Source organism: Microcebus murinus, chromosome 8, assembly GCF_040939455.1.
Source record: "Microcebus murinus isolate Inina chromosome 8, M.murinus_Inina_mat1.0, whole genome shotgun sequence".
NCBI classification, from domain to species: domain Eukaryota; kingdom Metazoa; phylum Chordata; class Mammalia; order Primates; family Cheirogaleidae; genus Microcebus; species Microcebus murinus.
The window spans coordinates 92,497,363-92,641,541 of NC_134111.1; the positions used below are offsets into that span (position 1 = coordinate 92,497,363).

Here is a 144,179-nt window from a genome sequence, read left to right on the forward strand (position 1 = left end):
GCCACAGCGCCCGGCCTCTTGGTGTCTCTTCTTATAAGGGCATTAATCCTATCTTGAGGGCCTCACCCTCATGACCTCATCTATCCCTAATCACCTCCCAAAGACTCATCTTCAAATACCATCACATTGTGGGTTAGGGGTCAACATATGGATTTGGCAGGGATACAAACATTCAGTCCATAACCATATACATAAAACTATTCAAGGTCCTAATAACATAATAAGCTAGAATTTGGATGGTATCAGATGGGTCAAATGCTTTGGTCACTTAGAAGGCACATTTTGCTAAGGTAGTTGTGTCCTTTTAAAGCTACCTGCCTGCTTTTGGATAAAATGGACAGAAGAGCCAAAGTTAATAATCAAGCAGTAGGGTGAGTTAGTGATGTTTATACAAAACACCAAGTACAAACAAGGACTAGGACTGAGAAGCAAGGTTTTGAGCAATGCTCTCATATCAACCTGATGAGTCCATTGTTGCTGAGAACAGGAGTAGCAGTTAGGCTGTCTGGTTTCTAGTTAGGCTACTGCTGTCTAAAATGTAATAGTCATTCAACATGCTTTAAATTCAAAACATATCCTTTGACCTGGCAACTCCTGTACCTAAAATGTAAGCTACTAGAAAAATATATCATCTTGGGCCCTAAGCCAGTGCTATGTTAGCAGGAGTTCACTGGAGCACTGTTAATAATTGCAAAAAGTTGGAAACAATTGAATATCCACCATCAGAGGAACAATTGAACAAACTATGGACATCCATATAATAGAATATTGCATCATTTTGAAGAATGAGGTAAGTCTATAGGTACTGGAAAAAGGGGACATAATAAATTAAATGTCTTGAGATATAATACGTAAAATAAAAAACGTTACAAGCCAGTAAATAGAGCATGACCCAAAAAAATGTGGGTGTGTGGCTGTCCAAACTAAGGAAAATGTCCAAAATAAGGAAATAATACAAGTTAAATTGTTAACAGTAGTTAAATTAGGGAGGAGGATAGATTAGCTTGAGAATACCTTACTTTGTATAATTTTTTAGGTGGTAGACTTATGAATTTTAACTTTTTCTGTTTTACAGTATTTTGTCTTTAAAAAATACTTGTAAAAAGTCTCAACGTTTTGGATAAATAGGTAAATGATACAAACCATTAAGTGAACTGTGGACTCCAAGTCACTCTTATTAGGTGTCTCAAACTTCTTGGCCAAGTGACTTCCGAATAAATCATTAATCTCGCTGAAGCTCAATTATTTTCATCACATAAATTGGGAGCATTTCTATTGTATCTCCTATCATTATTAAGCTACAAAAATAAAAATGTAAAAGTTGTATGCAAAAAATATTTTATAAACAGAAAAGCAATGCAGGACTGTCAGGCTATGGAAGTAGAATTTAAGTTATCTATAAGCTACAACAAAAAATCAATTATAGTTAATGTTCCTTTTAATACTAGAGCTCCCAGTTTTTACTAAGAGGTTATGTGTCTTCTCCAATAGAGGGTTTTGGCAGTATCCAGTTCAAACACGTCACTCAGGACAAGTGTAAGATGATCTGGCTGTGCAGCCTCGACTCATGAGCTGGAAGGGTCACTTCTTCTAATGTAGCCAGTACTGTTTTTCTTCCTACCGTTCCCTGCTTCAGAGGGCAGAAATATCTAGATGATGCATGGAGTTGATCTTTCCCCTTTCACGCTGGGATACACAATTAGGTATTAGTGGATTTTTCAGTACATGTATAATTTCTGGCTATCCAAAAAATACCCAGTGGCTGGCTACTAACAGAACAAATGATTCCACTCATTTCAACAATGGCTATCATATGATCCACGAGCCATGGTTTTAACCACAGTGAACCTGAAACTAAGCGAGAATATGTAATTAATTGATGTGGACCAGTAAACCATTGAGCGCAGAAATGCCAATTCTAAGAGTCATGCTATTTCACCTCACACATGCATTAGCTGGTGCTATATGGTTAAAATTATCAAAATATTACATTCTTTTTCTCCCAACTTTACTGAGGTATAATCTATATCTTAAGTATAACTATCCACTTCAATTAAGACACAGAAAATTTCCATCACCCCACAAAGTTTCCTCTTAACCTTTTGTAGTCAATTCCCTTGCCCGAGTTCCCACCAACCAATCTGCTTTTGACTTTTCTAGAATTTCATTGATATAAATGGAATCACATATAGTCTTTTGTGTCTGGCTTCTTTCATTTAGCATAATGCTTTGAGATTCATTCATGTTCTTTTGAGTATCAGTATTTGATTCATTTTTATTGCTGAGAAGTATTCCATAGTATGGATATGCTGTAATTTGCAGCTACTATAAATAACACTGAACACTTGCATAAAAATCTCCATATGGCCATATGGGTAAACCTATGTCAGACGCTGCTGCCCCAATTCAAAGCTATAATATGGTTGGGTTTTCTCTTAGTAATAGATTCGTGGAGTAAAACAGCTAGATGGTAGGCATGTGTTTCACATTTTAAGAAACTGCCATACTATTTTCCTAAGTATTAATAGCTGTATCATTTTACATTTACACCAGCAGTGCATGGAAGTTCCACTTGCTCCAGTCTCACCAACATTTGGTTTATAGGTCTTAAATTTTATTCATTTAAATGGGCATGCAGTAGTTTATCATTATGGTTTTTATTTGCATGTCCTTCCAGATGACTAATGATGTTGAACATCTTTTTATGTGCTTATTGGCTATGTATCTTCTTTTGGGAAATGTTAGTTCAACTCTTATCCATTAAAAAAAGTCACATTATTTTGAAGAAAACTTCATATATGCTGGATACAAGCCCTTTGACATGCATTATTTTTTAAGGGCATAACTCATTTCATTTTAAAAATGTTGTAAGGATCTTCTTACAATAGAGCTAAGGAATAGAATCAAGATGGCAGACGAGAAAAACCACCAGCCAGAGTGTCTCTGCAAGACAGACAGATTTTAGAAGAAAGTAAAAAAATAAACAGGCAGACAAACAGATCAGATGAGAGTAGAAGGAAGGGTGCCTGAAAATGCAGGAGACTCCACAGAAGTTGCGGAGCACTGGAAGGAGAAAGCCCTCAAAAGTCTTGGAGACCAGCGACAAGGGTAGGTGGAGCAGTTAACTTTCCCCTCCCTTGCATCTTGGACTGCTGGTGGGCTCCTGAGCAGTGAGAGAAGACCTGCTAACACCAGCCAAGAGACGGGTGGTTGCCAGTAAGTGGTGAGCCTCTTGCGGACAGGGTACCAGGCTCCCAGCTCCCTGAGGCACCTCCCGGCCCACAGACCCGAGCCAATCAGCAGGCGCCATATTGTTTCATTCTCCCCTTCCCCTTCCCTCCCCACTGGCTGCCGAGAGAGACAAGTCTCGGACTGCAGGTCTCGGACAGCCCTACCCCCACACACAGACTTTTCTGAGGGCTGTCAGCTTTGGCCAGAAGCAGAGAACAGACCTTTGACCCCTAACAGCATATGTGGTGCTTGAGGGCAGGCTCACCCGACCCTGCTCCACCCAGACTCACCTGGAAGTCCCAGGGCACCACCCACCACCTGAGAACAAGAGCTGGTTATAGGACCCAAAACAATACTGCAGCCTGCTCCTCCAAGCAAGCGCCACCTACTGACAGGGAGGTCATTCTGCACACCCTTTAAGTGCATCTACTAATTCATCATAAGGGGTGTGGTGAAATGTCACCGACAAACACCACCTACTGGCTCAGAGACTAAACAGGGCATGTCATTATTCAAATGAAAATCTAAAGGTAAGAAGCAAGCTGAAGGTAAGAAGTCCTTCCAGATTGGAAGGACTCAGCAAAAGAACTCTGGAAGTATGAAGAATCAAACTGAAAGCACACTGCCAAAGGAGAATGCCAGCTCTGTAGCAATGGACATCAACCAAATTCAGGACATTAAAATGACAGAAGAATTTCAAACATGGATTATAAGAAAACTCAATGATATGCAAGAAAAAATGGATAACCAACACAAAGAAACCACAAAAAAATATCCATGACTTGGAAGAAAAATTCACTAAAGAAATTGAAATATTAAAGAAAAATCAAACTGTACTTCTAGAAATGAAGAATTTATTCAAGGAATTACAAAACACAGTGGAAAGCTTTAAGAACAGGGTAGATCAAACAGAAGAAAGAACCTCAGGGATTGAAGATAACATCTTTCAATTAAATAAGTCAGTCACAGAGATAGAGCAGAGAAATAAAAAAGCAAAGGCTACAAGAAATGTGGGATTATGTGAAGACGCCTAATGTGAGAATCATACATCCTCAAGGGCGAAAATACATAAGACTTGAAGAAGCTATCTGGGATATAATAGAGGAAAATTTCTCAGGCCTCACTAAATATATCTAGATATCCAGGTACCAGCAGCTCAAAGGACTCCTGGGAGATTCACTGCAAACAGGAAGACACCATGACACACAGTCATCAGACTGACCAAAATAACCGCCAAAGAGGCCCTCCTATGAGCTTGTAAGGTGAAAGAAGCAGATAACCTACAAAGTAAAACCCATCAGAATAACCTCAGACTTCTCAACTGAGACTTTATAAGCAAAAAGAGACTGGGGCCCATTCTTACTCTTCTCAAACAGAATAATAATGCCCAGCCTAGAATCTTGTACCCCACAAAACTATGTTTTGTATATGAAGGAGAAATAAAGACCTCCTCAGACAAGCAAAGACTGAGGGAATTCATCAAGACCTGCCCTCCAGGAAGTACTCAATACAGTATTACACACAGATCAGCACAATAAACACTCATGAATGTAAAATCATCCAAAAGCTAAAGGGCAAAGGCCAGATACCACAATGGCTCAAGAGAGAAAACAAAGCAACAAAGTTCAACTCAACAGGATGAACAGAAATCTACCCTACTTTAATCAATTCTCTCAATAGATGTCAATGGCTTGAACTGCCCACTAAAGAGACATATAGGCTGGGCGAATGGATAAATATACACAATCCAAGTATCTGCTGTCTTCAGGAAACACATCTAACCCACAAGGATCCATTCAGACTCAAGGTGAAGGGATGGAAAACAACATTTCCAGCAAACAGAAGCCAAAAGAAAGCTGGCATGGCGATCGTGATTTCAGACTTACTCTTCAAATCAACAAAAGTGATGAAAGACAAAGACAGTCACTATATAATGGTGAAGGGTACAATTCAACAAGACGACATAACAATTCTAAATATGCATCTAACTCAAGTGCACCTAGATTCATAAAGCAAATCCTACTTGATTTAAACAAAATGATAAATAGCAACACCATAACAGCTGGAGACTTCAACACTCCTCCAACAGCACAGGACAGATCCTCAAAACAGAAAATAAACAAACAATGGACTTAAATAGAATTCTAGAACAAATAGGCCTGACTGACATTTACAGAACATTCTACCCAAAAACCACTGAAGATGTTTTTCTCATCAGCTCATGGAAAATTCCCTAAGACTGACCATATCCTAGGCCACAAAGCATGTGTCAAAAAATTAAAAAAAAAAGAATAGGAATAACATTTATCAGGTGTTGGGCAGGTGGGGAGGAAGGAGATGGGTATATACATACATAATGAATGCGATGTGCACTAACTGGGGAATGGACACGCTTGAGGCTCTGACTCGAGGGTGGAGAGGGGGCAAGGGCAATATATGTAACCTCAACATTTATACCCTTGTAATATGCTGAAATAAAAAAAAAAAAAAGAAGGATTAGATGGAAGTCTGGATGTTCACAAATTACATCAGACACTGCTGCCCCAATTCAAGACTGTAACATGGTTGGGCTTTCTCTTAGTAACAGGCTCAGGAAAAGATCTTGTCTCACTATCTTTGTTAGCTATTTCTAGTAGGACTTACTTTAAAGTTTTACATTTTATCATGTTTCTTATTAGCTCAATAGTAACTGGGCACTTATCTCAAACATTAGACACAGCTTCTTTTTTTAAGAAAGGGTACTTAATTAAATTGGAGGACTCTAGATCGAAGTATGAAAGGAAATTGAGAATGTAAGACAAAGAGGACTAGCAAAAGCTTAACTTCAGAGTAGAAATCTAATATTTCCCTAAAAAATAAGACAGATGCCAGTGGTTCAATTAAGTATTTAAAACCATGATTTCATAACTAATTACAGTAACATGTATGGCCTATGGAAAATATAATTTTTCATTATTTCCCAATGTTCATTTTACACCGATACCAACACTTGTCCATTTTAACTCTTATAGCATAACAGATCTATGTTGTTTGTACTCTCAGGGCATCACAGAGTAAAAAATACCTATGTACTCTCAAGTATTTTCAATACTTCTGTTACAAGTTTTTCTTTCACTTTAAAATGACTTCAAAAACTATAATTGTTACACTATAATTGATTCTTAAACATTTTCTAAAAATACTGTTTTTTATTGTTTCCAAATGATGAATACATGTCAAATGTAGAACATAAAAGCTAAAACCCTTAGTTATCTCATACTCATGCAACATGCACATTAATTAATTATTTTGTTTTATCAATAAGGAAAGGAATGGGATCCTGTTATGCAGGAGTAATCAGTTACAGTGTGACGCTCTGATGTCTGAGGAGCATTCCTGACTTTCAGAAGTGGCCCCACACTCTGCTAGTGCATTTCTCTGGTACTCCACTGGGTTCTTACCCAACAATGCAACTTCACACGGATACCACATTTGTATATTACACAAGCTGGCCTAATGCGGGCAAAAGGTGACAACTACCCACAGCGCCAGACAGTGCTTTCTACTTTATTAAACATTAAAGCACAAATAGATGCTCCCTGTGGAGGACTAAAGGACGCCAGGGAAGGAGAAAGGGACACTTGGGAAGAGAATCACACAACAGAGACCCATCTTCACAAAAATGGTTCAATATTGATTTCCAGAGAAGAGCAGGGCATGGTCAGCTCAAATTTGGTGATAACGTCAGGATGAAGGACCCCAAGCTTCCCAATGCTTTGACCCCTGGCAAAGATCTCAGCACATCGCCCAGGGAAGAAAGTAGGCCCTGAAAAAGAGAGAGAGAAAAATCAATGTTTCTTCTGGCAAAAATGTCAATAGACATTTAATGCTAAAAGCCTGCTAGTCTACTTTAAAAATAACTATTCTTTAAACCACTGGCTATGAAAAGAGAGTGCTTCCTTACACTTTCTAGTATTTAAAAGAAGTATTTGCTATTACACCAAGAACTCTTGCAAGAAAAATATGAGAGGCAAATGTAAAATTAAGGGCCCTCTATTTTTGATCACAGGGTTCTGACCGAGCAGGAAGGATGAAATAAAGGAGGCTGAAGGAGCAATCAGGAGAAGTCTTAGGGGAACTATGCCCACACTTGGAACTGGTCCTAAAAAAGACAAAGGGGAAAAAAATGAAACATAAAACTGACTAACTTGCATGGGAAGAACCTGTTTTAAAACAGGTTTTTCCATAGTGATGCTTGCTGAATAAGAAGTCTGCACTGAATTCATTTGCTCTGCACGTCACTCTTTTCCACCTTATTACACAGAGAAGCGCGAGCTGCAGTGTCATCGGCAGGCTCCAGGGAACCGCATATCTGATTACAAGCCCTGCTTCCAGAATGTGACCCATGTTGCCATATGAAAAGAGCTTCCCAAGCAGTTTTGAAGCATCCACTGTAAAATCACAGGAAGGCCAGCTCAAAACAAGTCTGGGTTGATCCCTGATTTGCTTCAAGACAGCAGAAAGTTTTCTCTTCGTCTGGGCCAATGCACTGATACGGCTTACCAAACCAGTAACAGCTCTTGAGGTTTAAAGAACTAAAAACAAACAAATATATAGGCCTATACCATATTTACTAAGTTCCCAATGCCACAGGAGTTTATCAATGCTGTGTACTTTACTGAGGTTTAAAAGTATGCTGATCCATTTCTCTCACTAACTTGAAAAGGGATCAGGCCTGCAGCTTCTGACTGAGTCAACCAAAATGTTTACTAGCATGAACTATAAATACCCAGCCGAGCACGGCCACAGCCTCCAGCCTGCACTTCAGAGTGAGTACATTATTTATGAAAGAGTAAACTGCTTCATCTCTACTAATGGCTCCAAGGTCAGCATCATTAAGAAATACAGAATTAGGCTGGAGGGGAGGGGAACCTGCTACTTTCAAGTTAGTACCAGAGAGACATAGGACAATTACATGTATTTCCTGATCAGCACAGAAGGATGTTTGCTTTTTATTTGTGGAGAAAGAACTGAAAAACATTTTTAATTTCCATTCTTAAATAATCCTAAAGCAACCTGGTTAAATTATAAAGTGGCCTGTTTTTCACATCCCTCCAAACTAAACAATTCTGCTTCACTATATATTAAAGCAAGAAGTTCAATGAATTGCATTTGACTATTTGGCTCTTTGCACTAATCCACACTTGGGGAGAGGGGTAGGGAGGGGAATCAAATAAATGTAGAAACCAACTGTATTGATAATGTAAAGTCTTAGTGTGATATGAATATTACTAAATCTGATAAAGATAGGTTTTCATTTTGATAGAATTAAAATGCACCAATTTAAAAGACAAAACTATCCTCCCTTGATCCCCAAAAAGAAAAATCTTCAAATGACAAATAAGTGAAGTCTGTATAAAGTGCTGACGGTAAGCAGTATAATCAAGAATCACAGAATTGGAAGGACTGCCTAGAACCATTTATTCCATCACTCCAGCACCCCTGTATACAGAACTATATCTGAATACACCTACACTATCTGAAAAAAAAAAAAAAAAAAATTCAGTCAATTTTTAAAGGTCACTCAGAAAGGAAATGTTCAAGATCTTCCCTGATAACCTTGCTATGTTGAAGAATCCTCACTGTATCAAAGTCTTTCCTTCCTTCTATCTATCTTCAATTCCAGTTTGATTGGATTTGTTTTTAGGAATGCACACAACCAAACTATTTTAGAATCTAAGCCAGATGTGCCAGTTCTGACGATGTTAGGAAAATAAAGCCTAAGAGATAGGAGCTTAGAATTTTTACTTCATAAAACAACTTTTTGAATCAGTACTTTTTAGCAAAATTCAGTGATATTCTTCAGTTGCCAGCTCTACCTCTCCCCAAAAGTTTGGATCAAAGTTTGCTATAGTTCATTAGCCACCTAGGTATTTGGTCAAATAAAATATTTATATTACTAGAAACAATTGTCCATCTTTCCAAAGAAAAGCAAAAAGAACTGAAACTCACATTCTGCTTTACTTAAAACAAATCCAAGTACACAAGTATTCTAAACCAAAAGTTTTTGCCCGAGTACATGGACCCATCCGAGTCATCCCAAACTGCTCCTAGGTCAGAAGGCTTTCACTGCACCCCAGTGGAGCCTGCTGCCCTTTCATCCAATACTAATCCTCCTTGACCCACCTATATATAAAAATTAAGCCCAATAAATGGGATTTCTATATAAACTCCACCTTACTGAAAACTGTTCACTTTAACCTATGATGACAATTTTAACTTTTCTTGCTAGTTTTCTTTATCATTTTTATTTAACAAGGTCAGATGATGATATAAACACTTCTTATGATTTTCTTATTGGTTTCTCTGATCAGCAAGGCTGGAGTTCTGTCCTCCACATACACAAATTGAGAGGTACACAAAAGAGCCTTCAAATGATCAAGGGGTGCAGAGAGAACCTAAAATATGTGTGACTTGACTGATGTTACATGTGAAAGGGAAATACTGAGACAGGGCCTCGATCTGTTGCCAGGGCTAGAGTACAGTGGTGTCATCAGAGCTCACTGCAACCTTAAACTCCTGGGCTCAAGTGATCCTCCTGCCTCAGCCTCCTAAGTACCTGGGACTCTAAGAATGTGCCACCACACCCGGCTAATTTTTTCCATTTGTGGTAAAGATGGGGTCTCCCTCTTCCTCAGGCTGGTCTCAAACTCCTGACCTCAAGTGATCCTCCCACCTCAGCCTCCCAGTGTGCTAGAATGAAAGGCATGAGCAGCTGCACCCAGACTATAGTAATGTTTTTAAATCTTAGACTAAACTTTCCAATTCTGTCAGACAGAGTACAGGTGTGAGCCACTGTACCAGCCTAAAGGAAAATTTAAAATTACGCAAGCGTTTCTTAGTACTTTTTAAAAACCTTTATGGTTCAAACCAAACTTTGTAGGCAGAAGTGAATCACTTCAAAGGACAAAAGAGAGAATAACTGCTTCACGAACAAAACAAAGGGGATACATCCAACTTAGGCAACAATTAGGCCCCAGAGTTCAAAGATGAGAGCATCTTCACTGTCGACAGAAGTAGGGTGGAGAGCTCAGTAACTCAGGCAGGGCAATGCAATCGTAATACTCTAGCTAGAAGGGATGCACCTTTTTTTATTTTTTTGAGACAGGTTCTCACTCTGTCGCCCTGGGTAGAGTGCAGTGGCATCACCAGACTTACTGCAATTTCAAACTCCTGGGCTCAAGCATTCCTCCTGCCTCAGCCTCCCTGTAGCTGGGACTACAGGCACACGCCACCACGTTCAGCTAATTTTTCTATTTTTAGTATAGATGGGGACTTACTCTTGCTCAGGCTGGTCTCAAACTCCTGAGCTCAAGCAATCCTCCTGCCTTGACCTCCTTATAAATGCTAGGATTACAGTTGTAAGCCTCTGTGCTCAGCCTGGTACATCTTAAATAGGAATACTGCCAGAAATAAAAGAAGTCACATCTGAATGGAACAAAACATGGGTCTAGGGTTGTGAAAATTCAGGCCTGAGTGATAGCCAAAGGCTGCTTCTATTGCATCAACAAACAAACAAAAACACAGTTTTGAAGAAAGAGCAGTATACTATGTCTGGAGACATAAGTTGCCAATACAAAGAAAATCATATTGCCTTATAAATGGGAATTCTAAAATTCAAATTCTATAAAGTATATTAGTTTCTCTTATTCATGTATTTAAGCCCAAACAGAGTTCCTGGCTTACTGGTATTTCAAGATGCATAAATGCTACAATTTTCACCCTGCACCCAAAATGCTCCCCAGCAAAACGCCTTTCAGCCCACTTTTCCACCTAGTTCCTTACACTGATTAAATCTCAGCTTCGCTGGTATTCATCACAGTAAAATGGCTTCCAACATAAAACAGATTCTGGGAAAACAGTGTTCTCTGTTGAAATACATGTGGAAGCCCAGACAAAAGAAACATCAGTTAAGCACAAATAAGAATTTAATTTCCAAAACTTAGTGGGGTGTAAGTAAGTCCCTTAATTAAAGCCTTTGTAGCAGCATCTCCTTGAGGTCTGTAATTGTCTCTGTGCTCCAATGGCCCAAGCCCTCTGAGGACCTTGGGGGTAATTCCTGGGCCCACAATCCAGCCTGGCACCCAGTCGTTAGCATGTTTTCTGGCTAATTGACCATCAAAGTGTTTGTGAGCTCCCTTTCTTGCTCGTTGCCAAACACCTTTCACAGTTTCTTTTTGCCCAATCTTTTTTAAGAGTAATATTATAGGCCCAAAATTTGGGTAAGCTTTACACATAGATTCATTCCTATAATTTACGAAGCATCGGAAGTAGAAGCTTAAGGAGGTAATTGAGCAGACGACCTCCCCGCCCATCTGAAAACATCGGCAGTATTATCAATCATAGGGCTCTGAATTCCTTATTGGCTATTTTCAACCCATTCTATTTTGCCCATCTATAAAAAATCATCTACTCACATAATTTTAGTTTTCCCTTTCTTTACATTACTGATACATGTTTTGGGGTTCAAACAACATATTGTAAATGCTGGCAATCTGGTGCTTTACCACTCAGATTTTCTACACTAAAAAGAACAAAATAAAAAGGGGTGCAGGGAACACTGGAAAAGGAATGTCCATATATCACATATGTCAGAGCAAATAACAGACACTATCACTAGGAGCTTTATTAACCCCCTAAATTCAGTTGTGAAATATATAATGCAGAATTATATGGATACTGTGAACCCTTGGGTCAACTGAATGTACTTTAAAATCTGTTTTAAATGACTGCTTATGTAATATGGATTGAGGGGAAGAATAATCATTTAACAGGCTGACTCCTGGGCTGGCGCCTACTGTCACCCTTCCCCTCCCAGCAAGGAACCAAAAAGAAGAAGAAGAAGAAAAATCCCCAGTGTTCCATTCCAGAGTAAAACTGACAAGGTGGGTGACAAAGCAAAGAGCGGAAAGGGGCTGAAACTCTAATTTCCTACAGGGGAACTTTCTCCTGGTTTCCCACCAATTTTCTGAGAATGTAGTCAACTCATCAACATCACCTTCCTTTCCTAAATGATGTTGATTTAAAGGAAAAGAGAGAATACAGGGCCTATAAAAAACTGAATACATTTATACCATACATGTGAATATGGTATCATTCTTAAGGGTAGTTGCTCTCAAAGTTTTAGAACCAACAGTTTTTTGAGGGCACAAATGAAATAACACAAGTGGGGAGAAACCAAGGGGGAAAAGGGTACAAGGCAGGTGAGACATTAACTTATAAAATGAAAGGAAAAGGCTTAGGAACATGAGGAGAAAAATATCACTACCGAGATACAAACACAAAAACATTTTTTCCCCGATCCTAGTACACACTCAGTTCGTAAAAAAAAAAAAAAAAATGTCTCTACAAAGACCATTTAATTTGTAAGTGGAGACTGAATAATTTCCAACTGGTAATATAAAACACCTATTTCCCCCAGATGTATACAATTCTTCACTTTGCATTTGAAGTGAAATATTTATGGTACCTAAAGTCTGTAAAGAGAAGGGACCTAATCCCTTGAGTTTAATGGCCATCTTTCATCCCTTTCTGAAGATCAAAAGAAAGAAAAACCCCTTACACAACTTTACAGTGCTAATCCCAACACACCTGCAGACATCATTAACTCTCAAAGTGAAGAAAACTGGACGTGAGAGAAGAACTAGTACCTACTTAACCCCACAGCATGGAACTCGGAGAGGGCGCCTATGTGTCAGCAACATTCTATCAAGACAGGGCACGGCATACTCTGTATTACAAATAGGGACAGGAACCTGTGGGACCTTATTCTTCAAAAAGAAATCAACAGAGCACAGACTACCTAGTCCTCTAATTAATGGAGAAATGTCTGCAAAATAAACCCATCTTTTTAAAATTATCCCAATCGCCTTATGACTAAATATTTAGAATCATAACTCTAGAATTTCCCAGTCTTACTTTGTATAGAGAAATTTATCATTTATTTCCACAGTTGTCACTTTTTAACATTTCTTATGAAAAATTTTGTTAATTAGCAGGGCAAACACTAAGTGATTAAATAGCAAATGCTAGAGAAACATTGAGATCTATTTTTAAAGTCTGATCTTAACTATGAGCCTCTCATATACTTCACAACCTGAAAGAGGTCAGGAATGTTGGAAAAGCTTCAAGGTGATCCATCTAATTGCAATTTTAAATCAGTCTCAAATTAACTTGTGTAAAACCAAAGGACATATAACTCTAGGTTAAAAAGTACCCACTGTTGGTCTGAGTTTTTGTTGAAAACTCCTATTCTTAAAAAATGCCATCATCCAGGCCGGGCGTGGTGGCTCACGCCTGTAATCCTAGCTCTTGGGAGGCCGAGGCGGGCAGATTGCTCAAGGTCAGGAGTTCAAAACCAGCCTGAGCAAGAGCAAGACCCCGTCTCTACTATAAATAGAAAGAAATTAATTGGCCAACTGATATATATATAAAAAATTAGCCGGGCATGGTGGCGCATGCCTGTAGTCCCAGCTACTCGGGAGGCTGAGGCAGAAGGATCGCTCGAGCCCAGGAGTTTGAGGTTGCTGTGAGCTAGGCTGATGCCACGGCACTCACTCTAGCCTGGACAACAAAGTGAGACTCTGTCTCAAAAAAAAAAAAAAAAAAAAAAAAATGCCATCATCCTACATTTGACACTCCCCAAATCATTCACATTTCCCCCAAAATTTTCATATTTCTTAAATATTTTAGGAAATATTTAGAATCAACTTCAAAAATAAAAGGTATATATCATTCTGCCTTCCTGGGCCAACAAATGGTTCTTTTTCCAGTCTTTCACGTGACAAATGGTTAAGGGAACTATTTCTCAAACCAAATAGGAACAATTTACTCCACAATTATAATGAAATAATGACAATAATAATAAAGAGACTATGGTAGGGCTTATTAAAGAATTGAAATGTTGAGAATATAAGACTGTATCCATAATTTCAGTCAACTTAGTCAACTTACTCAATTGAGACCTTTAGCTAACTTGGAGCAAACCTAACTTCAAAAATGTAATTATGATAGATGCTTTAGTTTCAAAGTAAGATTTCAGTTGACATGTAGAGCGTATAAAAGAAAAAGAAAAGAATAATGAAATTGTAAAAACACAGTACCCTGCTTTCTACTCATCTACTCATCCCAGTAAAAGCAGTGAACCAGTCCCAGTGCAGCCCAGGCCTAACCCTTTATGGGACAGGCAAGTTACAGATGGGAAAAAGTAAAGCACAAGGAGATTAGGAGACTTGCCCAAGGCAAGCAATAGTAGAGGCAAGGGAGCAAGGCAAAGGTGAACAAGGGGCACTGAACTGGCATCTCCTTGTGTGTGGCCCATAGGCACATAAGGCCTATAAAATGTTTTTAAGCTTTTGGTCAAGCTGTCCATTTCATGTTTGCAAACTTCCTCAGGTTTAAGATTAAATAAATAAACAAAACTTAAGAAGAAAAAAGAAAGACTGTTTCTTCATCATCTAATCTTAAGACATACTCAAGTATGCTCTGCAATATTAACACAACATAATACAACACCTAGGGCCTCATGGAAAACATACCTATACTTTTTAAAAATCTCATATAACACAGGCACTTTTAAAGAATAAATTTCAGATTCTTGAAATAAGGCTGGAATTACATTGGCAGACAAATAAGCATTACAGAGACATCATCTAAAAAGGCAAAGAACTGATATGTGAGCACTTGTGGCAGAAATTACTTCTGAATTTAAATTCCTGTAGAATCTTAAAACTGGAAATGACATTGGATGCAATCCAGTCTACTCCCTTAGTTGACACATGATCAGATAGATACAAAACAGGTTAAGAAAATCATACCAGGTAGCAGCAGAGTTGAGATTAGAACCCGGGTCTTTTTGAATCCCACTCTGCAACTCTTTTATTTCAATGTTGCTTTTCTGAGGGCAGACCTAATATCTACATCAAATATACTCTGAAGAGTGATTTATCCATTCCAAAATGCTTTCACAAATTCTTGCAGCTACCTCTCCCAAAAGCCCTATGGTGCAGACAGGACAGCCATTATCATTCCCACTTTACAGATGAAGAAGCTGGTGCAAAAAAAGGGAGTACAATGTGCTAAATAAAAATATCTTTCTCTCTTTTTTGCTCAGCACATATGGTTGAATTTCAATATAGTAGTGCCCCTCATTTGTGATTTTGCTTTCTGCAGCTCACCATGGTCCCAAAATATTAAATAGAAAAAATAAATAATTCGTAAGTTTTAAATTGCACATGGTTCTGAGTAGTATGATGAAATCTCACACTGCCCCACATTCCATCATGCCTAGGACATGAATCATCACTTTGTCTGGCATATTTACGCTGTATAAGCTGCCTGCCCATTGGTCACTTAGTAGCTATCTTGTTTATCAGACTGAAAAAATATAATATATATAGGATTCAGTACTATCTGTGGTTTCAAGCATCCACTGGGGGTCTTGGTACATGTAGCCCACAGATAAGAGACTACTGTAACTCCAAAGTATTTATTCTGTTACAGCATGCATTCTCAACAAGGGCGAAACTGGTTCTAGGAGGAGAAAAGAGGATATGAAAAAATAATTTTTACATGTTGCAATGGTTTGGGTCCCTTCAAAGCTAAGCCCCTCTTGACAAAACTCTTAACTCCTTACTATTCAGTTCCTCTCATTATTTTTCTTGGTTATCACACACACAAGCATTGATATGGAAGACACAGTAAATATACGCAGGAAGAGTGCTACGAAACTATGGCAATAGATGGCTGTGACTGGAGGACTCTATTGACAGTCTGATCTCAAAATCACATGGAGAGGTGGCCTGCACATGCCTAGGGGCTGCCATTGGATGGCCTTATGGGCATCATGTTTGATCCCAAGAGCCTGTGTATGTGACTAAGGCTTTGAGAATTAAATAAAAATAGTTTATGTTTTATTATTAATAATTCAAAAAGTTATTTAACACATCATTATGTCAAGTATTAAAAATGTTGACAATAACTGACTACCAATTAGTTATTTTCTCATATCAAGGAAAAGTTAAATTCACTAAAAATTAAGAAATTAATTTATGTTTTCTATTTTATTTTTGCTGAAGAAGTTTTGAAAGACTTAAATTTTGATTATTGTTACTATATATTTATATAAATTGCTTATTGGTATAATTTGATATAATTAGTATCAATAAATAATATTAAAAGTTATCCAGCAGGTAAAGTTAAATGTTAGTCATTTTTAAATTTAACTTTTAAACAGGACTCTACTCAGGACAACAGAGTGAAACTCTGTCTCAAAAAGAAAAAGAAAAAGGAAAATTTTGTTTAGTCACTGTTAACTCTGTATTGAATTTTTAAAAAGCTTTATATTTATTCTTATCCACACAACACGGCTATAGGTACAGTACATAATAGATACATAGTATATCTGTGGAATGAAAATTTTATGAAGGGACAATTTAGGGAAGGTTCTTAGGGGAGAGAGAATTTTTTTTGAAAAGTTGAGAAACATTGTTATGACAGTATCAGATGAAATATTGAGCTGATCAAGACATTCAATGTGTGACTGGCTATAGAGTATATCAATTTGCTGTGAATACTAAAATGTCAGGTAGGTACCAAAACACCCCCTCCCACCCCCAAAAGAGTCAAGTGAACACGAGTGCAAAGAACTTTGCCTTGTGCATAAAAATAAAAACAAGAAAGGGCTGAGTGAATTGTATAATTGTTGAAGCTTTTATAAACACTGTGGCCAATCTTATATTGCAACTACATGGTAGTTACTGGTCATTTGTTTAATATTGCTTTGGGTCTTTTCATTCCTTTAAAAGAAGCTAACAAAAATGGTAGTATTTGAAAGCTTGCTTCAAACACAAAAAAAGTAGAGAAACCAGAGGAATAAAAACTGTTTTTACACAGAGTAATAAGGTCATAAGCTTAAAAACTTCTAAATTTTGTCTTAACTTGATGCCTCAATGTCTTTGATGATAGTAACTAAGTGTAGATATGCTACACAGATCCCCCTTTATGATAGTGCATTTTGTATAAATCAAACCATAAATTGAACACCTTTACTTCAACAAATTGTTCAATAGATATTTTTCTCATACATTTCCAAGCTCATATTACACTAAAAACAGTGTGACAACCAGGGAAATATCACAATTTCACCCATATTTTTTAGCATCTGAAATCTTTCACAGGTGTCCTGAAAGGGGAAAAAGGTCATGCCCTACGGGTCAAGCCAACAATCATTACATGTTACTGTAGCAGAAGGTACCTAAATAACCACTGTGTGTACATATGGTGTAGGATTAAACATGCATATTACTTACAAGGTTATTTTTCATTGCACAAAATGAATTCTGAGCAGCATGAAAACTAGAATTGTCAAAACTAAGGTTCTAAAACTTTTGTTTCTCTACTAGGGATCTTGTCTCAAGTTAAATCAAAGTTTTCTGTAGAATTATAAATAATCAAAAGTGAAATAGGTAACAAGCTAGACGGGGGAAAAACCACACACTCAGCTCAATGCAACCAAGCACACACAAAACCCACTACATTCTACAGAAATTATTTTTGCCACTGATTTGCCCAGCAACCATATAACTGTTCTAAACACAAAAATGTTGAGAATTTTCCTTGCCCAGAAGTGGTTTTTGAAAAGGATAAATGCATCTTAACATACATAATTTAGTTTTCAACAAACCACAAAAATGAAGGGGAAGAAGCCTGAAAAAAAGCATATACATATGCTATAATAATCTGATCAAATACCACTAAACCATTCAGAGTTGAACCCTTTTGAAACCCTTAAAACTCTGCAGTTTGCTAAAAAGTTAACGGTTCTTCTTTTTTTTCCCCACTCAATATTAACCTTATTCTATCATCAGTTTGACATTCTATCTCACTTTATGGTCTTAATTGCAAGGGCGCTCAGCAAATGAAAAATAAGTAAGACTAGGTGACCACAGCTTTCACTCTCGCTGCACTCACAGGCTTTATGAGTGCTTCTGCAGACACTGCACATGCTAGAGAGCTGCTACCTACATAATAAGCAAGGTTACAGTACAATGTCAAAACAGCTCCTGAGGATCAATGAAGTGATCCACCAAATGAGTCTCTAGATTTTTCTTACAATGTACAGGGCCAAGTTTCTCAAAGGAGAACCAAGTTCTGTTCCACTCATCTCTACCACCAGATAAAGCAGCACAAAAGGAAGCTTGGTAACATACATTAAAAAGGACTGAAAGAAACTAGGTATAGCTGCCAATGTAACTGACATTAGTAAGAATCTCTAGTGAACAGACTTAGCTCAGTTATAATTACAAAGCCACTAGGGATTTTTAATTATTAAAAAGTAAACCATATGCCAAAGTAATAGAAGACAACTCAATAATCAAGAATGGCAGGAAATGGTAGTTCTTGATCTGTTTCTGCTCTACTTTTTGATCCTCTGAAGTTCTTTTCTTAGCAGAAAAAGTTTATATAAAATAACAATAAATCTGAGGAAATCATATAGCTATAATATGCTCCAGCTACCAAATTCCTTTATTTACAGATTTACTTAGGAGTCTGGAAAACACTTTTGTTCCTTGGCTGTGGTATGTATGTACGTGTGCATATTTATAGTAGATGAAGAACTAATACCAGTTTTGTTACTGACTTCTTTTGACAAGCCACTTCTTTAGGCCTTGATTTCTTTAACCATTAAAAAAAAAGGATAATCATATTTGTCATTAGATAACCAAAACAGACTTAGAAATCCCTATGAGAAATGAGGAACCATTATTTATAATGACACTAATTCTCTTTAGCTTGATGGCTCTTACAGAAAGCATCCTGAGAAAAAAGCACGGAGATTTAGGCATGTACCCAGGACTCCAGAAGACTGGTGTGGGTAATGATGGTGACAGTGGCAGAGAAAGCAGATATGCTGCCCATTTCTAAAGAAAGCCAGTTAGATATATTGAAATATGTACTGTATTGAAATATCTATCATAGCTATCCATGAGCAGAAAGAAGTTATACCAAAGCTTCTCAAATTCATAAATCTTGGATATTTCATAGATATAAAAATTTTCAAACTTTAAAATATTATAATTCTATTATGAAAACCAATGTAGATTCAAAAGGAAACATAATTCTGAGTATGTAAATACTAAATCAAAAACCAAAATAACAACTTGGCCTAACCAAACTGAACACAAAGACCTACAACCACATCAGTAGTGACAGCTTATGACTGTGTTTCCTAATTAAAACACAATACATTCTAAACCAAAACAGCAGATATCTACATATTAGGGAAATTAAGTACTAAATACTATATTCTGTTTGGATGCTAATTTATATAGGATTCCAATTATCATAAGTTTAGAATTATAAAAATCTGACTTTAAAAAAGATTAACACATATCACTTGTATCATAAAAGGTTCCAAGTGGCACATATCACAAAACTTTCCAAATGAAGAATGTTATAGCTTCTACCATCCTAATATTTCTTAAATCAGTATTTTCTTTGGTATAGCCATAACCATGATTCAAGTTCAAGTTCTCATTCTCACTGCTGTAACATTCCCTTCACCTCTACTCTCCATAGCACCCCAACATACTGCATATTGCCGCCAGATTAGTCCCTCTAAAGTACAGATCTAATATCATTCACCTGCTTTTATAAAAAGTAGAAGCTGCTTTAGTACTTTTCCTCTAATTAGCTGAAACCCTCTTTTCTAGCATTCAAGACTCAAAATACAATCTCAAGCTCCCTCTCATCCTATGGCCAAACTGAAGTGCACTCCCTATTATGCTACACACACAGCCTGTGTTTCCCATCTCTACCTTTGCTCACGTGGTTTGCCTGCTTCCCCTGCCTCCACTTATTCCTTCAAAGGCCCATCTCACTTTGCAGAAACCCACTAAAGTTTGTACGGATGCTCTCAAGAAGTTGCACACTCTCTCTGTTTGGAAACCTCAAGGCACTACTCTTTGCAACTTAGTTTGCGAGTTGGGATGTTGTAGTCTTTTTCCCTGCAGGTTCCTCGACAGCAGGGCCTGTGTCCTACATAGTCTTGATTTCTTGAAGTCTGCCTATAACTGGGAACTCAGATTCTCCTGAGAAATAAATGTCTAAGGAACTATTCGAAGCAGGAAAGCCACAATATTAAGACACTGGTTTATATATATATTGTTAATCTATAAATTACATAAAGCATCATATCTAGGACTAATTATGCTCCAATTTACCATTTTAGCTCTTTGCAACCTTTCAAATAAGAAAGAAATTAAGACTTCACTTACAGAGTGTAATTCATATCAGGGAACTGATTTTTATCCAGTTAATCTGTTTATGAAGTAAGATTTCTGAGAAAAGGCTTTGCATAGGAGGACAAGACATGTTTCCTATCGGCTTACATATTGCTATTAACTTAGACAACCAGGTCTTAAAGCAGAATGCTAGGATGATAAACTGGAGAATGAGTAGGTAAAAGCAACACAAAAGCAGACAACGTGGCCTTGTGGAAAGAACACAGGGAGGTGAGAACCCTGGGTTTGACATGTGTGATCTGGCTCAACTACTTAACTTGCCAAGCCTTAGTTCCCTCACTTGTAAGACTAGGAAATTGGACTGGATGAACTCCCAGATGCAGTTCTAACACTCTAGAACTCTACAAACATAATACATGTCTTCACTGGATTATTTTTAATGAGAGATGGGTAAGAAACATTCACTCCCTGCTCTATTGAATCTCTCAATTTTTTTTTTAAAAAACCCCACCCATCTTCAATCTAAAAAGACCCACACATTTCAGGGTTAGGTTCAAAGAAATCTCAAAATGAAAACAAAAACAAAAATTAAAGCAAGCAACCAATAACAAAAAACAGTCTCTCAGGACTAAGAAAATAAACATAAGTGAAAACCAAAAATATTTCTCCACCAAACCTCACACCACTACAAATAACTGTTAATAACAAGGAACGAATGGTAAATATTCTTTCAAGTTGTTTCTGGATCTCATATCTAACAAAATAAACTTAGATTCAAACTACAGGAATATGAAAAGCAAAAATTCCAGAATTCCTTGGTCAGTGAGAAACTAGTATGTTAGGAGTATATATCCCATTTAGTTAGCCTAACTTAAACTCCCCAACAAAGATTTTTTTTTTTTTTTTGAGACAGAGTCTCACTTTGTTGCCCAGGCTAGAGTGAGTGCCGTGGCGTCAGCCTGGCTCACAGCAACCTCAATCTCCTGGGCTCAGCGATCCTACTGCCTCAGCCTCCCAAGTAGCTGGGACTACAGGCATGCGCCACCATGCCCGGCTAATTTTTTGTATATATATTTTTAGTTGGTCAATTAATTTATTTCTATTTTTGGTAGAGACAGGGTCTCGCTCAGGCTGGTTTCGAACTCCTGGCCTTGAGCAATCCGCCCGCCTCGGCCTCCCAAAGTGCTAGGATTACAGGCGTGAGCCACCGCGCCCGGCCTTTTTTTTTTTTTTTTTTTTTTTTGAGAGTCTCACTCTCTTGCATGGGCTAGAGTGCCATGGCATCAGCCTGGCTTACCAGCAACCTCAAACTCCTGATCGCTCAAGCGATCCTCCTGCCTTAGCCTCCTGGGTAGCTGGGCCTACATGCACGCACCACTATGCCCGGCTAATTTTTTCTATTTTTAGTTGTTTGGCTAATTTCTTTCTATTTATAGTAGAGACGAGGTCTCGCTCTTGCTCAGGCTGGTCTCGAACTCCTGAGTTCAAGCAATCCTCCCGCCTCAGGCTCCCAGAGTGCTAGGATTACAGGCATGAGCCACCGCGACCGGCCCCCAACAAAGATTTGTACTTGGGCTTTTATACAGGAGGATTCCCACCCTTGCTAAGTCAACTTTATGACTTGATAAATGTGTCAAGTCTTTCAGAATAACTTTTCAGGGTTTTTATTTTTTTCGTATGCCTTCAAGACTTCAGACAGGAGGCTTTTGAGTGCAAACCAGTCACTTTAGGTCTTCTCAGCTTCCAGTTTAAACCTCTGGGCTCACCATGTGCTGACGGCTTAAAGGTGCCAGTAATCAGGGTTTACCATAACTCATTTGGAACAAAAGTATATGGTGCAGCACTTATGAAAGTTCTAAAAAGCATTTTCTAAAATGCTAGAGGGAACAAGGATTTATTCTAGAAAATACTAACAATTAATTGAAATAAAGCTTTATCCCCCTTTTTCTCCATACCCCCCAAATAAAAAATAAAATTTTGTTTTATCAAAACCAGGGCTTAGCTCTTCATCACATTATTGCTCACTCTACCCCCAAATAAAAAATAAAATTTTGTTTTATCAAAACCAGGGCTTAGCTCTTCATCACATTATTGCTCACTCTAGATCTAGCTGACCTGTCTTACCTTCCGATGCTTTGATCACATATCCCCCTTTATCTTCACCGGGATGCACGTCAAGCAGCTGCATGATTCTGTCCAGCAGCCCATGGATTATCTCAAACCCAGGATTCTTGTTGTAATAAACAGCACAGAGATGCCTGTAATTTTTTGCACCTACATCTGCAAATGTAAAAGAATTCGTCACACAGCCATATTAGCCATTACTTAAGGAACTGATTTACCCCAACACAAACTTGGGCAAAGTCAACAAAAAAGAAAACCAAATATTAACATATAGTGAAGTATCCAACCTCAGAAATGCAAGATAAGATGAAATAGTCTTTTTCAACCATCAAATTCCCTAAGGTGTTTTATTTGTGGGAAAGTGTGAAAAACCCTTAATGTTGGCACAGTGACAATAAGGCTTCATTTTAGTATTTATTGGTAAAACTCTTTGTAAACAATTTAGCAATATATAATCAGAGACTTAAAATTTCATATTCTTTTATTCATAATACTATCCAAAGGAAATGATCCTAAACGCCAAAAAAGGCATGTAGAAAGACATTTACTACATTATTTCCAACAATAAAAAAATATAAACAACCTAAACTGAAGAATGGCTACATAAAGTATGATACAATCACTCACCAGAATCCTAACAGAATAGAAAGCATCTTTATGAAGGTTTATCATAACAGAGCAAGAGCAAATACTTACAATAGTAAATTTTTAAAAAGAAGGCTACCAAGTTCAAAGTGAGCCAAAACTAAATCATATTGTTTAAAGAACAAACATAGATTAGAAAACCATGAAGCAAAGCAAGAGAATGACTGTCACCAAAGTTAGGCTGATAATTACCCTAGGTAAAGGGAAGGCACCATGGGGAGGGGTCACACAAGAAGCTTCAGATACTGGCAATATTCCATTTCTTAACCTGGAAATGGTTACACTAGTGTTGGCTTTACAATCTTTTAAAAACTATATATGTTTATACGTTCTTCACAATTAAAACATGAAAAAAAAAAAGCAGAATACAAAAGTATATAAGGTTAGGCTACCAAATGGATAAATCTTGAGGACACTGTGCTGAGTGAAATAAGCCAGCCACAGTAGGACAAATACTAATGATTCCATTTATATGAGGTTATCTAAAGTCATCAAACTCATAGAAATAGAAAACAGAGTGGTTGCCAGGGGATGGAGAAAGAGAAAACCGGGAACTGCTGTTTAATGAATACAGATTTTTAGCTATGAGAGACAAAAAAGTTCTAGCAATCTGCTATATAACAATGTGCATATAGTTAATAATACTATATGGTACACTTAAAAATTTTGTAAGAGAGTAGCTCTTGTCATATTTTGTTACCATAATAATTTTTAAAACCATATGAATAATAGAATCACAGCTACAAAAATACAACCATAAGCCAAAAAACTCCATGCATAGGAAAAAAGAGTGAAAAGAAATATACGTAAATGTTAACAAAAGTTATGCTTGGGCAGGGATAATTTTCTTCCAACTTTTATCCATTTCCCAATTTTTCTGTGATTAATATAACTATTCTACTTTGAAAATTAAAACAAACTTACAATATTTTAAAAAAGAATTACAACAATCTAAATGAAGCCGCATGGATGACCTGATAAATGAACTGGTATGTTCATACGGTAGAATACTACTCAGCAATAAGGAACAAACTGTTGATACACTTGCCAACTTGGATAACTCTCAAAGGCATTATGCTAAATGAAAGAAGCCCATCTCAAAACGCTATAGACAGTATGAATCCTTTTATATGACATTCTAGAAGAGGCAAAACTATAACAACAGAGAACAGATAGTGACTTCTAGAATTAGGTGTGAGGAAAAAAATGTGACTAAAATGGGATAACATAAGGGGTTTGGAGGGTGACAGAACTGTTTTGGATCATGTATTGATGGTTTTAAGAATCTAAACCTGCATAAAACTCATAAAAACCAGCCTGAGCAAGAGCGAGACCCCATCTCTCTTTTTCTATTTTCAAAAATAGAAAAAATTACTCAGGTGGGATGGAATGTACCTGTATTCCTAGTTACTCAGGAGGCTGAGGCAGGAGGATCACTTGAGCCCAGGAGTTTGAGGTTGCAGTGAGCTATGATGATGCCACTGCACTCTACCCAGGGCAACAAAGTGAGATTCTATTTCAAAACAAAACAAAACAAAACAACCAATAATAAAATAAAATAACCTAATAAAAACAAGGTGCATAGCATATAAAGGAAGACTCAAAGTCTATAGCGATCATTTAACTTTAGAACACTTGTGGCCCTTTAATAAATTCTGGAGACCACTGCTCTACACAAACACTAAATGGATGTTGGCCTCATTTTGCTCTTCAAATTAGGAAAAAAGAATGAACTAATGTCTATCTGAGGGCATAAACTGAAAATGCTGCTTCAGATTAGCATATATTGAGCAAAAGCACTTCCACAGATTTATTCCTATGGTAACAGCTACTAGCCATTGTTGACACAAAATACAGAATGGCTTTTATCCTTTATTAATATCCAAACAAAACTTGGATATTTTAAGACACTGTATCATTAAAGCAATATAAAAGTGAGTACATAGTGGGGTAACAGGGAAACTAACATTAACTGAAAAATCTATGTGCCAGGTATTTAGTACCTATCTACCAATTTATCTATAATCTAATTCTCGAGACAGCTATGTAACACAGGTATTATTATCACTATAAAACAATGGAGAAACAAAAGCTCAGAATGATTAATTTGCCCAAAGTCAAGCTAATTGGCTGGAGCTAATCCCAATTAATTACATTGTTAATAAATTATAAAGCCAGAATTTGACCAGATTGTCTGATTCTAAAACCCATACTTTTCACTATATGGTGTACCTTAAAGGATTTAGATGGAAACAAATGATATAAATATAAAGGCAAACTTTTTATGGATATATACCTACTTAATATAGTAAAAATGTGCATTCTTGGCCAGGCGTGGTGGCTCACGCCTGTAATCCTAGCACTCTGGGAGGCCGAAGCGGGCAGATTGCTCAAAGTCAGGAGTTCGAAACCAGCCTGAGCGAGACCCCTTCTCTACTAAAAACAGAAAGAAATTAATTGACCAACTAAAAATATATATACAAAAAATTAGCTGGGCATGGTGGTGCATGCCTGTAGTCCCAGCTACTTGGGAGGGTGAGACAGTAGAATCGCTTGAGCCCAGGAGATTGAGGTTGCTGTGAGCTAGGCTGATGCCACGGCACTCACTCTAGCCTGGGCAACAGAGTGGGACTCCATCTCAAAAAAAAAAAAAAGTGCATTCTTAAAATGTTTTGATATGATAAACAGATGTTTTAATTTTCAAAAGTTTTCATGATATTTAAGAATTCCATTTAAGCAATTGGAATAAATTATTTTCAAAAGTCAGTAAAGTTTCTAGCTATCAACAGTATTGTAACTTATGAAAAGTATATTCTGAGTTAAATTTTTTTTTTTATTTTGGCATATTATCGGGGTACAGATTTTAAGGTTTCAATAAATGCCCTTTCCCCCCTCCCCCCCCAAGTCTGAGTTTCCAGCATGACCATCCCCCAGATGGTGCACATCTCACTCATTATGTATGTATATACCCGCCCCCCTCCTCCCTCCCACGTGCCCAATACCCTATTACTGTAGTACCTATGTGTCCATTTAGGTCCTGCTCAGTTAATACCAGTTTGCTGGTGAGTATATGTGGTGCTTGTTTTTCCATTCTTGGGATACTTCACTTAGTAGTATGGGTTCCAGCTATAACCAGGAAAATATAACATGTGCTATATCACCGTTGTTTCTTAGAGCTGAATAGTACTCCATGGTACACATATTGAGTTAAATTTTTGACTGAACAAACATGAAGAAATAACTGCTCTGGCCATTTAACATTTCTTAATACATACTATGTTCAAGGCACCCTAGTCTAGAGATCCCTAGATGTTAGAGGTCAAAGCCAATAAAGGGCTTGCACAGATTAAACCTTCAATAATTATTTTCTGAATAAATGACTAAATCCTGGAAAAAGAGGTAAGCACACACAAATAATTACCAAACAAGGCCAAGAGCAGACAGTGAGCCATATTCTAAGCCAGCTGAAGTAAGAAAGTAAGTAGCACACTGCTGTCATTCGCCTTCATTTCCAAGGATAAAGATATCTGGTATCTAAAAGCTATAATCAAAGGTGTAAGAATAAAGATGAATATTAAGATCAGGCAGGCATAAAACCCCACTAAACTAACCATATGCATAAACTGAGAGGCCTCATTCTATTAATACTAAAGGAACATAAACACATATAGTCTCTCTCTCTCTGCTTCACTCTCTCTCTCTCCCCCCCTAAAGGGAAAAAAATGAAATGAAACAGAACTAAATTATCCCTTTCATACTACTGACTTGCTTCTGGGTAATTTTGCCATGTGGTACCCATTTGTTGGTGTCACATGCTTCCACTTTAATACACAGGCATGTATTGAAACTACTTTGTAGTTCCATTTCTATGAGAGAATAGCCCAACAGTAATACCACCATTAAGAGAGCTTAGCAACATAAACTGGAAGCTTTATTTTGGTAACCTTTGCCTTGGAATACTTTTTTCCTGATCTCTAAATTATGTAAAACTTATATTTCTGATAAAAGTAGCAACATCTGGATTAAAAATTTAGAATTTTAAAAAACAAATTAAGTGATTTTAGTTACAAGAATAGTAAAATCACAATAAAAAATACAAAGCTTTTAAAAAATCATACTCCATTCAAGAAAGTCTTCAGGATGTTTATAGGACACACACATAATAATGAACTACATATTTTTAGATTTAATTTTGCAAAATTTTTAAGAAAGGCCACTGACTATGTATTAAACCCACCATAATAATTACATTAACCTCATTTTTTAGGCACCCCCCAACTCCACCACTAATTGGCTGGTTTTCCATATGTCCCAAGGGCTAGCGCTCTCTGTGGACTTGCTTCCTCATATCTTACTAAGATATTCCTTCTATTGTAGCTAAACTGAATTAAAGGAGAAAATAACCACATACTCATTTCCACCCATTCCTCCTTGGATAAATTGCTAGGTACAGTAAAATTCCCATTTCCTAGCATTTTGCACTGAGAGACCATATTACATCACAGGAAGTTCACTAACTGCACGCCACAAAGTAAGAACTATTTAAATTTCATGCCAAAGCTAGGGTTTGTTGGAAATGCCTCAGTTCTTTATAACTCAGTTAACAGACCTCTTGTGTCATGCCATCAAACAATTCTGCTTTTTAAATGGGCCTGCCAAGTATGTCAGCCTAAATTATCCATGTATTTCACAGACTTCAAAGTACTGCCTTGAGAGGGCTGATCTAAATCACCCAAAGGAGGGGCGGCTAGCTATGATTCCATAAGCTGAAAGAACATGCCAAATGATTTTTTAAAAGAGAAAAAGAAAAGGAATGGTACATAATGTCCCCTAGTAGATGAATATATTGAATACAAGTCAAATTTTTAGAATAGGCTCCTGCTTAGTGTAGATCTTTCACCAAAGTACCAATGATGAAAAGCTAAGGTGTTCGGTTACATTATCATACATGGCACAGATTGGAAAAAGGCAGAGTCTTCAAGAGAAATTTACCATCCCTATTCTCACATTCACCTGGAAGCCCAAATAACAATGCCAGGAGAAAGCACACTAGGAGACCAAAAAGGCTCCTAGAATAATGAGGGGCTGATACAGAACTTGAGATTAATAGTCTGGCCAAGCTCAGAAAATAAAACACAGCACCTTGATTTTTAAGTTTATTCCATTCAAAAATTTATTTAATATTGGTAACCCCAAGATTGCAACTTAAATTGCAAATTTTTCTTATCTCCTGAAGAATTTCGATGTGGGCCTAAATGATTCACAAATGCAACAAGAATCCTGTGATTTTCTCCAAAAATCATATCCAATGTGGGGAAATAGGAACCTTTATACACTCTTGGCAGAGCAATAAATTTGTAAAAAATCCTTTCGGGAAGAGAATTTGAGAAGTTATCAAACATTTAAAGGTGTATGCCATATGGACTGATCAATTCTATTTTGAAAAATACCTATTTGTAATCAATATTCTTGATTGTAATCAATATTCTTGATTGTAATCAATATTCTTTTAGTTTAGAAAAAGTCTTGTAGTTTAGGAAAAACTCTGATAACAATCTAAAAATTCCTAACAGTCTGAGTAAATAAATTATAGTTTATCAATATGATGGAAGATTATGCAGCCATTAAAAAGAAATGAGGTGAACAGAATATATTGATAAGAAAAAACAAGGTGCAGAAAAGAAAAAGTACAATCTTATTTGTGTAAACACTAAATCCCATTGTGTAAACATTAAAAAGTATTTATCATATCTATAGCTATATAAAAATGTAAAACATATGGTTGCATATGCATAGAAAAATTCTGGCAAATAACTCTAAGAGTAGGATTAGGGATAAATTGGATATTTTCAAAAAACAAAACAAAACAAAAAAACAGGACAAGGAGGCCAGGCATGGTGGCTCACGCCTGTAATCCTAGCATTCTGGGAGACTGAGGCAGGAGGATCGCTCAAGGTCAGGAGGTTGAAACCAGCCTGAGCAAGAGTGAGACCCCGTCTCTACTAAAAATAGAAAGAAATTAGCTGGACAACTAAAAATATATAGAAAAAATTAGCCAGACATGGTCACACATGCCTGTAGTCCCAGCTACTCGAGAGGCTGAGGCAGGTGGTTTGCTTGAGCCCAGTGAGTTTGAGGTTGCTGTGAGCTAGGCTGACGCCATGACACTCTAGCCCGGGCAACAGAGGGAGACTCTGTCTCCAAAAAAAAACAGGATGAGAACATAATTACTCTTAAATTAAAAATACATATTCATGAAAGCTCTTAAAATATAACAAATATATTTTCAATTTTCAAAACAAACATAATAAAACTTAAGAACAATTTTCCTTAAAACGCTTCAATATCATAGCACCCAACTGTAGACTTTTCTTTTTTTACACAGTGCTGAAAAGCCAAGAAACAAATGTGAGGAAAAATCTATGACCTTCTCAATGTATGAAGGAAAAAGTTATATCCTTGTGGGTTGGCTTTTATTTAGTTAACATAAACCTGGAATGGATTTTTATCTATTAAAAAAATACAATATTCAATGCATGACAGAGCACATTATATCCAAGTTAGCAGATCTTAACTATGTGGAACCAAACATACTAAAATAACTTTCTATATTAAAAATGATGTATTGACACAGTAAAGATGCCATCACATATGCAAATGCTGCTACTTCAAAAATTGTTAATGTCAATGGTTCTTACACCCATATTTTTTGAATTATTAATTGGAAATTCTACATGCCAAAAATATGAAATAGTGAAATTAAATTAATCCAGACTCATGACATAAGCTCTCTTCAGAAAACTGCATTCCACATGTGGATGCTAGATAATCTTCCATCACTTAAGGGCTCTATAATTAATGGACAACTTCTCAGAACAAAAGTATTTCATAAGCCCATAGTGAAAATGCTTTTATTAAGCTCTTTATTAAGCATCAAGTTACATAAAAAAAACTATTCTATAAAGACCTGGCCCCTATATTTTAGTAGCTTACAATATAAGACAGATACACTAACCCCAACATGCATATATCGTACAACCTGATAGCAAATTGAAAGAACAAACCAAACCATAAAAGAACAGTGGATTAGTTATGTTCTATAGCAGCCATGGTGGTCAAGGGAGGAGAAAAGAACAAGAATTTTAAATAAATATTGTGATTAATGTTTTAAAAAATTCTGGATTTCCATAACCAAATTAGGCAGGGTGAAAGCTTCAGGGAGAATGTGAAATTTTAGAAACTATTTAAATAGTCATTTGGGGGACAGGAGAAATACAGTTTGAACCAGGACTACAGCTATGCTTTGGAGAAAGTAGTAATGTTCTGAATAAGAACTGAAGAGTTGAAGCAAGCATGCTTCATGAATAAAGTGAGGCTAACTGGAGCCTCTCAGTGGTCAAAAGCCTTTAACCTATTCCATCTACTTTAATAATTATTAAAATCAAAAACTTTTAAAATGCAGTACTTACAACCAAAGTGCATAGCAATTTGATTATCAGGGCTTTCCACAGATATCTGTCAAATTGACAACTGGATGACTGTATCCTGCTAAATTGAAATCACCTCATGTACATTCCCAAAGTCAAACGAATCATCTTTCTTAGGCTCTTGTTCCTTTTAAACTTAAACTCACTCAACCCAGTGATGTTTTTTCTCCTGCTATTTTGATGAGATTCTAGGTATACTGGCAGCTTCAGTGGCAATCAAGGAATAAATCGTGATTGCAGAATTCAATCTGTGTTTAAGAAAAAGCCAGAATATTGGACTTTGCAAAATATAATTGCTTTTCTGGGTATAAAGATTAGCAATTCACAAGTCAGTCCTTTGCTCCCCTGAAGTATTTTTTTTTTTTTTTACTATTTTATCGTATTTATTCTTGACATTAAACAAAAAAACAAAAATATTAATGACTGAAACTAACCAATAACTCATTTCAGCAGCCAGATATGGTAGCTTCAGTGCTGCCTCGGCTAACTTCCCTGTTATGAAGCTGAAAAATTTACCCCACGGCAGAGTCTGCATTCAACCAATTTCTTGTTCCAAAAACATATGCCATTCTAGCCAACAAAAGTGATAAATCAGCTTAGTCCCTTGAGTCATGACTAATTTTTTAAAATGCTGCAGCAATTTCAGATCTTGAGACTCAAATGCAGTGGCTGGCTCAGTCTCAAAGAACCTGAATGTGTCTGACTTAGAGTGGAAGTCTCAATGCTTAAGAAGTGTGTCTGACAGCTTCACACAACATGGATGGTCAAAAAAGTCCACGTTAGAATAAGAAACTGTCCAATTAGTTCAAGGATGAAAATAAGGGTTAGTAGTCTTTCATCTACTCTTACAGGAATGCAGGACAGACACCATTTGTGGGAGGCATACTGAAATCCACCATAGATTACATTTTCATTTCCACTTTGGAAGATATGTTTGCTGACCCAAAACTGATGTGAAGCTGGGAGTGTTAGGTTTCTTCTTAATATTACAAAACAAGTTAGTGGTAGTTGTCACTCCATTCTCTGCACTACCAGGACACCTGTATATTCTCTCTGAGCATGATCTCTCTCTAAGCACAATCTGTAAGGGGCTGTTCGAAGGTCTATCTCCCTCAAGACTGGCACCTCTTTCTCTTACATTCTGAAGCAGTCCCTAGGAAAGACAAGAAATTCAAAAATACTTTTCTACCAATGTGCTGAATGAGACTGTCTTGCTCACTCTTGCCATGCATCTCTACCCCTCTGAACCAGTAGTTCAGGTACTGCGGCCATTAATGAAGATTTGGGCCAGGTGCCCATGCTTAAAATCCTAGCACTTTGGGAGGCCAAGGTGGGAAGGTTGCTTGAGGCCAGGAGTTTGAGATTGCAGTGAACCATGGCACCACTGCATTCTACCCCCTGGTAACAGAGCGAGACACTGCCTCAAAAAAAAAAAAAAAAAAAATCAAAAGAAAAAGAAATTTGGGAAATTTTCATATTAACTGGAAAACTCCCTCTCTATCACTTCACTTTTGATGGTTTACATTTTTATCTTCAAAAAAGTTTCACTATTTAGCAGGAAATGGCTAATGTATTTAATATATCCAACAGAGAAATGATTATTGGTTTGAGATAGAAAAACATGTGTCAATTCATTGAAAAAAAGTGGGTGATAAATTACTCAAAAAATAACATACGTGTTTCCTTAAGTAAATTCCCATATTATATTTTGGTTTTTTTATCCTAAAAAAACAAATGGCACAACAGAACCAATTAAGTCAATGGTTAGGATAAAAATCAGCCCTAAGTGCCTAGCAAGGTGACATTAACCCTTTAATGGCCAGTTAAGGTTCTCAAGCCATTCTACTAGAAAATTCCCAAATGCCAGGTATCTGGCTTTAAGGATTGCTAATGCCCTAATGATAAGAGCAACACTTATTATGTGGCTAGAACTTTTTAAACTGCAATTACATTTAATCCTTAAAAGAAATCAATGAAATAAGTGCTATCATTATCCCCATTGTACAGATTAGGAAGCTGAACCAGAGAGATTAAATAAACTGTCCAAAGTTAAGCACCCAGTAAAAGGCAGAACCACGACTCAAGCCGAAGCACTCTGGCTGCAGAGTCTCTACGGAACTGTGGTGCTTTGCTGCCTCCCCTACAGTCCTCTGGACACCACATGACAAGTAGGGAATCCACATGGCCATATTTAGAATATTCCATCAGAAAAGTGTCTCTGTTATGAAATAAAATCCAGGCCTACCTAAACAGAAAACATACTCCAAATAAATTAAAGCAAACCTATGTTTTCAAGATGATAGACTTACCAAGCACATTTACCTCCCTTCATTTCTCAAATCTCACTGATATGCTAAAAAATTTTAAAGAAAAATAAATCATAATATGGTACAAGACAATGGACAAAAGTAATATCAGATGGAAATGAATCAATGTCAATAGCGAAAACAGAAAATAATTAAAACTAAAAACAGGAAAAAAGATGTCTCCTATAGTGATGAGAATTCTTTCTGATGAAACAAAGTACAAGAAATATGAAAATCTTTTTTTTTTTTTTTGAGACAGAGTCTCACTCTGTTGCCTGGGCTGGAGTGCCACAGCATCAGCCTAGCTCACAGCAACCTCAAACTCCTGGGTTCAAGTAATCCTCCTGCCTCAGCCTCCTGAGTAGCTGGGACTAACAGGCACGCACCACCACGCCAGGCTAATTTTTTCTATTTTTAGTAGAGACAGGGTCTCACTCTTGCTCAGGCTGCAAACATGCAAATCTTTGAGTTTAAAGTACGTGACTGGGATTCTGGGGTAATCACCTAGATGGTTTATTAAAAGATGACATACAGCACAAGCACTTAAGAATAGCTGTCTCTCAATAGCAGAGTTATATACAAGCACAGTAAGAGAAACAGAGTAGAATCTATGTCTGGGCCTTCCCAATGAACATTGATTAAAAAGAAAATAGCATAGGCACCTCCACCTAGGACTGCAATACAATAAAGTGCTCCATGCCTATAGTGAAAATTTATTTGTGGCAATGGTGGGACGCCAGCCTGCTCCCCACCCTAATCTTCCAGACTCTGAGCTGCCACTCAAGAACATGCCTACATATTTGTGTTGTTTTCCTCACTGTGCTGGTTTTTAAATTGTATTTATATTTTCCCTAGTCCTGGTTTTAAAAATTTTGGTTAACATTTAATCCATTTAAAGCCCTGTAGAGCCTTTAGGAAGCCCTCTCAATTAGGGAAGAGCTCTACTGCTGAAACAGGATTACAATACTTTTGAGGAAACCTAGTGTAATTAATCTAATCATATATTTGTAAATATAAACAGATCACCTAGGATCAAAACAATATAAAACTCAAAGAACTAAGATAAAAGGTAACAAGTCAAAGCTAACACAAAAATTTGACATTGGAATTATAACAAATTCTCAGTTATCTGCACCAATGCAAAAGAAACTGAGAAATAGGTCTCTGCTTTTGTCAACTGATTCAAAAGAACACGCACTGAATTATATAAAGTCTGGAGTAAGAATCATTGAATGAACACTACTAGGATTTGATCTGTTAAATCTGGAGAACCAAAGAAACACGACCGGCAATTGAGTTACCTGAGGCACTGTTCACTAAGGGATTACCACACATACAGCTCAGAACAGTCAGATGGACTTTTATCAAGAAATTGGAGATATGGAGTTTGAATAAGACAAACTTCCTTGGTAATCAGATTTAGGTACTTACTAAATATATATTCTTAAATAACCACCACATTCCAAGTGTTTGACCAAGCAACCTACTGTACTAACAAGTCCAGACCATACTCAAAAGGGACAAAAACTGGTAATACACATTCACAGTCACTGGTACAACGGTGATGGTAGTCACTGCTAAACTAGAATGATAAGATATAAAGTATTTTAAGATGATACATATATAAATCACATGATATAAGAAAAAAATGTTTCTCTATAAACTGGCTCAAGTCTAAAAAGAAAAAAAAAAAAAAAGAAAAAAATGTTTCATAGTGCTTTTCAAGTTAAGGTTTAACTAGGGCTCTTCATAAATATTAAACTCTTTGCTAAAATGTACTTTCCATTAAAAGAAATGAGAGACACAGCAACCAAATATCTGGACCTTGCTTGGATTCTGATTTAAATAAATTCATCATAAAAATTAAATTTATGGAACAATTGGGAAAATTTAAACACGAGGTGGATATTTGATGATAACAGGGGGTGATAATGGTGTATTAAAAAAATGGTAGTGCTGGCCGGGCGCGGTGGCTCACGCCTGTAATCCTAGCTCTCTGGGAGGCCGAGGCGGGCGGATTGCTCAAGGTCAGGAGTTCAAAACCAGCCTGAGCAAGAGCGAGACCCCGTCTCTACCAAAAATAGAAAGAAACTAATTGGCCAACTGATATATATATAAAAAAAAAAATTAGCCGGGCATGGTGGCACATGCCTGTAGTCCCAGCTACTCGGGAGGCTGAGGCAGAAGGATCGCTCAAGCCCAGGAGTTTGAGGTTGCTGTGAGCTAGGCTGATGCCACGGCACTCACTCTAGCCTGGGCAACAAAGTGAGACTCTGTCCCAAAAAAAAAAAAAAAAAAAAAAAAAAAAAATGGTAGTGCTTATCTTTTAGAAATACATACTAAAGGGTTTGCTGACGAGATGATATGACGTCTAGGACCTACGTTAAAATAATATGGGGAAGTTGGTCGTCATATAGATGAAAGAAACTTGTCCATGTGTTGATAATTATTAAAGCCGAGTGCTGGATTCACAGGGGTAATTATGCTCCTTTCTCTCTTATGTATAGTTGACATTTTCAAAATTAAAAAAATTCTTTAAGTATACAAATCTAAGATGACTCATTCTTACCTCTGCTAGAATCTTTTACTACAATGTCAGAGATTTCAAACAGTTTCAGAGGAAGGGGCATCTTCCGGTTTGCTGCTATGGTCTTTAGGAGGCCAGGAAGAAGGGTAGTGCGTGCCACCTACAGGAAAAGACATGAAATTGCACTAAGTAAGAACCAAACAAACATACTTGGTTAAAGACCAAGCAGAAAGATCCCATATCTTTACAGGAAGACAATTCTGGAAAATGCAATGCCTAAAATATCCAAATAATTTTAAATTTTCAATTCCAGGACACTTGAATTGAACTAAAAACTGAAAATATTCTGGCTTTCAAATTTACAAAGTCAAAAATCATAAATTTGATTAAAAAGAAATGAGAAATATAATTTAAATATGATTGCTAGTCTCTAAGGATTGGTTATTTTATTCATTATAATTTTTAAAATTAAATTTGAAAGTCAACTTTCAAGTCAATTAAAGTTGACTTTCAACTTTAATTTTAAATTTCAAGATTTCAAATACATGTAAATTCTCATATCTGCCTCATTTCACAAACTAAGTGAAGTAGATTACAAGAAAAAAAATGTTCAAATGGATTATATATTAACCAAAATTTTGAAAACCAGGACTATGGAAAATATAAATGCAATTCAAATACCAGGACAGTGAGGAAAACAGAACACAAATATGTAGGCACTGAAAAAACCATACAGCTGCTATGGGCAGGCTATGACTATAGTTTCCAGCTTTTTATTAACTAAAGCAAATATGAAAATATGTGCAGTTACTCATTCTTACTATTTATAAGAAATGCACATCTGGATTGTTTAAAAAAGCAAAACCTTTACCCTATAAAGATATACAACTATTATGTACCCATAATTTAAAATTAAAATTAAAAAAAGCAAAACTTCCCTGCTTCTGATTTTGTCTGTGAAATAAACTTCTCATTTCAAAGTTATATATGTTGGCATCCAGCACATGTACCGGAAGGATTTTATGAGCAGTGTTAAGAGTTTATTGTTGGGGCCAGGAGTAGTGGCTCATGCCTATAATCCTAGCACTCTGGGAGGCCAAGGCAGGAGGACTGCTTGTGCTCAGGAGTTCCAGACCAGCCTCAGCAAGAGTGAGACCCCATTTCTACAAAAAAATGGAAATATTAACCTAGCATGGTGGCACAGGCCTGTCGTCCCAGCTACTCAGGAGGCTGAGGCAGGAGGATCGCTTGAGTTTGAGGTTATAGTGAACTATGAAGATGCCACTGCACCCTACCCAGGGTGACAGAGTAAGACTCTGTATCCCCACCACACCACACCCCCAGCAAAAAAAAAAAAAAAAAAAAAAGGGTTTATTGTTAAGTCTGGACTCTGCAATAAGACTCCAAGCACCATTATCTTTTGCCAGGATATTGCATGAGTTTCTTAGGCTGGCTTCCGGGCTTCCACTCCTGCCACCTCATGGCCAATTCTCCATACAGAGATGTTCCCTTAAGAGCAAAATCAGATCATGTAACTCCCCTAGTCAAAAATCTCCAACAGGTTTTCATTAAATTTTGAATAAAATCCACGCCCCTATATGGGGCTCTATATACTCTCTGGCTCCCTCTCTAACCTCAACTGCTGTTGCTCCCAGGCTTGTTGCACTCTAGCCACGCTGGATGCTGTACTGGTCAGCAACCAGGTATCGATCTCAGGGCTTCCACACTTGCTCTGCCTCCTACATTCTTCCTCTAAATTTGCATGTGGCTATCTCATTTCCTTCATGTGTCTGCTTAAATATTCTCTCCTATAAAGGTTTGCCCTGACCACCATAGCTAAAACAGCAGCCCCTCCTAGATCCTGCACAACTAATAGTAAGGCCCTAAAACAACTTGCTAGAATGTGTGAAGGAAAAAGAGAACATCTTTCCTATCACATTTACTCTACAAGCAAGTTGCTTTAGCTTTCAACTTGGTACTTCTTAAATGTTATCCCTTTTCCCAATTAGCGAAAAAGTGCTCAAACCATTCACAAAACAAACTACACTATTAAAAGTTAAAAGGAAATTTAACTTATTTGAATATAAAGAAGCTACTTTTGTAGATAACTTCTCTTCATATTTTTCAGTTTATTTTATAGATCAGCCTTATTTGCTCATTTAAAAACCTACAGCAATACAAAAAATTAAACCTGCACCTGAGCAAGCTTCTATATCTACTAATTTATTAGACATATAGGGGACCACCTGGAATATACTCAGCAAAATCCTAAATGTGGGAATTCTATAGGACAAATAACTCAGTTTCTTAAACAAAAGAAAAAGAGAGAGAGAAAGAAAGAAGGATGAATGGAAGGAAGGAAGGAAGGAAGGAAGGAAGGAAGGAAGGAAGGAAGGAAGGAAGGAAGGAAGGAAGGAAGGAAGGAGGGAGGGAAGGAGGGAAGGAAGGAAGGGGCAACTTGTAGATTAAGAGATTAAAAGCAGCACATCAATCGATTTTGATGTATGAACTGCATTTGAATCCCAATTCAAAACTATAAAAAAAAATCTATTAAGACAAATGGGAAAACTTAAACAATGACTGGATATGTGAGGATGTTAAGGAAGTTTACTGCTAATCGGGGGAAGGTGTAATAATCTGTAAGTTTGTTTACAATATTTATAATAAAATTTTACATATTTTAGCTACATATTCTTTTTCTATCTTGTCAATTTTCTAACACATTTACTATCAGAAAAGAGCTCAAAGTTAAGAATTTAACACAGGAGAAAAAACAGGCTTAGAGAATAAACTGAGTTACAAGCCCATAAACAACTTTACATTTACTTTGACCACAAATAAATATAAACTTGTTAGCCATATTAGTAATGGTAAGTCAAATCTGTTGGTAAAGCAGGGGTAAAATGTATAAATTGTCAAGTCTATAGGACACTCTCTCACTTTAATGTATTTTATGCAGAAAGACTGATTCTTATGTTAAGCTATAGCTATTTATAATGATATTTAATGTATGTCTGATTTGTTTTCCTTCTACTTATATAAAATAGATAAGATGTAAACTCTGAAGAATATAACAGTTACTACATCTTAAGAAATCTTGATAAGTGAAACTGGGAAGAAAAACGTAAACTGGAATAAACAAATAAAAATCCATTAAGTTTTACTGAAAAAATCACTCTACACAAATGAACTTCAAGATGTCTTATTACAAAGAACACTATGATCATCAATTTTTTTTTTTTTTTTTGAGATGGAGTCTCACTCTGTTGCCTGGAAGAGTGCTGTGGCGTCAGCCTAGCTCACAGCAACCTCAAACTCCTGAGCTCAAGCAATCCTCCTGCCTCAGCCTCCCCAGTAGCTGGGACTACAGGCACACACCACCACACACAGCTAATTTTTTCTATTTTAACAGAGACGGTGTTTCACTGTTGCTCAGGTGGGTCTTGAACTCTTGAGCTTAAGCTTAACCCGCCCTGGCCTCCCAGAGTGTGAGGATTACAGGCATGAGCCAACCACACTTGGCCATGATCATCTTTTAAAAACGGTAAAAAAGCTAGACTTCAGGAAACAAAATATAACAATTCATTATCACAATCTTTCCAAATTAGTATAAGGATTCTTCAAATTTCAGACCCTAAATATAAAGAATTCATGTATTTGATGCATGTGATGCATGTTATTATCAATTAGTTCTTTAACTGGTCTAGCTCTAATCCATCACATTAGTAGGTAGTTTTGTAGATAAAATTTAGAATTTTAAAATTTAGATTTGAACATTTTTTAGAACTTTAAGAATTTTTTTTAGAACTAATCCAACCCCTTTTGCCAAAGTGAAAAACAAAGTCCAAAGAAACTATTTCAAATCAGAGAGTTCAGATATATTTATAATAGCATTAACCTTCTTAAAAACAAAACCATCCAGTTCTAAGATTCCCCTTGATGCTAGAATGGGATGTGATTTTCTCTGAAGTCTGGGTTAAGAAACACATAGAATTGCATGTGTAAGATAAACAGAATGAGAGCTTATTTGTATGAAAGAGAGAACTATTTAAAGTTATTAATAAGCAAAGATATTATAACCTTGAAATGCCTTTCTTTCATAGTTAATATCCCAATCTATAACTTAAATTATTTAACACTATTAAAGTAGTATCGTCATTTAAATATTCCTAAACTCTACATGAAACTGCCAATCAACTTAGACATTACAATGAAAGATATAGGCAGCATAGTCAAGAACCGATGTAATGGCCAATTCAAAGTGAATGACTTATGGAGGCATTAGAAACAGGTTTTGATTCATTTATACAAATGAATGGAAAAGATAAAATCCAAAAATGGTATTAAAAAATCAATTATGAAATGGAAAATTCAGACAAGGGAAATTGGGCCAGACAGCACAAAGCAAGTAAGAACCAACTATAAAGCAAATCAAGAAAAGATTATTTTAAAAATCTTAAGAATTTTTGTCAGCAGAGCATGTAAAAACCAACTATAAACTTATCAAAGAGATTAAACAGCTCTAACATTTCACCATCTTAAGTATAACTGAAGATAACTTTTCCTAACTCATGCCTCTCAGTTTTTACTTAAATTCTTGCCTACTTAAAATTCTTACCTGAAATTCGGCTGTTTTAGGGTTACTTATGTGGACTGCCTTTGTTGCAGAGATATCCAAACCAAGTTTATCAGCAATATCTTCTTGGGAGCACTAAGAAGTACATACAAAATAGATTGATATGCTAAAGCAATGACTATATTTAATACAAAAAGTACTTAATGCAGTAAGTCAACTTCTCATGATCTAATAGCAATACATATTCCCTACATAAGTCAGTAAGAATAAACATACATCAATTGCAAGCCCACAGCAGAGGCAATTTAACAGGAACAGTTCTCTTAAAATGTGTTCTATGATACAGAGCTAAAGTGAATTTTTCACGTGGAGATGGTATAACCTGTACTCAAACCATTCCTAAGCGAATCTCCCATTTACCTATTCTAATCGCCTATAAATCCTTAGCCATTCCTCAACCCTTACACTTTTCCCTACCTTTGCCTGAAATGCTTTCCTAGCCCCACTTGTAGTCATTCCCCAAGACCCTACTAAATGACCTCTCTTCCATAAAAGTATTCCTAATGATTCCAGTCAGATATTCTCTGTCCCTTCTTGGTACTCTCATGACTTTGTTTGGATTACCATTGTAACCCTCGCTAAATCCATACTGACTTGGGGCAGAATGGTAAGACTGAAAGCAGAATTCAAGTAGCCTGAACTCTGCCCAGTGTTCTTTCTACTGTACCATGTAACTTCTGTGCACATGCTTGATAAAGCTCCTTGTAACAAACTGCTAAGTACCCACCTACCAAAAAGAGAATGCTTGTCACCCTCCAAACCAGCACTATGGGTGGAAGTTATGAAAATAAAACTCACTATTAGATACATCAAGTTTAATAATGACAAGTACTCAAAAAATATTAATGATGATGATTTATAAATCGTTAACTAAGGATAGGAAACAATTATCACATATTAATGCTAAACTTTTAAAAAAGAATTTAAAACTTAACATGAAAATTGATATACTATGAGATTACTGTACTATTTTCCAACATTAGGCAATACTGCTCATTGTATTGTCCCATAAAATGGTCTTCAAGGACTAGTTGGCCTATATTTCACTTAGAAAAAAAGAATGGTATAGAATAACTGAAATTGTAAAAAGAATTAATTTTATGACAATGCCAGTTCTAGCAATTCTTGGCATATTCTCCTATGAAAGATCTTGAAGCCACATCCAGGCATTGCAGAAAAGAGCCCCTAGATCCACTACGGCTGCCAAGGTGGAGAATGGTAACAAGCACACCAATGATAGGCCTTTCTCCACAGCACAGAGGAGCCTCATAATAAGGTTTAGATATAATGTGACCAGTTACTTAGGAAATCCCATTTACATGATACAATCTACTCTCAAATGGAACTAGTAAGGTTTGTGTAAAAGAAAAAGGCTACACAGGCACATAGCAGTGCAACTATGTTCCCGAGTGACCTTGTGTTTCATCATGATCACAGATGATGACAGACAGTGATAAGAAGGGATTTAAATTAAGCTATCCCAAAGCAGCAGTAGCTAGCATGCGGAATGAAATACTTTTTAGATGTTGATATTTATATGTTTGTTTTAATGTGTTAAGAAAAATTATAAGTAAACCAAGCTGATAATTTTTATAGATATTATTTTTATAACAAGGTTAAAGAAGGTAGTTTTAAAAGTGAGCCAATTTAAAAGAAAATATGACAACTGCTATATAGATAGATATAACAAAAACCATGATGAAATGTGAATTATACTTGGGAAGTCAAGGACTAGTTTTCAGAAAAAGAATGGCTGTTACTCTGTGCAAAATTGCATATAACAATACAGACCGTCTTTGCTCAGTGATGTTTAGGTTTGCTTTAAAAGTATGCAATTTCATAAATAACTTTAATGTTAGAATTCCTATACAAATATTTATTACAAATCTGAAACTCTCCAACACCTCACTCCTCCCCCACCTACAGATAAACAATAAGTGTGGTAAAGTGACTTTACCACAGACTGTTACTAACATCCCTGGTGTGGCAGTTAAGTCACAGGTCTTGGATGCACGAGGGCCTTGGGCTAGAATCCCTGATCCAATCCACTAACTGGCTGCACGGAGTAGGAAAGCTATTTAAATTAACTACTGTGAAAGGAATGGCTACTTTCCAGGGGTATACGGAGAAGAAATGTAAGTATGTACATGAAGCCCTTGGCACAGGGTAAACACTCCCTACAGAGAAGCCACTAGTCAGGACTCAGCCCATGCGCTCCTCCCAAGATGCCACAAAGTTAAAGTCAAAATGCACTACTAATATAAAAGGACAAAAAAACCTCACATGCTGAGGTTTTAACAGCAGTTGTTTCTGGGGAGGAAAACAGGATTAGAAGTGGGGAGGGGAACTGTCATGGTTTACTTTATATGGTTAAAGTTTGAATCCTTTAAGAGACTATTCCTATGTCACTTACACATTAAAAAAATAAAAATACATTTCTCAGTGTTATTTTTTGTATTTCATTTTACATGAAATCATGGATGCTCACAACTAAATATATATATGTATACATATGAATGACATGGCATTACAAACCTAGTGTACGCGGCATGAGACAATGGAAAAGCACAGCTCTAGGAGTCCACAGGCCAGGACTCCAGTTCTGGTTCTCCTGCTGTCTGTGTAAAATGTTAGGTACTTATCCTCATTCAGCCTCCAGCTCCTTATTGGTACAGTGCCTGACATACAATTAAATCCTCAACAAGTATTGCTGAATGAATGATTGCTGAATCAGAAAAATGACTAGACAATAAGTAAGGTCCCTTAAATACTCTAAATGATTGAGAATTTCAGGGCTAGGGTTGAGCTGAGTGAGAGAAAAGTAGTAGCTGTTTTCCCCCCCAGATTATTAAGCTGAAACTTACTTGAATACTCAAGAACTATACTGTAGGCACCACAGAAACGCTCAGCGAGAGGAAAAAAAAGGAACTACAAATTGCATACACATTTTATTCTTTCAAATGGTCAATCTGGTGGGGGAGGCAGATTTCCTTCTGATTTTGTAATAAAATTCATTTCCTGATTTAGGCCTTTTATGTCAGCTTTTCAACTCAAAGCAAATGTTTGTGAACATGTTCAAAGACAAAGAAATAAGTTTAATGTGGAACAGTCCACAAGCCCTTAACCAGGGCGGCATCTAGTGGGCATAGCCACAACTGAATTAAGACCAAATATTCTAACTTAATAAATTTGGTTATGAAATACATTGTGAGCCCTCAACACTCACATGAAACTATGAAATACTCTGCCATCTGTCACCTAAGACACTTTTTGTAGGCCTTCATGTTATTCTGTAACTATAGAAAGAAATCCTTCAACATTCTTTACCAGAAATTGTACCATCTCAAGTAATGAAGTTATTCTTGAGAATCTGGAAATTTAGCAGTCAAGATTTTATAAATTCATATAAGAAATCATAGAATAAATAATTCAGAGATTCTAAGGAAACAATCAGCTGAGCGGAAAGAACACGTAAGACGTACCAGAGCAAAGGTGAGTGCTTCAGTGAAGCCAGCGGCTGCCATGTCATGCCTGAGAAGCTCAGTGAGCTTATTAAGAGGAAACTGAAAAAGAAAGAATTTACTTTATTTCACCTCAATAGAGTTTCCTATTTTTTAATAAAGAGAGATTTATATAGAGCATGTCTAAAAGGAAACCACCCTTCCACCTTTACTAACATACTGTTAATGCCACCATTTCCCCACCAATACCATAAGCCTAGCCCACTGCCTTGTCACCCCTACTCCCACACAGATGTACAAAGCCCCCCACTTCCACCTCTCCCACACACAGCTTCTGCCTTCGGGCCCAAGCTGAGAAAATGAATCTCCCAGTTAGAGTCAACAAGGGCTCCAAACTCAAAACCTGTCTTTCTTCAAAGAACTAGTCATCACAGGTTTTAAACTCACTCTAATCATTTGGGCATCTGTTTTGTATCCTCTCCATGGCAAATGCCTCTCATAGCAGAGCATGTCCAAATACTGCTTAATTCCTATGTTCTGTTTTCCTGAAGACTTCCTGGCATTCAATAATCAGTTTCTAACAATAAGGAGTGTTTATTTAAGGGTGCAATCTTACTTGATTAGCTATGGTGTATGTTTTCGGGAGAGTCATCTGAATGTTGTTATATCCATAAGCAATAGCTGCATCTTCTACAATATCACATGCATGGATAATGTCAGCTCTGGTCGGAGGGATTTCAATCTCAATCTGATTCCCATCACCTATGACTTCTGACTTTAAATACATCCTGGTCAGAAGCTTGGCGAGATTTTCTGGAGTTTCTCTGAAATAGGAATGTACAAACCATAAACTTCACTGAATTATTGAAAACATGTATACATTTTGTTTTAAAACATGCTACTACCTGAAAGAGTAACCTTACTTTTTGACTTCTATCAGACACCAGACATCCTAACTGATGCTCTATCATTCCTTAACTCACACTGAGGGATATCAAAACCCTCTCCAAGCATTCTCTCAGGAAAAATGAAATAGTCTTATGTGTACTTTATTTTTGAATTCTCTCCAACAGTAAATAAATCAATGAAGTTTTCAGAGCATACCTGATTCCAACTTTTTTGTTAATCAGATCAGCTCTCACCATCTCCTTTCGGTAAGCTAGTTCCTTAAAGAGAAAGAGTTTGAAAAGCTTAAATCATTCTCCATCAGATACAGCTTTAGACTCTTTCTAATTTAACTGGTTGTTGAGTTGTATTACCCTTCCAAGAATTTGTCATTAGAGCCACAGACTGAAAATAAACTTGATGTTTCAAAACATTATTATGGAGGAAAAAATGTTAGATTCATATGTGAACATTCTACCTGCTAGATAATTTGCACTGCTTAGAAATAATATAAAATACCAAATATTTTTCCCTTTTGGATGGTCTATTCTCATTCTCTACAGTAAAACACTGCTGCATTATACCATTTCAAAGATGTTTATAAATCCTGGCAAAGACCTTCAGTCTGATCTCAGGTAAGCAGGTATATACATATATGACCAAGAAAGAAAAATTCAAGTGTCAAAATGTACTATTCATCATACTAAGTCTAAGAGTGTTATGAAGATATTCCTTTCTTATTTCCCAGATGGGGAAATGCAATGATACCCCAAGTCCTGGCTATCAATCTGCTCCACAAGGCAGTAGGGCTGGGAGCATCTCATGAACTGGTACTCACTCTCTTTCGAACTATATGTAACTCTGTCATATCAGGTGAGAACAAGCATGCATAAAATCCACGCTTTTCAATACTTTTGGAAACATGCCTGCGAGTATTTATCATTGAATCACTCTCAAAAGTATAAATGCCACCAGCAAAAAAAAAAAACCATACATTTAAAAACCTGTTTCCATCCAAGTAAAGGCAATGGGCAGAGCCTTGCTACTCAAAATGCAGTCCTCCAAGCAGAAGCACGAGCATCACCTGAGTGCTTGTGAGAATGGCAGACTTCAGGTCTTGACAGCTAGCAGCAGTGACACCACACCTACTGAAGCCCAATCTGCAGGTTATCCCCTGGTGATGTAAATGCACAGTGGAGTTTGGGAGGCACTGGACTAGATACTAATGATTGCAATAGAAAAAACAAACCTTTTCTGAACAGTTGCTACGAGCTAAACTGTTATTATGAGCAGAACAGTACAAGATGCACTTTAAGATAAAATTACTTAATCCTCACAACAGATGTTATTAGTATTCTCGTTTTACAGATAAAAAATTTGAGCTTTAGATTAATAACTAGCTCCAGGTCACACCAATGGTAAGCTGCTGAGCCCGAGTGCTGCTATATTCCCACTTCACAGAAAAATGCTTATCAGATAATAAGCATGCAGTATATATTCAATGAACAAATGTATGTAGTAACTAATGAACAAACTAATGAATCAATAAACCAATTGAGACAGCCTACTTCCAAAGTGCACACTATAATCATTAGTCTCTCTATCTACCACTTATCTCCTCTAGTTCTCTTTATTCTAAAACTTTATTCTTTTCTATAAAATAACAAAAGACCAGAATAAGAACTTTCAAAGTGTGTTTGGGGAAAATATGCTATTTCATGTGAGAAAGAATCAGTCTCCCCCAGAGGAACCCTACCTACCTTCTGCGAGGACAATCTGAGAAAAGCTGTTCTAATTGAGTTTAGGATGAAATAAATTAACAAATGGCAAAACACCCATAGAGTACCCCTTTTCAGAAAGCACATCATTTCAAATTTATGAAAGAGCTCTATAATACAAACAAATGATTTTAAGAAGTTACCTATATGAGAAAAGTGATCCAAATTTTAAAATAAAATATTTCTCCTTTTCTTCCCCAAAATATATTAATATCTTCACTGTTATTAACACTTGACAATTCTTAATATTAAAAAGAAAAAGAAATTTTCTCAAATCAGACATTATTTTAAAACAAGACTAAAAGCTACATGTGGCTTATCCCAACTGCTATTGCGGTAAACTGTAAAAATGGCCACAAATGTTTCCCCTCTTTGTATCCATGGCCTTGCAACATGACATTGTAGATCCTCCCATTAAGAGATGGCATCTATTTCTCCATCCCTCAAATCTAGCAAAATGACTGGCTTTGGCCAACAGAACCATGCTTGAAAAGCATTGAGTCCTGGGCTTGCTCTCTTACTGCTAGGAAACCTGCAAGCGTCACCATATAAAAAAGTCCAAGCTAGCTTGCTGGTTGAGGAGAGACACTTGACCTGTGGACCCCACTGCCAAGAAGTAGATATGTGAGTGGGGCCATCCCGGATCATCCAGCTTCAAGCCAATCAACCGGCTGATTACACATGTGAGCACACCTAGCAGAGATTAGCTAAGCTGGACCAGACCACAAAAGAGAATTATGAGCTAAATAAATGGTTGTGGTTTTAAGCCAGTAAGTCTCAAGGTAGTTTCCTAAATAACAAAAGTTAACTGATAACAGCTACTAAAATCCAGATCAATTTAAAAAACCTGATATTGTCAATATAATTTCAGTTATGCTTTTTACAGTTATACATTTATATATTTTGAACCATAACTAATAAATGAACAAAATTTGATGTCGAATATTAATGTTTTCAGGAATGGGGAGGTTTTACCTACTTTAAAAGCTATTTAAATAGAAACTTGGCCAGGCATAGTGGCTCACATCTGTAATCCTAGCACTCTGGGAGGCTGGGCAGGAGGACTGCTCAAGGTTAGGAGTTCTAGATTAGACTGAGCAAGAACAAGACCCCATCTCTACTAAAAATAGAAAGAAATTATCTGGACAACTAAAAAAAATATATATATATATATATAATTGGCTGGGCATGGTGGCACATGCCTGTAAGTCCCAGCTACTCAGGAGGCTGAGGCACAAGGATTGCTTGAGCCCAGGAGTTTGAGGCTGCTATGAGCCAAGCTAATGCCATGGAACTCTAGCCTGGGCAACAGAGCGAGACTCTGTCTCAAAAATAAATAAATAAATAAATAGTTGAAACTATTTTAGGTTCTGGTTCACTTCATAAAAGACAGGGTAATAAGAAAAAATTCAAAGAAAAAAAAGCTCATCAAAGAATCATCTTAGTGAATCAAAGCCACAACTAAATGACTGTGGTACTGTTATGTTTTTAAATAGCCATCTTTATATCAAGTCATCTTGAGGGGAAAAAGCCCAGTCGCAAAAGAATAATACTGGTTTAGATTTTTTACAAAGATTCCATGTCTTGACAATAACTGTCTTTACTACTAAATTTGACTTATTTATACATTTGGAATTATTTGTTAGTCACAGTGATGGCCTTCAGCCAACTGTTAATTTAAGTGTGAATAGTCTAATTAGATTTGCAGGGCTCAGTAGTATTTAAAAAATAAGACTATAAATTAGCCAGTTAGTAAGTTTTATTGTCCTATAGCACTGTAGGGTAACTATAATTGAGAATTTATTGTATATTTTCAAACATCTAGAAGAACACATTTTGTTCCCAACACAAAAAACATGCTAAATGTTTGAGATGATGAATATGCTAACTACCATGATTTGATCATTCCATATTGTATACATGTATTGAAATATCACACTGTACCCCATAAGTATGTACAATTATTATGTGTCACTAAAAAATAAGAACATAAAAATGAATTTCCCAGTTAACTAGTTAATAAGAGAATAAATCATAGGGATTATGGCCATACAATGCTGTATAATGTAATGTGTTGACAGCCGAAGTCAGACTGTCTGAACTTAAATCCTAGCTCCACCACTTAATAAGGTACTTAACTTCCAAGGTCTCAGGATGTCCATCTGGAAAAGGCATAATAGCACCCAACCTTATAGGATTACTGTAAGGTGAATCCATGTAATGCACACAGTATAGTGCCTGGCATGAGGGTGGATAGATGAGTGGTTGCACAGACAGACAGAACACAAATACTCTATAGCCATTATTATTAGTATTGTTGTTATCATAATCATCAAGTCATTTCTTAAGTACTTACTGGAAAGGTATGTGATTTTCCATTAGGAAAAACTACCTCAGCTGCTTCAACTCTGCAAAACAAAAAAGCCAGAAATAAAATACTTAAGAAAAAAAAATTCACCATAAGTTCTAGAAATGTGTATGGTTAACAAATTTTCATTTGGTCTGCAACTACGGCCTCAACACATTCAATCTATCACATTCCAACACTGTTGTTTGGATCGATCTTCCTATATACAACATCACTCTAACATCTCATCCCCTGTAGCTCCCATGTCCCTTTGGGCAGTGCCCACTTAAAAAGTTTACTTCCCAGTACTGCAAAGCATGCATCCTACATGGACCCCTTGCCAATATTGAGATACACATTCCAGGCTTTACTAGGGCAGTGTGTTATACAACAAAAGCTAACTGATACAACCACCAACATACTAATCAGTTTTAAAAAATGATAATTGTCCATATAATTTCAGTTATGCTTTCTATAGTTATATATTTATTTTGAATTATAATTAATATTCTAGGATAAACTATGATGCTAGTATACAGTAAGGGCCATATAGATTTGTTAAATAATTTTTTAAATTAAAAATATGCCTTGGGGAAAGGTACAGTGACTCATGTCTGGAATCCCAGCACTTTGGGAGGATGAGGTAGGAGGATCACCTGAGGACAGGAATTCGAGGCCAGCCTGGGCAACATAGCAAGACCCCATCTCTACAGAAAATGTTTTAAAATTCCAGGCATGTACTCCTAGCTACTTAGGAGGCTGAGACAGGAGGATCACTGGAGCACAGGAGTTCAAAGCTATAGTGAGCTACGTTGTGCCACTACACTCCTGAGTGACAAAGTGAGACCCTGTCTATCAAAAAAAAGAATTTAGAAAAAATACAGTCATCTTACTAATATATATTGAATACATGCTTTGCTTTTATATATGCTTCTCTACCTTTGCTTAGCTGTTGCTTTTGCTGTTCCTCCATCTATGCATTCTGAAATCCAATGATCACCAAACACAGCTTAAATTCCATTGCCTCCATGAGGCCTTCCCAGATTGCTTCAGCTGGCGGTAAGTTGCCCTTACAGACAGAACATTATCAAAACTTTTTAAAGTACTTATAATTTTTTTTATTTTGAGACAGAGTCTCACTCTATTGCCCAGGCTAAGAGTGCCATGGCATCAGCCTAGCTCATAGCAACCTCAAACTCCTAGGCTCAAGCAATCCTTCTGCCTCAGCCTCCCAAGTAGCTGAGACTACAGGCATGTGTGACCATGCCCGGCTAATTTTTTCTATATATTTTTAGTTGTCCAGCAAATTTCTTTCTATATTTTAGTAGAGACGGGGTCTCACTCTTGCTTACGCTGGTCTTGAACTCCTAACGTCAAGCGATCCTCCTGCCTCGGCCTTCCAGAGTGCTAGGATTACAGGCATGAGCCACTGTGCCCAGTCAGTACTCAACCACATTTTACTTTACACATTAATTATATATTCTAATTATAGGAAACACATTTTTCATCTTTATATTTAGCACAAGGCCTTAGTGCCTTGCCTTCAGAACGCAGGCCATCAATAAAGGTGCTGAATGAACTTACGTAAATTGTTTCTCACAATATTCACTGAACATGGTGACAATAATATCAAGAACTATTTTTGCCTGCAAAGAAGAAAAACAAATACAAATATGGGAATCTATAAATATATTCTCTTCATTCAGATAGAAATGAATGAATGTTTAATATGATTTATTTCCCCAAACATCTAAAAATGGACTTTTATATTCTAAGAAAGGAAATAGAATAAAAACTTATGTGTAGGCCTGTCCTTATCTTCAAGGGTTCTGCATTTACGCAGTTCTCTAAGAGTTACAATGCATGACTGAGACAAATTATTTCGTTCCCCCACCCCCAACCTCGGTTTCACTAGGTTTCAAGAGAGACAAATGGCTAATTACTAGAATAAATCTTATCAATCTCATAAATCTCTGAAGCCAGAATTCTTGAATCCTAGCTCAACCACTTAGTAGGAATATGACTTTGGGCAAGCTACTTTTCTTACCTGTTAAGTGGACATAATAAAAGTTCCTATCTCATTTGGTTATTATGAGGATTAAATGCACTAATATATATAAAACATACAGAGCAGTTCTTGGTACCTAGTAAGGAACATATAGGTTAAATAATTTTTCTAATTGAAAAAGAAAATCTTATAAATAAATATAGTAACCTTCTTGGGACATATGCTTTGCTCTTACAGGCTTTTGGAAAGACACCAAGGTCTATAAATGCATGAATTAAAATTAAAAAAAAATATTTTTGGCCAGGCATGGTAGCTCATGCCTATAATGCTAACATTCTGGGAGGCCAAAGCAGGAGGATTTCAGCTCAGGAGTTTTAAGACCAGCCTCAGCAAGAGTGAGACTCTGTTTCTACTACCAAAAAAAAAAAAAACAAAATTAAAAAACTAGGTGCGTGCCCATTAGTCCCAGCTACTCAGGAGACTGAGGCAGGAGGAACACTTGAGCCCAGGAGTTTGAGGTTGCCATGAGCTACAATGACACCAGTGTACTCTACTATTGTTTTACAATAGTAAAAGCAGTATTGCCCTGACAATATTTCTGAAGGCAAGTATGGTACATAAAAGTTATAAATAAAACACCTTACAATGTTCTCTACTCCAGTAAGATGACGGTCAATGCCATTTACCTGCCCTACTCCAGCCTTCTCCTGCCATACAACTTTCTTAATTTGCTTAATTGCAACCTCCCTCTATGGCTCACTTAACATGTCTAATGAAGTTATATGCCATAAAAAAGGCTTTCATAGCAATCCGATCCAATAAACGCAGTGACTAAAAGTGAATGAACTACTAGTGTTCTACATATTCTAGATATCTTTGTGTGCATAAACCCTTTATCATTTTGCTAAATAAAGCTTCTTTATGGCTAGTTCACTAAAAAAAAAACTTACTAAGTATACAAAGGTACCAAATTATTTAGCATTTAAATTAAGCTAAGATAAATAATTTATACAGAGTTTGTTATAGTACTTATTCCACTCTTTGTTTTACGGCTATGTACATGTTTAACTCTCCCACTAGACTAGGAGTTCTCTGAAGTCAAGAAACATGTAACTATTAAATTCCTGGCACTGGAAAGACTTTCAGTGCTCATTAACCATTTGTTGAATTAATGAAAGCACCATAACTAAAGTACAGAATATCTATATCTTTTAATTTTCTAAATTTCTAAAATATGTTCCCACCTACAAAGCGAACATATTTTAGATTTTAACCACATAGTCCTGGCCCAGAAGTAAAATCTATCCTATGTGATTGTACAAAAATAGAATAAAAGTTTTATTTACCTTAGTAAAGTCAGTTCCTGTGCATTCAATAAATACATTTCTAGTATTTACTGTTATTTTGGAATGATCCCCTGCAATGAACACAAAACAACCAGTTATAGAAATATAAGTGCACTATAAAACCCAACAAAATAGAAACTACATTTTAAATTTAGAATGTGACATAAACTAACACCTTAGAAGTAAGGGGATATATAACTTTTAAGACCCCATTGCAAGTTGGAGAATAAAGATGAAAATAACAACAAACCTTTACTGAGTGCATACAATGTGTCAGGTGCTATGCTAGGCACTTAACATAGGTTGTCTCATTTAATGTGCACCCTATAAGGTAACTGCTGGGCAAGAAACTAAGATTCAAAGAGACTGAGCTACTTAATCATGATTACAAGCAGCAAGGCTAAGATTTGGGTCTAGGTTTGGTTAGCCCATGTTCTTAACTGCTATAACTACTAGAGTCCAAGATCTCTAGAAGGAGAAGCTTCTCCTTCCCATCGTAAATCAGCTAAGCCTCCTTCTCACCTCCAGACAGGCAAACATCTATGGCTTAGACATCATCAAATTTTGAGAATTCATTCAAATTGCCTCATAAAAATAGCCTTCAAGCCGGGCGCGGTGGCTCACGCCTGTAATCCTAGCACTCTGGGAGGCTGAGGCGGGCGGATTGCTCGAGGTCAGGAGTTCGAAACCAGCCTGAGCAAGACCCCGTCTCTACTATAAAGAGAAAGAAATTAATTGGCCAACTAATATATATATAAAATTAGCCGGGCATGGTGGCGCATGCCTGTAGTCCCAGCTACTCGGGAGGCTGAGGCAGAAGGATTGCTTGAGCCCAGGAGTTTGAGGTTGCTGTGAGCTAGGCTGACGCCACGGCACTCACTCTAGCCTGGTCAACAAGCGAGACTCTGTCTCAAAAAAAAAAAAAAAAAATTAAAAAAAAAAAAAAATAGCCTTCAGAAGGAAAGTAAAGGGAAAAATTTAGATTAAAAGTTTTAGTTTACTCTCCGCCATGTCGCCGTGGATTCACACCGCCGTGCATGTGTCCAGACACGGAATATGAAGTACCCAGAGTGAACCTAGTGTAAACCATAGACTTTAGGTGATTACTGTGTGTCAATGTAATTCTATCAATTGTAAAAAATGTGCCACTGTGGTGGGGGACGTTGATAAGGAGGGTGTGATGGGGGTGGATGGGATATGAGGGAAACTGTATCTTCCTCTCAATTTTGCTGTGAACCTACAACTATGCTAAAGAAAATAAAGTCTCTAAGAAATAATAATTAAAAAATAAGCCGTGAAAAAAAAAAAAAAGTTTTAGTTTAACTATAAAACTACAGCAAGACGAGTTTAGAGTTTGACTTTGAATTTAACCAAGTGAACTACCTGCTAAAACCAAGACATGGAATCCCTTTGGAGGAACAGAAGAGAAACCAAAGATTGGCATTAGAAAATATTTATAAATGTATAAACATTTATACATTTATACATTACATAAAAATCACGAGTAAAATGTTGTTGAATAAATGAAAAAAACTATTAAAATCTATAAAAAAACCTAAGATTCTCATATTAAGAATTATTTGATTTGATTCAGTCAAGTCTATTGAGAATTCTATAGAAATGCTGAAGAATAAGATGGAACAGCAAAAATCGAGGATGCTTATAAAATAACTCACCATTGATGATGGGAGGCATTGAAAGAACTACACCATTGCTATCATAGATAACTGGGTACAAGGGTTTATTTTCAATGATATGTAAGTAATGTTTAAGGTGGTTGTCAGTCTGAAAAAAAAATAAGTCAAATAAAATTAGTTTATTTCTACCACTATAATTAGTTTACATACCTCTTATATAAAAAAAAAGAGGGAAAAGTTTAGAAAAACATTAAAATAGTCCCAAATTACAGAAAACTCTAAATTTATAAGATTTTCTAACATAAATTACTATCTCAACATCCTTTTACAACTTCATCTTCTATTGGGAAGAGATGAGAACACAACTGGGTAGTTTTTCAAGAGTGAAAATAGATTTGAAAGGATGTACCCAAAATATCTCAAACACAAACCATCACAAAACTATTTAGATAAATAGGAAGAAATCACTTGCAAATCAAACCAAAGATAACAGCTGCTTTCCCCCCAAATACCCACTATTTCTGTGTGTTATATGCCATTTTAAATGATTACTGAATTCATTTTCACTGTTGTACTCTAAAATGCTAATAATGGGAGGGAGACAGTTTGTAAGAGTATTTCCCACAAAAACAACTATCTAAATCTTACTGTTCTTTATAATTGCATTAGTTTCAATTACACCTAAATATAAAGACTACATTGTGGTATGGTCTACTTCAGTGGTTCTCAATCCAAGCAGCACATTAAAATCATCCCAGAGGTTAAACAAGAAACAATAAGCAAAACAGAACTATGTTCAAGCCCCATTCTAGATCAGATGAATTAGTACTTCTGGGTTGGAGCTCAGATGCTACTATTTTTTAAAAAGTATTCATTAGATTTCCTTAATTCCAAGACTTGACTATGAAGAAATTTATAATTTTTACAAAGTACACAATAAAAAAGAATATTTACCTTGTATATTTTCATCAGTTCACAGGCTGTATATTCCTTTGTCCTATTTAGAGGTTTGAATTTGATATCTGAAGGACGTTTCGCAGTATAAGTAAATGGGCCTGACAAAGTATCCAAATCATGGGTACCAATAGCAACCAATGCTCTTTTCCTAATTGTTGGGGGGGAAGGGGTAGAAAAGGAGGGAGATGAAAAGGAAGAGAAGGAGAGAAAGTGATTTGAATATTCCAAAGCAGAAATTCTAAAGACAATATAGACTAATTTTTTTTTTTTTTTGAGTGTCACTGTGTTGTCCCAGGCTTGAGTGGAGTGGCATCATCATAGCTTACTATAATCTCAAACTCCTGAGTTCAAGTAATCCTCCTGCCTCAGCCTCCCGAGTACCTGGGACTGCAGATGTGCACTACCACACCCAGTTAATTTTCTTATTTTTTGTAGAGATGGGGTCTTGCTTGTTGCTCAGGCTGGTCTTGAACTCCTGGCCTCATGCAATCCTCCAGCCTCAGCCTCCCAAAGTACTACATAGGCATGAACCACCTCGCTTGGACAGACATGTCTTTAAAAATTATTTTAGATACTTTCCTAAAACAACATATTCTACTATATATCATCTTTAGTGGAGTATAATGAATAAATTCTCACAACCATTAAAAATAATGAAGGATTAGGCCAGGCGAGGTGGCTCATGCCTGTAATCCTAGCACTCTGGGAGGCCGAGATAGGTGGATTGCTCAAGGTCAGGAGTTCAAAACCAGCCTGAGTGAGACCCCGTCTCTACCAAAAATAGAAAGAAATTAATTGACCAACTAAAAACATATATACAAAAAAAAAAATTAGCCGGGCATGGTGGCGCATGCCTGTAATCCCAGTTACTCGGGAGGCAGAGGCAGTAGGATCGCTTGAGCCCAGGAGATTGAGTTTGCTGTGAGCTAGGCTGATGCCACAGCACTCACTCTAGCCTGGGCAACAAAGTGAGACTCTGTCTCAAAAAAAAAAAAAAGAAGAAGAAGGATTATAAAGCTACTTAGAACATATTATTTTAATAGCTGAAGAAAATTCCTTGCCATTATGCTTTCCCAAGTACTGTTACTAGAGTATCTTCAAAGACAGCATTTCCTTTACCTTCTTTTAACCTGTTACTTCTTGATGTCCTCAAGTAAACATAGATTTTTTTTATTAAATTAAAATAAGCTAACAGAAAATAAACTAACAAATCTCTGTGTTTGGGGCTTTTTTTGTATTTTCCTAAATTTTCTGTCACATAGCTACATTATTTTAGTAATGGAAAAAATTTAATTTTAAGAGCTATGAATTATATTTAAAGTTTAATGTGTAAAGAAAGTTTAAAAGCTATTCAAGTTAGTTGTTCTACAGTTTATCCACAAAGAATTTAAGATAATTTCAGGAATTTACAGCAAGCTACAAAATAGGAGAGAAAGAAATAGAAGTAGGGATATTTAACAGAGCCAGGAAATATTAACTCTAAATTAGAATATAAAGGCCTAAGTTTTACTAAGGAGGGTCACAAATTTGGCTCTAAGCTTTCTAATAGCCAATTTAAAAAGAGACATTCGGTCAAAATTTGCATTCTTAAGATTCCTTAAAATTGTTTTAAAATGCATGTGCACATAAAATGCATATTAAATTTTGCTCAACCACCAAGACTGGTGAACTAGAACTTTAATAAATATGATTGAATAACTGCTGACAAGTAAAAAGGAAGTTTGACTTTATTCAAATGCTTATAGAAGATAATAAATCTAGAACTATCATAGGATGAAATATAAATGCTTCAACAGATTTAGATAAATTAACAATTGACAAAATACACAGGTAAGAAAGTGTTTTCGTAGATGGTAACATTGCTCCCTTAATCTTGAAACTGTACCTCAAAACACCATTAAAATTTCAACTTCCATAACAAAAAAATAAATTCTAGATAAAACAATGAGCTAAGCATTTTAAAAAACAAAAGACAAACATACATGCAGACATACCAAGAAAACACTATTAAGATTATTCAAAGAAAATATAGGAAAACATGCTTAAAATTGCTGAGTAGGACACCACTTCTTAAGTAGGTCACAAAACCCAAAAGTTATATAGAAAAACTGATAAAATTAATTATATCCACATTGAAAACCTTGTATATCCAAAAGATCCCAAATGTCGAAAGACAAAATATACACTGATAGAAAAGGTACACAAAATATGTATAGAAAAAGGATTAACATTCCAAATATAGAAAGATATGAAAAACTAAAAAATAGTCAGAAATCAAGATTTTATCTAACATAAATGGTAAAAATTTCAAATTCCTTCTACAAAAAAGCAGCAACTGGAAGCAAGAAGAACTGAGCAGAAAATTGAGCTGCTGCCACCTACAGAAATCTAGTCTAGACAAACCTTTAGAGTCTGAATCTAGCTAAGCATTCAAGAGTCTTTGCCCACAGGAACAAAAACCACTCTTCAGAGAAACGTAACAAAAACAAATGGCTCTTCTCTAATATCCTATACCCATCAAAAGGTAGTGGCCATAGAAAAATCATGAAAATATGACTCATACTCCATATAAAACCGGTCCATATAAACCAACACTAACATGTCCCTAATTCTGACATTCCTACCAGATTTTTTTTTTTTTTGAGGCAGAGTCTCACTCTGTTGCCAGGGCTAGAGTGCCGTGGCATCAGCCTAGGTCACAGCAACGTCAAACTCCTGGGTTCAAGCAATCCTTCTGCCTCAGCCTCCCGAGTAGCTGGGACTACAGGCATGCGCCACCATGCCCAGCTAATTTTTTTCTATACATTTTTAGTTGGCAAATTAATTTCTTTTTTTTTTTTTTACTAAAAAAAAAAACAAAAAAAAAAAACAGCTCAGCTGGTTTCGAACTCCTGACCTTGAGCGATCCTCCCCACCTTGGCCTCCCAGAGTGCTAGGATTATAAGCATGAACCATCACGCCCAGCCTCCTGCCAGATTTTAAGCTGCTACTACAAAAAAAAAAATTTTAAGATTTATGGGAAAATATACACATAATGAATAGATGAGCAAATAGCAGAAAAAGAGAAACTGTAAAAAAAGGAACCCAATGGATTCTAGAGATGGAAAGTGAAATAATTGAAGTAAAAGATTCACAGGCACTTCCAGTCAAGATAAGAGTGACAGAGACTAAATTTACTCTTTTCTGAAACAACCCAAAAAAGAGCAAAATATATGACTGCAGGGCAGGAAAGGAGACCCGGCTGGAGCCCAGTGCAAGAGACAAGATGAGAGTCTGGGGAGGCCAAGACATTCACAATACTGGTGAGCAGCAGAGAGCTACACAGAGAGAGAATTCTAGAGCTATGCAGAGGGTCTCCCTGAAGGATTGTTGAGCTGAGTATTGACCCATACATGCAGGTGAGGAAACTACCAAAGGCCAGGAAAAGAACCACCCAAGAGAATTAGACAGAAGGGTGTTCAAGCTCATACAGACTGAAAACGTCATTGTTCGTGTGGCAATTGATAGAGTAAGCAAAAGGGTCTTGCCTTAGCAGTAGCAACTCATTAGCCCTGTAAAGAGCCCAGTTTTATCAATTTAAAAAAATTGAGAAAAATCAATAAAACCAAAAGCAGTTCTTTCAAAGATCAATAAAATTGATAAACTTCTAGCCATACTGATCAAGGAGAAAAAAAGAAAAAAAATACAGGAATGAAAGAGGTGACAACACTATAGATACCATGAATATTAAAAGGATAATAAGGAAACATGATGAACTTCATGCTAATAAATGTAATAGCTTAGACAAATTGATATATTCCTTGAAAAACATAAATTTCCAAAGCCCACTAAAAAGACCTAATTAGTCTTTACTGACATTAGTGATTTACTGACATTCCAGAAAGGACTCTAGAACACCAGAGTATTGGGACATGTTCTATTCTTCCCCTTAGAAAAAAACTCATGAGGCTAGGTGCAGTGGCTCACACCTATAATCCTAGCACTTTGGAAGCTGAACAGAAAGCCGAGGCAGGAGGATGGCTTGAGGTCAGGAGTTCAAGACCAGCCTGATCCTGTCTCTACAAAAAATTAGAAAATTTAGCTGCGCATGGTGGCACACGCCTACAGTCCCACCTACTAGGAAAGCTGAGACAGGATTGCTTGAGCTCAGAAGTTTGAGGTTGCAATAAGCTACGAAGATGCCACTGCACTCTAGCTGGGGAAACAGAGTGAGACCCTGTGAAAAAAGAAAAAGAGTAAGTTAATGATCTCCAGAAATACCAATTAAAACAGAGTTTAAAGTTGAAGTGAGGAAATGGCTTCTGACTTAGACTTAAATAAAGTATGTCCAGAATAGATGATATGGCTCAACCACTTACTAGTTATATCTATGCTTGTCAGAAATCATAATCTAACCCTTAATTTTGAAATTACATTTAAATTTGTATTTTTTTTTTGAGACAGTGTCTCGCTCTGTCGCCCTGAGTGTGGTGGTGTCATCATGGCTCACTGCAACCTTCAACTCCTGGGCTCAAGTAATCCTCCCGCCTCAGCCTCTCATGTAGCTGGACTACAGGCTAATTTTTCTATTTTCAATAGAGACAGGATCTTGCTCTTGCTCAGGCTGGTCTTGAACTCTTGAGTTCAAGCATTCCTCCCACCTCGGCCTCCCAGAATGCTAGGATTATAGACGTGAGCCACCGCACCCAAACTAAAATTTTATTGTTTTATTTAATAAAGACATACTAGCAGGCCAACATAGACTCTTTTTATGTATAAGGACTGGGAATAAATGTTACTTGGAATCTGAAAAAAATGTTCTATTGATCAAAGATGTTTCAGGAAAAAGAAACCTCATAAGCTTAAACACTGTTGATTTTTATTTTTAAACATTTTTCACCACAGAAGAAAATGTACAGAGTTCTCCCTCTATTCAATCCCATCCCATACACAGAATCCCCTCCTAGTCTCTACAGTTATTAAACTACAACTACTAAAAAGTAAAAATTCTGGCCAGGCTCAGTGGCTCACGCCTATAATCCTAACACTTTGGGAGGCAAAGGCAGGGGGATCACTTGAGGCCAGGAGTTTAAGACTACACTGAACAACACAGCAAGACTCTATCTCTACAAAAAAAAAAAAAAAAAAGAAAGAAAGAAATTATCTGGGTGTGGCAGATAAACAGCATTCCTGTAGTACCAGCTACTTAGGAGGCTGAGACATGAGGATCACTTGAACTCAGAAGTTTGAGATTGCACTGAGCTCTGATGATGCCACTGCATTCTAGCCTGGGCAGCAGGGAGTCCCTGTTTTGAAAAAATAAAAATTATTTTTTCTATTTTTTTAAGACATATATATAACTGTCAATCATACCTTCAGATCAACATGAGATAACTTACGTTGATATACTTCAGGACCAACACAAAGAAATTTTACGTTAGCTAAAGCCTGAGGTTTCTGATCATCAGTAAATATATAGTTTCCATTAGGATTTTTGAAATACTACAATTAGTTCAAGGACTCCTACTGGAACTTCCTCGACCATTAGGCACTCAGGGATTATTAATATATAGGTTTGAAGACCACTGCACTAAAGGGAGCTATGCAGGAAATGATGCATAGTAATGTGAAGACAGAACAAGTAAAATTCAGTTATTTACAGTTTTATCTGTCAATTTATAATTATAGTCATTCAAAAAGTGAGGTCAAGCCAAAACTTTCTCATTTTTGAAATGATACATACTTCAAATTACCAAATTACTTAGTATAATCCACTACTGATTTGAACCAAAAAAAAAAAAAGAGAGAGAAAAGTCTCTATATAATTCTGCTGTATACAGAATTCAAAGTACATCTTTAGATCTCCTGTTTCTCCATGCATATACCACTTATAAGCAGTAACATATCCGCCTGGTAAAGCAAAGTTAAACTCTTATTACTGTCACATCCTATTAATTTAGAAATACTTTGGAAAAAAGTCTGCAGAGTAAGAAAGGACGGAGAGATGGATGGGGGGAGGAAAGGTAGAAGGAGTAAGAAGGGAGAAAGAGGGATGGAAAGGAAAAGGAAGGGGAAGGAAGAGGGGAAGGCAAGGAGAAAAGAAGATGAGAAGATGCAATTACAAACCTGCAAATATTCTGATGTAATTTCTCCTGTAGTTCAATGAAGCTGTCATATCGATCTTTAGTAAATTTTATATTTCGGAGAACTGCTGCTACAGCAAAAGGGCGTACTTTAGCTGTCTGAAATTCACAATTATCATTAGAGATAGTAAACACGCTTTTCTTTGTAATAACATCCTGTTATAGAAAGGCAGCTGAGCTCTTGACACTGTCATAAATTTTCATTCAAATAAGTATACAGTCATTTATTCAATAAGTAATAAAATTAAGTGATAAGACACAAAGACACTATCTTCATGGAGTAGTTTACATTTTAGTAAGATTTCTCAAAATGTACTAAATAATCGAGAAAACACAACCTTTAGTTTGCTCATAGTTCATATTTTTACTAACATAATCCTCAAAAAAGTTTATCTTTGGAAATTTTATTAATATATTAGAGTTTAAACAATTATATCTCAAATGTGCTTTATAATATTTGGATATTATTTTTCAAAATGATTTATGAAAAACAGATGTTTTATCCCATTTCTTGGTTAAAAAAAATTGACAATTTTTAAGAGCTAGAGGTTAAATATATACTCATTTTAGCAAATGATCAAAGAAAATCACACTTGGCAGGAGGGTCCGCTTTCTTTTTCCTCCCCACCATACACACACACACACACACACACACGAGATTTTTTTTTCAAAAGAAAATAAGAGTTTATCCTTATTACCTCCTCTGTGATAATCAATTTCTGGATTTTTCCATTAGGCATTAGGCGTTTATACACTGGAGCCTTTATCCTAAAATAATATTAAAATAAACTTACTCATAATTAATCAAAATATTTGATAAATTATACTCTATGCTGTACATAAGAAGTATACAGAATGAACAGAATTAGAACAATGGGTTGAGTTACAACAAGTCAAATTTTGGCTGAATATTTTTAAAAAACAAAAACTAACAAATTTTCTAACATTTAAAGTTGCCTCAAAATGGTATAGGATGTCTCATCATAATGTGTTTCCTATCACTAGAGTCTCAACAGAGGCTACAAAGCCATTAATTAAGCAATTGTTTAAGGGGCATTTAAACAACAGCTGAGGGTCAGTATTAGATAACCTTTAAGTTTTATTCCAACTGTAAGATTTTGAGCTTCTAAGAAAAAATAGAGTTTATCAAAAATACAGATTCCCTATTCCCATCTGGACCTGAATCAAAAAAGTCAAGACTTGGCAAATGCTGTATTTTAAGGCATCTCCAACAAATTCTTATTTATCATCAAGAGAAGTTGGGAACTACTGCTTTAAGGCAGTGGTTCTCAAACTTCAATCAACTGTGGCATTTGTTAAACCATGGATTCTGACTCAATAGGTGTTGGGTGGAGGCCAAGATTCTGCATTTCTAATAAAATCTCAGGTGATCCAGATGTTGCTGGTCCATTTTAAGTTGCAAAGATTTTAAGTGGCATTCCTAATTCTGTCTGATCATAAAATTCACAATGAGGTGCCTGTTAAAAATACAGATTCCAATAAGGCAGTTTTAGGAAACACATTCTATAAGGAGTTATGCTTGATCCTCCAGTATAAACATCTGATTGTCATGCAGGAAACCAACTGGTCAACTCCAAAATTTTAACCATCTTTAACCAAATGTCCAACGGTCATTATTTCACCAACACCCATCACTCATCTTAAACCTCATAATTCCAGAATGTATCCCATCAGCCAGAGGCTCTTATTCTTTTGCAGTTGACTGGATATTATATAAGTAATCAAAAACAAAAATAAGTATTTTATAACTGTTACATTTTTCACTTCTTTCCTACTTTACATATTCATTATCTTCTGTATTTATTACATGAAGAGTTGGAAGGGGTCTTAAAGACCTTTATAGATTAGGAGATTGACACAGGAGAGGCCAATTTTTTTTTTTTTTTTTTTTGAGTCAGAGTCTTACTCTGTTGCCAGGGCTAGAGTGCTGTGGTGTCATCTAGCTCACAGCAACCTCAAACTCCTGGGCTCAAGCAATCCTCCTGCCTCAGCCTCCCAAGTAGCTGGGACTACAGGCATGTGCCACCATGCCCGGCTAAGTTTTTCTATATATTTTTAGTTGTTCAATCAATTTCTTTCTATTTTTAGTAGAGATGTGGTCTCACTCTTGCTCAGGCTGGTTTCAAACTCCTGACCTTGAGCGATCCTTCCACCTCGGCCTCCCAGAGAGCTAGGATTACAGGCGAGAGCCACCACGCCCAGCCAAGGCCAATTAACTTGCTCAAGATCATATAGCAAACATGCTCCCAAAATGACAGGCAATGGCTCAATATTCAAGTAAATTTTCAAATGGGTATAATCTACATGAATCTTATCCTCAAATCATCACTCTGTGCAGACTTGTAGTTTTTTTTCTAGAAAGTTAAACATGTTTGCTGATAATGACAAGAAAAAAAATCCAGCTTAGCAAAGTATTTAATGAACATATTTCCTTACCTTTCTTTGAAGACTTGAAGTCCTCGAACCAATCCTTCCAGACATAAGAGATCATATCTATTGGCAGGGACGTCAATTTTGTAAAGAACAACATCTGAGGCACCCTGTGCTTTTACATTACCTTGTTCCTTGCTTATTATTTCCTTCTCAGAAGTCTAAAACAAGCCAAAAAAATTAACTAAATAAATTTAAACTCTATATAAAAAGTAGAGGTTGTCAGCCCTATGAGGTAGCAACTACATTATACATATTCTTTTCTGCAACAAAAACATGGGTTTATTATATGCGCTATAAAAATATTAACTGTTATTAGATAATCACAGCAGACATAAAAGTACTCCCATTTTCCCTTAGTTCAGACATCTGGCATTCTCAGTTATTTTAGAAGAGCAGAAATGAGTCAGCAAACAATGGCCTACTGGGCAAATTATGCCTGGTATCTGTTTTTGTAAATAAAATTTTATTGGAATACAGAACACACCTATTCATTTACATATTATCTATTGTTATTTACACATTGCAACAGCTGATTTGTAACAGAGATTATAGAGTCTACAAAACCTAAAATATTTACTATCTCGTCCTTTACAGAAAAAGCTTTCCCATCTGAAAGAAAATGAAACCACCACCAAGAACATAAAGAACAACAAAAGTGTCAAAGAAGTAAAATAAAGATGATTCCCCAAATAAAAACAATACAACTTCTTATAGGATAATGACTCAAAAGCTAAATCCCATGGGCACCCAAGCCCACATGAGAATGAGAGTTAAAAGAACAAATAAAAAACATTCACAGACCATCAGAAACTGTGATTAAAAATTAGAAGGGATAATAGGTACAATAGGAAGTAATCTAGTGACAGTAAAGGTATAATAGCACAGCAGAATGACAACAACCAAGAGGGAGAAAAGAAACACCTCTAGAATAATAATTTTTAATGCAGTGGCAAAGAGCTTAGAATACCTCAATCACCACATTATGGCAGAGAATAACAGATTGTCTTAAGACAACCATTGCCAAGAGGTTAAGTTTTATTCCCTAAGTTTACTACAGCAGGGAATTGTAAATATATTTATTAAGAAATTTTCAATCAAAATGATTAAAAGTTGTATTCTAATGTTACCCTTTAATTATTTGGAAATCCCACTTAACCGGAATTCCATTATTTCCACCAACAACCACCTGCTAAAAAGACTGATGGAATTCTGTCAAAATATGATTTTGTTTCATATGATGCTCTCCCACTGCCACAATATGAGTAGTTCAAATTGGTGCTCAAGTTAGGAATTACATGTACACTTACATGGTATGCAGAGGGATTCACTTTTGGGGACTAAGCATTATGTGCCCAAGTGACACTTGAGGAACCAGAGAGGTCCACACAATGCGGGACCATGCAAGGTGGTGCCACACCCCAAGGAACACCCCAAGAAACTTAGGAGACAAATTTTTTGAATTAGGGAAAATAAAAAAATGAGAAAGAAGAGGAAGAGGACAAGGAAAGAGCAGGAGAGGGAAAAAGGGGGTGATGGGGAGAGGCAGAAAGAGGCAACAGAGGATGAATTAGAATTCAAATAACATTTGATCAAAGGGGTCAATAAAATTACTGCTTTTTAGTGAAGAAAGGAGAGACACCTCACAGGGGATGGCAGATTTCAGGAGGGATCTATATAAAGAAGGGGAGATAATACGGTAACCAGAAAAATGAAAGCATCTGAACACAGCAGTCCTCCCTTATCTGCAGGGGATATGATCCAAGACCCTCAGTGGATGCTGGAAACCTCGGATAGTACCAAATCCTTTATATACTATGTTTTTTCCTATACATACATTCCTGTGATAAAGTCTAATTTATAAATTAGGCACAGTAAGAGATTAACAATAACTAATTATAAAATATAATAATTATAACAATATACTGTAATAAAAGTTATGTGAATGTTGTCTCTCGCTCTCAAAATATCTTATTGTACCATACTCATCTATTTTCAGACCAAAGATTCCAGTGGGTAATTGAAACTGTGGAAACAAAACTGCAGATAAAGGAGGACTATTGTAAATAATGACCTGATTCTTCTGCAAAAAAACAAAAAAACACAGCTTAAATCTTCTTTCATTTTCAATGTTTCAATTCATACAAAGACCATATGTGAAGACTGGGTTTGTCAGTACTACATGACAAAAAAAATCTTACAAAAATCAAAAACTACATAAATGTCAGAGCCAGAAGGGATCTATAAATATCACATAATCCAAATCCCTTATTTTACAAATGAAAAGGAGACCCAGAGAGACTAAAATATGAGGCCCAAACAGGCAAAGTAATTGTCCATAGTTACACAGATGATAAATGTTAGAACTAGAACTCAAATTTTCTGATATCCAGTCCAAGGCTCTTCAATATCAAATAACCTCAAACATAATTTTGAGATGTAGTGATACTAACAGCAACTTACAAACTATAGAAATCTCAGCCAATTTCTCAAGTATATAAATACTCTTGAATATAAAGATTATCTTCCTGTAACATCAGTGAAGCAGTAGGAAAACAAGGCAACACAATGTACATTTTGTTAGCCTGAAGATTTTTTAAACTTATACCTACGGCAGTGTTATAAAACACTGAATAGATTAAAAAGAAAACTTAGGAAAAAACCTAACAGTAACTACCAGAAAATTATCTTTTCAATCATAAGTACAATGTCTTTAATATATAATCGTTATTAACAATATATTTCATAAGTAAAATATATAGCCCAGACTTGCTATTTTTTTAAAATAGTTTAATCATTATACAATCAAAAGCCAAGGAAATTGCTTCATAATCATTTTTATAAGCAATTCCTAGAAAATATGAGATCATTTTACAAGATCACTGTAAAAATCCACACTAGTTAAACAGGCGTGAAGGAAGGTGGAGGGGCAAACACGGGCCAAGGAGGAGGAGCTGGATGTGATGGAGGCAGTGCAACTCTGGGCAAAGCAACATTTCCACTGCTTCGTTTCCACGGTTAACCTGCCATAAGGGGGAGCTCACTCTCCCTCTGGGGTTACCTCACACATTCTATACATCTCCACAGCATTAGCCTGATAACTTGAGATGACTGAAGCATAAACTCCTTTTTGAGATTTTAATCAAAGCAGCAAACACTTTTAGAACTGGAGCTCAGCCCCGTGAACACAGAAACCACCACAGCCCACAAACATATCATCTTAGTCTAACTTTAAAGTAACTAAAATAGTATAAACTCCTGAAAAATGAGCTTATACGAAATATTTGAGAAACAAACATATTCAAATACATACAATTTCATCAAGTTCCAGGCCAAATTCAAAACATAGTTCATCAAATTCTTCGTCAGCTAGAGAGAAAAAAAAAGGAAATTGTTAATTTTAATCTGTTCAGCATAAAGGAAAATTATATATAAACTGCATTTTCTTATCATTAATTGCTTAGCACCAGGCATACTAAATATCAGACAACAGATACCCCGATTTAAAAACAAACAAAAAAGCTTAGCCAAAAAATTTTCAAAAGATAAAAAAAGAAAAACAAAACTATTAAAGGGCTGATTAAGCTATAGAAATACCAACTATAGGATTAGGTTACCCCCACTGGGAAGTTTGCATGGGGGAAAAAAAAAAAACCTGTTAAGTAGGTTTCAAATATAAACTAGGCTCCAAATCACAGATCCAACACAATGGAAAGTCATATAAATTCTATCATCTAAAATTCTCTAAGTGGCCTGACACTTGGCTTTGGAACCAAGCCATTCAGAGTTTGAATTCTTTGCCATTTATTGGTTCTGAAAGCTTGGCAACTTAGGTAAACTTTCTTAGCACCTTATGTAAACTTTATGGATGTCTCACCTATAAAGTGGTATTTTATTTTATAGCCATTTATAGCATGGAACTGTTGGAAAGATTTACACGAGATCATGCAGAAAATGGACCTGGCATCGTACCCCGAAACATAGAGAGTCTGCAATAATAGATAGCTCTCCTCCTTATTTTAAAATTACATTCTGCTTGGCTTTGCTATGTGATATGGCATTTTCAGGGTATTTACATTATCAAAAATTGAACACAGGCTGGGCGCGGTGGCTCATGCCTGTAATCCTAGCACTCTGAAAGGCCAAAATGGGAGGACTGCCTGAGCCCAGGAGTTCGAGACCAGCCTGTGCAAAAGCGATACCCCATCTCTCCTATAAATAGAAAGAAATTAGCCAAACAACTAAAAATAGAAAAAAAAAAAACTATCCGGGCGCGGTGGTGCATGTCTATGGTCCCAGTTACCCAGGAGACTGAGGCAGGAGGATTATTCAAGCCCAGGAGTTTGAGGTTGCTGTGAGCTAGGCTGATGCCAAAGCACTCTAGCCCAGGTAACATAGTGAGACTCTATCTCAAAAAAAAAAAAAAAAAAAAAAAAAAAATGAACATGAACTACCATTACCAGTATATTCTAGTGAAAAGCTGGTCTTAAGATTCTTTATCCAGACAGTGAACTTCAATTCAATTTATCAAATACTAGGCACCCATTTTATGCCAGGCACTATAGTAAGAACCAGGGCTACAAAGATACATAAAACACAGTCCTTACCTTAAGTACTTCCTCCTCTAGTAAAGAAACCAGATGTGTAAATAAATATACAATGTTAAGTACAAGATACAGGGGTGGCACAAATGAAATAACAGCTCCACTTAGGGTCAGCTAAAGCTTCACAGAAAAGGATGAGTTCATTAGGCAGAGACTGGCGAGTGAAACAGCATGGCAAGTTTGGAAACTCTTAAGTAGTTCCATATGGATGAAGCATAAGGTTCCTATCAGGAAGAGAGATGATGAAACAAGTAGAAAGAGGCCAACTCATAACATACCAAGGGATTTGCCCTCTGTCCTTCCAGCACCCAACGGGGAGTTACACTGAAGATTTCTCTGCTGGGCAAAAGCATGTTTAGATCTACATTTGAAAGACTGGTGGTAGGGTAGAAGAGATTCTGGCAAAGAGTCTACTCCAATAACACAGATGGTATATGGTGAGGGCTTCATTTAAAATAACAGCAGTGAGTATGAGGAAGAAGGAACTGATGTGAGAAATGTTAAGGACACAGAATCTATAAAGCTCAATGGCTGACTGATAGGACATAGGAATAGTGAGTTAGCAGGAGTTTAGGATGACTCCCGGATCTGTGGTTTGGGGGAACAAGTGGGTGAGGCTATCAGGTAATAACAGAGGTACCCAGCCTCCAAGATGGCTCCCAGAGATCTCTACCTCCTGATATACATGCATTTGAGTGAACTGAGGTCTGAAGCAACCATGAGTGAGCAGATGGCAGCAGATTCTCCAGCCCATCCAAGCGTTGAGATGACAGCAACCCCAGCTGACAGCTTGACTGCAAAGTGGTGAAGAGACCTAGAGCCAGAGCCATCTAGCTAAACCACTCCCTGACTCCTCTCAGTAACTGTGTGAAATAATAAAGACCTGTGGTTTACACTTCTAAATATTGGGGTAATTTGTCATGCAGCACTAGATTACCAATACAGACTTTAGTCCCTGGAAATGGAGTGCTACGATAACGAAAACCAAAAACATGGCAGTGACTTTGGAACCAAGCAGGCTTTGAGGAGTAAAAAATGAAAACCTATAAGGGCCTTCAAAAAGCTGTTAATTGAAGCCTTATAGTCTTTGATATGGATGCAGGTGAGGACATGAAGGAAAGTGAGGTGATGTTATTGAAAACTGGAAGGGACTCCCTGTTACACAGAGGACAAAGTTTAGCAACATTGTTGCTTGCAGTTATGTGGAATATAAAAAATGTATCTAATCAACTTGGTGATGTAATCAAAATTTCCAACCAGAGCTCAAAGTGCCACCTGGTTTTTTCTTGCTGTTCATGTGACAGAAGCAATAAACTAAAAGAAGGACTGTTAAACAAAAAGGAGCCAGGATGATTCTTGATGATGTTTAAAATTCTCACCTTCTCCAGATGTAAAACAATGTTAAATTAAGAAATAACTTTGGAGCTTGGGCAAAACACAAATCCAAGACATCACCAGGAAAACATGGACCAAAGATAAAAGTTAAGGATATCACCATAAAAAAGGTACTATTCATTCAAACAAAATGTCCTATAAAGAAATACAAAGGGAGATGGGTGTGGTGGCTCATGCCTGTAATCCCAGCACTTTGGGAGACAAGGCAGGAGGAGCTCTAGAAGCCAGGAGTTCAAGAATAGCCAAAGCAACACAGCAAGACCTCATCTCTACAAAAAGTCAAAAACAAAAAAAAATTAGCTGGGAGTAATGGTGCATGCCTGTAGTCCCAGCTACTCAGGAGGCTGAGGCAGGAGGATCCTTTGAGCTCAGGAGTTCCATGCTGCAGTAAGTTATTATCACACCATCAGCCTGGGCAACACAGACCTGTCTCTAAAGATAGATAGATGGATGGATGGGCCTCACAAAATCCAACTAATCACACAATAGAGACTAATTAAGAGCACTGTATCAGCACAAACCCAAAGAACAGAACAGCTTACTTCAGAAACTTGTGGGTGGTGTGGCTTTTAGCTAATGAAATAGAAGCCAGTAAAATTCACTTAAGTCCCACTAAGTTTTTAGGAGGAATCACACAGATTCACACACACAGAATCATTGCCAACTTGAACTAAAAGGGACAAAAAATAAGACAAAATGAAGTTTCTGAACCCACAAAATTCTATGAGCAGGAAGTAGACTGAGAAAACTAATCAAGTGTAAAGCACATGCTTTCTAGGGAATCACTGAGAGGATGGAACCATGAACCCAAGGCACAGTGGGCAGAGAGCCATGGAGAATTATCCCAGGCTTGTCAGATCTAATCAAGAACATCCAACATTTGCCATTCAATTTCAGAATTGCCATGAACCAGTGACTCCTTTGTGTCTCCCATTTTCCTCCCCTTGGAAGAGGAATATCTACAGTAGTTATTCTATGCCTGTTCCACCATTGTATATTAGGTATATATGGGGCAGCTAACTTATCTCTTGAATCTCTCAGACCAAGAGTTAACTGTACTCAAGGAGCTATACTTAAGGAACTACACGGGAGACGCCTCATCCAAATCAGTATCTGATTTAGATGATGAGATTTTAGATTTCAAGCTGCTATTGTGATGGGATGATATTTCTAGGGCCCTTGGGAAGGGTCAAATATATTTTACATGTAGGAGGAACATAAATCATTGTAGGCCAGAAGGGAGGCTGTGGCAGACCAAAATGGTCTTCAATAATACCCTGGTATTATTCAATAAATACCTGGTATTCATGCCCTTGCATTGTTCCCTTCCACACTGTGCTAGGATTGGTCTGTGACCAAGAGAATGTGAAAAGGGCTAATACAGGCATCCTCAAACTACAGCCCGTGGGCCACATGCGGGTGTTTTTGCCCATTTGTTTTTTTTTTACTTCAAAATAAGATATGTGCAGTGTGCGTAGGAATTTGTTCATAGTTTTTTTTTAAACTATAGTCCGGCCCTCCAACGATCTGAGGGACAGTGAACTGGCCCCCTATTTAAAAAGTTTGAGGACCCCTGGAATATATCACTCCAGAGTTGTTACTAAAAAATGAGGCTTCTATCTTGAGCAGTCTCTTACTTACCTGCTCTCTCCTACCTCTTGCTCTGGGGCAAACAAGCTAACAAATATGCTGTAATAAGTCCTATGAAGAGGCCAAGGTGGGAGGACCTGATGCCTCTGGCCAAAAATCAGCAAGGAACTGAGGCCTGCTAACAATTACTTCTATTGGCAGCAGCTTCTCCTGCCCCAGTTAGACCTTGAGATAACTACAGATTTGCCTGACACTTTGATTGCAACCTGGTGAGAAATCCACAGGCAAAACCACTCAGCTAATCCACTCCCCAATTCTTGACCCTCAGAAACTGTATAGCAAATGATTGTTTTGAGATGCTAAATTCTGGGATAAGTTAGTATGTAGTGATAGATAGGCCAAGCATGGTGGCTCACACCTGTAATGCCAGCACTCTGGGAGGCCGATAAGGATGATTGCTTGAGGCCAGGAGATCAAGACCAGCCTTAGCAAGATCAAGACCCCTTCTCTACAAAAAATAGAAAAATTAGCCAAGAGTGGTGGCACATGAATATAGTCTTAGCTACTCAGAAGGCTGAGGCAGGAGGATGACTTCACTGCAGGAGTTGGAGGCTGCAGTCAGCTATGATGATGCCACTGCACACTAGCCCGGTTAAAAAGTGAGACCCTATCTCAAAAATAAATACATTTAAAAAATTTTTAAAGTAATAGATAACTACATGGTTATAAATATTTACATATTTATAGACAGACATAATCAAATTGTATAGACCTATTAAAATATATTGAATCCTAATTATCATGTTTCATTGCTTTCAGCTGTATCTCATGGGTTTAGATGCAAGGAAGAACAATAAAAGGTGATTAGTAATTTTCTCTAACAAAATGACATACCTAAGTAACTATAATATATCTTAGGGGGTTGTATGATATACACAGATGGCTATGGAAGTATTGCCAGCCATTACACCAATTCTACATGACTAGAATTGAAGAGCAGTGATGTTAAATCAGTTACACAGTGGAAACTATCTGAGCAGAAAGACAGTTAAAAGATAGACTATGGGGACAAACCTGCTCCAAAGGAGTCAGAGCAAAATAATCAGAATGACAAACAGCCTGAGAGAGAAATACCCTTGATAAGCAATGGTGAAGGGGAAGGTAGTGACTGGTGGAAACAACAGAATTTCGGATTGACAAAAAGCAACCATTAGAGGGACTGTAACAAAAAAAGAAAATATGGATTAAGAAGAGCATGAATTAAACATTATCTGAAAACAAGAAAAAAGAGGAAGACAAAAAAAGGTAAGAAATAGATGTATCTGTACTATTTGGCAACCAGATGCTTTGCTAAACACACTTTCCCAACTCTGACTTCAACTCAATTTATACTTTAAGGGTTTCAAGAAAGAATACAATAAATATAAACTAATGATGAATATTTCTGACCCATCTGAGCGCATCTCAACAACATCAAATTTTTTGACTGAAATTTTTAAAAGATCCAGTAGCTAATGAACAGATATTTGTGGGGGGAAAAAAACAGAGCTTCCCTCATAACTCACAACATAAAAGGGGAAGGGACAGCTAGAGAATATATTAAAACATCAGATGATAGCAAATACCTTATAAATCTCACCACGTTCTAAAAATGTAGGTTCTTTCCTAGAAATGGAGAACTGGATGGGAACTGATTATAGATATTTTGAACAAATATTTGCCACATACTATCCTGTGCAATTCAAGCACACAAGTTAAGCATCCCTAATCTGATATTCAAAATGTTCCAAACTGTGAAAATTTTTGAGCATCCACATGATGCCACAAGTAGAAAATTCCACACCTGAGCAAATGTGACTGTAGCTCAGTCAAAAGACAGTCAAAACTTTGTTTCATGCACAAAATTAAAAATATTGCACAAAATTAAATTCAGGCTATATGTATAAGGCATATATGAAACAAATTTCAAGTTTAGACTGGGGTCCCATCCCCAAGGTATCTCATCACATGTATACAAATATTCCAAAAACCGGAAAAATCTGAAATACTTCTGGGCCCAAGCGTTTTGGATAAGGGATAATCAACCTGTATAAATACCATTAGGATATGGCTTGTAAGGATACGTAAAAAATATAAGCAAGCATATTATAAAATAAAAAGTGATTAGGGAATTAGAGCTGAATGCAAAGGGTAAGGTCATTATCACTACTTTCAGTGACTTATGGCAGAACCTTTTGGAGAATAACACTTCAAGAATAGATAGTAAATATCTAAAAGTGCACCTTTAGAAAACTTTTTTTAAAGGCTAACTATTTTCACAGTACAGTAATATCTTACTCTGTGAAGCAGTGTCATTATTAAACCGATTAGGGCTTTGCTATCACATTGAGCCCTAACACCAAAAAACAGCTCTCACAAACCAGTTGCTTCAGCCTTTATACAAGCTGAAAATCATAAGGAGCTACAGCTGTGTGGTAACTGATAACTGTACTTAATAGTCTCCTCTCTCCTTTTTTTCAGTGGTTGTTTTTAGAACTCGTAAGAGATGAAGTGTAGCATGAAGACTAGGCCCACAGAATAAAAACTCCTCGTCAGGCCGGGCGCTGTGGCTCACGCCTGTAATCCTAGCTCTTGGGAGGCCGAGGCGGGCGGATTGCTCAAGGTCAGGAGTTCAAAACCAGCCTGAGCAAGAGCGAGACCCCGTCTCTACTATAAATAGAAAGAAATTAATTGGCCAACTGATATATATATATAAAAAATTAGCCGGGCATGGTGGCGCATGCCTGTAGTCCCAGCTACTCGGGAGGCTGAGGCAGAAGGATCTCTCGAGCCCAGGAGTTTGAGGTTGCTGTGAGCTAGGCTGACGCCGCGGCACTCACTCTAGCCTGGACAACAAAGCGAGGCTCTGTCTCAAAAAAAAAAAAAAAAACAAAACTCCTCGTCATTTAGGTCTCAGCTCAAATGTTACCACCCCATCTAATGTTGTTCTTAGCATAACGCCTTTTCTTTTCTCGATAGCATGTGGCATTATTCGAAACCATTTTATTAATGTGCTGGTTAGTTACTGTCGGCCTCCTTCATCAGAATGAGAACGTGGACCTTATGTGTACCGTGCACAGGTGTAGTCCCAAGCTATCAGAACAGGGCCGGACGTGTAACAGGCGCTCAGTAAACACTACTAAAAGAAAACAAAGACAGATGGAAAGCCGTACCCCTCTCCCCACCAACACACACCTCTTCCAAACTCCTGCTCCCACCTCCTCACAAACTGAGTTCCCACAGTGCTTTTCTTATCGCACCGAACGAGCTGCACATCGGAATACAACCCGGGGCTTCCTTCCTAGTCTATGCCCTGGCATGGCCGTCGGGGCAGGAACGCCACAGGCGCTCAAAGCCAGTTCGCTGAATGAATGACACTGGACCCGGGCACCTGCCGGTGGTGCAACGGCAGCCGATGCGACGCCGGTTCCGAGAGGTGACCACAGCCAGGTCGGACCTCCTCCTTCGTCAGCCCTCCCCGTGTAAACTCCCACCGCCCGAGGCCAAAACCTGCAGGGCAGCAAGAACGTTGCCTCGATGCCTCATGGGAGGGCGTCCCCGCCTCCGAGAAGAGGCCTAGGCCCCACATTTTACCGCTGGCACTCACTGTAGGTCCGGCCCAGGGCTCGGAAAAGCAGATCGCGCTTCACGCTGACAGTCGGCATGGCGAGTCGCACCCACTGCGCCTGCGCGGCGAGTCAGCCTGGGCTCAGAGACCGACTTGAGCAGGCCCCAGCCCCTCTTGTGCGGGCTGTCTTGAATATTGCCGGTCTGCTTCCAATAGTTGTGCTGTAGTTTTTCATCTGAAAACAAGTATATTGCCACTATCCAGCTCATTAAATATAGATATATTGTACTAATAACTGAGAAGCTTGTAGAAGAGATAGAATTGGATAGAATTGGCTACTAGTTGACAGGCAGTAAAATAGACTGATCCTGAAGTCCCAGATGCCCCTACCGCAGGAAAGGAAAAGGACGCCAAATTAGGTGTGTGGGGCGAGAGAGGGGCGGGCAAAGGGGGGGAGGGGCCTCCAGGTGGAACATTGCGTGGAGGTGGTGAGAACCCGAGTGGGCGGGGTCTAAGGCTTCCCGCGGTGAGAGGTTTGCAAATCCAAGAGGAGGAGGGGGGCTATTTACTGATCCCAATTTATACTTCATTCTTTAATCTCTCTTGCGCTTTTATGAGTGATATCCCTGTGCTTGATTTGAACGTGACAGCAGCCCTATAAGGAAATAGGCTGTCCATTCAGTGCTCTCTGCAAATACTGTGCTCAGTCCTCTGTTAGATTTCCTCCTTAAAACAACTCTGAATGTAATAGGCTCAATAATGCCCCCCCCCAAAATAGCAGGCCCTAATCTCTGCAAACTATAAATGTTACTTTATGTGGAAACAGAGGGGTCTTTGCAGATGAATTTAAGGAATTTGAGATTGAGAGATTATCCTGGGATTATAAAGATGGGGTCTAAATGCAATCATGTGGATCCTTATACGGGGCAGGCAGAGGGATACAATATAACCATGGTGGCAGAGATTGGAATGTGGCAGCCACAAAACAAGGATGCCAGCAATCACCAGAAACTAGAAGAGACAAGATAGATTCTCTCCTACCCTATGTAGCAGCCCTATATGCACTTTGAGTTTGGTCCAGCAAAACCGATTTCGGGTTTCTGGCCTCCAGAACTATAGGAGAATAAATTTTTGGTTTAAGTCAACAAGTTTGTGGTAATTGGTTTTAGCATCCAAGGGCAACTAAAACGCCAGTAGGTATTACTATTACTCTAGTTTTTACAGATGATGAAACTAAGTCACAAACTGGCAGTTCCAGTAGACAGCCTTGCCCTTATACTCTCCACTATATAATGAGCGAGGACTTCTTCCAAGGCCCTTCACATGAGGAAACAGAAGTAGGGCTAGATTTAGGCCACTTTGTTAATCAAGTTATACAGTATTTGCTTCCCTCTATAGCTGCAGGCAGTCCTCTCCCAGTGACTAACATAACAGACTGGGAACATGCCATAAATGGCAAACATCCCCAAATGCCAAATATGATTTTCCTCTCAAAATTGGTGCTTAGTGTTTGATTAATGAATAAAGGACTTTTTAAATTATTGCATGCTGACCTGCTGTGCTCTGAGCACCTAAAGTGTTCTGTGGCTTCTGAACCTCAGTATCCTCATCTATAAAATAAGGATAATAATATATACCTTAGAGAATTATTATAAGGATTAGAAATAATAGTCATAAATAATTAGTATAGTTCTTATGTCATAGGTCCTGGAAATAGAGTAGCTGTCATTATTGTTGTCTATCTTCCTCGTCAGTTTCCTGCTAGTCTTAGACCACCAAGGAAATTCTGTTCCCATCTCTCACATCTTCCAAGTCATCCTTCCTGCTTTTTGTCATTGTACACATTACAAGTACTTTGTACCTTCTCTGTGACTAGCTAAACTGTTAGAAAATTCTAATGGAAAAGAGAAAACTAGGCCACAATGGCATTCGCTGACTGATAGGAAAGATACTTGGAAAATGTTGAGATAGTATATCATGAAATGTAGGTAGGTGGTTCTTTTGTCTAATTTTAGGGCCAGCCCAAGAGCAGGAAGGAAATGTGAGCATTTTCTAGAAATGAAAGTTTCAGACACTCCTGCTGAAAACATAGATAGCAGTTTGTTTGACAATATGAATCAACATTTTAAATATGTTTTCTCTTCGATACTGTTATTACACTATTAGAATTATTCTAAGAAAATAATCAAACAAGTATTTCTCTCTGTATAATACAGAAAAGTTTGAAACAACCTAAACATCCAACAATATGAGCTTGATTAAATAAAGTATGATACCTCCATGCAATAGAATACTATGCAAACATTAAAAATGTTGTTGACGAGCTACATTTTTTTAACATGGCAATAAGTCCACAGCAAATGATATTAAAATAAAGTTACTAAACAATATGCTTAAAATGATCAATTTTTGTTTAAAAAATGCATGTTGAGTATATGAGTGTGAGCAAAAATAAAACAGTTATCATGATATACAACGAAGTGTTAGCAGTGGCTATCTTTGGGTGGTGAGTCTTTTTTATTATATCTTTTATGTTTTACAGAATTAGTTTTTTTTCTAAGAGACTTTCTCCCTCTGTCACCCAGGCTATAGGTGCAGTGGCCCCATCATAGCTCATTGCAGCCTCAAACACCTGGATTTAAGTCTTCCATCTCAGCCTCCCAAGTACCTGGGACTGCTACACATTAGCCTGGCTATTTTTTTTTAACTTAGAAACAGAGTCTCACAGTGTTGCTCAGGCTGGCAGGTGGGATTACAGGTGTAAGCCACCATGCCCGGATCAAGTATCACTTTTATTATGATGAAAAAAAAACCAGGAGGCCCAGCACAGTGGCTCACGCCTGTCATCCTAGCACTTTGGGAGGCCAAGGCAAGAGGATTGCTTGAGGCCAGGAGTTTGAGACCAGCCTGACCAAGAGTGAAACCTCATCTCTACTAAAAGTAGAAAAAATTAGCCGGGCATAGTGACACACACCTATAGTACCAGCTACACAGGAGGTTAAGGCAAAAGAATTGCTTGGCCCCAGGAATTTGAGGTTCCAGTGAGCTGCGATGACGCCCGCCACTGCACTCTAGCCCGAATGACAGAGACCCTGTCTCAAAACAAAAATAAAAAATGAGATTATTATAAAATACAATCATGTACACTTTCTTTTCCTGCCTACTCAGACATTGGTAGAGGCTGACTGTTTTTGCCTGTTAAACATGTAATATTCACAGACAAAGTTTCTGAAATGATTGTGTCACTTTCCTGTAATGCTCATGAGTTGGGTAGCAGTTGGGAAAGAGATGTTGTCATGTATGGAATTCTTTCTACATGGGTCCTACTTGCATTACAGGGTCAGATGACATTTTATACTAGAGTAGCAGATAGTTTAAAGTGGTACACTGTGGTTTTCTCTCCAAAAACAAACATTGTCCACTCCCAACCTCAGTTTCCTCATCCATAAAATGAGGTAGTATGTCCTCAGATGGTTGTGAAGATTAAGTATGTGGAAACAACTTGAAGTCTTCAAAGTGCCAGACAAATATTAGATATTTATACTAAAGGTAATAAGCACAAATGATCTGAGACTATAAATTCTCTCTGGTATTAAGCTTAGTGAAACTTGAGCTTCTCTCACCCACAGGGTGAGGCAGGGCTATCAATGCATGTATTATAATAGACGATACAATTTACCATACTGGCCTTGTTTTTACTTGCTGTTTATCCAAAACTGGTTTTTTTCCAGCCAAAATCTTATATGCCTTTCCTGTAAATTTCCTGGGGCACTCTTCTCTCTGTAGATTACCCTGAAACTTATCTGGAACAAGGAAGGTCTGCTAGACCCACCAAGAATCAGGGTGATCAGTACTATTACTTCCTATTTGTCAAAACAAATAGGAATGGAGTTTTTTAAATTGTATTTTTAAAATAAACCTATTGCACATTTTAGATTTATTGACCAGGCAGGATTGATGCATAAGGTCTGAGACCTTGTGTATATATATAGCAAGGAGAAAATTTGGAGGAAAAGAAATCTTGAACCATAATCATGGTAGCTGCAGAGCCTCACTATCTCAGGCAAGACTCTGCAACTCAGCTCAGAACAAATATACCTAAGTCCTGTCAGATTGATAAAACAGTTAACTAAGAGGACAATAGGAAAGCAGAGGGGCCAGAGCAAATTTCTTAAACTTTGTTCAAGAGGACCTTGAAAATAGAACTTCTTGAACAAAGAAGTTTGTTCAAACTTATTCAAAGAAGTTTGTTGAAACTACCATAGTGATAGCCTTCTATTCGACTTTAACCAGAGCTGGTCATTCTCAGAGGGTTTTGTGTGTGTGTGTGTGTGTGTGAGAGAGAGAGAGAGAGAGAGAGAGAGAGAGAGAGAGAGAGAGAGAGAGAGAGAGAGGGGGGGGGGGGAGGATATTTTCTTCTTCTTCTTCTTTCTTCTTTCTTCTTCCTCTTCTTTTTTGTTTTGAGACACAGTCTCACTCTGTTCCCCGGGCTAGAGTGCCATGGCGTCAGCATAGCTCACAGCAACCTCAAACTCCTGAGCTCAAGCAATCCTCCTGCTTCAGCCTCCCAAGAAGCTGGGACTACAGACGTGAGCCATGATGCCCGATTAGTTTTTCTATTAGTAGACGTGGGATCTCACTCTTACTCAGACTGGTCTCAAACTCCTGAGCTCAAGCTATCCTCCTGCCTCAGCCTCCTATAGTGCTAGGATTACAGGCATGATTCATCATGCCCAGCCAAGAATATTTTATTTTATGATTAATGTATCATATGAAAATCAGAACTGTGACCTTTGTCCTAAACTGTCCCCTCTAAGAACTCTCAATCTTGAAACAATACTATTTCCTTTTTAACTCAGCAATGGGAACATTCAACATAAGTTACAGTAAAATGTAATATTATGGAAAAACATCGTCACCTTCTTGCTAGTAGAGTTAGATATAGTAAAATGCAAAGAAAAAAAAACAAGGAAGTGATTTTTCATTATTCATTTCCAAGAGTAGGATTTCATAATCTTTGAGGCAGTCTGAACTGTGACCTTCTTATTTCCTCATTAGAGTTTAGAAGTAGAAAGAGGAGCCATACTGAGTCAGCAGAATCTCAGATCTTCAACAGGACTGTGTTGGTTTCCTGTCACTATGCCCTCCCTGGCACTTGCCACAGCAGTAGTGCTTGATACATTTTGTCCAATTATTGTAAATGTATGTATGTATTATTTACTCATGTACAGCCAATGCCAAGCACATAGGAACAAAGCTGATCATTCTGCCAAATGCAATTTTCTTTGATCATTTGCTAAAATAATTGTGGATTGATTGGATGACTAACCCCAACCCAAACTGACAAGTTTGGTCTTCAGCACTCTTCTGTGCACCCTTCAGTGATTTGTTCCTCTGTTTCAACTACACTCCCTTCCTTCCTATAATAACATTGAGAAACAGTTTAGTGTGGCAGTTACTTGCTTAGGCTCTGGAAGCCATCGGCTCATACGGAGAAACTGTTTTGCTCATACGGAGAAACTGTTTTGAATAGCTTGATGAATTAAAACTTTCTCGCTATGTCAATTCAACCATCTCTTAACTCCAGCAACCTGGCACACAATATGTACACAAAGAAATACACATTGAATGTCAAAAGAATGAGTAAATGATTAAATTGTTAATTAAAGTGGTGATGGACCATTGCATTGACCAAGTCCTGGTGGGTCCATGCTTTGCCTCAATGGGCTGTGATGGGGTGTTATGGCTCTTTTCTATCAGCTGAGTGCTCTGAGAAAGTAACAAAAGCATTATTAAATATAATATGATAAACTTCAAGTGAGTAGGATCAGGAATTTCAGGTGTTTTGCTCTTTGTATTTACCTACAGATTAGGAATCCAATTAACCACCCAGTCCTATTTATATTAATCACCCATTTATATCTCCCGTGCGTATCTCAAATCTATCTCTATTCTCTCTTGCTTCCAAGTAGGCCAACCCACCATCCTCTCCACTCATCCTACATCGTTTCTTATCTCCTCTTCTGTGTGCCAGGCAGGAATCTTTGGACCACTTCTCTTTCTTACCTAAATTCACACCTTATGTTTTTTTCCAATCTTAATGGCTTTGGATACTCTTCAGACTTCTGATGTCTACTGTTAAGAATTGAATCATGCTCTCCACTTCTCCAAATATGTTGGAATCCTAACCTATAGTAACTAGGCTGTGAGCCCCAGGAGGACAGAGTCCTTTCTTATTCATGACTGTAGTCCATCCCCACTTTCTACCCAGTGTCTCACACATAGAAGCCTTTCCACAGTCGATGAATGAATGCATATGAATTCTCAAAGCACAGAGACCACATCTTACTCCACTTTTGGGTGAATGCCCAATGCAAAGCAGGCACTCCATAAATACTTGTTTCATGTTTGGTTCAGTTGATGAAGGGATGACTAGTTTTCCCAGGTTTTAGAGAAAACTGCATTTGAATCTTTCTATTCTACAGCTTACTGACTATGTGATTTTGAGTAGTGATTTCCTTTGCTGCACAACTGGAGCTAATGCTTATTTTGTAGGGTTGGTGTAGAAAGGGATAGGTTTATGAAGGGCTCTGCACATTGACAGAGTGTGCATTCGTAGTATCCCCACTTAGCACTGGGAAAAGTGTCAAGGAAAAAAATCCAAAAGGGAATAAGAAAGTGACTTCTCAACTAGGGAAAAAAAACCCAAATAATTTTTGCATACAAAAAGCCACAAACAATCCCCCAAGTCATCCTGGTATTTGTTTTTATCCAACCTTCTCTGCACTAGGATGTCAAGGAAGGCCAGGCCCATAGCTCATGCCAGTAATCCTAGCACTCTAGGAGGCTGAGCCAGGAGGATTGCTTGAGTTCAGGAGTTCAAGACCAGCCTGAGCAAGAATGAGACCCCATCTCTACTAAAAATAGAAAAAAATTAGCCAGGCAAGTAAGAATAGATACAAAAACAGCCGGGTGTGGTGAGTACCTGTAGTCCCAGCTACTTGGGAGCCTGAGGCAGGAGGATTGCTTGAGCCCAGTATGAGTTTGAGGTTGCTGTAAGCTGGGCTGACACCACAGCACTCTAGCCTGGGCAACAGAGTAAGACTTTGTCTGGGGGAAAAAAAATGTCAAAGGAGAAAGGGGCATTGCAGGGGAGAATCAAGGCTGTCCTTTTGCCTTGTTCCAAATTCCCTTCAGCAATGACTTGACAGCCACTTGCCACTTGGAGTTTTTCAACTCTATGGTAATTAATATTTATAAAGAAAATGTAGTGGGTGCCAACAAAAATTAGGCACTATTTAGAATCTGTCTATCCATTTAACACATCATAATTGAAACCCTTCAAAGTCTTGTACTGCTTTTAGAGTACAGACTTGAACCCTAAACACAGTCTGCAAGGGTCTGGCCCTTTCCCACCATTTTTGCCTCATCTCACCCCAATCTCACCCTTGTTCCCTGAGCTCCCCCAATACTGGTGTTTGAGTTTCAGCCACAGGACCTTTGCACCTGTGCTTCCCTTTGCCTGGACAACCCTCTCAGTTCACTAGATTCATCATTATAGCTCAAGTCCGGGGCACTTCTTCAGACACCTCCTTGACCTTCCAGTCTTGGTTCTAGAATCTTTTCCCAGTCACTCACAGTAGGGGCTAACTTGTAATTACACACCCACTTGTGTAGTTATTTTGCTTGTGTCTGTTTCTTCTCATACTGTACTCTCTGAACAAGACGACGGATGACTTGGTTACCCCTTGTGTCCCCAGCGCCTAGGATGGTGCTTGCCGCGTAGTAGGTGCTCAATAAATGTGGTTTGAATGAATGAAAATAAATGAAAGGTCTCCAGGACTCGTTCACGGATCTGTAGACACAGGAGTGAGGAAGCCAGGGTCCCTGGCCCCCACGTCCCGCAGGTTGGCGTGGTATGGGACATAAACCAATAAGCTAAGAAGCTACGTCCCGCTCTTTTCTCCAGCCGGCGCGCGATTGCTGGCACGAACCCTTCCCCAGTCGTAGAGGATTCTGGAGGAAGGGGTGGGTTTTAAGAGCGGATGCTGAAGGCGAGCGCACGGTGATCGATCAGCTGAACCATGAAGGGTCTGGTACTGGTGGAGATCTCAGGTCCTCGACAGGGCGCCAGGAGTTCGCGCTGCCGGGCTCGGCCGGCCGCCAGCTGACCCCGCTCGCAGTCCCTCGTGCCTTACGCGGCCGGCGCGCTCTCCCCAGCGCCCGGGCGCAGCAGCTGCTCCCGGGTCTGGACTCTCGGGCCCGCTTGCGCCAGGCGCGCGTGATTGGCAGCCCCCAGCCCTCGCCCCAGTCCCGGCGCGCCCTCCCACCCGGGGCGAAGTCCAGTCCCCGCCCGCTCTCCAGCCTCCGCCTCCTCGTCTCCTTCTGGCCAGTGCCCGGCGCGGAGCTCGGATCCGGCCGTGCGCTTCCCGCAGGCGGCACGGAGCAGCGAGGGTGCGGGCGGCCGCGGTGGGCGCCGTCCTCGTCGGGGCCGGGCCATGAAGGTGGAGTTTGCGCCGCTCAACATCCCGCTGGCGCGGCGGCTGCAGACGGCGGCGGTGCTGCAGTGGGTCCTGTCCTTCCTGCTGCTGGGTAAGGACCCCGCGCCGGGCCGCGGTGGCCGGGCTCTGTCTCCTCCCTGCGGGACGTCCCCTGCCCGAGACGTGCGCGGAACCTTCCAACCCTTGCTCCCCGTCCGCCGGAGCGGGCAGGTCCAACAGGACGTTTGTGGCCAATGTGGACTCTCCTCTTCGGTTTCTTTCTCCACGAGAAACTCATAGCCAACGACTGTTTACCAATTTATGTCCCCCTATGTTGTTTTTAAAATTGAGGTGGACCTTGCCTATATACTAAAAGGCATAGATGATAAATAGCTCAGTACGCTTTGACAGCTGCTATATACACCCAAATGTAACCACGACCCAATCGAGCGCTTGAGTACATTAGCCCCTCAGGAAAAAAAAAAAAAAAAAGTTGGTAAATTCGTTTCTGGAACTGTCGATTCATAAATGGAAAAGTAATGCCTAAAGATTAAAACCCCAACTCCTTCCTCTCTCCACCCTCATGACAAATAGCAGGGCTAACTTTTCCGTGTTTAAGATCTCCCGGGTGCTGAAAGGCACCTGTCTGGGAAGACGACTGCACCGCTCGCTGGGTTGGATGGAGTGGCTTCTTTCCTGCAATAATTGGACCCCGCGGTGTGTCCCCGTTGCTTCCCAAGTTAAGCCCGTGAAACGTACATGAGCCGAGTCATTAGATGGTGCAAAAGAGCGCTTTTCTCTCTCGTGTTTGTTCTGCTCTTGGAGTAAACGGGGTGGTGTGGGAGGAAGAAGAATTTCGGGGAACCCCTTCTGTGGGAGCTTAAACTCTTCTGAAGTCTAAAAATCATTTGTATGCTGAAAGCCTGTAGACTGTACACTGCTGGGGCGGCAATCATATTAAGCTCATTGCATTGTGGAGTTTTTACACTTTTGAAGCTTGTTTTTACATTTTGAATGCCTGGATCAGTGGTTCCCAACTCTGGCTGCACATAGGAATCACTGGAGGTGCTGCTAGTGTTTACTGAAAAAAATAATTCCAAACATTAACTCATCAAGTCCTCACAGGCCAAACGGCGAGGCAGGGTTAATAACATTATACTCCATTTTGCTCTGGACCTAAGGACAGTGGAGATAAAAACAGACAACCTTCTCCAGCACTTAGTATGTGTTGTGTGTTGTTCTAAGCAACATCCGCTGTTAACTCTGCACTCTTCACAGCAGCACTATATGGTAAGGACTATTTCTGCACTCATTGTACAGATGAGGGAACTAAGAAGTGAAATACTGTTTCCCTGAAAATAAGACAGGGTCTTATATTTATTTTTCCTCAAGAAGACACCCTAGGGCTTATTTTCAGGGAATGTGTTATTTTTTTTTAAGTATGGTACATCAGTCTACATTTATTCAAATATAGTTAAGTCGTCTTCTTCTGGAACATCATCATAACTCTCCAAACCCCAAATTCCATCCTGAATTTCTTGTGACTCTATTTCCTTTAGAACCGTTGGCCCCAATCTCTCACGTCAAGCAATAGAGCTCTCGTGGGGCACATGAGTGGGGCCGCTCGTCTTCTTTGCCTCGGAGAGGAAATGCACGGGTTGTGCAGATATGCTGTGTAGCCACGCCCATCACTAGGTCTTATTTTGGGGGTAGGGCTCATATAGCACAAATGCTTAAAAATCCTGCTAGGGTTTATTTTATGGGTAGGTCTTATTTTGGGGGAAACACGGTAGTAGTTGGAAGACCTGGATGCAAACCCAAGTATTCTGTCCAAAGTCTTGGCTTTAACCACTAAACTACCCTCTTTTAATGGTTTGCAGCCTTTGTAGCAGATCAGTAAGCACATCTGATAGCCACTGTCCTTTTCATTCATGGCACTTGTCATTGCTTGCATTTGTGCATGGCTGTGGTTATTAGAGAAAGGTCTGTGTTGGCATCCTAGCCTGCAAGCTTAGTGCCTGGCCCATGGAAGATACACCAAGAGTACTTGTTGAATGACTGTCTTCCCACTCTTTCACCCAGAAGAGAAGTTATCCACCCCACACATCCCTATGAGTACTAACTCATGTAACCCTCACAGCAACCCTGTGAGAGAGGGACTACCCCTGTCCTCATTTTACAATTTACTGTCCTCATTTTAGGAGGTGAAGTAAATTACTCGAGGTCACGTGGCTCAGTAGTGGGAAGTTGAGCCACGTGTGGCCACATGCCAGTGAATTATCGACTAGGACATGGCACGTGTGCAACAAACCATGCCCAATTTGAATCAAACTATTGTGGCTCTGTGGACAATTCATTTTAATGTTTTTTGTTTCACATATTTGACATATGAAATAGAAGCATATTATTTATTTAATTCTTACAGGAAAAGGATAAATGCTAACTTCTTTCCAATGAATTATCAATTTTCAAGTAAAGAGTTGATATAATGGTTATTTCTGGTGGTGACGAGAAGTTTTATTAATGATGTATTTTAAGATCTCTAAATCAAACTCCTGGAAGGCAATTTTCTTGCCACCACCAGGGAAGTGAGTTTAAGCTATTAGTACTTGGAATATATTTTTAAATAGCAAAATGTTTCATTTTAGTCATGAAATCAAACACTGTTTCCTTCAGATAAATGTTAAGTACCTGTCATCCAATCTTAATATTCAAGAAACTGAAACATTACTTAGTAGCTTGCACGCCACTAAGTTGCTAGCTGAAAAGTAGAAAACTGAAAAAGAGTGAGCCAATATTTATTAACTGTCTTCTACCTACAATCCCATGGCAGGAATTATTATATTTAGTTTTTTAGATGAGAAAATCAAGGCTCAAGAAGTTAAGTATTTTGCCCAAGACCACTCATGAAAAGTGGTAGAATCATAATCTTTTACTGAATGGGTTCATTTACTTATTTATTTAATCAGGTTTATTGAGATATAATGCATTTCCAGAAAGTTTACAATTTGCTAAGAAATCATCAACTGTAATTAAGATAGTGAATGTAGCCATCATCCCTACAGATTGCTCATACCCTTTGGTAATCACTCCTTCCTCTCCCCTCATTCCCAAGCCACTATTGATTGACTTTCTGTTACCACAGATTAGTTTGCATTTTCTAGAGCTTTATATAAATGGAATCAAATCGTATGTACCCTTTTTTGGTCTGGCTTCTTTCATTCAGCATAATTATTTTGAGATTCATTCTTGTTACTGTATATCAATAGTTTATTGCTTTTTCTTTCTAAGTAGTATTCTATTGACTGGATATATTAAAATTTGTCCATTCATCTGTTGATGAATATTTGGGTTGAAGCTATTATGAACAGTACTATTGTGAATTTTCACCTACAAGTGTTTGTGTGAACATATGCTTCCTTTATTCTTGGATAAACCTAAGAATGGAATGGCTGGATCATATGGTAGGCACAGCTTTAACTTTTTCAGAAACTGCCAAACTTTCTTCTAAAGTAGTTGTACCATTTTACATTCCTAGCAGCTATGCATGAGAGTTCTAGTTGCTCCATATCCTTGCCATCACTTGATGTGGTTAGTCTTTTTAATTTTTTCAGTTTTACTAAGTATGTAGTGGTTATCTCATGTGGCTTTAGTTTGTATTTCCCCAGTGACTAATGACCTTTCACGCCTTTTCATGTGCTTAGTTGCCATTGGCATATCTTTGTTGAAGTATCCGTTTAAATCTTTTGCCTATTTTTGACTGGATTGCTTGTTTTCTTGTTACTGAGTTTTGAGAGTTCTTATATATTCTGGGTATAAGTCACTTATCAGCTGTATGTTTTGTATAGATTTTTCTTCCAGTCTATGAGTTATCTTTTCATTCTCTTAACAGTGTCTTTTGAAGAGGAGATGTTTTACATTTTGATGAAGTTCAGTTTTTCATTTTCTTTCTTTTAATAGACTGTATTTGGTGTCTCAGAAATCTTTGCTGAATTCAAGCTCACAAAAATTTTGTCCTGTTTTCTTCTACAAGTTTTATAGGTTTAGGTTTCACATATAGATGTATGGTCTGTTTGGGTTAATTTTTATACATGGTACAGTGTCTGAGTTCATTTTTTGGCATATGTATAATTCAGTTTTTCTAGCTCCATTTGTTTTGTAGTCATTGTTGTTTTTTGAAAAAAGCACTGTCTATTCTCCACTGCATTGCCCTGGTGCCCTTGTCAAATATCAGTTGTCCATACATGTGTAGGTTTATTTCTAGATTCTTTATTCTGTGCCATTGATCTAAGTTATTTTGATTATTATGGCTTTATAATAATTCTTGAAATCAGATAGTGTCTGTCCTCAAACTTTGTTCTTTTTTCAGAGTCATTTTGATTATTCCAGGTCCTTAGCATTTCCATATGAATTTTAGGCTTATTTGTCAATTTCCACCAAAAAAAAAAAAGCCTACTGGGATTTTGACTGGGATTGCTGTTTGACTGGAATTAGTCTAGAGATTAATTTGGAGAGAACTAACTGAACTTACTTTAGTATGTATTTCCTAAAACCAAGTACATTCTCTTCCACAGCCATAGTACAATTATCCAAATCAGGAAAATAACACAATGCAGTACTATGTTGTAATCTATAGATACTGTACACATTCCAGCAATTAGCTCACTGATGTCCTTTATGGCAAAGGCATCCACATGCTGTATTTAGTTGTGTTAAACAAAAATTATGGTCAGCCATTGTGTTGGATGAGCCCCTGCACTAGGCTCCCACAGACAAGACCAAACCAAAAGGGGCATCACCCATGCTAAATGCCACATAATCAACCCAAAACTTTAAGGAAGCAGGTAGATCCCCAAACAGACCAGTTTTCCTGAAAACAGGAGATTCCAGTCCGTCTGAGTAATAAGGAAGTCCCTTTGCTTTAACCATTACAAAAAAGTAAACTGAAGTAACAAAACAATAACCAGGCCGGGCGCTGTGGCTCACGCCTGTAATCCTAGCTCTTGGGAGGCCGAGGCGGCGGATTGCTCAAGGTCAGGAGTTCAAAACCAGCCTGAGCGAGACCTCGTCTCTACTATAAATAGAAAGAAATTAATTGGCCAACTGATATATATATAAAAAAAAAAATTAGCCGGGCATGGTGGCGCATGCCTGTAGTCCCAGCTACCCGGGAGGCTGAGGCAGAAGGATCACTGGAGCCCAGGAGTTTGAGGTTGCTGTGAGCTAGGCTGACGCCACGGCACTCACTCTAGCCCGGGCAACAAAGTGAGACTCTGTCTCAAAAAAAAAAAAAAAAAAAACAATAACCAATGAGCTTTTTTTCCCCTGTTCTGTTTCCTTGTTCTCACTTTACAAAATCCACTGTTCTGCTATTGCCCAGTGGGGGCTTTTGTTCTATAATATTCTGTAGAGTAGAGGCTGGCCTGATCGAATCATGAATAAAAGCCAAGTAGATCTATAACTAAATTTGTTGGACTTTTATCTTTTGACAGTTGTCATTTTTTAAAGTCTTTTATCTGGAAACTTTTGAGGGAGTGCGTTTTAACATTCATACAAGGGATTAGTATTTGATTCTTGGACTTTTGTAAACACAAATGTGCCTCTTTTATCATGGATTATCTCCATGGTTTTTAGTTTGTAACTATACAAAGTATTTGGGTTTGTTTTGTCCTTAAGCTCGAAAGACTTTCTGAAATATTCAGAATATGGGGCTAGTTTCAACTAGATCCTTGTTACAACTCATTTGCCTTCTTCAGGCAAAGAATGTTGTTCAATAATGAATTTGCTTTAAAATAAGAAAAATGTAGTTACCTGTAAGTAATACTTTTTAAAAGCAATGTGAAGTAAACCCACATATCAGGAGGCTGCAAAAATCTCAAAGGGGTCTGAGATTTGTTTTTTAGCACAATCCTAAAAAAAACTCTGGGAGGCAAGGTCTCTTAAAAATAGAAATCTTAAAAATCAGAAGAATGCTACCCACTTACACTCTTATATTCTGCAGATGGCACTGACTGGTGTTTTGAAATACAATGCCTCCAGGAATAAGAAGAAAAAGAAATGTTAATGTGTTTTGCTTGCCTCTGAATTCCATTTGCTTTCTCCAGACTATATTAAATGGTTAAAATAAGTATAGAAACAGTTTTCATACAGAAATAAAAGAAAGCTTCTTGGATGAGAATGGGAAGGATACATATAAAAGTTAAATATTTGAAATTCTTTCTTTTTTTTTTTTGAGGCAGAGTATGGCTCTGTCGCCCCGCATAGACACTTCATCCCTGAATACTATAGCGTGTATCTCCTGAAAAAATGAGGATTTTCTACGTAATCAAAATCCTATTATCATACCCAAGAAATTTATCAGGGATACAATAATCTTATGTAATCTATGGTTCATATTTGAATTTCCTTAATTGTCTTCAGTTTTTCCTTTCTAGCTAGACCTGTTCCTATACCTTTGACTTGTTTTTTAAAACTTTTAAAAGGTTGTTTTGTTTTGTTTTTAACAGCCCCAGCTAATTATCTTGTGGAATGCCCCATAGTCTGGACGTGGCTAAGGTACTGCCCATCAGATCCTGTCAGTAAGCATCATGTCATTTTGTCCCATTATTGGTGATGCTAAATTTAATGACAACGCACACACTTTGACCTCGCCTTATTCTTTATACGGATTTGTAGTACTGTTACAGTGATAGGGGCACTGCAGCGCTAAAACAACTGCAGTAGCCAAAACAACCCACATGCTCATCAGTAGGTGCATGAATAAGTAGACTGCAGTGTAGACAGAAATGGGAATATTGTTCAGCCATATAAAGGAATGAAGTTCTGATACATGCTGCGACATGGATGAACCTCGAAAACTTGATGTTAAGCAAAAGTCTACAAAAGGTCGTGTGTTGTGCCATTCCATTTATGTGAAATATCCACAGTAGATAACAGAATGCAGATTGGTGATGGCTAGGGGCAAAGGGGACAGGGATTGAGGAATAACTGCTTACTTATTTTGAAATAATGGCAGTGTTTGGGAGCTAGATAGAAGTGGTATTTGCACAACATTGCGAATTAAATGCCACCGGACTGTTCTCTGTAAAATCGTTGATTTTATGTTATGTGAATTTCACTTCAGTAAAAAAAAAATATTGAGTGAGGGCAGCTTCCTCAACAATGTGCAGAAAATAGAATCTATAGGAGTTATGTGAAAATAGAGTATAAGTGATAGGGGACTGAGCTAAAATCAAGCCTTCAATTCAATTTGGTTTGTGAATCTAGACAATTTAAAATGATATCAGTATCAGTTTTGAGAGCTACACAGTGGGTTGCTGTGGACTTTCATATCTTCCTCTTTGAACTCCAATTTAGAGGAACCAAGTTACCTTGGATCGCTTAGTGAGATAAAAATAGAGGTTATCTAGTAACCTAGTTTTTATAATGTTTTCTTCTTTCAATCCAAATTAGAATCAAGGGATTTAAAAAAGCTATTTTGGTGCTGCTTATGATATGAAACGAAAATGTGTACAATGTGCAGAGTAGGAATTTAAATTAGAATAACTTCTGTAGATAGCAAGTTATTAAAGTACATCAAATGACAAAGGTTTTTCTGCTTAGTGATCTAGTATTTTACCTCTTGCCCTGTGAAAATAAATCGAAATGTGGAGAAACTTTATATAAGACTACATTTATAGAACAAATTTTATAAAAATTTGTTAGAAGCATAAATGTTCAAAATTAACGGAATGGCTGAATTGGCACTGACAATCAATGGAATGTTGATCAGTCATTAAAAAGAACATTTATACAGAGGCTATAATATCAAGCAGCTAATGTGAGATAATCCTAAGTGATGAAAAATAGAATTTTTAAGAAGTATGATTAGCTTGGAGCAGTGGCTCACACCTATAATCCCAGCTCCTAAGGAGGCTAAGGTAGGAGGATCGCTTGAGTCCAGAAGTTCAAGGCTAGCCTGGGCAACATAGCAAAATCCTGTCAAAAGACTAAAAGGAAAATGTTAACAGCTTTTGTTGAGTGACAGGAATATTGCTGATATTCTGTCTGCTTCTACTTTTGGTATTCTCCAAATGTATAATAGTAAACAAAATTACTATAACAGTGGCTTGCATTTGTCGAGCACTAGCTCTGTGCATCCTTATTCATTCCCTCAGCAGCCTTTGGAAACAGGAGCTGTCATCAGCCCATTTCACAGGTAGAGGAATGGGGGCTCAAGAGATACAAGAACTTGCCTCATATCAGGCAGATTCCAACATAACAGTCCCATTCCAGACCCACGTCTTAATCATCATACATGCAAACCATAATGAGCACTAAAGGAATATGCAATGTTTATTCAACTAAGTATGTGCACATTGAATTAGTAGCTTGGGGACTATTTCTGGATCTGTTTTTGGCCATTCTGTAATTGAAAGTAAGTCAGTTTACTTTTGGTCTCAGTTTTTCATCTTTGTGGTAAGGAAAACAAAACCTCCCATTTACCTGATTCTTTATGCTTATGAATCTGCTTATGCATGTGTAATAAATATGTGTACTTCTACAGTAGTATTACCATTAGTTGGAGGATAGTGTGGTTTGCTGAAAAAAGTGCATAGGTTTGGGGATTAGGCAAATCCAGGTTCAAATCCATAGGATACTCAAATTCCCTGAGCCTCAGTTTCCACAATTTGTAAAATGGGGCCAGTAATGTGTACCTTGAGGATTACTACAAGGAGTAAATGAGATTCCTTATGTAAAGCGAAGGAGGATGACCACTACTCAACCATGCCTTCCCTTCCCTGCTTCACCTTAGTTCACCAGATCTAGCTTCAAGTGCAAAAGAATGAAGCCTATGTATGTTTCTTGTAAGTTTTTTGCACATCTTATTAAAATAAACAAAACTAACCAATGGTGTTAAATTATCAGCACTCAGACCTGGATAGAGGGAAACAGATGAAGCAAAATAGAATGAGCCTTTTAGGAATGAGGGCAGAGGGCGTACTTCTGGCCTTGCTCTGGACTCGTGGAAACTTTCTTGGCAGTTCCAAGATGCCACAGAACACCTCCCAGAGGACACATACTTTCATAACATTTCATCCACTCTTAACCTTTAACCACTCTTGGAGAGCAGCAAGTCAGTCTCCTGACTAGGTTCAATTTTATAATTGAGTTAAATCCATACTGGGAAATTTACTGATTTATATGTATCAAGAAATGTAAATAAATGCTCTATTTTTGGCCAAGCATATATATCTCTGTATATATACATATATCTTAATAATAAATCAAGATGCTATTTCTTAGGTACCCTGATGGATCATTTGGGGACAGAGTTCTTTTTAACAAAGTTGATCTGCAGTGAATAAGAGTTTGGGGACTTATGTGAGCCCTAGATTGGAGACTGCAGTGCATCCTAGAAGAGAAAGTAGCAATGGCACTCCTTAAAGCCCTTGGTCCAAGCCCGCTCCTGTGGATTGCTCGAGGTCAGGAGCTCAAGACTAGCCTGAGCAAGAGCAAGGCCCCGTCTCTACTAAAAATTGAAAGAAATTATCTGGACAATTAAAAATATAAAGAAAAACTTAGCTGGGCATGGTAGTGCATGCCTGTAGTCCCAGCTACTCAGGAGGCTGAGGCAGAAGGATTGCTTGAGCCCAGGAGTTTGAGGTTGCTGTGAGCTAGGCTGATACCATGGCAGTTTAGCCCGGGAAACAGAGTGAGACTCTGTCTCAAAAAAAAGAAAAAAATAGCCATCTCTACACTTCGGTGGCAAAAATATTTAATAAAAAGAATTCTTCAGGCTGGGTGCATTCTCTTTTTTTTTGTTGTTGATGTACTTCTCTTTTTATAAATATTTTTATTGTAATATATAATATAGACATCTGAATAATGTATACCTTAGCTTAATACATTGCTTGAAAGTGACTTTTTTTTTTGAAGCAGTCTCACTCTCTTGCCCTGGTAGAGTGCAGTGGTATCATCATAGCTCACAGCAACCTCAAACTCCTGGGCTCAAGGGATCCTCCTGCCTCAGCCTCCCCAGTAGCTGGGACTATAGGTGCCCACCACGATGCCCAGCTGATTTTTACATTTTTAGTAGAGACAGGGTCTCAATTTTGCTCAGGCTGGTCTTGAACTCCTGAGCTCAAGTGATCCTCCCTCCTGCCTTGGGCTCTCAGAGTGTTAGAATTATAGGCATGAGCCACTGTACTCAGCCAAAAGTGAATATTCTCGTCATAACTGCCCAAGTCAGATTTTGTCAATTTTTGCCCTATGTACTTTTAAGCTATGTTATTAGATACAAAAATAATTAGGGGCTGGGCTCATGCCTGTAATCCTAGCACTCTGGGAGGCCGGGGCGGTAGGATCGCTCAAGGTCAGGAGTTCGAAACCAGCCTGAGCAAGAGCGAGACCCCATCTCTACTATAAATGGAAAGAAATTAATTGGCCAACTAATATATATGGAAAAAATTATCCAGGCATGGTGGTGCATGCTTGTAGTCTCAGCTACTCAGGAGGCTGAGGCAGCAGGATTGCTTGAGCCCAGGAGTTTGAGGTTGCTGTGAGCTAGGCTGATGCCACGGCACTCAGTCTAGCCTCGGCAACAAAGTGAAACTCTGTCTCAAAAAAAAAAAAAAAAAATATATATATATATATATACACTTTGTATGTATCAAATCCCCCAACCAAGAGCCAATGATTGTACTGCCGTGTGTGGACGCTAACTGACCCTGATTCCATGAGGCCTTTCCCTTTCTTACAGCGGAGGTGTGCGTTGGAGTCGTTGTGGTATGGATCATATACAACTATTGGTTCCTTTACGTCCCTTATCTGACATGGCTTTACTTTGACTGGCGGACCCCAGAGCAAGGAGGCAGGAGATCCAACTGGGTCAGAAATTGGACTGTTTGGAGGTACTTTAAGGACTATTTTCCAATTCATGTGAGTATAATTGTTTTATAAAGTTATATTATTTTGAATTGGGAGAAAAGTGGAAATTTGTTTTCATCCCATGTATCTCAAGCTTTTCCCTTTTCAGAAGGAAGTCTTTGGTCTGTTTTGTGCTGCTTTAACAGGATACCAGAGACTGGGTAATTTATAAGGAAAAGAAATTTATTTTTCCCAGTTCTGGAAGCTAGAAAAGACCAAAATTAAGTTGCTGGCATGTGGCAAGAGCCGCCTTGCTGCACCATCCAGCGGCAGAAGGTGGGAGGGCGAGAGGGGGCCAAAGTCTTCTTTCTGTGAGGATGCTGGTCCTGAGATGACGGACCCACGGCCCTGATGATGGCATTGACCCGTTCAGTCTGTCTCCATGGCCCAACTGCCTCTCATTAGGCCCTGCTTCCCAACACTGTTGCATTTTAACACACACATTTTGGGGGACACATTCAACCATAGCAGGGATAAAGCCTGCAATTTGTTTCAAGTCACTAGAGGAATTCTAAGCTGAATTTTCAAAATTTACAAGGGTGTGTGTCTGAAAGGATCTAGGCTCACAGAACAGTTTAGAAATCTGCAAACAGCCTCAACCCAGGACACTAAAGCGAGTCACATGCTCCATTTCCCCTGACATAAAAACTAATTCTTTTGTTTTTCATTTGAAACTAATAAGAGAACTTTTTATTTATTTTATTTTTTTATCACAATATGAATGTGCTGTAGCTCATCAAAACTGAGGATTTGGATCCGAGTCACAACTATATATTTGGGTTTCACCCTCACGGAGTAATTGTGACTGGAGCCTTTGGAAATTTTTGTACGAATTATTCAGACTTCGAGAAGCTGTTTCCTGGCTTTACCGCGTATCTTCATGTGCTCTCGTTTTGGTTCCGATGCCCTTTCTTCCGAGAATATCTGATGAGTTATGGTAAGTGAGGGCAGGTCACTATTTCCACAGTGCTTTGGGTGGCAGGAACACATAGAACATTCCCTCCCAGCCCCGCTTGGGTTTATAGTCTCGTAGAGTAAAACCCCATGTCCTCATCCCTATCTCACACTTCATATGTAAGTGCCAGGAAGACATAGACTGTGTCTTTTTCTCTGTTCCATCCCAAATAACTAGCATGGTTCCTGGAACACAGAAGTGTATAATAGTAGTAAATACTAACTCAATGAAAGAATAAATTAATGAATGAATTTTGTATATCCAGCTATGGAAGAAAAAAAATCACGGATCAAATAAGCGATAAATCATATCCTTGAAGAAGCACTTTGCATGCTTTGATGAATATTATTATTATTATTACTATTATTATTATTTTTGAGTCAGAGTCTTATTCTGTTGCCTGGGCTAGAGTGCCGTGGCATCAACCTAGATCACAGCAACCTCAAACTCCTGGGTTCAAGCAATCCTGCTGCCTCAACCTCCCGAGTAGCTATGACTACAGGCATGCGCCACCATGCCCGGTTAACTTTTTCTATATATTTTTAGTTGTCCAATTAATTTCTTTCTATTTATAGTAGAGACGGGGTCTCACTCTTGCTCAGGCTGGTTTCAAACTCCTGACCTTGAGCAATCGGCCTGCCTCGGCCTCCCAGAGAGCTAGGATTACAGGCGTGAGCCACCGCGCCCAGCTGCTTTGAAGAATATTAGAAATGGAAAATATCCTCCAGGTGTCTTGAAATAACGGCAGTGACATGAACAAAACATATTCAACTTGCGTCTTTTTCTTCCCAGGTTAAATGTAACTTGGTTTAGAAGTAAGAGGCCATTCTACTCTGCTACTCTAAACCAGTGGAAGACCCTTTGATTAGTGAAACCATAATTCTACAAATTCTGGGAATGAGATTAATGTGAAATGCTATAAAGATTGTGTACAGAGGCTAAGCTTTTGTTGATAGTTCTCACTTCAACGTAGGAGGCCCAACTTGTTTGGTTTTTCAGCTTAACCAACTTGTTGATGAATCATGAACTACACACAGTAACTTTTAAAGTGCTTTACATTTACAAGCATTGTATAGATTAATTATTGTTTTTACACTTCTTAGATGTAAAGAAAAGTAGCTAGACTCTTTGAAGAATTTTAATTTCAGGATCAATAAGTAGCATGGTCATAGAATTTTCCATTCTGGCATTCTCCCAGATTTTTATTCCTCCCCATTAATTTCTCAAGTGACTATCATTATTATATACTTGGTAGGAAGTCACTCAGCACCAAAGGACCAGGATCCATGGCTGAGTGTTCCAGTCCTGTGTCTGTTTCTGGACCCATAAACAGAACTCAGTCCGGCCTGGGCTAGAGGACACACTAGAGGGCGCACTAAACCCTCCAAACTACCGAAAGATCTGGCGTGAGCCCTCCAGAGGTGCCTGTCCCACCTTAACTACCAGAGCGGGGGAAGGGTGAAATCTCTTCCCCTCCTTGTTTTGCATACATTAGGTTAGAGTTTTATAAAAAGAAGGAAATTAAGGGGAAATTTAAAAAATTTCATTAAAACCAGAGAAATCTATTTGCAGTATACTGTTTGCTGATTCGTGGTATAGCCATAGGTGAGTTTAAATAGTGGAGTTGGCAAGTGTGGCAAATTCATGGCACAAAGCTATGGGTACCTCCCTCTCTGCACTGTGTCAGACACAAATACTCCATCTTAGATTCTTTCTCCATACAGTGTCCCACAGTCACTTCCATTTTCTACAGTAGGCATTTGAGATGAAAACTATCTGCCATCACCAGTTTAAGACATCATGAATTCTTTTCTTTCGCTACAACCTGTATTCTTAAATAAGTATTTAAGAATAAGTATTCTTATTCTTATTTAAGAATACTTGAACTTGTAGCCAGTGGAAGTTTAGACTGTCGTTGTCTCTAAGTCTAGAAGATTCTCAATGACTCCCAGAACCAGCTTCCTAGGACAGCCCTTGGTCCAAGCCAGCTCCTGTAATCTGCATCTGCCTTAGTGGCTGTCTCTCTGGATGTAAAATACTGACAGAAGTGTGCCCCAGACCTCACATACCGTGTTACCCCAAAAATGAGACCTACCCATAAAATAAGCCCTAGCAGGATTCCTAAGCATTTGTGCAATAGAAGCCCTACCCCCAAAATAAGACCTAGTGATGGGCGTGGCTATGCAGCATATCTGCACAACCCATGCATTTTGTCGCAGAGCGGTAAAGACGATGACGAGCAGCCCTTCTCATCTGCCCCATGAGAGCTCTATTGCTCGACATGAGAGATTGGGGCCAATGGTTCTAAAGGAAATAGAGTCGCAAGAAATTCAAGATGGAATTCGGGGTTTGGAGAGTTATGATGATGTTCCAGAAGAAGACACGACTTAACTATATTTGAATAAATGTAGATTGTTGTACTGTACTTTAAAAAAAAACAACACATCCCCTGAAAATAAGGCCTCGGGTGTCTTCTTGAGGAAAAATAAATATAAGACCCTGTCTTATTTTCGGGGAAACACGGTAGTAAGGAACTGGTAAGTCTTCAGAGGTCCTTTCTGACAGCTGTCTGTTTTGCCCTTACCCATGAGGTTTCTGTGGCTATAAGTTTTTAAAAATCCCACCTCCACCCCATTCCTCTTGACCCATTTTGGTGTGTCTGTACTCACCAGATGTCAGCTGGGGCAGACAGTATTTCAAGGCTCATGCTCCTTTCTGTCTACCCATTAAGGCTGGGCAAGTAGCAGGGATCCCATCACAACAGTCTTCATACCACGCAGGGGACTTTAGATTTTATCTTGTAGATAAGCCACAGGAAACTTGTGAGGGATTTTAAGCAAAGGAAGGACCTGGTTGGGTTTTTCACGTTAGAAAGATTTCAGGCAGCAGCTTGGAGAGAGGTAGTGGGGAGGTGAGCCTGGGCACTGTCATGATGGAAGGGCCTGTTGAGTGATCAAGGGAGAGGTGACAAGGGCTAAACTAGCACAGTGGCTGTGACAGTGGACATCTAGAAGAGGAGATCAAAATGAAAAATATTTGATAGGGTCAACAAGATTTAGTGATTGATGTGTCCTCATCAAGACAGCAACTGTACTTTGTCATTACTATTGGCATCTAGCACAACGTCTGGCCTGTAGCAGGTACTCAGTGAATGCTTTTGAATGAATGAATAAGTGACCAGTCAACGTGGTGGCTAAAAGAGAGCTTGAGTGACTGGATAGATGATGGGCCCATTCACCTTGATAGGTAATGTTGGAAGAGGAACCACTTTGAGATAGAACTTAATGCCTTGGATTTGGAGACGGGGAATTTGAAATGTCTTTAGGGGAGAGATGTCCATTGGGCCACTGAAGATGTGAACCTTGAACCTCAGGAGGAAGATCTCTCGGGATATGGATTTGGGAGAACTCAACACACATAGTTGGCAGTTGAATCTATGGGGATAGATGAGATTGGAAGGGCAAGAGGGATATTGAAGGAGCCCTAAGAAATGGTAGCATTTCAGGATGGCCTGAAGACAGGGAACCTAAGGAGGAACTTAGATGTGGCCGGAGGCAAGTTAGGAGAGCCAGGTGTCTAGAAATCCAAGAGGTCCTCGTTCCAGTGGAAGAGATGCATCTAGCTCTCACTCGGGCACATGCAGAGCAGAATGGCACACCTTGAACTCAGTGAAAATTCAAACCCATCTAGGCAGGATCAGGTTCTCTACCCACTAATCCACCACCCTCTGCCTCTTCTCTTAAGAAAGTCCTTGGTCATTCAGAATCCTGTTATAATTTTACATTCCCTCGATAATAGAAACCCACAGCAAAATTAGCTTATAAGTTCCTTCAAGAGATGAAGTATACTTTGTTTTTAAAAAGCCTGTCTAACACGTTCTGTTATGACTGAAACAAATGGATAAAACCTAGACTGAAAGGAAACATAAAACACTAAAAACAATTATCTTTGAAATGTGAGTTATGAATGGTGTATATTTTTGTCTTTATTCTATTCTGTATTTTCCTCCAAGAGTCCATAGTACATGTAAGATCTGAAATAAAGGAATCTTTATTTTTACATGGAAGAGCCCGATATACAGACTGAACCTTGTGTAACTGTCTGAAATGAACAATTTACCAAAGACAGACTACACTTCTTGGAACTATGTGGATATCTGGCAAGTGATCTAGTAATTTGTCAAATGTCTGAATTTTTTTAAACCATTTACATAATAAATGTGAATCATCTGAAAAATCATGATCCATATAGAATATCTGAAAACAGGCCATTATGTGTTACTGCGATCACTTGGAGGATATACTTTTTGGTTCTGAGCAAGGATTCTCCAGGGCAATGATCAAGGTCATCACATACAGCTGTGCAGGTTGCACACTGAGCAACTCTGGGAGGAACACATTTTTCTTAACAATATGAATGGAGTCCTATAGAGTTGAGAAGTGCACAACCTGCCCAAACAAGCAGTAGACCTAGTGATGATCAGGTGACATTTTAAAGACCTAATCTGCCAAAATGTTAGATCCTCCTAATGGAATACATTACCAAAGATTTGGCTATGAAAATATTACAAACTTGCAAAGTGCTCCAAACGTAAACAATGTAGGATTTTTGTTTAATGTTTATTGTTGCCATGGAATATTATGATAAATTTTTAAAAATTTTTTTAAAAAGGATAATTCATTATTTATTACACTTTTATTTTATTCACTAAGGACCAGTTTCAGTTTCCAAGAAAAGTGTGTCGTATGTGCTGAGCAAGGAGGGAGGTGGAAACATTTCAGTCATTGTCCTTGGGGGTGCGGAAGAGTCACTGGACGCCCATCCTGGAAGATTCACTCTGTTCATCCGCCAGCGGAAAGGATTTGTTAAAATTGCTTTGACCCATGGGTAAGTGGCTTTTTGTATAACATAGCTGGGTCAGGAAAATTAAGACATTATTAAATGAGCACAAAGAAGTAAAGTGATTTTCTAGTCCTTAAAGACCTCCTCCAAATCAGTCTTACAATAAAAGCAGGTATGGATATTCTTGGGTAACAGACTATGTCATTTTTAGTAAGGTAGCTCAATGCCATGGGATTCTGCAATTAAACTTAACTATAAAAACAAAACAAGAAACGACAAGAAAAAAAAAAAACAATCAAAATGTTTCACACACAGTGTAAATTTCCTGCCTAATGAACAAAAAAACAGACAAAGCTATAGATGAAAGAGAAGCTTCCTAGAGCCTTGATTTTCTATAAAATAAAACTTCATCAATGGCTAGCCTGCCAAAGTACCTCCCCAAAGGATTTCAGGCCTAAGGCAGTTTCAATGTATTGCACGTGAAATTAGCAATATAGGGAGGCTTGGGCAGATTTAAAAATGTTTAGGAGTTTGTTGTAAAAGTCAGCTAGACAGAATAAATCATTTAAATCCTTTTCATTTAAAATTCTTATTCTTCCCTTTGTTATTTACAGCGCACATTTGGTCCCAGTGTTTTCTTTTGGTGAAAATGAACTGTTCAAACAAGTTCACAATCCTGAAGGCTCATGGATTAGAACTGTTCAGGAGGCACTGCGGAAGATCGTGGGGTTTACTTTGCCCCTCTTTCATGCCAGAGGAGTTTTTCAGTACAGTTTTGGCCTAATGCCTTATAGGAAACCTATCCACACTGTTGGTATGTACATAAAATGAGTAAAATTACTATCTTACTTTAAGCAATGTTTACTGTTACCGATTAAGGTACTAATGCAAGAGAAGTGGCTTTGAGGAAGAAGTTCCTGTAATAATAATCCTGTAGATGTTATTTGAGTTTCATTTACAGTGTGCCATTTATTTATGAAATAACTACATTTTCCACTGGAATGGGAATTGATTACTTTCAAGAATAGTGCTATTGAACTACAGATAGAATCCAATGTTAGAAATAGTTTCTAATATTCTATAATGGATCCATTTCTCTGTGCTAGCAGATTATAACATAACAATTTGTTCTTTTTGAGACAGAGTACAGTGGCATTGTCATAGCTCACAGCAACCTCAAACTCTTGGGCTCAAGGAATCCTCCTGCCTCAGCCTCCTAAGAAGCTGGGACTATAGGTGCTCAGCACTGCATCTGACTAATTTTTCTATTTTTGGTAGAGACAGGGTCTTGCTCTTGCTCAGGCTGGTCTTGAACTCCTGACATCAAGCCATCCTCTTGCCTTGGCCTCCCAAAGTGCTAGGATTATAGGCGTGAGCCACCGTGCCCAGCCATAGCAATTTTTTGATGACAGGTCACATCAGAGTCTATAAATAGATGAAAATTCCTATATAGTTGTCTTCCTCATGTTCTTCACATTGGCATCAGTTTCTATAGCAAGTGCATTTTTTTTTTTTTGATTTTTTTTTTTTTTTATTTTGGCATATTATGGGGGTACAGATTTTAAGGTTTCAATAAATGCCCATTCCCCCCCTCCCCCCAAAAGTCTGAGTCTCCATCATGACCATCCCCCAGATGGTGCACATCTCACTCACTATGTATGTATATACCCGCCCCCCTCCCCCCTCCCACCTGCCCAATACCCTATTACTGTAGCACCTATGTGTCTACTTAGGTGCTACTCAGTTAATACCAGTTTGCTGGAGAATATATCTGGTGCTTGTTTTTCCATTCTTGGGATACTTCACTTAGTAGTATGGGTTCCAGCTCTAACCAGGAAAATATAAGGTGTGCTATATCACCATTGTTTCTTAGAGCTGAATAGTACTCCATGGTGTACATATACCACATTTTATTAATCCATTCTTTGATTGATGGGCACTTGGGCTGTTTCCACAGCCTTGCAATTATGAATTGTGCTGCTATAAACATTCGAGTGCAGGTGTCTTTTTTGTAGAGTGTCACTGGATCATTTGGATAGATGCCCAGCAATGGGATTGCTGGATCAAATGGTAGATTCACTTGTATCGCTTTAAGGTATCTCCATATTGCTTTCCACAGAGGTTGAACTAGTTTGCAGTCCCACCAGCAGTGTAGGAGTGTTCCTCTCTTTCCACAACCACGCCAGCATTTATTGTTTGGAGATTTTTTGATAAAGGCCATTCTCACTGGGGTTAAGTGATATCTCATTGTGGTTTTGATTTGCATTTCCCTGATGATTAGAGATGTTGAGCATTTCTTCATATGTTTGTTGGCCATTCTTCTGTCTTCTTTAGAAAAATTTCTGTTCAAGTCCTTTGCCCACTTTTTAATGGGGTTATTTGATTTTTTCTTCCTAATTTTCGTGAGTTCTAAGTATATTCTAGTTATCAGTCCCTTATCGGATGCATAGGATGCAAAAATTTTCTCCCATTCTGTAGGCTGTCTGTTTACATTCATGACTATTTCTTTGGCTGTGCAGAAGCTTTGTAGTTTGATCATGTCCCATTTATTTATTTTTGTTGCTGCTGTGATTGCCTTTGGGGACTTCTTCATAAACTCTTTGCCCAGGCCGATGTCTAGGAGAGTGTTTCCAACTTTTTCCTCTAGAGTTCTAATAGTTTCATATCTTAGGTTTAAGTCTGTTATCCAGCGTGAGTTGGTTTTTGTGAGAGGTGAAAGGTGTGGGTCCTGTTTTAGCCTTCTACAGGTGGCTATGCATTTATTTTTTTACTACTAGCTATATTTATATGTATTCTAATGTAAACTAATTTTATTTTAAAAAATTGCATGTTTAGGGGAATTCAGAGGGGGCTAGAAGGTGAAGATCATGTTGCTGAAAGGACATGGAAGGGAACGTGAGAGTGAAAATGAGAAAGTGCTGAGCAAGGTGCTAATAGCAGAATGAACAAAACTATAAACTTTATTTATTTATTTATGTTTTTAAAATTAATTAATTAATTAATTATTATTTTTGGTTCTTTATTTTTTGAGACAGAGTCTCACTCTGTTGCCCGGGCTAGAGTGCCATGGTGTCAACCTAGCTCACAGCAGCCTGAAACTCCTGGGCTCAAGCAATCCATCCTGCCTTCAGCCTCCCAAGTAACTGGGACTACAGGCATGCACCACCATGCCCGGCTAATTTTTTATATATATTTCTAATTGTCTGGCTAATTTCTTTCTATTTTTTTTAGTAGAGATGGGGTCTCTTTCTTGCTCAGGTTGGTCTCGAACTCCTGAGCTCAAGGGATCCTCCCACCTCGGCCTCCCAGAGTGCTAGGATTATAGGCGTGAGCCACCGCACCTCACCCAAACTATAAACTTTATATGAAACTGGAAGTAGTATTTTCACCATGACTAGCCCATTAAATGAAATTCAAATATAGTCAAATTTTTTTTAGGTCTGTTTCCCTCAACTAGGATTTTACTACCACCGGTTCATAAGAGCTTTGCATTAACTGGTGGTCACATGATGGTATTTTTAAATGGTATGTTTAATGCAAATGGAATATTAACAGACTGCCGATCAGTTAGCGTAATAGGAATACTGAGATAAGTTTAAGTTTGCGATTATATTTTTCAAGATAAGCTGGTTATACTTCTTTGGCATAACATTAATTAATCATTTTTGATCTCTTATATGCAAAGCACTAGTGTTGGGTTTGGGGGTGACATAAAGTCAATTGTAAGGCATGATTTTAGGAACTAAAAGTTTGATTAAATGTAACTCATATGTTCACATGAAATAGGTTAAATGTTAAAAGTATATTCTATTGACTTAAATGATTACAGTTATCACGTGGTTAGATTAAACTTTTTAAAAAAAATTAAGTGGTTTGCCATTTGAGTAAAGTCTTTTTATACCTCTACTGACAAATACTTAATTGGTCAAGGGTCAGTGGAATTACTGAATCTGAGTTATTTGTCAAGATTGGAAAACAACAGCTCTTATTTGCACTCATGCTTGTCTAATGTGCTTCTCTTACCAATTTAGAATAAGGGAAATTGCTTCAGTCTCTCCCTCTACTTACCTAACCCCAAACAATTACAATGATTTCTAGTCTGTAGCATCCTCAGAATCCCATCATTATTTGAAACATTAAAAAAAAAAATCAAGCTGAGAATATGTACGTTTTATAAAGACTCAGTTGTCATAATGTGGGGTGTAAGAGTGGGAGTCAGATGATTTAGTGCACCCTGATTTGTGAGAACCGGACACCCAAGACCATATGTATTTAAAAACTTATTTACTAGAAATAACACAAGTTGAAATGACAACTTATTTACAATTCCATAAACAAAAGTAAAGCCATGTGTCAATCAAATGCCACAGAGAATAAAACACAAAACAATACCGGAATAGTGATGTAAATGACTGTGTTTGTGTCTATTTTGAATCAATGCACTTGAGACCCAGAGTTGCCTCTTTGCTCACTCCCTGACATGAGCTATCCTTGTTCTACCCCAGGTAGGATTCCGGCAGCATCTCAGAGCAGCAAGTTCTTTTGTGGTCCCTCTGTTCCATCTTCTACTTTACTGAGCTTATTAACTTAAATAAGCTCTACCTTCCTACATCATAGGAACTCAATAACTGTTAGTTGGACTCATCCTAAATTATCATTGTAGCTATAATCCTCTCACTCACCAGTGTCCAGAGAAACCCAGACTCTCAGACCACTCTTCCGTCAGGGACCTCAACCAGAGAGTTCATTTCAGAGTTGATAATTCTTACCAACACTAGACTCTGGAATGGTTTTCTGTGTTTGTGTCCTATTGATTACATCCCCTTAAAAACATGATCTCACTAAATGCAAAGTGCCATATTCAGGTCACAGTTACTCTCCCTGTGTATTTCTTACACCCTATCTTGCTAAGCCATCAGGTTTTTGTGCATCCTCCATCAAACTTTTCTTTTCTCTTTGCTGAGGGGTATTCATTCGCAATGGGCATAATTTGTAAAGAAGCTGCCACTGTACATATTTTCTTCACAAGTAGTATGTACGTATTTTATGAGTGCTGTTATTACTTTATCATAATACAATAAAATGTTCATATGCACTGTATTTCATTACATAATAATGGAGAGAAGCTGGTTTAAATGTCATATGCATCATGACAACCAGGAGTGAGGACTAAAATAAGTTTAGATTTTCAGAAACTGCTTGAAGACTCACAGTTGCTTTAGGGCATGTTGCTTTTTTTGTTTCTGTACTACAGAGCCCCTGAGGGCGGGGAGTTTGTCTTGTTTATTCTGTCTGGTCCCAGTTCCCACAGAGTAGGAGTTTAAGAGACATTTGTGAATAAATAAATTAGTGTTTTGTTATGCTTGTCTGATTGTAATTCTTAAGTTTTTTTTTGGAAATCTAACAAGTACCCACATGAGAAATTTTAAGGTAAATTAATAAATTCAAGTATTAGAGCCAGTACAGGGGTATGACTATTTACTCCTAATTGCTTTTATGTATGTCTTTTAAGAATAAGATCATTTTCTTCCATAACATGAGTACAATTCAGGAAAATTAACATTGATAAAGTACTATTAAATAGTATGTAGTATATATGCAAATTTTGTTAATTGTCTCAATAATTTCCTTGCTAGCAGTGTTATTTTTTTATTTTTTTTGGTTGGGGGGACAGATATTTTTCACCCTGAGCTGGATTATGTATTACATTTCATTTTCATATCTCTTAAGCCTCCTTGAAGCTGAAATTGTTTTTCGACCTTTCTTTTATCTTTATGGCATGAACAGTTTTGAAGAGCATAGGTCAGTTGTTTTGTAGATTGCTCCTCAACTTCGGTTGGTTGTGCCATCATGATTATATTATATTATGTATATTATGCATATTGGGCAACAATTGCACAGAAGTGGTATTGTGACCTTCTCAGTGGATTATATCAGGAGGCATGTGACCTCAATTTGTCTCATTGCTCTCAATATTAACTTTGATCATTTGGGCAAGGTGTTTACCAGGTTTCTCTGCTAGAAGGAAAGCATTTTTTTTCTCTTTATTATCAACAAATAACACAGGGGTATTGTTACTTAAAGATGTGTAAAATTATCCCATCACTCCAAGTTTTACTTCCTGGTTTTAATATCCATTGGTAATTCTCACTTGAATGAATGTCATGAGTGCTGTTATCACTTTATCATAATACAATAAAATGTTCATATACACTATTTCATTACACAATAATAGAGATAAGCTGTTTTAAATGTCACATTCATCGTGACAACCAGGAGAGACGCAAACTGGTAAATTTCCAACTCTAGCATTCCCTCTATATTGATTAGTTGGCACTTTAGCAGAAAGAAGAGCTTTCCCTCTTCCCCATCTTAGATTGTTCACATTACAGACACCCAGACTTACCAGCTATGTTTGCATGTGGCGCTCAAACGGCTCGCAGCCCCTCTCTTTCAGCCTCAAGGCTCTCACAGAGTCTCTGTTAACTCCTCAGCCTGTCTTCTGATTATGGGTATGGGAGAAGCATCTATCTCATTTTTATTCTTATGCCATTATTGAAAAAAATACAGATGATACTATTAAGAAGTTGGTTCTTTCCATTGGTAGACCTGCCATGAGGGTTTGTGGCTAATGGCTAGGCACCAGCCACACAGAGATTGACACTGGCATTAAGAAGGCAGTTATTACACACCAGCCGGATGTACACAAGGAAGTGATGTGGGTTTAAGGTCTGACTCTGAGTGCCTTTGAATGCTTCATTTATCTTCTCTGAGTCTCATATTTTACAACTGTAAAAGAAGAGACAGTTGTAACTGTTCTCTCTTCTCTCAGAGTTATTCTGGGGATTAAATGCCATGCTACATGGGGGAGAGCACTCTGTAAACTCAGGGGCTAGCCAAATGCAGGCTGGTACACAGAGCAGGAGGCTTGCTGATCAGCTTGTCCAGAGCTTTCAAATGTGTTTCAATTTCCCTGTGTGAGTATACTTGCCACGATGTTAATCTAAACCAAATCATGAGGAAATAATCAGATCTACCCAGATTGTGGGACATTGTACAGAACAACTGGCCTGGCTCTTTAGAAATGTCAATGTGGTGAGAGACAAGAAGGAAGGGTCCTCATAGACACACAACAGCTGTTGTGGATTGGAGGGGAAACAACTATTAGTGAGATGATTGATAAAGTTTGAATGTGGATTGAGTATAAAATAATGTGAAGAGGTCAAATTTGGGGGGTATAATAATGGTGTTGTTATATTGGACAGTGTTCTTCTTCTTAGGTAATCCATGCAGAAGTATTTAGGGATGATTCACATGATTAAATCACTGATGTCCACAACTTACTTTCAAATGATTCTACAAAAATAGAAATAATGAATAGGTATATACGTATACATGTGTGTGTGTACAAAATGTTAGAAATTGGTTCTAGATGAGGAGTATGCAAGTGCTTATTGTCTTTCTGTAGATTTGATTTTTTTTAAATGAAAAAGAGAAAGGAATGCACTTTATTTAAATACTGGATTGAAACCACATGATGACAGAAGTAGTCTGTTAGGATTCAAGTCATTATTATATTCTGATGGAAAAAGAGCAGGCCAAGAGATTTTCTAAAATAGAAAAAAAAGAAAGGAGAACTTAATGTAAGTTTTAACTGTAAAAGTAAAGGGATTAAAGGAAATAATGTTAAAAAGCACTAGCATGATGCTGCAGGGGAGGCAGAACTTGACCTCTGACCTCTTAGGGTCACTGGCTGAGAATTAGATTGACATGAGTGAACAGGAGAAAAGCAGGCAGGTTTATACATGTACATGTGAGCCCCCAGAAGAAAAGACCCAAAGAATTGGCTGGGGCTAAGTGTTTATATACTAGGTCGAACAAAGAAAGGCAATTGTGGAAAAGTAGCAAAAATACATGGAGAGACCAAAAGAAGATACGACTTACTTTAACAAGGTCTGAACAGATTCTCTTGGCCTGACTCCCTATCTCTGGGGATAAGAATGTTCCCTCCTGGTATAGGGAGGGCATCTTTTACATGAGTTTTATCTCCTTTCCAGAAGAAAAGGGGAAGTTAGAGCACTTTTCTTGTACCTGTAGGGTATTTTTTTAAGTGCCTTTACCTCAAAATAATCCCTGTGCTAAAGTGGCATATTTTGGAGTGGCATGTCCTGCCACCCTTCAGTGCTCAGTACAACATATTAATGTTGCTCGATGAATGTTCATGAGTATGTGTATCTGTGTGGACATACATACACACACATACACACACACACACACTTAGATTGGGCATCTTTTGAGCCTCCACCATAACCAAGAGGTGAACCCTAATTTGAGCTCAGGTTTCATCTGGCACCCGAGTTCCTGCTCCCCTCCACCCCCTTGGCCACGCAGCCCCTGCCTGTTCTTTCTGTAGGGCACGGCTCCGTAACATCCTGAGAAAGAACATTTTCTGCATGAGACTATTCGAGTGATCAACTCTACAGAATATTTATAATTAAAAGAAAAATAGAGCAAAGATGTTTTTCTATTGTGAAAGATCTACTCTTTGCCTCCATCAGAAGAAAATAATGCCCATTTCCAAACTCTTCTCCAGCTGTGTATACCCTGGCCCACGAAGCTGCTTTGTCTTAGGTAAACACAGCACAGCCCGTAGAAATCAAAGCAAGATTGCCGTGTAAGTGTAGAACTAATCTCAAATTGTTGGATGGAATTGGAAAATGGAACAGTTGAGCATGCCAGCTATAAAAAGCAGTGAAACATAAACAAAAGCTATGATTCCTGACTCTGCCACAAGTAGGCGTTGGCAGATTTTTTTTCAGGGCAAGGAGTTCTATTTCCAAGAGCAGCATGTTGCCTGATGCAGCTGTTTTTTTTTTCCTTTGTGTTTTTAAAAAGAGAATTTTATAGCCGTCTGCAGCTATCTTAGTCTTTTGTTTAAAACATTTTTTTTTTCCTTCTCCTTAGTACTAAAAATATCTCCTTTCTGTGGAGAAAAAGAATGCTGGTCTTCTAAGGCTCCAGGTACCCTTTTCAGAATATCCCAGTACGCAATACCTCCGTACGGAATAATTCCAGGTGCATCTTTCTATTTGAGTCTCACAACACTGGAGTTGGTTATGGCAGGGATGTTTTTTATCCTGGTTTTGCAGATGAGGACCTTGAGCTCTAATGATAGTAAAAGGTGATGAAAGCTTATAACATACCAGGTCCTGGATATGAGCCAAGGCTCCCCCCCACCACCAAAAAAAAAAAATATTGAGTGCTGGGCCAGAGGGCTTAGGGCTGGTTTGCAATACGGCTGGGATGTGAAGCAAGATAGAGGGACTCAGAGCCTATGCCCTGATCAGCTGTTCTCTCCATCTGCCCTCTGTTACGCAAAAGGGCCCATGGTCATGCAGCAGGCACAAGGGAGTGTGGATGTTTCAGTGTCCTCATCTTGCTGTCTTTTGGCTGCAGCCCATTCCCTACAGAGTCTCACATTTACGACATTGCCATTCAGGTTCATGGTGTCTTTCTTTAGACAGCTCAGTAACCTTCCCACGCCCATTCTCATTCATAAGACCACAACAGCAACGACTGCCTCACTAGGTTGTTCCGAGAGTTTGATTTAGTGCCATCTAGTAGACCTTTGATAAATAATAGCTTTATTTCCAATATGGATGCAGTTTAGCTTCAGAGTAGCCATGTTGGAACTGAACTCACTATAGGAGGTTGTTTGGTAGCTTTCAACCTTGGTTCCAGAGAAGGGCTTCCTTGAGTTCTTTAGTAAGAGCATGATCGTGATGAGCATGTTTTATTTTGTTACCTCAGGCTTTATCCCTAAAAAACAATTGAGAAAGATTTCTTACTCTCTAATCCAGTTCCGAGTTAGTTTAGGAGTCAACGGCAGGAGTGCTGGGTTTGAATCTTAATTTCTTGGGTTCTTGTTTGTATGTGTAGTTTAGGAACTTTCAGCACCTAGTTTTTTGTACAAGTAATTAAGGGAAAGGCAAGTAGACTATGTTCATCTAACAGTTTGAAGATAAAAATCTTATGATGATGAATTCATTATATATGGGCATGTTTGAGCTCTCTGGAAGAACCATTCAAAATATAATAAAACTATTAATGAGAAAAGAACAGGACTGAAATTAACTGTAGGACAGCTCACAGGAAAGAAGACTCACTATTCAAAATGTGCAAGTCCTAGTTAAAGTCAGTTGGGAACAACACACTTCATCTTCTTAGACCACTGTGTCTCTTTATTAGTTCCCTACCCCTGCCCCCCAATAGTTACATTGACTTCTGTCATTGGGATAATTTCACTGAAAAACCAGAAGCTATTTCTATAAACCTACAAGTTTCCTAGTAGATTTCTCAATGTTTTTTCTCAAACAGTGAAGCTCAGAGCTGGAAGAAACCTTCAGGATCATGGGGTTCTACTCTTTTATCCTATGCCTGTGAACATTAAGGCCAGAGAGAAAGTTACTTGCTCAGTGCACTTGCTGTGAGCAGGGACTGGATCCCATCCAGCCTGGTGCTATTTGTGCAACACCAGCTCCCACCCCATCGTACATCAGCCTCTGCTAGTCTGTATTTCCAACCACAGCCGGCAGTGGGACGGTTTTGTCTCCAGTTCTTTGTGTAGAGTTAAACAGGACTGTTGTCTACTCTGTAGAAATTTGACATTCACGCTATCAAAGAAAACGGCACATGAGCTTCTTGAGTCTGTATCTGGTTCAGTACTCAGCGATTTCCTAATATTAGTGTTACGGTAAGGATGTATGTGTGTATCGCTCCTGTCTTTGTGCTCCCTTAACTCACTACTGATGTCATTTGTCACTTCCTTCTCTGTGACCCAACACGTGCTCGTTTTTGTCTGAACTAACCACCCTCTATTACTGACATAGGTCCGAGCCTTGTATGTATCACAGGGTGACTCAGGGTAGGACAAAGGAAACCCCCTCCCTCCACTGTGAGTCCCAGTCACTGCCTAGCACCCACTTGACCTCGTGCCGGCACTCAAAAGTTGAGAGCAGCAGTTTGCTGTCTCCAACATCTCCTACGTTTTCAACCCCTGGCGTCACTAGCAGCATTAGACCAGCAGGGGGCGCAGTGAGTGCAAGCACCAAAGCCAGTGTATTTTTGTATTCTCTAAAATCCGAGACAAGTGAGATGTTTTCTTATTACATAACACCTTTGAAAATATATATAGAAGTTGCCAGATTTGTTTTTAATTAATTAGTATATTTGTAATTATACAGGCAAAACACAAATGCGTTCTCATTTGTAGAAAATGCATACGATACAATACAGAGTGAAAGTTCCCTCTTCCCTGTCTCCCTCCCTGGAGGTAACTGTTTTCAGTTTGTGTCTTTTTCCAGGCTTCTTTCTCTGTGCACTAAAAACTTACAGCGTTCCTCGAAATAGAAATATTTTTGCATAAACGGGATCACACAGTATTATTTGACAACTTATTTTTTCCACTTAATACGTGTAGACATCTCTGTGTATGTGTGTGTATTTGTGTGTGGGTGTACACATATTTGCATTGTCTCATTTGGATTCCATTGAATGGATATTCTATGGCTTATTTAGTGATTTTCCTATGGAGACTTTTAGTTGTTTTTCAATTCCCCACTATTACAGTGGAATCCTTGTGATTATGTGTGTTTCTCTAGTATAGATACTTAGCTGGGAAGATATATATATATATATATATATATATATATATATATATATATATATTTAATTATTGATATTTAGAAAGACATTAAAAAGAGACTAGAAGGATGTCCTATGATGCAAGGGTTCACGGTCAGTAATAAGAGGACTGTGGTCTGGCTGTCCTAGAAGGACCATGCTGGTGCATGGACACACAGCTATGTCTACTTACCTCACAGCTGCATTCAGCACAGTAGCTCGTTTGACTCAAAGTCAGAACCCCCAGGGTACTGACATCCCAGTGTCTGCTGAGAAGGAAACGTCTGTATTTGTTATCAAATGCAATGGTGTGACCACTGCAGGCAGCCAGTAAAATGAAAAGGGGATTGGAGCGAGCAGGCGTGCGGGATTCTGATTGGCAGGTCTGTCCAGAGCTGCGCATGGGAGGCAGCGGGCTGCGGGGAGTGGTTTCGGTTCCGCCTGGATGATGTAGTCTCTTGTTTTTGCAGTTGGCCGCCCAATCCCTGTTCGGCAGACTCTGCACCCGACCTTGGAGCAGATTGATGAGCTGCATCAGACCTACATGGAGGAGCTAAGGAAATTATTTGAGGAGCACAAAGGGAAGTATGGTATTCCAGAGCACAAAACTCTCATTTTTAAATGACTTTACTCTTACAAGGCATAAAGGAAGACAAGAGAACATCTTATAAGAGAATAAATACTTTAAATCAGTTTATTGTTTTTCTTTTGACTATGGAATCAGATTTGTAACTGAAAAGCATTATTTATGGTGATAGCTGTTGATGTTTTATTTGTCGTAAGTAAAAATACAGTACATGACTATAGGATAAGGTTGGAAATGACTATGAGACCTTTAAGAACTCTTCCTTGCTTGGGAAGGCTAAATCATTTTACAGGTTATGAAGAGAGAATGATTCATGTGCTCTAAAAAAAATGACAGCTTCAAAAAATAATTAGACTCTTTTTATTAAAGATCACAATAACTTAAGGTGCTGTTTTCATGAAATATTAAAGCTATCGTTCAGCACAGCTGGAACGTTTAGGAGACAGTGTAAAACAATTTGCCATAGAGAGCTACAGGAGATAATCTTTTTTTCTGCTTGAACAGGCCATTTGTTAGTGAATAATGTTACTTTTAATATTTAGATGACTTGACCCTTTTGATCATGTCAACCAACGCATTTTTTTTACAGTAGTGCCCAATTTTTATGACATTTTCGAAATAGGATGAATCTGCCATGTGGAAACCCAAGTGGACAAGAGCATGTCTCTCATTTCTGTTCATGATTAGAAACACGTTCATACGCTATAGACAAGGAAGTTTATTTGGAAGACATGCTTTTGCACATGTTTTAGGATGTTGGACATTCCAAAAGGTTTTCATGATAATAGAAATAGTTTTAATTTTCTTTCCAAATGGCCTTTTCATTATAAAACAGGCTCTGAAGGAAAGAACCCTCTCTGGTGAGATGTATCCACTTCACATTTGGCTGGGGTTATGAGTCTTTTCTGAGCCAGAATGGGCAGAGATCTCGTCCTTCCTGTTCACTGATATCTCCCCACTGCCTGGGTCAGTCGGCCCACAGCACTTAGTAGGCACAAAATAAGTACTTGCTTAATAAATGTATTTATAGTTGAATATACAGACAGACTTTGCCATAAAGTGAAGAATGTTTCAAGCTGTTCTATACGATGAAACCTGTTATAAGACAAGCCCTACTTTCAAAAGGAGATAATATGCTATGACTGAATGTCCTACACCAGTAATTAACATGTTATACTGTAGGATGGTTCTTAGGGAGGAGGTCAGAAGGAGTTTTCTGATTGTTTGTCACCAAGTGTTAAGTAACTAGTCAATTAGGTGTTTGTGGGCAACTTCACTGAGTTGCCTTCTAACTTGTTGATAGTATGTCTTCAGGCTTCTAATTTTTAAACATTACACTCTGGACTAGACCCTGGATTGGGTTGAGTCATGGCAAAACAAAGACACAGCAAAAGTGAACATTCTCAATTGTTCAACGTGGCATCTCTTTGGCCTAAATTCCTTTGCTTTCACACTAGCTGAGTGAGCCAAGAGTCCATTAACCTGGGGGCTTGAAATTAGTTCAATTTTTTGTCAGAGCAGTGTCCTTCATTTACTATAAAACCCATGAATTTTATCCTTTTGGACAAGTTTATTAAAAGCCTGTGCCGCATAAGGAGGTATGACCATCCAATATCAGCTGTATTATCTAGTAGGCACTTAAAGGCCATGGTTAATAAAGCAGAGGCATTAAAATATGAGAAAATTTGCTCTCATGCACTTATGTTTTGCTATTAAAATGTCTATACATGAACAGCATTAATTTTGGCATACATAAAATGTTATTCTTCGGTACATATGGCAGAGGGTGAGGAGAGTGGGGTTATCTCTTAACATTTTATGATCTCTAGAGGTCTTAATCCAGCCATGCCAGAAGTCTTCTGATATTCTCAGAGCATAGTTGTAGGTTCCATATAGTCCCACAGATTGCAAATGAATTATTTTATATGAATTTTTGCTATCGCACAAACATGGGCCATATATTATATTTACTAGCATGGTTTGATGGAGATCTCTTTTATGATAAGAGTTCCCATCTACTATGTAATTGCACATAAATTTTAAACAGCAAAGCAAAACAATAATAACAGAAATAACCCTAGAACACTGTAAGAAAAACTAGCCTATTGCCTTGGGAAAATGTGCATGTACACTGTTTGATTTGGACAGTTTTCCCCCTCCGTTTCCATTGCACACTGGGTGCAAGCTGAGTCATTTCCTTTGTCTTGCGGCTGGAAGTGTATGAAATTGTTGGTGACCAGCTAAGTCTGTTATGCTCAAGTTGAAAGTTATAGCTTCAATGCTTATTTATGAAGGGCAGCCAGTTTTTCTCTTTACAAAGGGAAACCACAGTGAAGGATGCTAGATGTTTTAATGCAAATCCTTTTGCCACTACTGTGAAAACAATCAAAGTGTGTATATTTTAGGGATGATGGGTGAGCCTTTATTGTATGTATAGGATTAAAAGTGAAATCCCTGCTTTCAAATAGACGATACATTTCCGTTACAGGAAGCACAGAGGTGGAATCTGTCCATAATTCTGCAACTTTACGTCTCTTTCAAACTACCTCACTGATGCAGACGACCAAAGTTTGTGATAAATATGAAAACAGTTTTGGGATACATTAACTCTATATTCTTTTCCTGTGACGAGAGACATTATTGATAGAATTTGTTCATTGGTTGCTTTTTTTCAATAGCCCAAGATGGCTACTTCTCATATTTGTGTTTCTTAACCTAAATGGCAAAATGTCTATTTGTGGGGCTGGAGGAGTTACTTCAAGTAGAATTTATAAATCTTTCCAAGGGAGAAAAACAGGGCACCTTCTAAAATAACCAACCAGTTGCTCTAGTTTCTCTAGGACATCACACACAGAACTAGTTCTTTGTATTTAAAAGAAAGGGATTTCTCTACCTTTTATTTTGATTGCTGTAGTTAATCCTTTACAAACACCGCCAGCTTATTGCCTTAATATCCTATATGAAAAGGAGAAAGTTTATCTCAGTCCACAGTTAACCCATAAGACCATGAGTTCCTCAGTAGCGAAGTCTGTGTCTTGCTTGCATTTGGATTCCAACCCCAACAAAGCAGGCCTGCGGCAGCCTCTCAGTATAATTCTAGCACTCTTGGGAGGCAGACGTGGGTGGATCACTCGAGATCAGGAGTTCAAAACCAGCTTGACCAAGAATGAGACCCTGTCTCTACTAAAAATAGAAAGAAATTAATTGGCCAACTAATATATATATATAAATTTAAAAAAATAGTGACTCTGTGTTTGTATTCCTCTGCCCTAAATTAAGCAGGAGGTACCGCTAGTCCATAATCGTGGATTAATAAACCTAAGAATCCTCCTGTAAAACAGAGGTGTCAAAAAAGTAGAGTATGATTAAAATTCTGCTTCAAATGAGGGATTAAACAACTCTGAAGCAAGCTCTGTCTTATCGGTATTGAGAACATTTTTGCTTTTTGAGGCCGGGCTACCGCATTGTTGATTTTTCCCTTGTGCCAGAGTTATTTTGGTGATGTGTCCTGGGCAAAGTCCAGGTTTTCAACAAGTTTAGCCACTAGAGTCTCATGTATCGGAGTGGTGGGGGAGGCAGGTGCCTTATGCCCAGGGCGACTGACACACCTGGCAAAGGATCTTCCCTACCAGTTGTGTGATCAGGAGCGCAGGCCTGAGCAGCCCCGTCACTCACACACAGGTGGCCTAGAGCTTCCATCACCTTTTGATGCCCCTAAGTGCGAGAGAGACCACTCTGGCTCCAGCCTCATCCAGCTGGGTTGTCACAGCTGCTTTTTTTTTTAGCACTTAGATTCTGGTTAAGAATTATCTGAGGCTCTCTTGGGAACAAAGATAAACCTGATATTCCTTGTATTCCCAAAGACCGCATACTTCTCTCTGACTCCATTACCAGACCAGCTTGCAACCTTAGTGGATCTTTCTGGTTGGACTCTAGACCCTGCAGTGTGGATGTGCAGTGATGTTGGGACGAGCAGGGAATGTTAGATGCACCACTCTTTTCTATTCTCAAGGCTTTTTTTTTTTTTTTTTTGAGATGGGGCCTTGCTCTGTCATGCAGTGGCACAATCATAGCTGACTGCAGCCTTGAACTCCTGGGCTCAAGCGATGCTCCTGCCTCAGCCTCCCCAGTAGCTGGGACTACAGGCACACGCCATGATGCCTGGCTAACTTTTTAAAAATTTTATGTAGATATGGGGGTCTCCATATGTTGTACAGGCTAGTCTCCAACTCTTGGCCTCAAGAGATCTTCCTGTTTAGCTCCCTAGAGTGCTGGGATTACAGGTGTGAACCACAAGCCTGCCCAGGCTTTTAGTTTTTAGATAGTCCTTTAGCCTCTGGTCTTCTACTAACTGGCTAGGTGATCTGGGCTTAGTTTCTTTCCATGTAAACACAGTTAGGAGTGAATGATCTCCAAGGTCCCTTCTGCCTCTGTCTCATGGTCTCTGCTTGGCCTTTTATCTGTCATGGCAACAGCATCTAATTGGAGGTGTACATTTATCGGATAACTGCCTATTCCTCTACCATCCTCACTTGGTTCTATCCATCCAGGAAATGCAGTGAGCTGAAATGGTTGTCTCATTTTCTTGGTATATATAAAACACAAATTGCTATTGGAATTTCTCCAGGATAACAATGACCTTTAGTCATGTGTTTCTAAGAAATAATGTAATTCTCTAAATAAAAATAATACAAATTTATCTAAGAAGCTTCCTCATTTATATCATTCAAAACTATGGAATAACACAGTTTATTACTTGTTAATATCTTTACAGGAGATGGTGAATTTTTATATTTTCCATAGAGTATTTGTTGCTGTGTGTTTCTTAAGAGCTCTCAGTTTGTAAAAGTTTTGATGAATAAATGTGTTTTCATGCTTGAATAATAATGTGTGGGTGTGGTTTTTAACCTGGATAGAATGTTTTTCATTTCCCCATATCTTGGCAAGGATGAATATCAGCCAGGGAATTGCAGTGAAATCATGAGCATTGCAAATTGCCCTCCTGAAGAGTCAGGACTTTCAATTCTCTTGATGGGATAAAAGACAAAACAGAAAGCAGGGGCGGGGCTAACTGAAAACTGCAGGTGGACAGGAATGAAAGAACAAGGGACAGCAAGAGGAAATAGATGATAGCAAACTGCCATGTCTCACATGGGTATAACAACAGCAAGGCTTCTCTGATTGAGATATGTTCAAAAACTGGTGGTAAAGTTTATAGATAACAAATCAAGTCAATCAGTGCTAATGGTAGGGGGTTTCTTCTTGGGCAGTGAAAAATGTTCTGATATTAATCGTGGTGATGGTTGCACAATGCTGTGAATATACTACAAGTCCCTGAACACTAACTACCTTTCTAATGGTTGAATGTTATGATACATGAATTGTGTCTTAATGAAGCTGTTGAAACAAATCAGGTCAGTCACACACTTGTCAAAATAATGGAAAAGGCTGGGTGTGGTGGCTCACGCCTGTAATTCTAGCACTTTGGGAGGCTGAGGCAAGAGGATTGCTAAGGTCAGGAGTTTGAGACCAGCCTGAGCAAGAGTGAGACCTCATCTCTACTAAAACTAGAAAGAAATTAATTGGCCAACTAAAAATATATAGAAAAAATTAGCAGGGCATGGTGGCACATGCCTGTAGTCCCAGCTACTCCGGAGGCTGAGGCAGAAGGATGGCTTGAGCCCAGGAGTTTGAGGTTGCTGTGAGCTAGGCTAATGCCATGGCACTCTACCCTGGGCAACAGAGAGAGACTCTGTCTCAAAAAAAAAAAAAAGGAAAAACTAAAAGAAAATTCCTTTTCTTTACGTGTCAAGGATGAAATCGCTGCAACAAAGCTTATGCTTTGTTTTTGAGACCTTTTAATGCTTTCCACTGTTCATTATCAAATAAGTGATTTCGATACTCTTTTAACATTTTTCTTTTTTTTTTAGAGATGAGATCTTGCTATGTTGCCCAGGCTGGTCTCGAATTCCTGGGCTCAAGCGATCCACCTGCCTCAGCTTCCCAAAGTCCTGGGATTATAGGCAGGAGCCACTGTGCCTGGCTTCAATATTCTTTTTTTAAAGTATTTTATTGCATAAAGGACGTGCTGTTGTATTATTGTGTAATATACTGCTTAACTTTAATTTTTCCCAGTATTTTATTAATATTGTAGCATAACAGTAAGTAGTATCATATAAAAACAATAGTCAGTATTTGTTGACCATCTACAATGTGCCAGATAGGGGACTAAATATGTACCTTATGATATTTAGCTCTTAAAATAGCCCTATGAGGTTGGTGCTATTTTTATTTTGTAGACTGGGGCTCAGAGGGTTAAGAACTTTGAGGCAGCCCTGACAGTGAGTGGTGGAGCTGAGGCATGAGGAGGCCGGGTCCTCTTGCCAGGGCCCATGCTCTGGGTGTAGGACTCACAGGCTGCAAGGGTCCTGAGTAATCACACACTAACTTGCTGTGTGATCCTGAGTAGGTAACCACACACCCATCACCTATTAAAGGAGAGGGTGGGACAGGAATGCTAAGATTCTTTATGGGTCCATGTAGCTGTGATTTTATTTTAAAGCCATTTCTGTGCAGCCCTCTCTCCCTAAACCCAGTGGGCACAGCAGCCGTCCTCAGCGCTGAGAACAGCACCTGGAGACTGTTATGACCATCATTAAAAGGACAAAACAAAAAAAGTTTCATAAATAGACTAATATTTGTTGTCAAAGTTAAACATTTTAAAAGAACACCCATTTGATTAAGAGTCTTGATTTTTTTGCACCTGTTACTACAGTGCATAGAGCATTAGCTGGAGAAAGATTATTTTTCAAAACAGTATCGTTAAATTCATTTTATTTCTCATATTTGTATATATGTGTGTGCGTTTCTAAGTTCCTGTAAACATTTTTCTCCATAAGATGATTGCCACATGTTTCAAATTTAAGAAGAAACTTCTGTGTGACATTTTCCCTACCTTCTCTAATTCTCCAACAACATATTTAAAAATGCTAGATGGAAAGGAAATTTGATCTTTAGTTTGACCTGGCCTTGACATTTTATGTGATGCTGAAATAAAGGAATGCTGTGATTTATCTTAGATTGGTTGGTGATGTAAGAGCAGGATCATATAGGTTGTAAGTTCAAACTGACTTAACTTTAAAATAACACTGAACACATGAATATAGAATTTCCCATCATATCAAAGAACTACAGCACGATTTGCAGAAGGATTTATATGTTATATATAGTTATATGTATTATATATGTTCTTATAGATATAGGTGGAGACACATATGGAGATTACATATATATAAACTTATTGAAATAATACCCAAACAAAGGAAATTTTATCTTATTTATTTTTATTAGAGATAGGATCTCACTCTGTCACCCAGGCTGGAGTGCAGTGGCCTGATGAGAGCTCACTGTGAACTCACTGGACCTCCTGGGCTCAGGCGATCTTCCCACCTCAGCCTCCCAAAGTGCTGGCATCACCAGCATAGGCCATCATACCCGGCCCCAAAGCATACTTTAAAAAATTATTTAACAGGCCAGGCACGGTGGCTCACGCCTGTAATCCTAGCATTCTGGGAGGCTGAGGCGGGTGGATTGCTCAAGGTCAAGAGTTCAAGACCAGCATAAGCAAGAGCGAGACCCCGTCTCTACTAAAAATAAAAAGAAATTAATTGGTCAACTAAAAATATATATATAGAAAAAAAATTAGCTGGGCATGGTGGCGCATGCCTGTAGTCCCAGCTACTCGGGAGGCTGAGGCAGCAGGATTGCTTGAGCCCAGGAGTTTGAGGTTGCTGCGAGCTAGGCTGACCCAACAGCACTCTAGCCCGGACAACAGAGTGAGACTCTGTCTCAAAAAAAAAAAAAAAAGCAAATGTGATTCATTTAGGAACTATATTTTAACATATGAATTTGATTTATATTTTGAATAGATATGGTTGGTTGCACTTAGTGTCATTATTACAAGGAAGCACAGGGGCGGTGACCTAGTGATGGTCTACAGTGTTTCTATAGGAAGCCACACCTGTTGCTGTTTCAAAGGACACGTGCGCACCTGTGCCTTAAAAGCACTTCAGCTTAGGCAGTGGGTAAACCTCCCAGCCAGGGAGGACTTTGATGAAATGTCCACCTGCACCTCTCCCCTTTTCTGCCTTTTTCTGTTTTTTTTTTATTTTTTTTTTTCTCTTCACATTGGCTTCTGCTTGTCCGTAATCCGGGGTGTAGAAAAATAAAGGGATGAGAGAGAGGAAAGGGGAAAGTTGAATTGCCAAGAATCACCTATGTTCTGACAGAGGTAAGGTGCAGTTCGGTGAGGGTGGAAAGAGTTGAACAGGAAGAAATGAAACTGCATTGAGGAGGGAGGACAGAAGACCCAGGAGAGGAAGGTGACTTGCCAGCATAACCAATATACATTTTACCCTAAACATGGCACATTTTCCATTACAGGACCTTTCATGTCCCATTCCATGATGTCCCAGAGAACCTTCATTTCAATCAAAGATGACAGGGACGCATTTGGTGCCACCTCAATGAAATGTGATCTCGGAAATGTTCCCCCCTGAAGGAAGGTGTAGCCTCTTCTTGGCCCTCACCTGGCAGTCTGAGGGAGGAATTCCTACTTTAAAAGTTTAAATTTATATCTTAACCCTATCAGGCCGCTATGATAAGGATCTTTGATATTTACCTAATTATCATGAATCCACTCTCTCTTACTTAGACAGCTGAAAATCTTAACTGGAAATTACAGGAGACTGCCAAAGCCCATCCCCACCCCCAGTGCTATGCCAGATTGACAGGCGATATTATTATATAGCAAGTAGTCCAAAGATCAAATAGTCAAATGGAGACAGAACAGCAGAATTGTTTTTGTTCTGATCTGCATAGACAAGGTGACATTTAGAACTATGTATTTCCACTGTTATCGTGGAGAGTTCTACAAAACTGCTGCTGAGGTTAGATGTTTAGATGACAGAGGTTATGCAAAGCAGGGTGCCTAAATGGGCACTGATGGCCAGAGAAAACCCTTTTCATAAGGAACTGTTGAGATCGAACTTATGAATCTCTCTGAAGCTCTGACCACATCCTTTTGGCCTGTCTGTACTGAGAGGTAATTTCCCTTTCCACATCTTGATAGGCTTAGGAACTGCCCCAGGGCCATTATTTCAAAGGAGAAATTTCTCTTCCGTCCTGCTGCCAGTGGTTTCCCTTTGCTCTGGGCTTTAGTGTTTGGGAAACTCGGGGAGGCAGTGACTTCAGTCTGATCCCCTATCTGGGGTATGTAATGCGTTTTCTGCTAATTCTCTCAGTTCCATCAGGGATATTTCTCTGCCAGAACCACTTGGCAAGAATCCACTGAAGAATGACTTTCAGCTTTGTGGTTACTGGATTCAGTTGGAATTTCCTGCATCTCCCAGCAATTCAAAGATTCTCTGGGAGGGGCTGAGGCCCCGGCTGCAAGGTGTGTTTCTGCCACTAAGTGTAAGAAGTGGGATGCAGCGAACAGGAAGCTGCGCAGGGCCCAGTTCTTCTGAACATCCTCCCGGTGGCTTTGTGGTTGGACAGTTGTGATCGAACACTGACTCAGTGAAAAGATCAAAGGAATGGGGCCCGTGTGCTCATGCCTCGGGACTCATACTTAGGGAAGTATCTCATAAGAGAGAGAGTGAAGTAAGGTTCATGAGAGCAGTCCCAGCCCAGTGCTTTGGGCGTGCGGAGAGATTCATTCTGGCTGGGGGATCTGGAAGAGAGTCATGGAGGGAATGGAATCGACTTGGGCATGCAAAGCTGAGGAAGGCGTAGGCGAGCACTAAGGGGCAGTGCAGGGAAAGGGATCAGACAGGGTGACCCACTTGTTGTGGTTTGCTTTCCTGGTTTCAGCAGTGAAAACTCCTGTCCTAGGAACCTCCTCAGTCTCAGGCAAAGTGGGATGGTCTGTCACCTACGCAAAGAATACCAGATGCCCCTGGTACCCAGTGCCCAGCTAGCAGCTCTTTCCACCTTTGGGAGTGATGGTAGGGAGGCTTTTTTTTTTTTTTTAATGTTTCCTGAGAGCAGCTTTTAACTGAATTTTTAGAAAATGAATAATTCCAACTTAGCTATGTATCCTCTGATACCCTGAAATTTCCCAGTTTCTGGGAATTAGCTGTCAATGATGGGTTTAAGGCTCTGGAATGTCTCCATACATTGGGTGAGATTTAGTTGTTTCCTTTGTTGCACTCTTGCCTGAGTGACGTCAAGACTAACTACAGTGACTGTTCCTAAGAGCCTAAGTCCTATGGAGAGGGCTTTCCTGTGATTGTGATGATCTTTTCTGGGCTTCAGTTTCTCTTTCTACAAGGAGAAAATTTTTCCTATAATGGATTTCTAACATGTTTTTAATAAAATGGTGCCTAGACCTTGTGACTTTTGAAGCTCAAAGCGTACTTAGTGGTCTGAAATGTTAGGAAACGCCCTAATCTTTATATAGAATTTAAGTTTTTATTTTGTTTTGTTCTACTTTTTACTTGTTAATATATATATAAATATGTGTGTAGATTTTATTTATTTTCATCTTGTTCCCAAAAGGACCATAGATGGAATAGCTCTGTTAGAGACTTCATGATCTAAATTGCCACTTATGAAACTTAGTAAAAACAAGAACTGAAATATAAGAATATCAAATTCTAATTTAGTATTCACTCACATTAATAAAATTCTCTCTCCCATACAGAAGATCCACTGAGTAGTGAACTGGCAATCATTGATGCGTTGACATCTTTGCCCCAGTTAATGAGCACATTTAATCTTGGAACATAGTTTCTTCAACTTGTTTTGATATTCCTCCCACTCCAACTACTTTAGCAGATTTACTCGGGGCTGAGTTTGAACTCCCCTCAACTGAAATCTGGGGTTGTGTGACCACAATCAAATTCCTAAGGAAATGGAAAGTTTCCCATGAGAATCATCTGTCTAAATTATTCTCTCCCAGTGACCATTGTTGAGAGTAGGTTTGGAAAAACTATAAATTGCTTCAAGTCAATTCCAACTTCAGAGATAAGAATGCACTGGATCTTTGACCAACATATTCAACAGGAATGCTATCACCCTCATGCTTGTTTCACTATGGTGGCAAAAAAAGTCACCACAGCTCCAGATATCACATCTGATAGGAAGAAGGAGAAAGGAGACTATGCTCCTCTTTTATTAGGAATCATTTCTCTTTCCCAGAATCCCTCTTGCCAACTTTCCTTGATATCTCATTGGTCAGAACTGGGTCAGGTGAGTCACTCCCACCTACAAACATAGCTGGGGAAGTATTTGACTTTCCATTCTCCATTGCAGGAGTCAGCAAACTTTTTCTGTAATGACTAAGGTAGTAAATGTCTTGGGCTTTGCAGGCCACTTGGTCTCTGTTACAGTGATTCAACTCTGCCATCATAGTGCAAACACAGCCATAGATAATATATAAATGAAGGCCGCTGTATTCCAATAAAGCTTTGTTTATGGACACAATTTTGAATTTCATATAATTTTTATGACATATTATTCTTCATTTAATCTTCAATCATTTAAAAATGTGAAAACCATTGTTAGCTCACAGGCTGGACAAAAACAAGCAGTCTGCTGGATTTGGGCCACAGTTTTCCAGCTCCAGCCCCACGTGTGAGAAGAGGGTTGGAATGGCTTTGGGGGGCCCAGCCACAGTGCTGCCGCATGTAGGCTCTGTGTCTTGAATATAGAATATTGGGAAGTGATGAAAAGCTTTATCTGTCAGGCCCACTTTAATTTTCCTGACAGCAACAAGAAAAGCTTGTTTCTAAATCATGTTCTTTGTCATGAACGAATTAAACTTTACCAAATACCTTTAACACAGAAAATCTGTATTGCTGATCTTCTGGGCCAGGAGACCTTATATAATTTACATATTTTGTTTTAACTTGTACTATAGTGCTTGCAAAACTGGATCAGACCCTGCCTGAGAAAACTCAAGAATTGGGTTTAGAACTGTTACCAGAAAATTAATTGACACTGTAACATAGACATTTATGTAATTATTGAAAGATCTGTTTGCATAGGCTTCATGAAAGTTCAGAGATAATTTAGACATGAGGGTCTTGTGTGAAAAATAAGAAAAAAAATAATAATAATAAAAAAAGAAAGTTCAGAGATAAAACTGCGCTAGATTCTATTTAAAACAGGAGAGTGATCTATTAAACATGTTGATCTAAGGATTATTCTTTTTGAAAATATCTCTAAAATGTTACATGTTCATTTCCTTAGAAACTTTTCATTTAGTTTTGAACTTAACAGTTAATTTTATATGTATATGTATTTGTATATAAATATATTATATATGACTTATAGTTTATATGCATATATAATTATAATATCTGGAAGGCTGAGGCGGGAGGATGGCTTGAGCTCAGGAGTTCGAGATCAACCTCAGCAAGAGTGAGACCCTGTCTCTACTAAAAATAGAAAGAAATTAGCCGTATAACTAAAAATAGAAAAAATTAGCCAGGCGTGGTGGCACGCAGGCCTGTAGTCCCAGCTCCCTGGAAGGCTGAGGCAGGAGGATCACTTGACCCCAGGAGTTTGAGGTTTCTGTGACTCTATCTAAAAAAAAAAAAAAATACAATATAACATTATAAATATAATATGGGTATATACATATATGCATATGTAATATATATTTACACACACACACATAGTAGGGTACTCCCCTTCTTGAAAAAAGAAATTTATTGAGTTACATAGCTGGAAAGTCTAGGGATTGAGGCATGGATCCAGACGTCAAATGAAATAATCAAATTGCAGTCTTGTCCCATTGTCCCCTCTTCTCTCCACTGTGTGGACTTCACTCTGAGACTCCCTTCATGGTGGTAAGATGGCCATCAGCCGCTGCAAGCACCCCTCCCACCAGGTCAGCACTCCCAGAGGAAGAATTGCTTCTTTTCTGGAGGATTGGTCCTATTGAACTGACGTGGATCATGTATCCCTCCCTGAGCTCATCAGTACAGTCTAGAGGTTGGGATACGCTGCCTGGCCTGGGTTGATCGTACACCCAAAAGCTGGGGATAAAGTGGGGCTGGCTGGTTCGTCTGAACCACATGGGTGGAGAATAGAGGATAAGTGGTTCCCCAAAGGAAAGCTGGGGTGAATAAATTCTGGAAAGACAAGGACAATTATCTGCTACAATAACATTTACATTTGACTTTTAAGCAAGAAGTCGGGAAGAGAATATGAAGACTCAAAGAAAATGAGAAAAGAGAAAATCATGGGAATGTAAAGAAAATGTTTTATACTAACTTGGACAAAGTCCGTGGTTCATAATCTTCGCAATTATCAGAAAAATATCAGTAGGTAAAGAAAAAGATTTCTCCCAGATTGACTGAATCGGGATCTCAGAGTGAGATCTGGATTCTGTATATTTTTTAAAATCACTCCAGGCAGTAGAAATGCAGCTTGTGCATGGACTCACTTTGGGAACCATTAAACAGGGTTGCATTAAAGTACAGGCTAAGCAGCAAAGAGACCTCAAAATATAGAGGCCTGACCAAGAAGTTGATTTCTTTCTCACGTAATAGTCTAGAGGTGAATGGCAGGCAGTGCACAAAGGGGGGGGAAAAGACATTAAAAAAAGAAAAAATACATAGAGAGGTGAATGGTCTAGGATGGGGGGTGGCTCTGCTCTACCCATTCATTGAAAGACCCAAGTTCCTTGTATCTTGTTCCACCATCCCCTAGGGAGTTGTTTGCATGCACAGTTGAAGCTGTCTGCTGCCACATGCACATTCCAGCCCTTGGGGAAAACAGGAGAGGACCAGAGAAGCACAGAGTTGTATGTTAAGGCCAAGGCTCAGAAGTGGCACACAGCACTTCCGTCTTCACCATATTGGCCTGAATTTAGGCAGTGCCGCACGCTACAAGAGAAGCTGGAAAGTATAGTCTTTCTCTCACTTAAGACATCAATATATATTTTTCTTTTGTCTCTCTAAATACATATATAGGTTGGGCGCAGTAGCTCACGCCTGTAATCCTAGCACTCTGGGAGGCCGAGGCGGGCGGATTACTCTAGGTCAGGAGTTTGAAACCAGCCTGAGCAAGAGTGAGACCCCATCTCTATTATAAATAGAAAGAAATTGATTTCTTTATACTAATATATAGAGAAAACTAATATATATAGAAAAAAAAATTAGCCGGGCATGGCGGTGCATGCCTGTAGTTCCAAGCCACTCAGGAGGCTGAGGCAGGAGGATCGCTTTGAGCCCAGGAGTTTGAGGTTGCTGTGAGCTAGGCTGACGCTATGGCACTCACTCTAGCCCGGGCAACAAAGTGAAACCCTGTCTCAAAATAAACAAATAAATATAAATAAATACATATATATACACAAATAGGCGGGCATAAGCCCAGCTAAAATCGGACACCTAAAAATTAAGCATTAATTACTTTCAGTTAAACTCACAAATCGAATGCTTACAGTAGTATTTATTCCTTCATGAAACTCCATTGGATGAGAATAAAGGAATAAAAATGGAAAAAAATCAAAAAATCCCAAAGAGAACAGGAGAGGAGTAGGAAGAGAAAGTGATGTCAACACTGTTTTGCAAAATGAAAAACAGATGGACAAATGGAAATTGACTTGGCAGAGCAGAAAAAGCAGAAACTTAATGCCAGAGGGAGTTGAAGGCGAGAGGCCAGTAAGAAGTGAGCCGATTCCCACTGCAGACTCTCAGAAAGGCTGAGCCGTGGGAGACACCACCGATGTCTGAAGGCTGGAGGAGAGGCCCAAGTCTGGAGGGGAGTGGGAGGTCTCCTGAAGTAGCAGTTGGACTCACATTTCCTGCTCCAGCTCCTCCAGCATGCTCATCCCCTACCCGAATAGGTACAAGAGCTTTGTTCTCGGAAATTCTGGAGAACCTCTGAGCTCTAGGACGCAAGGCTCAACGGTGGTTGGATGGGGTTGAAGAGGTGCCTTACAGATTTAGTGAACCAACCTGAGCAAGAGCAAGACCCCATCTCTACTAAAAATAGAAAAAATTAGCTGGGTGTGGTGGCGTGTGCCTGTAGTCCCAGCTACGCGGGAGGCTGAGGCAGGAGGATCGCTTGAGCCTGGGACTTTGAGGTTGCTGTGAGCTAGGCTAATGCCCCAGCACTCTAGCCTGGGCAACAGAGTGAGACTGTCTCAAAAAAAAAAAAAAAAAAAAAAAAAAAAAGAGATTTAGTGGAAATGTTCTTATTGGTTGGTAAATTCCATAGTCCCCTTCTCACACTAGGTTCCTTGTGATTCTGGACAGCCAGTTTTACATCCCTCCAAGAGGAGATTGGAGAGGCCCTCCATGGGGAAACTGACCAGCCCAAGACAGAAGATCTGCCAGGCTTCGGTCTTTGTGGGTCCCCACCCGCCACACCACAGTGTAGCATCTTTTCCCACTGATGAACAACTGTCTATTCACTCAGAGCCGCCACTCGGCTTTCAGTGAGAGTAATGGGACATCCAAGAATCACCAGCCATTTTAGGAAAGGCTTCAACAGGATGGAACATACCAAACAAGGAACGTGGAGAGATGGAGTCAGCAAGGAAAACTTCAGAAAATAGTAATTTATAGTTTTGGAGAGATAAGAGGAAATTTTGCAGCAGTAAAACAAGAACAGAATGCAATGTAAAAAGGAACATTTAAAAACCATTAAGAAAGAAAGTGACGTAAAACTCTATGGAGACGAAGGGGGGAGGAGAAAAACAGGAGCAGGACTGTGAGGGACCCAGCCCCTCAGGTTGCATTGGAGAGAGCCAGCAGATGATGTCTCAAATGAAAAAATGAAAAATAGCAGTTTATGTATGTAATTTAGAAACATAGATATAAATACATCAAAAAGATAAAAGTTGAAAATGAGTTGAAAATTATTGATTCTGGAAGTGGGAAATGAAGGTGAGGCAGAAGACAGCTGCTTTTCATTATAAGCCAGTACTATTTGATTTATTAACCCATTTCTATGATCACATTAAAATATATTTTAACATTTGTATTGGTTTTGATGTAATTTTAAAATAACTTTGGCCTGGCGCAGTGGCTCATGCCTGTAATCCTAGCACTCTGGGAGGCTGATGCAGGCAGATCGCTCAAGGTCAGGAGTTTGAAACCAGCCTGAGCAAGAGTGAGACCCCATCTCTACTATAAATGGAAAGAAATTAATTGGCCAGCTAAATATATATAGAAAAAATTAGCCGGGCATGGTGGCACATGCCTGTAGTCCCAGCTACTTGGGAGGCTGAGGCAGGAGGATTGCTTGAGCCCAGGAGTTTGAGGTTGCTGTGAGTTAGGTTGATGCCACGGCACTCTAGCCCAGGTAACAGAGTGAGACACTGTCTCAAAAAATAAAATAAAATAACCTATACTTTAAAATAGTAAAACATATGAATATCTCATAGCTCAAAGTCTATTTCCCACCAAGATGTTGAGATGTAAATGTAGAAGTCTCTATGTGAAGTCACTAGTGCAAAGAGCAGCACCAATGCATCAGGGGGAAGAGGCAGTTTATAAGGGAACTCATGGACTTTAGACCTGAGGCATTTGAAAGAATCCTGGAAATTTCAGGAGGGAAAGTGGGAATTCCTATTTTGAGAAATCTGAGCAAACCATTATAGACCAAGCTGCCAAATGTCTGCAGAGGGTTGGCAGGTGTTGTAGAAATTGCAGATGCTCTGTTTTTTAATTTTGTTTATATATTTTAATAATAGGAAGTCAGCGTGTTTGGATAACATTGGGAAATGAAGACGTACTTTGCTTTTTAAGTTATAACCAGAAATGTTTTGCACAGCTGTAGTCTGATACTAATTGAATTCTTAAAAACCCCCTCTCGGATCCTTGTTTCCTGAGTTTTCCTCTCAGCCAAGAGCTCCCATGCGACCCCACACTGGCCAATGAGATATAAGTAAGTCTGTCTAGGGGCTTTTGAACAGGGTGATGATGTCATTTCGGAGCTCTTTGCGGTCACCTTGCAAACCACGAGGGCAATTCCAGAGGAATTCCAAACACGCCAGTCCAAAGCTCTGGCATCAATAAATCCTAAACCCATACCAGTAACTGTCTAGTTCAAGTCTCCCTGTTATGCAAGAACAATAAAACCAAGGTCAATCTGGTTTTCTGGGTTTTTGGTGGGGTTTTATTGCAACCAAAAGCATTCCTACTTTCACCATTGGTAAAAATATGGCATTGTATTATTTGTATAAATTATATTATAGCCTCAGTGATTAGACAGTGTCTCCTGCAGCAATTAAGTGAAGGGAAGTAAAATGACTCACTCACATCATTATGATCGTTCTTACATTCGTACCTTTGGGTGAAAGTTTCCAACAGAGCTTCTCAGGAGGTGTGTGCCCTGACACACAGATGTTGCAAGTGTGATGAATTTTGATCCCTCCTCCCTGGGGGTCACCAAGAGGGGGCTGTGTTGCCCCAGGGCACTGAGAGCTCCATGTGGGTTGGCCCCTCTAGTGCACTGCACAAATAGAATTCTTTACTCTGAATGCCATTAGGTAAAATACACCAGGAAGCCATGCTCTGGGATTCACTAAGGGCATTTATTTATGTGCATCTCTCTCTCTTGGTCTTCACAGGAGCATTCTGAAGTTATTATTCATCTCATCTTCTAAAAGCAGAACCTGAACCTTAGCTAATGGGTGGAGCGTCCCAGTTGGCATAGTCGTTGGGTGGGAGAGTCAGAATTTGAACTAGGTCCCCAGACTCACTCTACTGCTGCATAGAATAGGCACACTTACTATTCCAGCTCTGCATGCTCAGGTTACACTTCCCTCGGGGTCTACCTGACAATAATGGACTTTCATTGCCGAGAGCACGTGGGAGGAGGAAGCGAATGGGGTGAGGTGATGCAAGCCAGGAGAATGAGGGCGGCTGGGCCAAGTCGAATCTCTTTGTCTGTGGTCTGCGAAGATGTGACTAGACCCGAGAAGCTGGCCCAGAAGACAGTGGCCACATTGTTCTGCTGGACCGAGGCCGAATGTGCTTCCTCACCATGTGTTTCTTTAGCCTCCTGAACTTGGCTGGGTGGCATTGTACTTGTCCCCCGCACCGGCTGCTCAGGGTGGAGAACGGCTGGGCTGTGTCCAAGTGGACGTGGCATTTCTACTTGTTTCTTTAACTTCTGGGGCAGTTCATCTGAGACTGTCAGCCCTGGGGCTGCTGCTAATCAGAACGTTTTATTTCCACTCGTGAGCTGGGATGTGCGGCTCCGGTAGAGACTTAGGGACATCAGGGGAACAGAGGATGGTCCAACTTTATACAGTTGAGAAACACAAAGCCCTGAAAGGATGAATCAATTTTCCCAAATTGCAGAACGAGTTAACGACAGAGGCAGGAAAGGAATGAAATTTGCCCCCGGGGCAGTCAAGCGAGGGTGAGTCCAGTTCGGAAGCCTGCCACTTCTTGAGTGTGTGACCTCGTCCGACCTTGGCCCAGAAATTTATCTTTCCAAGCTGGTGTTTCCTCACCTGTGAAGTAGGGATTATAAAAGTACCTTTTTTATGGGAATGGGAGAAATAGTTGAGATTATTCATGTGAAGGGTGAACTCTGCCGCCGGGGCGCACAGGACAAGCCGAAATGTCGCCTTCTGTCATTCCTGGTGCCCAGCCTGCTTCTCTCTATTCAGTTCTGCAGCCCTTTAGTGAGCTCATAGCTAATTGGGAATCACAGTAGCAAGCATTCCATTCATCAAAACTCACAGAACTGTACTTACAAAATATGAATTGTACTGTATGTAAATTATAACTTAATAAACTTGAATTTTGTTTTCATTTGAAGCATTTATTCCATTGAAAACTATCAAGCCTCATTAACAACACTATCATTTCAGCAGATCCTTGCACAATTACAATTGCAACTTAAAATATGAAAGCTAAAGGTATCAGTTTAGAGAAAACTGAATGTAAAAGTTTTAACCTTATTCTAAGTGTAGACATAATGAATGTCAACTTGGATGCAATTACAGATATTTGCCCAGAGTATTGGTTAAAAATTCTAAAAATCTCAGCAAACAATTAAAAAAAAACTGTGCCTTGTGATTAAACAAAGACTGTGTGCTTTTAAGGAAATTGTTGATTTTCCTTTGTAGCTTATGTACTTTTTGTTGTCTGAAGACTTGAACAGTTTTTATTAACTCCAGACATTCTTTCTCCGAAGGTTTGTAAAGTCAGAATGTATTTTCCTGCTTTCCTAGTTCTCCCAAACAGACATGACTTGGCTCCCCTGGAACCTGGTGACAAAGGCAGCCCTCTAACCGTGTCATCAAGATCTACCCTACATCATAATTATCTGTGAACATGTCTTGTTTTCTTCTCTGAATGTTTAGCTTTTTGAGGTCAGAGGCTGTATCTAAATGATATTCCCATTCCTAATGGTTCTGAGTATAGTGCTGAGTGAATGAAAAAAATCAATTGTTGATTGCTAACTGCTAAGACAGAATTAAGAAGTGACGTATTATTTTGTGGAGAACCTGAATAAATGAAATCAACACAAGATGCTCTTTCATTACTGTTAGTGGATAGAAGCAAAAATAAGAAGTAATATATTGTTTCAGAGGGCACTCTAGGTTCTTGGTTCAGTAAATAGACAATCTTCCATGAACATGTCAATTATTTTTAAATGAATGCTTCTGAGTGAACCTGAAATTAGGGCACCTGGACTGTAGTCCCCACTCTGTGACTAGCAAACTGTGGAAACTCGGCCAAGTCCCTAGAGCTTCTGAATATCAGTTTCCTCCTTGTACAATGCAGGGATTGAGGTCATTATTATGTCATCGCTGAGGTGGCTTCCGGTGTCAGAATCCACCACGTGTCTCAGTATGCCTTGGGCACAGCGACCCTTGGGAAATGCCTGTGAGTTGACTAAGGAAGTTAGTTTAAGTGGTTTGATTTTAACACTGTTTATTTTGCAAAGTCTCTTTTTATTGATAAATATAAAAAACGAATTATCAGCCAAGCCCCTCCTTGGATCAGCACAAATTCCAAACTGGCAGGTTCCAAATTACTGACATTTTGTGTTACCTACGTTTAACTTAAAGCACTTGTCACTTTTACATCTTTTATGCCTGTTCCATAAGTTACAGAATTTTTTTCTTAAACATAGGGATATTTAGAGGTAATCTTACCCAGGATTCTAAATCTGGGGTCTAAATCTATGAGCTGTAGGTACCCATGAACCCACAAATGTAGCCTTCAGAATCCTACCACTCTTTTTGGGTTTTCTCTACCTTCCTTTTTCTTCTTTTTATTAAAAGCACTTATCACCACTTGAAATTATCATATCTATGCATTTTTTCATCAAGTCTGTGCCTGAGCTCCCGGTTCTGCTGGTACACACAGAGACCACTCGACTGGAAGTTCCAGGAGAGCAGCACGTCACCCTGTCTTGTCCACCACGTCCCCCAGGGTCCACGGAACAGGGCCTGCTACTCCGTGGAAGCTCATTTGTTGACTGCGTAAACCAAAATAAGTCTCAGTTCAGTACCACATTCCCTACACTCACAAATCCAGTTCCACAACCCTTTAAAAATATATTATTTCTGGAGTTTCTAGAATAAGTAACAAAAGGAGGTGGGGCTATGTCCCAAATACACATCAAACTTCCTAAAAATCCTCTGTACCCACCCATTTCTCCCACATCCCATGCAACAAGGCAGATGCCTTGAATTGCCTTCTCCCGTTCTCCCCCCAGCTCTTTCTGTTGCAGCTCCATGGCATCCTCATTCCTTCTCTCCCTGTGTGCCCCAATTCCTTTTGTTGTTGTTGTTGTTGTTGAGAAATAATTCATCCACTATAAAATTTACCATTTTAGAGTATACAATTCGGTGATTTTTAGTATGCCCACAAGCTTGTGCAGTCATCACCACTAATTCCGGAACATTTTCATCATCTCATAAAGAAACCCATACCCATGAGCATGATTCCTTACCCTGAACTCCTGGCAACAACTAATCTACTGTCTGTCCCAGTGGATCTTGGATATATACCTAGGAGTGGAACCGCTCGGTCTAACTCTATGTTTAACTTTATAAGGAACTGCCAAACTATTTTCCACAGCGGCTGAAATATTTTTTACATTCCCACAGCGATGTATGAGGGCTCCAATTTCTCCACATCTTTGTCGACACTTTTTATTGTCCATCTTTTTTATTTATAGCCATCCTAGTGGGTAAAAACTGGTATCTCATCGTGGGTTTTGATTTGCATTTTTTTAATGATAAATGAGATCAATGATAGTGAAATATATTTTCATGAACTTATTGGACATTTGTATACCTTCATTGAGGATATGTCTATTCAAATCCTTTGCCTATTTTTAAATTTGTTTATTGGCCTTTTTATTATTAAGTTGGTAAGAGCTCTTCATATCTTCTAGATATAAGTCCCTTGTCAAATACCTGATTTGCAAATATTTTCTCCCATTCTGTGGGTGTTTTTCTAACTTTTTGATGCTTCTGAAGCACAAAAGTTTTTAATTTTGATAAAGTGCTCAGTAGACACAAGTGGCTAGTGGCTGTCCTGTGGAATGGTGCAGGTATAGACCATTTGCACCATCACAGAAAGTTCTATTTGATATTGGTGCTCTAGATCAGTGGTTCTCAAAGGTGATGCCTGAGCAGCTTCATCAGCATCATCTGGGGACTTGCTGTAAATGCCTACCCCAGATCTGCTAAATCAGAAACGTGGGGGTTGGGGACTAGCAATCTGAGTTATAAGCTCTCCAGGTGACTTTGCTACAACTCAAATTTGACAAGCAGTTCTCATTTGGTGATTTTTTTTTTCTCTTTATATGGGCATAATGAGAATGTAAAACACCTGATTGTGATTGCAAAAACGTCATTAAGGCATTCCTGGGGTTTAATTTTCCACTTTTAAGACCACCATGGAGAAGAATTAGGATGATTGGCCCTGTTTTAGCTCTTCTTCTCCCCAAGAAAGCCTGAGACAAAGACTTGCTTAGAGATAGCTTATTTGGGGACGTGGCCTCAGGAACAGGAGTGTGACACCGGGGAGGAAGAAATAAGAAGAGGAAGGTTAATGCGAGGGTGCCTCAGTGAGCTGGTTGTTGCTCTAGGCAACCAGGGCTCATCCCACTAGGACCCTTCTCAGGAACCTTGCACACCAGCCTCTTAGCATGGTCCAGCCAATAAAGGGATGGGCCAAGGGCCTCCAAAGACTGCTCCATAGAGTGTTAACACGCCCACACTTCCAGTTTTGTTCATGCACCAAAATGGTGGGCTCCAGCAGGAGTCCTGGACAACTAGAGCAGAGAAGCCAGGAACAGAAAGCAAGCGATGCATGGCACAGCTGTGGCTGGGTGTCAGGTGCCTGCCATAACAGTAAAACACAAAAATGCAGACCAAGAGGAGATGGGGCACCAAAGGCTTCCAACCCATTCCCTGAAAATGGGATCCCTGTAGCAGCTTGGAAAAGAGGATTAGAACACAGGGAGATAGAGTTACAAAAAAAAAAAAAGACTGTCTTTTCTATTTCTATAATTAGTCAAGAATAGTTTATAAGGCTGGGCGCGGTGGCTCACGCCTGTAATCCTAGCACTCTGGGAGGCCGAGGCGGGCGGATTGCTTGAGGTCAGGAGTTCGAAACCAGCCTGAGCAAGAGCGAGACCCCCCCCCCCCGTCTCTACTATAAATAGAAATAAATTAATTGGCCAACTAATATATAGAGAAAAAATCAGCCGGGCATGGTGGCGCATGCCTGTAGTCCCAGCTACTCGGGAGGCTGAGGCAGCAGGATTGCTTGAGCCCAGGAGTTTGAGGTTGCTGTGAGCTAGGCTGACGCCATGGCACTCACTCTAGCCTGGGCAACAAAGCGAGACTCTGTCTCAAAAAAAATAAAAAAAGAAAAGAAAAAAGAAAGAAAAGAATAGTTTATAAAAGTCTCTGGAAGAAAAATGTTTGCAAAGTCTCTAATGATGTCTGGCACATAGCAGGCTCAATGGATGTAGTTACCCTCTCCCATTTTCTCATTCCACCTTTCATGTGGAGGCTTCTAACATTCAGCGATTAAAAATTCCACTTTTTTTGTGCTTAATATAGTCACATGTCAATATTATGAGCAATTCCTAGTGTGCCTGTTGGCAGAAGATAGGAAAAATAATTCATCTGCCTTGGGGAATGCAGCTGACATCCTATGGTGGAGTCCAGTGCCATCGAGGCACACACAATAAGGGAAGCTGAGCCCGATGGTAGAGTATCCATCAAGGCTAAGTATTGTAAAACAGCAACGAGTCAAGATACCGGTGGCATGTAGATTCTGAAAGCCATGCTGGGTGGCATTCTCAGGCTTCCAACCCAATATGCCACTTCCTTTTCTCCCACTTGTCTGTCCTCAGACTTCCTTTCTCTCTTGGTCTTTGCACACATGTGGGGCATCGCAGAAAGTACACAGACTTGGGAACCAGGTCAGCTTATATGTACGTCCCTGTGCCTCACCTACCAAGTGTGGGACCATAAAGCTAAAGGTCACCTGTTGGAGCTTCACCTTCCCTATCTGCAAAGGCAGGATGATAAGTCCAACTTCTCAGGTTCCTGTAACAAAGAAAAGCCCATATGTAGGGTTTCCAGGGAGCAACCAACCACACACTAAAGTTTAAGTAGGGTTAACACTCTATTTTGGATTCTGCTATTTATTTCTCAGGGTTTTTTATTTTATTTATTTTATTTTATTTTTTTAATCTTAGCATATTATGGGGGTACAGATTTTAAGGTTTCCATAAATGCCCTTTCCCTCCCTCCCCCACAAGTCTGAGTCTCCAGCGTGACCATCCCCCAGATGGTGCACATCTCACTCATTATGTATGTATATACCCGCCCCCCTCTCCCCTCCCACCTGCTCAATACCCTATTGCTGTAGTACCTATGTGTCCATTTAGGTGCTGCTCAGTTAATACCAGTTTGCTGGTGAGTATATGTGGTGCTTGTTTTTCCATTCTTGGGATACTTCACTTAATAGTATGGGTTCCAGCTCTAACCAGGAAAATATAAGATGTGCTATGTCACCATTGTTTCTTAGAGCTGAATAGTATTCCATGGTATACGTATACCACATTTTATTAATCCATTCTTGGATTGATGGGCACTTGGGCTGTTTCCACAGCCTTGCAATTATGAATTGTGCTGCTATAAACATTCAAGTGCAGGTGTCTTTTTTGTGGAGTGTCATTGGATCTTTTGGGTAGATGCCCAGCAATGGGATTGCTGGATCAAATGGTAGATTCACTTGTATCGCTTTAAGGTATCCCCATATTGCTTTCCGCAGAGGTTGAACTAGTTTGCAGTCTCACCAGCAGTGTAGGAGTGTTCCCCTCTCTCCGCATCCACGCCAGCATCTAATGTTTGGAGACTTTTTGATAAAGGCCATTCTCACTGGAGTTAAGTGATATCTCATTGTGGTTTTGATTTGCATTTCCCTGATGATTAGAGATGTTGAGCATTTCTTCATATGTTTGTTGGCCATTCTTCTGTCTTCTTTAGAAAAGTTTCTGTTCAAGTCCTTTGCCCACTTTTTAATACGGTTATTTGATTTTTTCTTGCTGATTTTCATGAGTTCTAAGTATATTCTACTTATCAGCCCCTTATCAGATGGGTAGGATGCAAAAATTATCTCCCATTCTGTAGGCTGTCTGTTTATTTTCATGACTGTTTCTTTGGCTGTGCAGAAGCTTTTTAGTATGATCATGTCCCATTTATTTATTTTTGTTGCTGCTGTGATTGCCTTTGGGGACTTCTTCATAAACTCTTTGCCTAGGCCGATGTCTAGGAGAGTGTTTCCAACATTTTCCTCTAGAATTCTAATAGTTTCATACCTTAGGTTTAAGTCTGTTATCCAGCGTGAGTTGATTTTTATGAGAGGTGAAAGGTGCAGGTTCTGTTTTAGCCTTCTACAAGTGGCTATCCAGTTTTCCCAGCACCATTTATTGAAAAGGGATTCTATTCCCCAGCATATGTTTTTGTCTGCTTTGTCAAAGATTAGATGGCTATATGAGGATGGTTTTATATCAGGATTCTCAGATCTGTTCCACTGGTCAATATTCCTATTTTTGTGCCAATACCATATTGTTTTAATTACTACAGCTTTGTAGTATAGTTTGATATCTGGCATATTAATACCTCCCATTTTGTTTTCGTTGCCTAGAATTGCTTTTGATATTCGGAGTCTTCTTTGGTTCCATACGAAGTGTAAAATTATTTTTTCTATATCTGTGAAGAATGCTGATGGGATTTTAATAGGTATTGCATTGAATCTGTAGATCAGTTTGGGTAGTATAGCCATTTTAATGATGTTGAGTCTGCCGATCCACGAGCATGGTATGGATTTCCATCTGTTTACATCCTCTGCTATTTCCTTCCTCAGTGTTTCATAGTTCTCCCAGTAGAGGTCTTTTACCTCCTTGGTTAAGTATATTCCTAGGTACTTTAATTTCTTTGTTGCTATTGTGAAGGGAATTGAGTCTTTGATTTGGTTCTCACTTTGATTGTTGTTGGCGTATATGAATGCCTCTGATTTCTGTGTATTGATTTTGTATCCTGAGACTTTACTAAATTTATTTATCAGTTCCAGGAGTTTTTTGGTTGAATCTTTGGGGTTTTCTAAATATAATATCATATCATCAGCAAACAGTGGAAGTTTAATCTCTTCTGCCCCTATTTGGATACCTTTAATTCCACTTTCCTGTCTGATTGCTGTAGCCAGGACTTCCAGCACTATGTTGAATAGAAGTGGAGATAGTGGGCAGTCTTGTCTGGTTCCAGTTCTAAGTGGGAATGCTTTCAATTTTTCCCCATTCAGTATGATGTTGGCTATGGGTCTGTCATATATGGCTTGTATCATTTTTAGGTATGTTCCTTCTATGCCTATTTTATTAAGTATTCGTATCATGAAAGGGTGTTGAATTTTGTCAAAAACTTTTTCTGCATCTATTGAAAGAATCATGTAGTCTTTGTTTTTGCTTCTGTTTATGTGGTGAATTGCATTTATAGATTTATGTATGTTGAACCATCCCTGCATCCCTGGGATGAAGCCCACTTCGTCGCGATGGATTATTTTTTTGATAAGCGTCTGGATTCGGTTAGCTAAGATTTTGTTGAAAATTTTTGCATCTATATTCATTAGGGATAGTGGTCTGTAGTTTTCTTTTTTTGTTGCATCCTTTCCTGGTTTTGGTATCAGAGTAATATTCGCTTCATAAAAGGTGTCAGGGAGGTTTCCGTTCTTTTCGATGTTGTGGAATAGTTTCTGCAAGATAGGTACTAGTTCTTCTTTGTAAGTATGGTAAAATTCAGGTGTGAAACCATCTGGACCGGGACTTTTCTCTTTAGGGAGATTTTTAATTGCTGTTTCTATTTCAGCTCTTGAGATTGGTCTGTTCAGGGAATCTATTTCTTCCTGGTTGAGCCTAGGGAGGCTGTGTGTTTCTAGAAATTTGTCCATTTCCTCCACATTTTCCAGTTTGTGTGCATAAAGATTTTTGTAGTATTCATAAATTATATCTTGTATCTCTTTAGGATCAGTTGTGATGTCTCCTTTTTTGTTCCTGATGGAGCTTATTAGAGATTTCTCTTTTCTGCTTTTCGTTAGCTTAGCCAATGGCATATCAATTTTGTTTATTTTTTCAAAGAACCAACTTTTTGTTTTATTAATCTCCTGAATAGCTTCCCTGTTTTCAATTTCGTTTAGTTTTGATTTGATCTTGTTGATTTCACTTCTTCTGCTGGGTTTGGGGTTGGTCTATTCTTTTTCCAGCTCTTTGAGTCGATTCATTAGATTGTCTATTTGTGATCTTTTTTACTTTTGGCTATAGGCATTTATGGAGATAAACTTTCCTCTCAGAACTGCTTTAGCTGTGTCCCAGAGGATTGGATAACCTGTCTCTCCATTGTCATTTTGTTTGTTGGTTTAAAAACTAACTTGTCTGAAATTAGAACTGCCATGCCAGCCTTCTTTTGGCTTCCACTTGCTTGGAATACTGATCTCCACCCTTTTACCTTTAGTCTATATGCATCCTTGCAGGTTAGATGTGTTTCCTGAAGACAGCATATACTTGTTCTGTATTTTCTTATCCATTCAGCCAGCCTATGTCTCTTGAGTGGAGAGTTTAAGCCATTCACATTTATTGAGAGAACTGATAGGTAAGGTAGATTACTGTTCATTCTGTTGGGTTGGATGTTGTTGCTTTGATTTCTCTCTTGAGCCATTGTAATATCTGGCCTTTAATCTTTGGGTTTTGGTTATTTTTATATTCGTGAGTTTTTATTATGGTGTTCCGTGCGTAACACTGTTTTGAGTACTTCTTGTAGGGCTGGTCTTGTCTTGGTGAATTCTCTGAGACTTTGCTTATCTGAGAATGTCTTTATTTCTCCTTCATAGATGAAGCTTAGTTTTTCAGGGAATAAGATTCTAGGCTGGGCATTGTTTTGTTTCAGAAGAGTGAGAATGGGGCCCGTCTCTCCTTGCTTGTAAAGTCTCATTAGAGAAGTCTGGTGTTATTTGAATTGGCTTTCCCTTGTATGTTACTTGCTTCTTTTGTCTTACAGCTCTTAGAAGGGCCTCTTTAGTTGATACTTTGGTCAGTCTGATGACTGCATGTCGTGACGTCTTCCTGTTTGCGTTGAATCTCCCAGGGGTCCTCTGAGCTTCTTGAACTTGTATATCAAGATTTTGAGCAAGGCCTGGGAAATTTTCCTCTATTATATCTTCAAACAGCTTGTCCAACCCTTGAGTATTGTCTTCTTCCCCTTCTGGTAACCCTATGACCCTCACATTAGGTTTCTTCACATAATCCCACAGCTCTTGTAGGCTTTGCTCTTTTCTCTTGTTTCTCTGCTCTATCTCTGTGACTGATTTATTTAATTGGAGAGTGTTATCTTCAAGCTCTGAGATTCTTTCTTCTGTTTGATCTACCCTGTTCTTGAGACTTTCCACTGTATTTTGTAGTTCCCCGAATTGAGTCTTCATTTCCAGTTCGGTTAAGCTTTTTTTCATTGTGTCGATTTCTTTAGTGAACTTTTGTTCCATGTCCTGGAGGCTTTTTGTGGTTTCTTTGTGTTGGTTATTGAGTTGTTTTTGCAGATCATTGAATTTTCTTATGATCCACATTCGAAATTCCTCTTCTGTCATTTTGGTTGCCTGATTTTGATTGGTGTCTGTTTCTAGGGGGCTGGTGCTCCTCTTTGGGGGTGTGTTTTCTGTTTGGTTCTTCATATTTCTGGAGTTCCTTTGCTGATTTCTTCCCATGTCGATCAGTTGTTGTTTCTTTTCTTTAGGTTTTTGTATGGGTATTCATACGCCTTGTTTAGTTTCTGAGCCGGTAGGTGGTGTCTGTGGGTGAGATTTGTCCGCTCCCTGTGTAATGAGTCAGTAGGTTTCGTGAAAAGGGTGTGCAGGATGCTCTCCCTGTCAGTACGTGGTGCTTGCTTGGAGGAACAGGCTATGCTGTTGTTTTTGTGTCCTGTTATCAGCTCTTGTTCCTGTAGAGAGGCACTCTAGTGCCTTAGGTGCTGGGTGGGGCCCTGGGACTTCCAGGTGTGTCCTTTTTTCCCCCTCAGTGAGGGCTGGTCTAGGAGAGAGACTGGGCGGAGCTGCGTTGGGTAAGCCTGCCCTCAGGCACCACCAATGCCGTTAGCAGGGGTCAAAGTTCTGTTCTCTGCTTCCAGGAAAAGCTGTCAGGGAGGGGCTGGAATGGCCCCGCTCAGCCAGAAAGTCTGCGTGTGGGGGTGGGGCTGTCTGAGACCTGCAGTCTGGAGCGGGCCTCGCTTCTTTCCACCCTCCCCAACTCCGCAGCTACACCTGGGCCTCTGCCAGCAGGCCAGACCACATGCCACCAGGCCTCCCCTGCCTGTGACGCCAGCTGGGAGGTTCCCTGCACAAGAATGCCACCTGGGCTGGGCTCACAGCCTCCCTTTGGGAGGAGGGTTGCCCTCTAGGACATTGATCTGCCCCTGAAGGCACACACACCTCAGTAGGCTGTTCACGTATATCCCTTCTGTGCCCCAGGCAATGCGAGATCTCGGTGCAGGGGATCTGGTCTTCAGGTCTGACCTCTAGGCCCCAGAGTTCAAACTATATCCCCACCAGGGAGAAGAGTGCTAGTCCCAATTCACCCACAGGGAGCCCAAGCTGGGTCTATGTCTCTCAGCCTCAGGGTATGCCCCGTTCTCCTGGGAACACCGTGCCAGCAGCACCTGGGAGGGCTGGCAGGTAGAGAGCTCACAGTCTGAGTTCCCCTTAGTCAGCTGTAGGGCACCAAAAGGAAAGGTTCCATTCCCTGTAGGTGCCTCCGGCTGGTGGCTGTATTATCTCTCTGGGCAGTCACGGGTAGGGTCGGCGGAGGGGAGAATGTGTCTGGCGGTGTTTCTCATCCACTATCTTGATTCCCCTCTGTCTCAGGGTTTTTTTTTTAATAACCTCCTTTCGTTCCTCTCTTCTTTCTGTTCCTTCTCCCATCTCCCCATATTCGTCCTTTTAGTTTCCTTCCTTCCTTCCTTCCTTCCTTCCTTCCTTCCTTCCTTCCTTCCTTCCTTCCTTCCTTCCTTCCTTCCTTCTTTCTTCTTTCTTTCTTTCTTTCTTTCTTTCTTTCTTTCTTTCTTTCTTTCTTTCTTTCTTTCTTTCTTTCGACAGAGTCTCACTCTGTTGCCTGGGCTAGAGTGCTGTGGCATAGCTTAGCTCACAGCAACCTCAAACTCCTGGGCTCAAGCAATCCTCCTGCCTCAGCCTCCTGAGTAGCTGGGACTACAGGCATGTGCCACCATGCCCAGCTAATTTTTTCTATATATTTTTAGTTGTCCAATTAATTTCCTTCTATTTTTAGTAGAGACGGGGTCTTGCTCTTGCTCAGGCTGGTTTCGAACTGAACTCCTGATCTTGAGCGATCTGCCCTCCTCAGCCTCCAAGAGTGCTAGCATTACAGGTGTGAGCCACCGCACCTGGCCTCCTTCTTTTAGTTTTCGTTCCCACTGGCCTCTTCGTGGACTACATCTCATACTTCGCTTCACTTTACTTGTGACACAATGATCATAGATCCCTGATCAGAAAGTACAGGGAATGAAACAAGACCCTACTTGACAGTTTTATCAACAAAGGTTGTGGGGAAATAAGAATTTAAGATATACATGCATATATATATATATACACAAGAAATATGTATGTGTGTGTGTGTATGAATGTATGCAGTCGAATGCTTTACCACTGAGCTATACCCCCAATATGAATGTATGTATACGGAGTTACCCATCATCTTGTTTGGTAACCTTTATGATGATTATACATTAAATCTAGAAAAATACCCTCTCCTGGCTTGGACCATCATCTAGGGTGGGCAAATTTGGGGTCAGGTCAGCAGGCAGAAGACCAAGAAGAGCAAACCAATGGCCTCTACCTAAACCTGCTCCATTGACAAGTTCCAGATGGCACAAAGACTTGAAATGAAAATTTTCTCATGTAAATCTTGATTTCTAGTGTCTCTTGAATCGTGGAAAGATCTGGCAACATGGGCCCACATTTCTGCCCAGCAACAATTGCCGGGAGATGAGTTGTGAATGTGCCTAATAGAAAGGACTGAATGTTCTCCACTTCACCCCAATCCCTGCTTCTCCCTAATGCAGAACAGTGGCTGGTTTCACTGACTTATGTCACTGGCTTGGTCCTCCGAAAGCATTTGAGTTCAGGAGATCTGTGTGCTCCTTGCCCTAAACTCTGCCATGCAGGAGTGTGGTGATGGCAGGAGGTGGAAGGGAAAGATGAAAGGAGAGAGAAGCCCTCCAGGCTTTTTAAAAATTGTGGTAAAATATATATGACACAAAATTTATCATTTTAACCAATTATATATACACTATATATGTATATATATATAATTTCAGAATATTATAGGGGTACAAAGGTTTAGGTTATATATATTGCCTTTGCCCTGAGTGAGAGCATGTCCATCCCCCAGACAGTGTACCACCCATTAGGTGGGAATAGACCCTTCCCCTCTCCCCCCTCCCACCCGTCTGACACCCAATTACAGTATTGCACATACTATCATATGTGCACAAAAATGTTGATTAATTAATACCAATTTGATGGTGAGCAACATGTGGTGATCGTTTTAACCATTTTAAGTGTATAATTTTATTTATTTATTTTTTTTGAGACAGTGTCTTACTCTGTCACCCTGAGTAGAGTGCCGTGGCATCAGCCTAGCTCACAGCTGTAAGGCTGGTGGCGGGCCCCCTCCTTTCCCTGGATCAAAAAGAGAAGACTCATGAGACCAGACCCGCCAAGGACAAAACTGTCAGGCCCTGCTGAGAGGATCCACACCCAGATGTCCACCTAGATAAGAATGTTTTGGCTCCTGGATTCCACAAACACCTCCAGCCCCTCCTAAAATCCCCAGCTCTTCCCGCCAAAAGTCCCTAGCCAGGCCCAAAGGATATAAAAGGCCTCAGCCCCTTCAAACTGCGGCGACTTCCGGGGCCCCCCGCTCTTGGGGCCCCAGAACCTTGTCCACGAGTGTATAATAAAGCCACGTGGTTTGGCCCCCCACTCTTTCTCTTTCTGTGTCTCTTTTCTTTTCACCACCGCCGAAAAACCTTACAACAGCAACCTCAAACTCCTGGACTCAAGCAATCCTCCTCCCTCAGCCTCCAGAGTAGCCGGGACTACAGGAGCATGCCACCACATCCAGCTAATTTTTTTCTATTTTTTAGTAGAGATGGGGTCTCACTCTTGCTCAGGCTGGTCTCAATCTCTTCACCTCAAGAGATCCTCCTGCCTTGGCCTCCCAGAGTGCTAGGATTACAGGCGTGAGCCACTGTGTCCTGCCAATTTTAAGTGTACAATTCAATGGCATCAGTTACATTGACATTGTTGTACAACCATAGGCCACAGTCTATTTTCAAAACATTGTCGTTAACCTAAGCAGAAACTCCCATAACCATTAAGCAATAACTCCCAGGCAGCCTCTGATGACTTCTAATCTTATCTTCCAGGAGCAAGAATCTATTTCCTCAGGCAAGTAAATAAGACAGTTTTGCTTATTGTTTAACATAAGGACAACATGCCCCATCCCAGTACTGTTTAACACAGACACAGGAATTATGTGGGTTTCCATTTTCGCAAGTAAGGAAGGAGGAATCTGCTCTTTACTTACATAAGCCGCATTCACTGAGTGAGAACCACAGCAAGGTTAAGAGTGACGGTAGGAACACCAGGAATAGAACAGGAGGAGCCTCAGGGAGGGGTTGCTGTCTTTCAGGCCAGTTCTCTGAGCCTAGATCAAGCCAAACT

At 38.8% G+C, this 144,179-nt stretch overlaps 2 protein-coding genes across 2 annotated transcripts; one reads left to right on the forward strand and one right to left on the reverse strand.

The window, feature by feature from the left end:
* Nucleotides 1-6,761: 6,761 nt before the first annotated feature.
* On the reverse strand, nt 6,762-74,574 carry FARSB (phenylalanyl-tRNA synthetase subunit beta). Its single transcript, XM_012741940.2, has 17 exons — nt 74,466-74,574; nt 66,544-66,599; nt 63,237-63,391; nt 61,478-61,547; nt 60,763-60,878; nt 54,655-54,805; nt 53,740-53,848; nt 52,064-52,134; nt 50,294-50,355; nt 48,719-48,770; nt 44,804-44,865; nt 44,316-44,523; nt 43,721-43,801; nt 40,221-40,313; nt 35,645-35,762; nt 22,638-22,793; nt 6,762-7,036 (listed from the first exon to the last, which is right to left on the reverse strand). The coding sequence occupies exons 1-17, from the start codon at nt 74,521-74,523 to the stop codon at nt 6,885-6,887; spliced, it is 1,770 nt and encodes a 589-aa protein (XP_012597394.1). The 5' UTR covers nt 74,524-74,574; the 3' UTR covers nt 6,762-6,884.
* Nucleotides 74,575-82,753: 8,179 nt separating this feature from the next.
* Nucleotides 82,754-111,985, forward strand: MOGAT1 (monoacylglycerol O-acyltransferase 1). The gene is made up of 6 exons (XM_012741943.2): nt 82,754-83,018; nt 93,648-93,826; nt 94,547-94,751; nt 99,482-99,656; nt 100,226-100,425; nt 111,764-111,985. Exons 1-6 carry the CDS (start codon nt 82,925-82,927, stop codon nt 111,916-111,918), a joined length of 1,008 nt encoding a protein of 335 aa, XP_012597397.2. The 5' UTR covers nt 82,754-82,924; the 3' UTR covers nt 111,919-111,985.
* The last annotated feature ends 32,194 nt before the right edge of the window (nt 111,986-144,179 follow it).

What these genes read in the sequence shown, in the direction of transcription:
- FARSB (XM_012741940.2), bottom strand. Translation starts at nt 74,523, where the DNA reads ATGCCGACTGTCAGCGTGAAGCGCGATCTGCTTTTCCGAGCCCTGGGC. An exon ending in AACAAAAAAGTTGGAATCAG is followed by an intron (nt 44,524 to 44,803) that starts GTATGCTCTGAA and finishes TTCCTATTTCAG; the next exon opens with AGAAACTCCAGAAAATCTCG. An exon ending in CTAAAACAGCCGAATTTCAG is followed by an intron (nt 35,763 to 40,220) that starts GTAAGAATTTTA and finishes CTTTTCCTGTAG; the next exon opens with GTGGCACGCACTACCCTTCT.
- MOGAT1 (XM_012741943.2), top strand. Translation starts at nt 82,925, where the DNA reads ATGAAGGTGGAGTTTGCGCCGCTCAACATCCCGCTGGCGCGGCGGCTG. An exon ending in AGGACTATTTTCCAATTCAT is followed by an intron (nt 93,827 to 94,546) that starts GTGAGTATAATT and finishes AATGTGCTGTAG; the next exon opens with CTCATCAAAACTGAGGATTT. An exon ending in AGAATATCTGATGAGTTATG is followed by an intron (nt 94,752 to 99,481) that starts GTAAGTGAGGGC and finishes TTATTCACTAAG; the next exon opens with GACCAGTTTCAGTTTCCAAG.